At 38.8% G+C, this 144,179-nt stretch overlaps 1 protein-coding gene across 3 annotated transcripts; it reads right to left on the reverse strand.

Moving 5' to 3' along the window:
- Positions 1-7,141: 7,141 nt before the first annotated feature.
- On the reverse strand, positions 7,142-112,326 carry galnt18b (UDP-N-acetyl-alpha-D-galactosamine:polypeptide N-acetylgalactosaminyltransferase 18b). Of its 3 annotated transcripts, none has more exons than XM_088077515.1 (11): positions 68,921-69,104; positions 65,948-66,143; positions 60,808-60,974; positions 51,411-51,594; positions 49,841-50,038; positions 49,475-49,589; positions 26,637-26,822; positions 21,184-21,321; positions 17,719-17,814; positions 14,424-14,588; positions 7,142-9,564 (listed from the first exon to the last, which is right to left on the reverse strand). In XM_088077515.1, exons 2-11 carry the CDS (start codon positions 66,028-66,030, stop codon positions 9,418-9,420), a joined length of 1,479 nt encoding a protein of 492 aa, XP_087933641.1. In that variant the 5' UTR covers positions 66,031-66,143; positions 68,921-69,104; the 3' UTR covers positions 7,142-9,417. The 3 variants fall into 3 exon arrangements, with proteins under 3 accessions (XP_087933641.1, XP_087933647.1, XP_042342712.1); XM_088077521.1 differs by having other exon boundaries at positions 68,804-68,939; XM_042486778.2 differs by lacking the exon at positions 68,921-69,104 and adding an exon at positions 111,518-112,326 and having other exon boundaries at positions 7,143-9,564.
- Between the last annotated feature and the right edge of the window lie 31,853 nt (positions 112,327-144,179).

Below are 144,179 nucleotides of genomic sequence, written 5' to 3' on the forward strand. Positions count from 1 at the left end.
AGGCTCAGTCTTTGTCTGTATACTAACTTTTAAAGGCTCTACCTGTGAAAATTCAAATAATTTTGATTGCAGTTTATTCACTGATTTTTGTTCAGATCCATTGATCAAATGTCACAAATGTGAAGGCAGAAAGAGAGATAACATAATGCAGTAGCCAAGCAAAAAAATGTGGAAATACAAACTGGCAAATAAAAGAAAATTCTGGGTTTTCATTCAGGATAAAGTGTTACGCAGCATTAAAGTAAATCAAGATCACAATCAGTGATTCAGTGGCATCTGAAACCTGCTTCAAAAGAGGAATAACAGTCACAAAGTCTTTTCACAGAGGCAGGCAGATTTTGCTTCAGGGAGAAGTTACTCAAAGCTAAAAGCAAATAGAGTGCAAATAATACAGTCAATACCCATTTTCACTCTTTAATCGGATTTATAGGCTTCCTCTCGGAGCCTCATCCATCATTGTCAAAAGCCAGTTAAATTAAAATGGATAAAATGTCAGTATATATACATCCTCTCACTTGTTAACACTTATTGAATATAGTACAAATAAAGTACAGTGAGATTGCAGCTGCTCAGGCTATGAGCTGTATGACTTTATTAAATATTTGTTTTTGATTCAGTTGACTGGCAGTTATAGAAAGCTGATCTATATGTAAATATTCAGACTCACTCTTTTTACTTCTGATAACAAAGTGACAGTTAATGACCTGCAATATTAAACTGGGAAAGGGAAAAATAGCATTCCTAACAGATTCATGCAAGTAAAGGTTTTAAAGTTGCATTAATCAATATTTGTATATTAACAGTCAGTCAAAAGATTATGTGTAATAATATGAAATGTGTCAATCGCAGTGCTGAACAGAATATACACACACACACACACACACACATATATATATATATATATATATATGTATATATATATATATATATATATATATATATATATATATATATATATATATATATATATATATATATATATGTATATGGGGGGGCAGTGAGGCAAAATGCTTATGAAACTGCATATCACTGTTCAGGACCAACAAACAATAAAACTGGTCATGATCTAATGAGTCAAGCTGCAAATGAGCCAGATATTTATCTCTGGAGTTGGTGGAGACCCAAACAAAAGAAGAACGTTAATATTTACTGCTTGGAAAGAAACACAGCTCAGATGAATGCCAATGTCCCTCCATACAACTGCTGGATCCTGGATTTGTGGACCTATGACTTGGGTTACATTTAGGAGAAGAATCTTAGTTGGCCATTGTCATGTTACGTACTTTATGTTTAGCTGCGGAGGTTAAGTTTAGGAAAAAAACATGGTGACAACATACCTTAAAATAACTGAAAGTGCACTCGGTTTCATATGGGGCACAAACATGTTTCTGAACACCAGTCTCATTGGGAAAGTCCTGTGTTGGTTGACCAATTCACCACCGCAAGCTTGGTCACATGATCACAGCCTTCATGATTATGGGAGTTAAATACAAATTACTGGCTCATGATTATATGAGTTGGAGAAAATCAGCAAAGTATTATATGTATGATTAATTAAGCAGCTTTAAATCTACTGTATGGGCACAGAAAACTATTTCAGTTGTAGTTATAAGAGGGCACAACCCTGTGCTTATTCAAAATAACTAGAAAAAAATAGAAACAAAATTTACTCTCTACCCGTTCACTTACAAAACAGTGAAAATCTTGAGCGCTAAAACACGTCTGCCTGGGTGGTAACAGATGAATTACCCGTCACTTTCAGCTTTTTCATTATGACTTCAGGTCTCCCGTGTGCTTCACTTCCACTGTAGCAAATCCTTTATCCACCATTATGCTCTTTTACCTCACATACAGCTCAGACAGATATGCACAAAAACAAATAGATTTGTCAGCCTGTTCATTTGCATAGGTCAAAACATTCAAGCGTGACAAAAATAGGGTAAAGATTAAAGTTACATCTGCATCTGCGGGCAATTACATCCTGTCAGGTCTTTTCAGCTGATGTGCTCACCTATGCTCCGACGCCCGGGGATATATGAGAATCTGCAGTTTAGGACTCGTAGCCATGGCAACGCAGATACAACTCCAATTCACTCTCACAGAAAACAATTAACAGTGACATTTATACACATGTGAAGCATTTTGGCTGCGCGGTGAACATGAATTTCACACCCACATGCATTGTTCTGGTAAATCTGTTTTTCTGCTTAAACCTTCTTCCCACTAACACTGTTGTCTTCCTGTGGATTGTAAATGAAGAGTCATTTCATCTTTGGCAGGGTTTATGTTTATTTTCAACTGAGAAGGAGCTGCTTACACTATTCCCAGTTTCTTTTGCTGTGTGTTGTCCCATATGCCCTGCAGGTACTGACAGCTTCCCCTCAGCTACCTGTGGCTCACCTGCAGGAGAGAGAACAGAGAAATCCTCCTCTCCGGATCCTGAGGGGCATTCACATATTCTCACTTCTGACAAGCTTCTTCCTTTTGCCATATGGTATTCAAAACTCTGCTGATTCCCCTGATCACACCAAGACTTCTGCCAGGAATATATTCCTCAATGTTTTATGTCTCCATGTCGGGGGCACAAAAATAATGACAAGACATGATAGGTTGCCTCTCAGAGCGTTCTCCCACAAGAGACAAAAAGATGAATTATACAGAGAGAGACAGAAACAAAGGGAGGGAGAGAGAGGTGGGGGGTGACTTAGATTTTATTTTAAGGAATAACTCGACATTTTGGGAATACGCTTATTTGCTTTTTTGTCAGAGTTTGATAATAAGATCTCACTTTCATATCTAAATGGTAAATATGAAGCTACAGCCAGTAACCAGTAAGCTCAGCATGAAGACTGAAAATGGTGGGAAACAGCCATGGATGTATAAAGACCTGGATACAATGTAGGAGGCAGGGCCCCGTTCATACCAAAAAAATTTGCTCACTGGTGCATAAATCCAAAACCACTCAACTACGGCATATAAAATTACTCAGAAAATCGACCAGCATGTCCTCATAGAACGGTTCCTATAAAATGCACATGTATCATGCATGTATGATATCCTATGAATCAGCACCTAATTAATGATGTTATGTCCTTTATGTACAGTTATAGAGGTTAGGTTTAGACAATAAAAGTTACTGTGACTAGTCATTTGAGCTGGCTGCTTCTAGTCTAGCACTTTGATAACTAGAATAGGAATAAATGATTAATCTTGTGACTGGTCTAGACTTTCCAAATGTTATTGGACTTAATGGATCAACTAAAATGAGTTATTCTGGGGTGTTATAACAAAAAAAAAAAAAATATTGACTGATTTACATACGTTTCTTGAATGTAAGTGTATGGAAACAGGTCTATTTTGGCCCCATGGCATCACATGATGGACCAGTCAGTTCTTATTCTGAACTTATCAAAAACTGCCACTTGGTCAGTAATGCACCAACACGCAAAGGCATCTTTCACAGACATAGAATACGCTGCGGGTTAGTTTGTTAGTTAGAGTTAGTTTGAAATGGTGCCAATCACAATATTTTTTTTAAGGAGCTGGAAGGTCCCTGAGTGGTGAGCAGGAGGGATGATGGATGGGTCAAACAAACCTCTGACTTCCACCCGGGAGCTAGCCGTTTGCTTCCTGCATAAATGTTGCACGTGCCCCTCAATATTTAGAACATGCACATTTGCCCCCCCCCCCAGTAAAAACACGAGAGCAGCAGAGGATTTTCATTTGCATGAAATTAAAAGCATTTAAACCATACATTGGTGAAGAAAAATTCACCAGATTGCAGGATATTAAGTATCTGATGGTCAAAATTTCCTGGGGGAGGACCCCAAGACCCTGATATTGAAACATAACCTACGCACTTCTGCCCAACAGTACCAAAGTCAGCCTGCTTCTCCTTCTTTACTTCTGTCAGCACATTGCTGGCCAATGATTACAAGAGTTGGAGAAAATCAGCTAAGTATCCTTTTAATAATTCATCAGATAATAATAATTCATGTGTCCCCACAAATGTTGAAATGTAACCTACACGCTTCTGCCCAACAGTACCAAAATCAGCCTGCTATGGTGCCAGCGGAGAGTCTTCAGATTTTAGTATTGATAACAAAAATGAAAAGGTTAACATTCCCACTGAAACACTTGTATTCATTTAAAATATCCAAGCTTTCAATAAAGAATGAATGTAACACTCTTTTTGGCATTCTGATGTGTTTTTCAGTGATAATCTTTTCTTGCCTCCTGTCACTGTTTTTCAGTGACAGTTTTCTTTTTCACACTGTTGTTTTTAGTGAGTGATTTTTAGTTTCAATTTTCTGTCAGGGGGGTTTGAGGGAATGGCAAGAGGAGAGTGAGTTTCATACCATCTTCACACTAAGCAGAGGATGCCACTTTTCTTAAATCTGCTGACATCACTGTATCATATTCTATATCATATTTTTACCAACGTATTTCTTTGCTACATTGGCCCTGTTGCTCTGTTTTATTTTTTTTTGTGTTCTTACCCAGAAAGACATTAATTATTAAAACAGTGCACAACCTGAGTAATATTTAACCTCCTTATTCTCTAATTTCGTCTTTATCCTTTGTACCTACATATTTGTCATTGTAAAGGTACACAGTAAGCAGGGCTTTAAACACCTATGTAACATTGGGGGGAAACATTCACAATCGACCAGACTGATTCTCGCATCTGAACTGACTGTTCTCCAAGCCCCGCCTCTTTGTGATGGATGGTCAGGCTGTCAGTTACCATGGAGTCCATACTGTGACTAACTGCACCCCCTGAAGAAATATCAAAGTTTCTGAAAACTGAATAAGCAATTTCAGACAGTAACAGACAGAACGGTCTACAACTGGTTTTTGCAGGACATATCCAAGATGCCAAACTGACTCAGTAGCTAAAACAGGTTAAAAAATAAAGACAGTTAGAAGCTACAGCCTAACTATAGACTACTGATCACAGTGTGAAATGGAGCAACATCACCTGCCGATCAAGACAGAGGAAGATTAAAATAAATACATTTCCAATTTTCAACTGGCTACATTGCAAAAATTTAGTAGGCTACACCTACAGTAACCCTACACTTTTCAGGGTTTGGGTTTGATTTGGAGCAGAGAAGAAACTTATATCTCCTTCCAACCACTCTGGATAATGAGTACAATCATTTACCATCATATACACAAAACCAGCCTGAAAACGATGTCTGAAACGACTGCATGACAGTCTATGAAACACAGCCACGTAGTTGTCAGACCCTTGTTGGAGAAGGTCGATGCTATGCTATGACTGGCCAATTTGTGCTTCAGGAGCAAGACTTAATGAAGCGTCAATTATGGTATATATTTTGGGGATTCCCCTAATACGTATTATTACACTACATATTACAGTTAGCCTAGCCAGCAAATATTTCATTGAGAACTGCACCTCTTTAACTTCAGCTGACCTAAATTAACTTAATGTTCTTATCAAATTTCTGTTGAAGATGATTTTTTTTAGGTTTTATGATTTTTTTTCATGTTTTTATGTTATATGTTGTCATTGTTTCTCTTTTATGTCAATTTGTACAGAGCAAATTCCTCTTGGGGCAGTAAAGGTTTTCATTCATTCATGCCCCAAGCTTTTTTGATTATTTAAATGTAATTTGAATGCTGTACTCAAAGCCTAATTTGAGCTACTTACAGCATTTCTGCTTTACAGTCAATAGTTTCAACAGCATGTTTATACCATATTTTAATACCAAGTCTTACTAATGCAACTCTGTGCTTACTGCAGCAAAGCCAAATGAATTAAAACAATTTAGCAAGGACAACCACAAAACTGTTGGGAATGAAACTGCAGTATTTCTTTCTGAATTCATTTTGATCCATTTCCAGCAATGAACCTCATATTTCCCACAAATAACACACACTGCACTTTTGGTCCATGTAGTTATCCCAAATTTTAGTTCTACAAAAGGCAAAATCAGATCAGTATATCTACAGCACTCTTCTTAAAAAACTGTCTTTTGTCACAAACTAATATGAGTAAAGTGTTTATGACAGTTTCTCCAGATAGGCAGAGGGCGTTCTGTCAATTAAATTAAATTAAGTGAAATTAAATTACATTTAATTCAATTCTGTTAAAAGTTTTTAATTATCATATAAAGGCAAATGACTTTATTTATTTATTTTTACAAATACTCATTCTCAAAGGGAAGACAGACTTATTATCACCCCGACTTCACTGAAATCAGGCCAGCTCTTTTCTGAGATATTGCATGTGACTCATGCTCAGATGGGGACAGCTTCATCGCTGTACTTCACATTTACAGGGAAACTAATCTCTGCACTTTACTTTGTGCCAACATAAAAAAACAACAACAAAAAACTATTTTGTGTTACAAGATGATGTGCTAAATCAGCTAAGGTGATAAATGTATGTGCTAAAAAATATTTAAAAAATGTACATACAGAGGTTCACTATCTAAAGTCGTTTTAAAGATGAAAAAATAAGAAAGTAATTCTTGGAACGAGCACCAGCAGGCAGCCAGGACGAGAGGTCATCTAAAAGAAAATGTTAAAAACTGTGCGTGGGAAAACTGTTTTGTTGAATTGCTTTCATTCGAAGGTCTGAGCATGCAGAGGCGCTCTTATTGCATATATTAAGACGTGTTAGTGAGGGAGGTCCTTTTGATGAAAGTGGGTTTCCATGTATATTTAATGCCATGGTTTGCCGAGCTCTGCTTGAGTGTGGATGGTAATGAGGACTGGCATGTTGAAAACAGGCTGTGCCACTCGTCTCCTCCCCAGGTGCACACAACAGTCAGAGCAGAAAGCGGCCCCGTTTCTCAGCTTCTGCCCCTGCATTTGTCATTACAAACTGACGACAATGCTTCCATGACTCTGTATTTTCTGACTGCTCTGTGTGTGTGTGTGTGTGTGTGTGTGTACATCAGTCTGTGCTGCTTAGTAAAAGGTCCCTTCTAAAGGCCAAATCTATGGTGGCCCTGAGAATTCAAAACACCACAACTAAAGAAAACACATGCAAATAGACAAAACAAATGCAAATTAAGAAAACATATTCAAAACAAAATACCCTGCAGATATGGAAACACAACTTCAGGCAACAACCAAATACAGAAACACACATGTGTCAGACGTTTTATTGTCTCGGGATAAACCCCTTGAGATTCATCATCTCATTTTCAAGGGGGTCCCAAACCAACACCAAACAAATGGGAAACAGAACAGTACAGGAGACAATAAGATATACCACAACAATGACAAAACAAGCATCCAGCGAACAAACTAAACAAGTCAAAAACGAAAAAGAAACTGGAATCACCACCTCCCTCTTGCAGCTACAGTTTACATCCATGACCGTTTAAACTCATGATTAATCATGACAGTTGACAATAATTCAGATATGGATGTTGCGGCAAAGAAGCAGCAAATTCAGAGACACAGATGCTTCACACACATCTTCAACCCCTCTGCAACAAGATCTATTCATCACCACAGTTTAAAAAAAGACACCCAAAATCAGTGTCACCAGTTCAGTATCAAATGTCTCCCCCTCTGTTCCTGATTTGTAATTCTGACTGAAAAGTGTTTTTGAGGAACATTATGATGTTACAGTAAAGTTTACATTTGACCTTTTGGACATGAAATGTCATTACTTTGTCTTTTCATCCTGTTACACATTTGTGTGAAATTGTCTCATAATTATTGTATGAATTCTTGAATTATGGCCAAAGCATGTTTCGTGAGGTCACTGTGACCTTTGACTGCCAAAATCTAAACAGTCCTTGAGTCCAAGTAGACATTTGTGCCAAATTTAAAGAAATTACCTCATTGAGTTCTTGAGATATCATGCTCATGAGAATAGACTGATGTGTGTTTGGACAACTCAAAAATATAATGCCTCTGACCGTGGTTGTCACCGGCATGAAGAAATATAAGAAGGATAAGTGTTGCAACCTTAGAAAAGATGCAATCAAAAGAAAAAGAAAAATCATCCATCTATAAATAGAGGGTCAGGGATAGCATTACCCAAAACAGACTATTTGTTTTAAGATGACAAAACACTTAAATAAGCATTATGATATGATAATTACAGGTGACTTATATGAATCAGAAAGAACATTAAAGCTTTTTTTTTTTTTTAAGCCAACTTCTTTAGTTATAAAGGCAATCATTTGGTGGATCTGATCAGAACGTCTCAGTGAATAATTTGTTGTATAAGATCCAAAAAAAATAGTTTAGTGGAAACTGAATTAAATTGATACTAGTTAAATCAACACCATACCTCTAAAGGGAGCCACCTGAGTGTGTTCATTAAGTAAATAAAATGCCTATAGGGTAAATATCTATAATGCACAGGCTAATGGAGCCTGTGTTACACTATAGCATGTCTACACCAGAGGCGTTTGAGCTTCACTGCTATCGTGCTGCTAATGCCACGTCTCCTGTGGGAGACACAGTGTAAGCTGTAAGTAGCTACATCAGCCACAAACCACAGGTAAGATGTGCATGCATGGGTATGTTCATCGTTTTGATCGTCCCCTGGAAACTTCACTCAATTCTGCCCAGTTTTTTGCAACTTGAAGCATTTCTTTGGTTTTCTGAATCTGCAGTGCATTTTGTGACTCTGTAAATGTGTTGTCAAACCGGTGAAGAGGTTTTCTGAATTTGCATCGGTTTTATCTTCATGTTTTCTTTAGTTGCAGTGCATTGAACTCTCAGGACCACTGAACACATCCAAAACAAACAATCAATCGGCATTTGGGATTGATATCAGTTTTCTTTCCTTTTAAGTTTTAATGATGACTGTTTTTGTTGTGAATTGTTTCACAGATTGTGCAACAACAAAAGAAAATAAAACCCCCACTATCACTCAGTAGTTTACATCAGTTATTTTACTGTTATATATTACAAATCATCAAAATATTTACATGTAGAAAATAATCTTTTCTTTTAAGATTTATTCCAACATTTTCCCACAACTGAACAGCTGAATCGCATAATAAACCTACAAACCTGAGACACTAAAATAAAATAATAACAGCAGGGACAGGTTCAGAAAGCTTGCTACACAGTAGCAATTATGAACAAAGTACAAAAACAAATTGGACCCATTACATCTTTAAGTCAACGAAAATCTGACTGTACTGCATTTACCACAAAATATACTAAATATACTACCTTGTCAAATCTGCAAAATACTTGCCAACTATGGCTGATCCTGTAGGCAAAATAAAATGTGTAACATTTACGATGTGATGTCGGCTCGGCTCATTGGAGGACATCATGGTGCTCAGAATGATCATGTTCGACCATGCACCTCTCTTCTGTCGGACTCCTGCTTCTCGTCCTTTCACACACGTGCACACAAAAGAAACTACTCCATTTTTTCACTCCAGTGTTTGCTTCAGCAGTCGATCATAAGGAGCTGCTAAACAGCACGTTTGTGATGAACCATTTCTGTCCCGTGCATTTCTGCAGAGCCAGTTGGTAGCCAAACTCATTGTCACTGCTCGCTACAAGCTCTAGGCATCTCTTTGATTTCCTGTTCTGAATGGATCCTCCCTGAAAAGATAAAAGCAGGCTGGTGAAAATTGTGCCAGGCTCCAGAAGAACAATTTGTGTGCACAATATACCTCGCCTCCTTTAAACCCACACTGCTGTAAATGGATGTGTGCTGCTGAAGCGCCGCGAGCTCTGGGCGTTTTGGCTGAATCACACTATCCTCATTGGGCCCACCAGATAGCATCAACATGGTTTCAAGGCAAAAACAACACTGCAATTGCCAGTCTAGTCATTAGCGCTCTTCCTAGCATGGCCAAGATTTTCAGAAAATACACCAAAGAAAAGAGAAAAACGAGACACAAAACCAAAACGGACAAAAACACCTGGTGAGGTGAAAGAGATATTGAAAAAAAAAAAAAAAAAGGCATCAAGGACATGAAAAACCTTGTAGTTTCAGAGCCACTACAATACTGTTTGAATCAATCATTTAATTTATTGGCAGGAGAGAAATAAGCCTGGAGGACAAGTGAAACATTTAGTGCAAAAGAAGTATGGTCCAACAATTCACAAATTTTAATATGACAGCTGGTGCCAGAGTCTGAACAGAGTGAGCACATCAGCTCGACAAAATATTCCAGCATGTCCCGCTGAAATGAGGCAGGATTTTCTCATTACAGTGTCAGGGCAGACCAAGGGCAGGAGACTGAAGAGGAGGCCTTCAGCAGTCGATACAGTGTGGAGAGAGCTGTGAGGAGGGAGCTCTCTTCAGATACCATGAGAGGAGTGCAGAGGGACGAGTGGGGGGAAAAAGACCTAAAGATTGGACAGGTTGTACAGACTGAACTAAATTATTCTTTCTGTATTTTCACAAGAGTTTGGCCTGTCTGTGAGGTCCAAGAGACATTTTATTTTATAGATAACAGATTGGTAATAACTGCTGAAAGTGGGCATTTATGGACCACTATGCAGCAGAGCCCAGAGCCAACCCATAAAAGCAGTGAATTGGGCAATCAAGGCATTTCTTAAAGTGGAGATGAAACACTGAACAATATGACTGTGGAGGGTAAGATATGGCACTGCAATCACATTGATTTTGATATTCATATCAAATAGATATTACCCTAGATTTGCTAACCCCCCCCCAAAAAAAAAAATCGACAGTGGCTGCACCTGAAATCATTCACTCATTACACTGTAAGTCTGGCAAGTTGAACTTTCTTAACATAATCACAGATTATTTACTTATTCCGATTGCCTTGAATAAGTAAATAAAACCCTTGATCTTAATTTATGTTTATTTTATATTGAATTGTTAAGTTTACTCAAAAATTTGCTGTATTTACTTAATTTTCTGAAGTTGCTTCTGCTTAAAAATGACAAGTAAAATTATCTTTTTTTTCGAAGTGTTTGCAACTTCAGTAAACCAAGTTAGTCTGACTTAACTTGATCATGACAGAGAGGATTTTCCACGTGAGGAAGTTAAGAGATCCAAAGTTTTGTGGAATACAATCGTCAGAATACAGATATATAACACAGTACACTTGGTTTACTGAAGTTGCTAAAACTTTGAAAGACTGATTTAAATAAACTTGTCATTTTTAAGTATAAAGCAAAATTTCAGATAAACTTAATGATTAAATATTAAGTAAACATAAATTAAGACTAATAGCTATATGACTTAAATTCTTCAAGGCAATCAGTTTCCTAGATTTTTAAAGTAAAATCAACTTTTCAGATTTTACAGTGTGACAACATGAAAAACACTTTCGGATACTACTTAGGTCATTTTCTTTATGCTATTACTTACATCATTGCTGTCGAGCAATTAAAATATGCCATATCGACGTCCGCTGGTGGATCAACCATAACAAATCACAAAATGCATATGACATGCTTCCTCTTCACCCTTGGATGTTTCTTTTCTTCTGGTTTCATGTCAGCCGCATGATAGAAACATCATCCTCACACCCACTCGCCCGCTGTAATTTCTCTGGACAATTTCCTGCTCAATTCACACATGCTCAACATGACATTACATAGACTTTGTATTTGGGAGCTGGAAGTATAAAGTCCATTTAATGTTTGATCCAACGGATTTTGACATTTGTATTCTCACATACAGCTCCTTCGAGTAATGTCAAGAACATTTCTGTTTTGCAGTGCTAGTGTGAAAGGGGCTTATAAGATATTTTGAGTACAGTAGAGTTACACACGTTGCACCATGGATCTATTACAAATCACCTGCACTACTTGCTGTTCTGACAGAACAACTGGACTTTTGGATAACTTGGAATAATAAAGTGAGAGAGGAGCTCTAACCAAAATGGCAAGGAGAAAACAGTACACATTTTTTACTTTATGATCTAAGGCCAAGCTAACATCATCAACCAGCTGAACGTTATAAGCAGACTGACATTTCCAAAATGTTAAACATGCTCAACTTCAGTCATCAGACTAAAGTTGAGCATGTCTAAGGTAGGCACGGGCGGTACCGGGGTATTATGGTATACCAGGATATTTAGAAATCCCAACGGCGTAATTTTAAATACAGACCCTCATCTTTCTAATAACTTGATTCTGGAGAGGCTGTAATGAAGATGTTTTGCATGGAGTGAGGTTACGCTCAGGTCACACTGCATGCGTGAGCGGTGTGTGTTCACACTGACAGCGTTTATTGTGTTTCCACAATTTAAAGCACATATTCCTTTATGAAGCTGTGAAAGCCACTGCATTGTCAACAACAATGTCCTGCAAATGTTTCACAGTAAAATGTCGTGTGTCAACAACTGAAGGGATTCTGTCGACACGAAAACTGCCAGAGGGTTTTATTTTGAAATAGACCCGCACGCTGATAATGTCATGGGTATGAAAAAATAGATACCACCCAAACCTAGTATAGAGCAGCATATTTCACTTCTAACTGGGTGAATTTGAGGTTTATTTTAACCAAACCAGAGTTGGTAATTAATTGAACAGGGGAAAGACATCCCAAAAAGGCTTTTGTGAGTTTTATTGTATTTCTGTCAGCTTTGAAAAAAATGTGTTTTAGGATGATGAAATGACAATTTATTTCATTGGAGTATTGTGGGTTTGGAAATAGCGATTTCTGTGCTGTTTCTGGTTAAACAAACAAACAAAAAAAGAGATCTTAACAACAAGGTCTATCTCTGTAGGGTTCATTTCGTAATGTTGTCAGACAGTTAAAACAATACTCTGAGCCTGTCAGTGGCAAAAACAAAACCTTTTACTGGATGATAATTAACAGCACACACAGACTGATCTAGCCTTAAAACACCAAAGTTACCCTTTAAGATTTGTTAGTTTTTGTAAGTGGACTTACAACAAACTGCACAGCTGTATTTCAATCCATAGATGCAGCTATTTTTCTGTCTCTTTCACAGGGAGACGACTTCCCTATTCTAACACTACCTACAAAGCTTGATGGGCTTATTGTTTCTCAAACCTTCAGTCCATTAGCACAACAGCAGACGTATTTGGATAACTGGACAAAACAAAGATGTGTGTGGTGATTCAGAGGCGTGGAACGTAGCCAATATAAAACCCTGAATCCCTGCAAATCTGCATCAGTAACTGAGAAAAGGAGCTGCTGGGTGTTTGTCATCCAAGTTCTCTTCATAACGTCTTGGTGCTGCTTCTTAAATCAACATCCAGGAGTTGGCTAATGACTGTATATGTGAGCATATAGCATGTGGGAAGCTTGTTATTTGTTTTATGCCGTGGTTTGCTCGGCTTATTATTCTACTATACTATGTACAGAACAATCAGTATTTGTTACAGAAAAATAAAAATGCTCACCCACACATGGCAACAAAACACACAATCAGATCAGACCGCACAGTTCCACCCACTGAACATATGCTCGCTGTTCTAATCAGCACCTACCGACATGTGACGAGTCTTAACATGCAAGCACACGTTTCATTTCTTTCGATCTTATCAAGATCACTTCTTTTTGGATAATGAGGTCTTAACGGTAAAAGAAGGAAGTGAAGTAGTTATGCATATTTTACTGGGAAGAGTTTATAAATATCTGCAGTTTATCCGGTTTTGTGCAACATTTGAACTAAGATAAAGCACAAAAACAAAACCCTGTTCTCTCAAATTTGTACAGTGCCCCGTTAACCAAAGTTGCTTTGGCTGCATCAAGGCAATCTATTTTTGTTTGAGCTTGACATTATGCACATGTGCAGTCAAAACTGTGTCAATAATTGATGCCACATTTCAGAGACTCGATACGCTCCAGCCCTGCTGATATGTCCTCATCCTGCTTACTAAATTATACAAAGTTAACTAAAATAACTACTTAAAATTCAGTGAGAGGAAATGTGATGTATGAGCTCAAGCATTAAAAAACCTTTTCACACTTTGTGTCCATCATGCTGCAAAACTAGACTCACCTGTAGCGCTGGTCCATCAGTGACATCGTTAGAAAAGACACTGTACTCATTACAACGAGCGTCTAATATGACACACATTTGGGAATTTACACATATTTGACTGAAAGAGGAACAATATTCATAATTAACTCTGTACTGACAGCATGGCAGACAACAATATGAGGTCTTTTGAGCCCAAATCAAAGCATGCAGTAAATCCAATTCATCCGCTGTCATGGGGCATTTGTGAGGTGACTGCTTGCTCTGCTAAAACAGTTTACACGCGCTTCTAAAGCTGAAAGACAATCATTAAGTTTCAATGAGTCCTCGTGTCTAAATGAGTTACAGAAATGAGGGGAAACTCTGGTCGGCAGTAAGTTAAACCACTTGCATGATTAAAAGCTACCTCCGCAGTTGTTTTTGCCTGTCACGTTTCACTGAGGCTTAATATATGTACAGAAAACTGAATGTTAACTTTGTGTTTTCTGGTCATGTGTTGGGGCAGTGTTTATGGGATGTCACCTGAGTGAAGAGCCAGTGGAGCTTCATGCGTTTGGCTGTGGCATAGCTGCACTCGATGAGGCGCGGTCTGCTATTTACGTCCACCAGGCACTTGTTGTCGTCGTCATCAACGGTGGGGCTGAGGAGCCCGATGTGGAGCTGCTGAGTACTTGTGTAGTACACATTCTGCAAGAAACACCACATCCCGCTATGAGCAAACTGTGTAGTGCTGTAGGTTGAGACTGCTGCGGTTGACATTTAGATAATGTCCCTCCAGAGCTGTATGTGACCATACAGGTAATAAACTATGCAGCAAATGAGGCTCACTCTTGGGTTGTCTTTCGGTATGAAAGAAGACATTTACATATGCTAAATATGCATATTTATACAGCTATGCTGAATGAATGGAGGACAAGGAAAGACAAGGCAAGGCACACAAAAGAAGCTCATTATTAATTCAGGATTGGGGAGAAAACCCGAATAATTGTGCCCTCTCTGATGGCCTCCTTCCCAACTGCTTTTTTGCTCATATTTAGCTGACAAAAACTGAAAATCATTTGCAGGTATAAAGCAGGAGAAGCATGGTCTGTATTCAAAAAGAAAAACGGCTTAGTGGTATAAGGATGAGCGAGAGAAGGGAGGGAGAGGGAATTTATGGATCGTATTTACAGATAGACACAGCAGAGCTCAGGCTGTTGATGTAATGCTGGCTTTAGTTTGGTGTAGTGCACACAGAGTGATAAACTGTCTTGAAAGCTTACGGATAGACTGTATATGATGACAGCAAACTGTTAATATGAGCATCTTACAGAGATGGAAAGTAGCTGCGTGAATATACTTCTGCACAGGATTTAAAGGGACAGTTTACCCCCAAAATCAAAAATACAGATTTTTTCCTCTTATCTTTAGTGCGATTTATCAGTGTAGATTGTTTGGTGTGAGCTGCCGAGTGTTGAAGAGATCGGCTGTAAAGATGGCTGCCTTCTCTCCTATATAATGTAACTAGATGGCACTCGGGTGCTGAAGGCGCAAAAAAATAATACAATCTCACAGCCCTGCAGATGTATTTGGGCCAAACCAATAGGTCGGCTAGACTCAAGTATTGAACTATATTCTGTGTAAACTAGTGAAAATTAGCTCCATCAACAAGCTTCAACAATATAATACAGCAAACACTAATGTTTGTGCATTAGTACTAAAAAGGAAACAACCTGGACTTCCCATGTTCTTCTGTCTAAGTAACTGATAGATACAACCCATTTTTAATGTCTTTGTCGGGTCTTTTCTGTAATGTTGTCAGAAAAATCCTATAACAATTTGATCCTGTCAGTAGCAAAAACAAATACCTCTAGTGAATGTACATTGACAGTGCACATTGCTCGTAGGGATTACATTGCCGCCTGTATTGCCTCTGCAGGTTCAGTGCTCAATAAGAAGTAAAGGATCTGAGTTCTTCTTCTGCTACTAGCAGTTTAAAACAAATATAAACTTAAGTAAGAGAGGAGACATAAATTGGTTTGCAGAATCCAAAAGAAATCCGAGCTGAAGAAACGGCTGAGAGGCATAACAAGTGTATGAGTTCGATTTATATCAGAGTAGAAAATTCAAACAGGAACTCTGTCTGTGAAAGTCTATACATTACATAAGACCAGACTTAAGATTGTCTCTGACTCAGCACATTCATTAGCTGTCAAAGCACCCCAAGATATTTTCTATTATTAAAACAAAAAAGAGCCATGTTTGCTTAGTCTGCTGCTTGTCTTACTTTTCCTCTTACTCTACTCTTTTTACGTCTCTTGTCGCCCAAACAGCCTCCTGCCTCCTTCACACCAGACGTTAAACAGTCTGACGAGTGTGAATTTTTTTGGAGGGCTGCTCATTTTTGCAGCAGCACAGACTGCCAGGCCGTTTGTGGCTGTGCTTTCTATTGTTGCCGTGCTTAAGTCGGTACGTTTTATTACTGCTTGAGCTGAAGCGCTGTACTGTATGTTTGCTGACAACACGCTCTTGTAAAGTCAGTCACGTGTCAGATTGTAAGCTTTGTAATAGTCTTTCCTTTCATGTGTGTCTGTGCATTCTTCTTTCAGCATGCTGATGTACTGCATTTACCGGAGCACCTCTCGGATACAAAGTCTCCCAAAAGCAACAGAGTGACATTTTGACTGACTACAGCAAACATTTGCTATGTATATGTGTCATTACAGAGGCAATCCGGGGTCTAATTCCTCTCGATGATGTAACACTGAAACATAAAAATAGAGCAGACTAGATTTGTCTTGCAGAAGAGATTCCTAATCTCATTAGGAACGCTGGTGCTACTCCAATCCTTTGTTTGAAACGCCTGGATTTATGAGAGATTTATAGCATATAACAGATTTATAATTAGCAAGTTTTAAAGTTATCTAGGTCTCAGAAAGGGCTGCAGAAGTTGGGCTTTTTAAGGAAAAAGATTATAAGATTATACAGATTTCTCCTGAATCAGTTTTAATTTGCACTGCGGTGCAAATATCAATAGAAGACGTAATGAGTGTGAAGAGTCCGATGGATTCATTTGAATTGAGCGGGATAATGTGAGATCAAGCCTCACTCTACAAGACAAGTTTACAACTGTCACGGCAAGGTTAAACAATCTCTGAAAACAATCTGCTCAGACATAATGGGATGGAGAAATCGATAGGAGCTGGAAGAGGCTGGAGAAAGTAAATGATAATCAAGCTGTGCTAACATTTGAAGACACTTAAACTCCCTATTATTTGGGCTGAGATATGTCCTGAAGAAGTAGTCACAGAGATACGGTTTTTAACAACATTGACTGATGAAAAACAGAAGCAGGCTGTTGAAATAATCCAGAGGTCTAACAGGCTGTGTGTATGAAAGCTAACCTTTTGACATTAAAGTAAAAATATCAGGAGACGGAGACGAATGTTCATGTACAATCTAACTTAATCAAAAAGCAGGATTTTTCATCGTGTTCCGTCAATAACGTGGCATTTTACTTTGAGCTGGACTCAGTTAGGACATGTCAGCCTTAAGCGAAGGTGTATGAAAAATGGAAACAAGTTTATTATGTATTTAAAAGCATTGAGAAGTGTTTCTGTAAAGGGCAAAAAAGAAAAACCTGATCCCGTTTTATGAGATAGAGCTACGGAGTTTGATCCAATCTGAAGGCAGAGGAAAGTTATTTTTCTTCAAGATGGAGGAGGTTTTATTGAGTAAGAAAAACCCCAGATGGAAATAAAATATAGAGGTGATATATTAAATCTGACTTCATGCTGCAGCCGCATGAAACAGTGGTGCGGAGATGGAGGGCTCTAACCTGAGGTGTCATCCCGTGACAGAGATACAGGATGGGGACGTTGTCATTGTCGGGTCCCTGGTCCAGACACAGATCATTCTTCAGAGAGTTTTTCAGCTGGCAGACAAAGACAAACACACACAAAGACACACAAAGAAAAACAAAAGATATGAATTGTCTGTGAGTAAAATCAGTAATATGACAGTGTTAGCTTGCATAAACTGACCAAGATGTTATCATAATCACGTGTTTTGATACGGTGTGACCCTGTGAGGATTTATGCTGCTATGAATAATAGTTTCTAACTTTGAGAATGCATGGTGCAGACCAGTGTGAGCTTCAATTCAAGTCCAATACAATTAAAAAACGTTGCACAACTCTTTCCATGTACACTTAATTCAAACTGAAGGTAGACCTCTCTCAAGGGGAGTCTGCTGGATTACATTTGTTTTTCCTCTTACGTTAGAAAATGAGGTCCTGCATGAACACACTATTTTCTGCTCACGTTGTAACGGTCTGAGTTAGGTCACATGATAGACACACCCGTGCAGTCCTGATAAAGCAAATTAAATACATTCTACATTTCCAAGATCCCAATCCTAGCATCCATAGGACCAAGAGGTCCTTTGTCCATACCTTAACAGGTCAGAGCCAAGTCTGATCCATGGTGGGGCCTCTGACCTACCGAGGCATGGACACAGGACCTCTTGGCGTCTGGTACCAGGGCTAGGTGGCAGATCCTTCAGGTCATATGGGTTGCAAGGTGGTGTACTGGCACATCCCACGGATGCTTGATGGGACTGGGATCTTGGGAATTTGGAGGCCGTTGACACCTTGATCTCTTTTTTTCTCTCGCTTTTTTCTGTCTTTTCTCAGATCATTCCTCAACTGTTTTTGCAGTGTGGCATTGTGCATTGTCCACAGGGTGCACTTAGTCTGCCGCTGTGTCTGAATGGGAGGTGCTTGTCAAGTGGCATCCACATGAATGCCAGGACCCAATGCATTGTAACAAGATGATCAATGTTTGTTATTCTTGTCACCTGTCAGTGGTTTTAATGTTTTGACTGATCGGAGCCCTCCATATATACATATTTAAAGGCTTTAAGACTTTGAAATTAGTTAGTTATCCCTAAATAAAGGCATGAAAGAGATCTGGGTATATGCTGTTTTGAAAAATCAGTGAGGTTGAAAGAAAACAGAATTAGTGGCTTTGAAATGAAAGTTTTCTTTCATCCTTTTTTAAAATAAGACTATAGATGGTATTTGCTAAAGATTATGATGAAAAAAAGATGTCTGTAATATATATGTTGTGTTAATGGGCATTTTTATGTCTTGGAAACTTTTGTTAAGAGAGAAAATACAGTACTTTTAATCAAAAAATGACGATGATGTCTTGCATGCTTTGCACTGGTACATCAATCAATGTACTTTTTGTCTGTTGGGCTACTTGATATGCAGCGGAGCTAATTTGAATTGAACTGTACATTACATATATTTTTCATTGTGCACATTTTCACACACTTTTTTTTCACACAGTATTTTTTTCTTCTCTTTCTTTTGCACTGGAACTGAGCTGCCATGCATACTAAAACAATTACCACCAACTCTGCTGCGTGGCAATAACAATAAAGTATCTAAGTATCTATAAGTCACATGAATGATTAATGGACTGTATAACTATAAAGAAACTGAAAACAACTGCAGACACCACCCTGATGGTGGAAAAAAAAAAAGCTGAAAATGTTCAGTGAGGTGAATTAAAGGTTGCTTACTGAGCTATGAATAATGGTAACAGATAATTCCTGTGTGGAGTCCAGTCCACAGATAAAATCATCCACTGCCAAAACACAGTGAGAGCGAGGAAGCTGCTCCACCTACCACCTGCTCTCTTCAACTCTGCAGTACATTATTTCCTCTACAGGGGAAACTATTATCCAAACATTAAGCACTGCCTGCTGCGGTGCTCGCTGTTGATATGAAAATGCATCTACATGGTTGCATGAGTTTGGGCAGGCATTATAAACCAAAAAATAGAATGGAGAAAGCTCTTTGTGTCCCATAGTGACCACTGAATACAAGCCTGGCGTATTCTTTGAGATTAACATAAAGATAATTTAAATATTAAAGGACATTTACAGAAAATAAACAGGAAGCCTGAGCTTGTTGAAACGTATAAAAACGTGAATCACACACTACAATCCTCTTTCGATTTATAAAAATGTAAATCAGAAATGTTACGCTTGATGAATATGAATCAGACTTTAAGGCCCAGAGGGTTAGTCATATGCATCATGACAAAGGTCCGCCTGATTGTGAGATACACACTGCACCTCAGGGAGCTCCAGGGATGGTGGTTTGCGTGGGGGAGTGAATTAGGTAAAGATGTGAGATTAGCAGAATACAGCTAGAGGATGATTCAGTTTCCCATTGGTTCAGGAAATGTCTACATCTGTTTGATAATCAGTGAAGCACATGGTCTCGTGCAACAGCTACCACTGAAGAAATAGTAAATATGCGCGAGTGACACCTGTGGAGACAACAAGCTTAAAGTAAAAAGGCATTTAGAACATCTGTAATGTGTTGTCTGGCTGAGTGACGTGTAATATCCTTCAGATTTGATTGCACTGCTCTAACGTGTCCATGGCTCAGCGAATATGGAGCTGTAGAGGACAGCTGGCCTCCACCCCCACCTCCCCTTCACCCACATTTAGATGAGGAGGAGCAGGATGAGGGCGAAATGGATCAATTAAACCTCAAACACGTACTCTGGAAATGTCAACAAAGTTTTTGCCGACAAAAATAATTTTCATCCGTGCAAGTGGCGAGGCATGTAATGACTCCTTGAACCACCGCGACTGACTAGCCCATCAAATGCATGTCGCAAATATAGAATAATGAGGTCAACTTACTCAGAAAAATGAATGTAATGAGGTCGACCTATTTCCTCGCTATATCCATCCACCATTTGTCAGTTTGTAATATAAAAATCATCCATACAACATAGAAAGCAGTGCCACAATACTGCGCTCTGTGTCACTGTGTATTAGGGTGCACCGCGGTGATGTGAGGTGGGAGGACCGTGGAAGTAAAGCTGTTTGAGAACAACTAGGAATGGGCAAATAGAAACACTGCCAGCCCTGTTGGCTGTCACTTTTTCTGGCTTCTCTCACTAATAACATTCTGCTGCAAAGCCCTCAAGTGGGATACACGGCATCTATATTTAGAGTACAGTTCAATTAAACTATTTATGTATCTATTTTCACAATGTTAATCTAACAGGAAATTATTTTTTACCAACTCCTGAAGAGTTCAAGTTGCTGCAGCAAGCCTGCTCTTTGTAAACTGTTTGTGCTCCTGACAGCAGCCATCCGCATCCCAACACAAGGGATTAAAATGATTTGCTCAGGCACTGTTTAGACTTGTTTTGGCTTCTGCAGATGCTGAATTGCATTTGTGATGAAGAGAGAGGCAGCAGCGGCGGTTTACCACTCCATATGCGATTGTGTCGCTGTACATCCTCATCTCAGGGTAGATGTTGACCAGGTACCATCGGAAAGTTTTACACTGCAGCCTCTTCCTCAGAGCCTTTCTCTCCGAGATATCGCCGATATCAATCCCTGGGTCCTGGGTTCAAGCAGACAGCAACATACACGCACATACACACACAGAAAAGCACAAACATGCACACAAAGCATAAAATTGATTAACCACAGGAGAAGGGAATCAGATAATGTGCCACTGAGAAGCTTTGTGCAGCCATTTGTTGTGTATCTGAAAAGCTTCTGTGGCGTTTTGATTTTTTTCTCCCTCCACTTTTTTTTTCCTTTTCTGATTTAAAAACCCAACCACTGTATGACTCCAGTTGCCACACTCAGGGCCATTCTCATGTTACCTCTGATGGAAAGTAATAGATTATATTTACTTAAGCACTACACTTAATTGTGAGATATTTTGAAGTACATGTACAATACACTTTTGACTTCTATTTCACTACATTTCAGAGGCAAATGTTCTTTTTCTTTACAACATATAGTATATCTTAAGACTACTTGTAAGATGAAGCACTCTATATAAATGATGCATGGTGCATGGTTGGTCCAAAGTGCATGGCGCCAGTGTATTCAGGGCATGTCCATCTCCACTTTTGCTAGTTCACTGGTGCAAAGTAAGCCGCAAGGGCAAAGGGGTTCCATTAATTAATAATGGGTGTGTTTTTACCGTAACATTAATTCAACCAATTAGTAGGTTGGTTGAGTATGATCTCCCATTCCCTTTTCAATTTAAACAGCGGATTTGGCAAATTGGGGAGACGAACAATTTTCTGCTGAGAAAAAGAGTAAGAGCAGTATTATCACTGCAGCAAACACAGCATGACATTTGAACAGCAAAACTAAAACTGTAGTTACAAACTTGAAAGAGGAAGTGGAACTAAAAGTTTGTCTTCTGAAATAATCAGTGAAATTACGCTGCTCTTGTGCACAGCGTGTCTCTCAATGGGGAGTCGGACAGCTCTGCTCTCTGTTGTGCTAACATTTCAGAGAAAGTGTTTAATAAATACCTCATAACTGATGTATTATTTGTGTGTAAAGGTTAGTGTGTTGAGAACTCGTCTATGTAGGCACAACTTACTTCCACAATAATTTGCCCTTCAAATGGCAGGAAAATAATGCCCTGTTCACTTTAGACCAGGTTTTTGTTGGTCTATGGTGTAGTGTTTATTGCTGTCTAAAATTGCAATATGCCGACAATCCAACAATGCGCCTGAACACACCTCATTTTAAGACCCTTACGCCCCTGGATGAACAGATGAGTACATTTGCTACAAGTTGTTAGTGTGGATTGTGAAAAAGACTATTGCATTGGTCTGAAACCAGCAATGAAAGTTGCACTGTGCTGTGTACATAGAACAACATGATAAGCATATAAAATATTTTTTTAACATCAAACCGGTGGCTCCCAACATATTTGACTTAGAAAAAAACATTTTTGGGGGGTCCTTTGTTTAAGATTTCTATGAGTTGTAAGTAGTTCCAACAAAGAGACATTTTACTTCTAAACCTCTCAAAAACTTTCCAAACCTGACCTCCAAAGAGGTATTTAAAGTAGATAAACAAGCTCCACCACCAGGAGCCACAAAGGTAAAACACTTTATACACATTGATACTCCACAGAAATCTAACAATGTCATATATAATAATACACAGTGTCAGTCATAAAGGTACATTTTGTGCATGAGTCAATTTTACTTCTAATACTTTAGGTACATTTAGCTGCTATCACTTTTACTTGAGTAGTACATTAAATGCAGTATTTTTGACAGCGTTATTGGTACTTTTAGATAGAGAATTACGGAGTACTTCTTCCACCACTGCATGTTATCATCTGCCCCTCATGTTGTTCTCTGTATCTCATCGAATGTCACTTTAATAACTACCTCTTCAATAACTCAAAAGGTGAAGTGGGTGCAAATGGTGCTCAAAAACATCAGAAGGTGAACACAGATGGACTTCATATGAAGACTGGCACTGTTTTTATATTCACACTCTCAAAGGTAAATTAACACTGACAATTTTGCTGTGTAGTTAATTCAGGGGGCTAAAGCTGAGGCTAAATTTCATGCTTCTTGAGTACAGACTCTGTTAAACGCCTCATTATTGACTGAATGAATTGCCTGCAGATGTTCATCTATTCATAACGTGGATTTACATATTCAAACAGATTATGCAGGAGGAGGAAAAAAAAGCTTCAGTGAGCAAACATTTGACTTCGCCTTTGAGGGATGCTACATTTAACATAAGACGACATGGTGCGGTTATTTACTTTAATTTACTGATTCCAGTTCAAGATCAAATGAAAATCAGTATCCTCTGAAAACACTGAAATATAACACAGATACAAGCGTAAAAAATGCAAGGGAGCATGCAGCATATATGTTTTCTATCCGACAGATTCATGTGATTCTGTCAAATGGAGACATTTCGTACTTAAGGAGTTGTTGACACTGCACACGTCTTAACTCAACATCCCAAATAACATAACAAAGCCTCATAAGAGATGAGCTGCATTTCTGCTTAATAAATACATAATTGAATAAAATTAATTATGTACATCTTCCTTTTCTCTGTACTTCATTTTTTCTTTCTGTATTATTAATTATTTTGCTCCCTAGTCACAGCCATAATCCAGATAGTTCCTTTAATTTGTCTTTTAAAATGATATTTTCTTCCTTTGTATCGAATTCTCTAACTGCTAATGTCTCCATTTAGACTGTTTTATTGAATCATATTAAATATTTATTTATTCTGTGGCACGTATTTAATTCAGGTCATTCTGTAAGTAACAAGAAATCAGTTCATTTGAGCCTTCTGGAGGTGTCAGGGGCCTGATTCAACTAAACATCTGCGGTGGGAGGAGTGTGGCTGATAACAGATGACACTCAACCCTGTGACATTTAGATTAGGCGGCTGCTGAATGGAGCTGCCTGTTGGCGCTGTAGATTTATGATGGAATCATCTGTAGTCATATTTGCGGATTTGTGCATCATTTTTTCACATCTGACTTGGACTTCTGTATGAATGCTCTCTTTGGATGATGACGCAAAAAGCTGCAACAGCAAATCCTGCACATAGGTAACAAAAACGACTCTGCCTTCTTTCAATTAAGCCTGCAGCCGGTTTATGGCTGACATCTGACATTTGAAAAATGGGACACATGTACATCCTGAGGATTGTGTTCAAAAGGTTTAGAGTTTATGCAGTTCAGCATACACTGTTTCACCTCAGCTGTCTATAAAACTGTGAAGCTGAAAGATCCTCATGAAGACGGACAGCTTATGATGGATTTCTGCGTTAGAGAAAACTGTTTTGCAATTTTGGGCAGTGGTGGATGAAGTACCAGAAAGCCACACTTGAGTGAAAGTATTTTACCAGAAAATGACTTTGGTAGAAGTTTAAGTCACCAATTAGAATATTACTTGAGTAGAAGTCTTAAAGCATCTGATATTTACTGTACTTAAGTATCAAAAGTCATTTTATTTTATTAAATATAATTAAGTGTTTAAACTAAATTCTAGTAATAAAAAAGCAACCAGACAGAATTTTGAGAAGTCTATTTGTTCCTAAAATGCACACCACATTAAAAATGGAGCAGACCTTACACTTGAAGAAAAGCTGTCTTCTTCGTGATTTAAAGGTTTAAAGACAAGATGACAAGATAAAAAACATACATTTATGAGTGACAGTTCATGAGGACTTTGTAGCATAGGACGGCCAGTAGCCAGGCCGAGTGTCGCCGCTATTTTGTGTAAACTGTGAACTAAAATGTACATATTATGGTAAATTTTGCACTGGTATCTGAATTAGTTTTTTACGCACTTCAATTACTTTTGTGAGAAAGGTTTTATGTGATAAAGTAGGATTAATGTTTAAGGTAAATATTAGGCATACTGTAGCTGAAAAAGTGGTGTCTTTAAAAAAGACAAAATTCTTGTAGCTGTACTTGCTTGTACTTTGTGAATTATTCTGTTTTGTAAACTTAAATTAGAGTAAAGTTCTCGCTGAGGAAACATCACTTACACACTCTCGTTATTATCATTCTCCCAGTTTCAAGGGTGTAACATGAGCTCCAGGGCTGACACGCTGCAGTGGAGCAGTCACTGCGCAGGTACCTGTCACAAATCTTTATATCCTTGAATCATTACTCGCCCCTGCAGCTGTGGGACTCCACTTTCTGCTTTCATCATGAAGTCAGTCTCATCATCCAGTGGAATTCTACTCATGTAGTCACTAACATGTAGCATCTAATCTGACATGCAGCCTGGACTTGACTGGAAATCGAAACTTAACTGCGGCTTTGAGAGCACTTTTTTGCACTTGCCCTTACGTGATTAACCTTGGTTTTTGGTTTTGACCACTTGTCAACAAAAAATTATCATACTCTTTTAAATGGAACAGATTAGGATTTAATGTAATAAAGTGATTTAATGAAATAAGCTGATTTTACCTAGATTTAATGACCCTACACATCCAAACATGTTTTAGTCCCAGATGACACTGCAGTTGAAAAGTCCTTTCATAGTGAGCACAGCTCAGAATGCTCCTCCATTAATAAAGAGTAAAGATCAAAATGGCAAATACTGTGGGAATCTGTTGGTGGTCTATTGGTTACAGCACATGCCACAAAACTTCAATGTCTCCCTCCGTTTCCTGTCAGCATATCTCCTGTAACCCATGTTGTAAAGGCCAAATGCTAAAAAAAAGTGAATCCAAATGAGCTGCTTATCATGCATCAGAGTCCCTCAACGTGATAGAATTAAAGTTGAACCAATGAGTAAATATGCTGCAAATATGCTGTTCTGTGTTTCTTTGTATGTTTGAAAATTTTATCAAATTTTTGCCCGTTTGTGTAAGAAATAAAGACAAATGCAGTCACATATTTCTAATAAATAAGAACTAAAATAATTACACCTTTGTGTTATAGGTGTCCACAAACAGATAATAGCCTGTGTTGTGACACTGACATGTTACTGTCATAGGCAGGTAATGGGCGGGCCCTGGTAACAGACATGCACCACCACCTCTCCTAGATAGGAGCTAGACACAAAGACTATGTGATGAGGTTGCCTCTTTTTGTGTTGTTTTGTGTCTCTTTGTGGATGTTTTCCCCTTTTTTGCATTTATTTTGTCTTTGTTTGCAATTCCTTTGCATCTCTTTGTGGTCTTTTTGAATTTCTTCCTGATAAGGATGTGTTACATTTTGCAGGTGAAGGTTAGGTGGGCCCCTGACACTGTGCCTACTACGCCCGTTCAGTAATCCATCAATGAATACCATGAACAGAATATTGTGATCCCTTTAAGTAAAAATTCACAGACTAATTAGACTTGTAATCAAGTATGATCTGTTACTTACACTTGTTAGGAAAAACAACATGATTTACTCACCTCCACAGGAATATTCCAGGCCATGTAGACATGGCTTTTAAACTCATCCATCCAAACTTCGGCAACTCTAAGGGCATTTCGCCGCACGTGAGACGTCAGATCCTCAGTGTAGGGTTTATGAGCACGCTCTATGTGGGCAATGCGAGAACAAGGAAGGACCTCCACGCTGCCGCCACACTGCCACACCTGGTTGTACACATTACAAATACAAAGATAACAGAAAATTGTCATTCATCTGTAGTCAAGCCTAACAATGAGTCTGCTTTAGGAAATCAAAAAATCACAGTACACACACAGACACACACACACACGCACGCACACACACACGCACAAAGCCATCAAGACTTCACACAGCTGTGACATACTGTTGCACATGATTTTCATGCAAGTTAGCCTTCTGAAATGAAGTCTGCAGTCAACTTTAGAAAGTTTAAGTTTCAGTAAAGCCTCATGCTGCCACTGTTCTGTTTTTCTCATCAGTCAATGCACGTTACTCTGCCCTTGTTTTATTTTTCTCTGTCTCAATTCTAACCAGCAGACTTAAGACTCAGGTTGGAGAGCAGCTGGGAGGATCTCCACTGAGTAAATGCAGCAGCCCACAATGACATCACTTTGCTTTAATGCATGCTTTGGCCAACCAGCAGAGGCCCTTCATCATCACCTCTGCTGCCTCTTTAATCCTGGAGTCCCCGTGGTGGGAAACGCTAATGTCCCAGCGCCCAGGAGGAGCAGCCTGAGTCCTTGATGACTAAAAGCCACTGGCAGTACCTCCTCACATACAGTAATGAAGACCATTGGGAGGCACAAGACCCTGGTGAAGGGATCTCTGCAAAGTTTTCCCAACTGTGACACCTCTATCCAGCAAATGGTGACAATAAAAGGCTTCTCTATGAAGATTAAAATAAAATTTTGTTAAATTCTTTGTGTGCATGCAATGAGACATTCTGTAATGGGCACAGATATGCAAGGGCCCAACTACTTCTCCTGAGGAGCAAGACACACAGCCACACAGCCACACAGTCTGTAGTCATGTTTTATCTCCTTGTTTTTTTATTGTTTTGTTTTTTGTTTGTCTTTAAAGTCATATTATGGTAATTTTGTGTGTCTCTGTGGTCATTTTGTGTCTCTTTGGGGTAATTTTGTGTCTTTTTTGGTCCTTTTGTGTCACTTTGCAGTCATGTTTTGTGTCTTTGTAGTTATTTCGTATCTCTTTGTAGTCATTTAAAGGCTCTTACTAGTCAGTGCATGTCAGTGAAGGCTAAGGGGCCCCCCGGGGCCTATGCACGGTGGGCTTGTCCACATAATTAGCCTTTTCCATACTTTCCTCCATTCATTTCAAATCAATATGTAATCAAGCATTAAATGTGTTTGCTATGGTTATTTGTGTAATTCTTTGATGTATTTATTATTAACAGCCCTGATTACCCACATCAGTTCTGAACATTTAAACTAATTTTGTCATCTTTTGATTAACATTCATACATCAAAAAGGAAGTGGCTTTCTGAGTTACAAAAACTTTGCAGAGAACTATACGAGAATCAAAGCTCGGAGGGAAATGAATTAGGAAATGAATTAAGCCATACAATGCTGCTGATTAGGATCTGGAGAATCTGAATGGTATCGCAAAAGCAATTCAAAGACTCAGCAAAAGCAATGAAGATGTGCTTTCCTGTTTACATGCTCACATTTGTATGTATCATCAAAGAGGATGTCACCACCAGAGCCGGTGGAGGATCCTCAGAAACCACTTAAATGTGCTGTGCTTAACATTAGTGCAGGACAGCTGGCATTTCAGTATGAATAAGGTTGAAATAATCACGCTGTGCTGTTATGTGAGGATCGAATAGTGCAGCTGACATCGTTCTTGTGTTTAAGTAAAATGTGTCACTTACATAAAATAAATGGTGCCTTTTTGGAGCATTGTGAGCATCATTATAGAAGATTTGACATAAGCTGTGGATATGACTGGGACACTAACAATAGCACTCTCTCTCTGTGATCACTGAGCTGGCTGTCGAGCAGATGTGGCCATGACCTGTTGTGTTGTCACTAAGAGCTGCCTGTTCAGTCTTTTTTTATTAACTATTTTTTAGATTGAAAACACTGAATTCAAAGGGTGTTTTTCAATTTATTTTACCACAGTAAACTTGGACCCTGTCGGAGGTCCCACAACATGAATACATAGCTGGTAATTAGCTGAGCATCATGTACATATTGATTGTACATGCTATGTATTTACACACATACACACACCTATTCAAGGGGCTTTGTTGTTAACAAGGCTGAACATGTGCAGTATTTCCACAGTGAGATTTCTCTGGGTGGGCTATTGATCAAAACCAGTCAATGTTACAACTCAGACTATAAAGCTGAACAAGGAACATCTTGTATGATTTATTTCCCTGGGTTGAAGATGGACAAGGAAGGAACTGATCTTGTAATTTCAGTCTGAGTAGATATTCTGAAAGTAGTGCTGAATTTAAGGCTGTGATATCTGAATTCCTGGTACAAACTGGTTAGTTGGGGCAGCTGCTGTGGTGTCTTGGCGTCATGCTAAAACTTCAGATTACTGACTGATTTTCATGTGCAGTTTCCAAAAGCAGATCAGTGAAATCATTTTATCAGGGTAAAATGTGCTGCAGCTTTGCCTACAAAGATACCCAAGTCCAGACAAGCTAATATAGAGATCAGCACACTGATCCAATCACATAATTCCTAGTATATATAGTAGGAAACCCTAGTTGCTACAGTTGATATTGATGATGTAATTTAACCAATGATTGTGATGTGTGAACTGGATATTAGGGTATTTTTCTATGCAAAAAAGCCAAAAACACTGCTGACTAAAGCTTGTGAGGATTTGCTGCTTTCGTTTTTATATTATCACAAACTGAATATCTCGGAAGTTTTTGACTATTTGTCAAACACTTTACAATAATATCAATAAGTCTACAGCCATGCTAGCGGCTCTGTAAGGCTCCTATCTGAGAGAGGCACAGTGTTGCTTTGAGCTAAATGTTAACATTGGCATGCTAACATGTTGTTTAGCAGGTATGCTAATGTTAGCATGCAAACCTTTGCTAATTGGCTCTAAACACACAGTACAGCAGGGATCTGGTCATTCAGGACAAGATGAAATTCGTCATTTTTGTTTGTTGTTGTCATTTAGCTGAAAACCACAAGTGAACCTCATGGTGGCACAAAAGAAAAACCCACAGGACCACCAGAGTCATTAAGATTCATCTTCTGGGCACCATGCATATCTGACCAAAATTGTATGCTATTTCATCCAACAGCTTTTGAGATATTAAAGTCTGGATCAAAGTGGTGGAACGATTTATATTGCCCTTCTTAGAGTGATGCTGCCATCTTGGATAAAAATCAACAAATTAATTGTCAACAAAAATAATGACTTGCAGTCTTATCCCTCTGAAACCTACTGAGAGCGAGACTTTGAAGAATTGCTCAAGCTGAAAAATGTGAAGTGAAACACTGATTGCTGCTGTGGAAAAATTATTAGATAGTCACGTCATCATGTACAGTAATAGTAACTGTGTTAATGTATGATTCATCCATGGTCACGGTTAGGTACTTTCACTGAGTCCTTCACTGTCTGCATGTGAGAAGAGCGAGTGAAGGTTAATATGTTTTAAGACGAAGACCTTGTAGATGTTTATACTCCAATGTTAAATGGATCGGTATGACATATGAAATACACTACGTGAGGCTGAATCCTTGCTCTATTACTTTTGATTTTGGTATTTCTCTGTCCATGCCCATGTGCAAAACCTTCTGAATCAGATTTGTGTTGTCACTAAACTTATACTTATATTCAGGTAAGAACAACTGAGGCTCATTGAGTTCATCTCATCAAATTGAAGAATGACAAAGAGTACAAGTTTCTCCCACATGCATTGCCTGGGCCCAGCCCTTCGAATCTGACCACTGAGTTGACTGATTCATCTGGCATTGTCACATAAAACAGTGGTTTCTTTGTCGACGATCCATCAGTCCATTGAGCATTGCAGGGAGACTTACACCTCTTGCTAACTGGACCCAATGCAAAAAGGGAACAAGCAAACATCATATTGATTCAGTGTTTCCCACTCAAGATGTCCTCGCTTGGTCTCTGCATACGCAAGTTAGGATAGATCACTTGTAAACAGCTCATCCTGGCTTTATTTTGGCAACGCTTTGCACACCTCTGCCCATATCCAGAACAACAGCAAGCTGTTGTTGAGGCTCGCTTAGTGAATGTGGTTGTCGCTTCCAGTAAATGGTAAAAGGACTTGCACTTGTGTTGCGCCTTTCTAATCTTCCTACCGATCATGCGGCACAGTGTATCTGGAAGTTTGTTCACGCTCCGTTTGTGTTTGCTTGCTCACTGTGGGTTTAAAAGAGGTGTTACAATTAGTCAATCAATGCTAAGGGTGGGACTAATGCTTTTTTCAAGCTGTTATCAAGTCTTGTGCTGAAACCAAAGAGTAGCTATAACAACAATGACCACTTGACAAGACAGACACTGCTACCAAGACTTCTAAATCGACGTCTTCTCATTAATGCCGAACATCGTAGTTTGCATTACTGGCAAAATCAGTATGTTGGCATGGCTACAAATCAGTGCCAACTTAAAATGAAACTAGATTCTGGACGGATAAGTGCATCTTGATTTGTTAGGAAAATCAAAACCCCCTCTATCACAGAAAATAATAAGAGTGGAGGCAATGTCACACTGAAGATAGAAAACGCAGTGTGACGAGTTGACAATTTTGTCTGTTTATCAGGCAAAAACATTGGGACAACTCCGCCATCACGTTTTAAAAGCCACAGTCAATTACAGCTTGTATGCAACCTCGGCACCCAAGTATAATTCTGCCTCCATTCTTCAGTGTCAACTTTCCTTTCTGACAATGAAACAAATGCCTCCAAATTTTTTGCCTGCGTGACGCCCCCCTACCGCTAACCACTAATTGCGTGCTGCCTTTTTTCCAAAATTAATCACAAGAAATGGGTCATTACTGTCAACATAGAAGTCCGACTCTTCCATTACTATGGAGGGCTGTGTTATTATTCCATTCAAAATACGACTTATTCATACAGTTGGATATTCCTAATAGTGCACTCCCCTCGCAACCGCCATGTAATTTGCATGCATGACTCATACAATCTGTCTTCCAGTGCACGGCTCAGGAGCGAACGAAACAAAAAAAACACTTTGCTCCAAGATGGTGGCATGATCTTGGAGGAAAGACTTCACCTCCATCCTGTCAAAAAGTTGTAAAACTTGGTCTGTGTCATTTAGGGATGGTATCATACTTCACCCACACTGAGGTACAAACAAATCCAATCACCACTCCTCTACTTTTGGTCTACTTTGTGTTATTAAAAGTCAGGTCCTCACTCCACCTACTCTCCCTGACTCCACAGAACAATCTCCGTCAGGACAGCACAACCACTCCCTTCCGTTGTAAACTTAAAAACTCATCTCCTCAAGAAATGCCTCACGTCCCGCTGCTTCCACTCGTATCACACCCCCTTTTGTGCCACATCCTCCTGCAAATATGCTCCTGTCTTAATCTGATCTTGCTGTTCTAACTCTAATTTCTTTCTGTAGAACTTTTCTGGCAGACAAGAGGTGTTGCATTACAGCAGGGTTTGCTCAAATCTATTATCACGGCACCATCAGCCTGAGCCTAAGCTAATTTTTACTGCTGCCCTCATCATAATTCGCTTTGGATAAGAGCAAGAGCTAAATACCTTTAATGTAAATGTAATGCGAGTGGAAGTGCTTTATTCATTTCTCTGCCTGCACTGATGCCAGTTACCAAGCAGAGCGTCTCGTGGCTTAAAGTGGATTTTGATGGCAGTTCACAAAATCTTTGAGGACATAAGGCATAATAATGATGCAGTTTTATAGCGCAGCAATATGTCAAATGAAATTATAGAAAATACACTCCCAAGCTTAGTGATTAGATTGTAAGTCTACTTAATAATTTCATGAACTTTTTGCAACCTCTCGTACAGTTCGCTGCCTTAAAGTACTCCACACAAAATCTATCTTTAGAGCGTTGGGCGCTTACCCCCTGCAGGCTAGAAAGGCGGCTGTAACATGTTTGTGTTTCTTCTTCTTCACTAACAGGGGCTGCTTCAAGTTGTGTCAGATACAACGAATTCCAAAATTTTCACAGCCAAAAAAAGGATCAAGGGGAACATAACATGTCTCAAACCACTCCTACAGCATGAAACATTGCTCTGCTGCTCATTTATGTTCTCAGCATTGTTATAAACCAAAAGCTTCTCTGGTACTGTTTCCCTCCTCAAGTTCTGTGGCAGTGTTTTTACACATTTTACATGAATATTACCCAATTGTCACAATACTCATATTATCATATCATAGCTTAGCAACCGTAACTAGGCACAGCAGGTGTGTGAATCTTTGGGTTTCTCTACATGTTGAAGAATTGTGCAGGTGGCTGTAGTAAGATCTTGGTCACTACAGACCAGGACAGTTTCTGTTCCACTGCTCCACTGTGTGTGAGACATTGTTTGGAAGCCTACCCATACCCAGGGAGTCACTGGGCTTGTGCTGATTTGCGATCAAATCATTCATTGAGGATTGAAGGGATGATGTTTTTGGATTTGTTTTAAGTGATTTTATTTACCTTACAAACAGAGCTAAGATGTTATAAAGGTAATCTCTAGAATCTACACCCTCATTGACACTGCCACCATTGGTAAAGCACTGACCATGGCACACAACCCACACCACCCCCTCAACCTATGCTTCATCCTCTTCCTCTCTGGCTGCAGATAAAGACAACCACTCTGCATAAAAAAATGCTTTTGAAGTTTCTGAAGACACTTGAAAGTAAGATCATAGAGGATAGAACAGGGTGAAAATGATTAATATGTAGTAGTATGTTGAATAAAGTACATTTTCAAGTGGTTTAAAACAGCAAAGTAAGCTGAAAACCAACCCAAAATGGTAGTGTTAATAGCTAGCTCCCTAATGCTGATGAAATCTGCAAGTGACAGTCATCATTTCAGCTGACAAGCTGATTGCCTTCTGTTAATGTCTTTGTAAAATCAAAGGCGCATTGTTTTAAAGTAAAGAAGAATAAATAATAAAAATAAACTGCATATTGCTGAATGCAGGAATGTTAAGTTTGACAGGCTTAACAACACTGATTAGGGGTATGGAGCACAATACATTTTTTTACCCATAATTTCAATTATATTAAGAAGATATGCCATTATTACCTTGGGATATTTTTGCCCCAAATCAAACCCAAATATTATCAAGTTACAATGATTCCCTCTGTATTTACCACAAACTATTCCAATTATTACCTGCTCACTACATGATATTATCTCATTATTTACATGTTATTACAGAGCTATACAGTGCTCCTCTCACAAATGCATTCTTGAAAAGTGTCTTGCAGTCCCTATATGAAAATGTATGTATGAGAGGTACAGTATACATTAGTTTCCAGTCCCTCTGTGACAGCGCACTATGGGATGCTGCACTTCAGTCAGGCTGGTAAACACACTCGAGACACCAGAGGATTAAAAAAAGACGATATGGTCTTGTTTCCAGCTGGGCGAAGTGAGATCTGGATAACCATGAGTTCATGCATCAGTCATGCCATGAGTCATCACTGCAGGCTGGGGGTCGGGATATGATGAGGTAGGGAGCATTTTCGACATTGTGCCGCTTAATAAAAGCTGACAGATATTTGAATACTACTAGATATAAGGATGTGGTAGAAGCACAACATATTTTTCTGAATAGATTTTTTATTGTAGGATAACACAAGTAAAAGAAGAAAACAAGGTTTTGTTTTTCTATCAATCTGCTCAGTCACTCCATCTAAAACCAGGTCAATATTTTGGGGTGTGAAACAGTATACTGTAAACAGAGATCAAATACAAAATGGCTTCAAATTGGAGGATAAAAAATGAATGCATAGATGACCAGAACCTCTTTTAGTATAAAGGATGAGTTGCTATAATGATAGTAGCATCCTGATATGGGAATCAACACCTTGTTGATGACAGGTGTCAAACTTGAAAAGAAATGCAACTGAAGAGAAAACATGTCTGTGACCTCCTGACAGGATGAGAAGACGCTCAGGAACTTTTTGCACTACATATTCCTGTGATTTATGCTGCTTTAGGAGGTTCCTTTCTTCATTTCATACCTGTCTGTGTATCTGAAGCTATCTGCTTTCATCTCCCTGCACCACCTCTTCTGTCCCCCCTAGAAGCCCCGACTGACTTTAAAAAAAACACCCTAATATTTCCCACTGCATTCATTTCACATTTCCTCAGTATTTGGTGATGATAAAACCCTTCACATCAAAGCAAAGACTTACTTTTAAGGTAAAGCTGAGCTTCCTCTTTTGCTGCCCAGAGCACAGAGTCGAAGCAGTGCAGACAATTGGCATGGAGTTTCCGCTGTATGTGTATCAACTCACTCTGTCTGCTGCCTGAAAAGGAGTGCATTTCCCATCCTCTCCACAGAAACGCTGAACCATTACAGACAATCCTAAATCAACTTGTAGAGGAAGAAAGACTTAATACTTCCCCACCACTGTCCTTCAGCCTCCGGAAACACACAGTTAGGATGGCACAGATTTACAAAAGTGATGTACTTCTAGCATAAAGGAAGTGCTTCCACAATTTTACATACTGGTCTCATGTTTGGATAAGAGCTGTAAAAACACTGTGTCCAAGAAAATTACAATAATCATCAGACGATAAGCCTAACTTAACTTTTAACTAACAAAAAACAACTGACTTATTCATCTCATATCGTGCCTAACTGAAGTGGATCATAACACGAACGGTGTATGAAACACAATATGAATCAATATGTAGATGCTGTGGTTCAGAATAAAACCAAACTTTGCTATGGATGCCAGTTTTGAGCCATAACAAGGGAGGTTGTTGTGTGTGTTATTTATTAAAAACAATAAAAAGAATATTAAAAAAGGGGTGTTCTGGGCACATCCAACTGGTAGGAGGCCCCGGGGCAGACCCACAACACGCTGGAGAGATTACATATCTCGTATGGCCTGGGAACGACTAGGGGTCCCCCAGGAGGAGCTGGAAAGTGTTGCTGGGTAGAGGGACAGCTGAAATGCTTTGCTCCGCCTGTTGCCCCTGTGACCTGGCCTCAAATAAGCGGAAGAAAATGGATGGATGGAAAAGACTATGTAAGGCTTGTTTTTAGCCAAGATGATTTCTGAAACACTTGCAGATCCTACCAGCAGGTTAAGAGGAGTGAGGAGTCTGCAGTCAGTGGGGGTATAAAAGAGTCAATAAAACAGGTTTTTTAACAATAATGAATCACTGCAACCACGAGGAGTCCTTATGCATACAGTCATAAATAAGTACACAAAAAATGTGGCTAACTGGTAGTTTGTAAGATTAGTGGCAGACAGACGCACGCACCCACACACACAACCAAATGAATGATTGATTGATGAATTAAAATCAACATGTATATCTTAGTCTTAAATGTACAGTAAACCTAAACAGAGTGTACATAGAGATACTGTTTTATACACACAACCACTCTATGCACTTAAACCCATAGAATATTTATTGCAGACAATATTCTCTTTACAGTCCCACGCACTCTTGCCCTTTTTTGTGACACTATTGACCCACAGACTGTATATGTTGTATGTTGGCTGTTTATTTATATAGCATATTCCCCTTCATGTTTGTACAAAGTAGATATTTTGTTTGCTTATTCCTGTCTAGCGTTGTTGTCCTTGTGTTAGCTGTATGTCTGCATATGCATCGTCTCCATTTTGTTCTGTGTGTGAGCACATTAAGAGCCATTCCAGTGACATCCCATCAATGACTCAACAAACATGGACAAGAAAAGGCAGATCCTCAGTGGAGCTGAAAATATTTGACATACAATATGAGAACTAATACTTAACGTCCTGTTTTTTTAACTATACATTTGGACTGTAGACAATGTGACAACAGCATTATATGTTCTGTCTACTACATTGTGACGTGGGGAGAAAATAATTCTACAGGCTTTATTATACTACGAGAAGTACGCGGCGAGCATCCCTCACACTCACTATGGTCATTAATTAAACCACAGAGATAAACAGTCATTCAACTGCAAAATAAGTTGTGAAAGCCACTAACTCACTGATGCAGCCTGTGCTTCAACTGAGAACTATCTTCTTCCTTGATGTAATTATTTTCACAACTCACTGCTGTTCTCCAGTGCTGCCAGCACCCCTTTTCCAGCACCAGGTGCCAAATATTGTGATCTGTCACATTTAAATACTTTTTACTGAGCAGTTATGTACTCGAGACATGTTTTTAAAAGCCTTAAAGACATCACTTAACAAAAAGATAAGTCCAGCAGTCTTGTAGTTTCCATATCTGAAGAAGACCTTAGCAACTAACCCCATCTGGACCCCTAAACTAGAGCCAAAACAAGTTATTGATGAGCTGAGTGAAAATGAAATGGTAACAGTTTTCAAATTTAATTGTTTTGTCATTTTTTTCAATCAAAAATTCTAAAAATTCACTTCCAGTTTCTTAAACTTGAAGATACACTGGTGAACTTTGTCTTTGTCTGATTGTAAACTGACAATTTGGGCTTTGGGGGTTTGATCTGTTGGATGGACAAAGAAAAAAGAAAAACTGAAGATGTCACAAGAACTTGCAAAAGGCCTTTTTCGCTGTTATTTGACATTTTATAGAACGAGGTACTTACTTGTTAAACAAGAAAATAATCAGCAGATTAATGAAAAATGAAAATAATTAATAGTTGCAGCCCTACAATAAACTCATTTAGAAATGTTATTCAGTTCTTCTTGTATATATCACTTTAGTTCAACAGAAAACAGTTAAACAATCAACGCGTTTGCCCTAAATTTGGTGTAGATAATCATGGTTCCACATGACTCTCCATGACTGTAGAGCTTTTAAAATAATTGTCTCAATGCCGTAGGCAACAAGCAACATTTGGGTGGAGGCCCCCGAGACAGAAAACCAAGACCAATTAAACCAAAACTATTTACTTGGCGTGATACCTCTAGGACCAAGTGAGAAGATTTTTTTTTTTTTCCCTAATTTGACGAACTAACCTCAATCCTAAAAAATCCCTGCGCTGACTGTTAAAGTGGCATGGGAAATGAAGCCAGGCTGCCAGTGTTGAGGGTAAATTCTACATGCCCGTCTACCACAACCACCATCCTTTTTTATTTTCACTGACCCTCACTTGGCTCTGAACGTTGCCCTTGAACATAAATCGCTAATGAAGAATAAATGCATTTAAATACAATTTGTAGGAGACAGGGCTGCAGTAATCCATGCAGACAGCCATGTGGAGAGTCATAGCTTTGAATTATTAATGTACCACTTACCAGCACATCCCATCTAACTAGAAACATGGAGTTTTCTAGGAGGGAAGAGATGCCGATGAGCTTCTTGATTTGCTGTTTGTGCTATCTAATTATCCAGGGAGTGTTATTTTCAGCTAACTAGCTTTATTCATGTTGTGTTCTTATTTCTACATCATATCTTTAAAACTCTGACTGTTGCTGCACTCCTTTTTAAGTATAAGCAACCAGAGTTTCACAAGCTACATAATTCAGAATTTAAAATCATTCATATCAACCGCCCCCCCCCCCCAAAAAAAATCTCTAGGGCTGTCCTGAATACCATTTTTAGAGCTTCAAAGCTCAGCGATAACGACCCACGAATATCTGAAGCTCCAACAGGATGCGACGGGACCCAGGGTGGGTATTCATATAGACTAATGAAACTGACTAATGAAACCGACTCAACTTTGGTAGGACTTAGTCCTGCTGCGTTTGTGAGAAAGAGTAACAGACAGGTGGAAGAGAAGATGGAAGGTGGACTATTGGGTGCAGTGTTTGAAAAAAGTTATTAATAACTCAAAACACTGCAGGCTTAGTTGCATCACTAGATGCAAAGCAACACTTCACTTGCCAAGTAGTGGATAACTGCCCCCAATTCATCTCACCTGTTCCTTTTCCTTTTCGAACAACCAATTTAACTGCTTGAAGAGGGGGTTAATGACTGCACAGAGGACACTGTTCTAAATCGGGTCTGACACTTGCCACCTGCTTTCAATTTCCTCAACCAGTATACTAGTGAAAAATCAAAACAAAAACCCTGAAATTCTCTCAGATTTATATTTCAAGATAGGATATTTTACATTTATATCTACTGGTTCAAAGCCTAAAACTACACAGAGGAGTCGTTTCTCTCCAAATATGCTGCTGTGATTGCTGCAGACTGATTCTATCTCCAGAACAAACACTATAAAGAATTTAATTCTGCGGTCTTAATGACAAGTGTCTCTTGGCATGTCTGTACTGGGAAAATCCCGCCAGTTGCAGCCACTTGAGATTCACTTATTACCAAAAAAAATAAGAAGCCTGCAGTCTGAACACCAGCGAGCACTGTGAGGACAAAATATCTTTTGACGAGGGACTCGATTTATTTTTCAATCCAAGCTGCTTCCTTCTACCTCGCAATTGTTATCATCAGCACAAAGGAGTGTGAATCTGTGACAAACATTCAAACAGGTTGGTATATTAGACATAACTTGCTGCACACCGGATAACACCTTCTGGGGTGAAACATTTCACGCTCTTATCAAGCAACTTCTCTAACATTCAGTAGGACCTTATACATAAGACCATAAGATGTTTTTTCAATAAAGCATTTATGAAAACACTCGTTTTCAAAGAGTCCAATTTGTAGCTAATTTTCTAGCTCTGTAAGCTTTGCTGAGTGTGCGGGCTGTCTGCAAGATGTTTATCTGAGGTGATGAATATGTAAATCACGGCATATCCACTTTCATATCACAATTCATAAAATATGATTGTATGCAGGGTAGAATGAACCCATGAACAATACGTTATCGGAGGGAGATGACTAAAGGAAGATTGCCCACAGATATTTATGAATTCAGACACACTGGACAAAAAGCCCTGAAAGAAGTATGAAAATGAAATAGGGGTTAATACTGCACAAAGCCCACCCTACACCCAAAACCTGAGGCAGCAGGTTTGCCGTCTACCAGATCTGTCAAATCTGATCCGTCCTCTCCATGGGGATCTATGTTTGAGCTTTAGTATTCACTCTGTGCTACTGAGTCTCCCATCCAGAGCAAAGGGGGCTTGAAAAACTACCACAGCTCATCTACTCTGCTGCAGTCGCACTGTGTTCACCCTCATCGAGTCCTCCGATATCACTCCCCTCCTGCCCAGGGCAACAAGACCGTAAAGGAAACCGCAATCCCTCTTTACTCTTCTTTTCCTCCATTTCTCAGGCTGGTCATAACTTTTCACCACAATGGTGAAATTGTTTCCCAAGGCCAGTTAGAACAGCTGAGCTCTCAACATCAGTTCCATCTTTTCAACTAATAAATCAACTCAAGAACTTCCTTATGCCTATAGGGTTTTAAAGAAACCCCAAATTCGCTGGTATAGTGTAATATATAACAGTACTAGAGAATATAATAGAATTAAAATAAACCAGAGTCATAATTTGATGTAGTACAATTGTTAAAATCTGTATTGTATAATATCTAGATATATTTAGGTAATTTTTATCTCACCTCAAAAATGTTTATATGACAGATATATTCATGTTGGTCATACTGTAACAATAGCTTTGTCTATAGTAGGGATGTCAACAGTTGACCATTTATCATTCAAACTGCAGAGAATATTTTTGACCAGTTATACAAGTCGGGCAATAGGCTGATTTTGCTAGTCTTCAGTTAACTGCACTGTGCACCACCGTGGTCACGTAGGACCAAGACAGCTAGCGACGCTGCTCATTCGGCGGACACCCTCCTGTCTCCCACCAGGTCTCCCTGGTGTGTATGCGGCTTAATTTTGAATAGTAAAACCCTTTCAGAATTGTTGACCATCTTATCACTGTTAGCTCTGTTACCACTGTTAGCAGCATCAGCACGGCTGGTGGTGCTAACACAGTAAAGTATGTTAAAAGGGTTTTGTGGTCAAAATGAAGCTACGTATGTCACTGAGGCAATGGAGCGCTAGATTGAAAGGAAATGCTCTTTTCTATTTAATGTTTTTGTTTTTTTTGTCTTCAATATCAACCGGTTACTGGTGCTGGTAGCTTAGTGGTGTACAAGCTGTACAAAGGCAATGTCCTTAAAAAGGAGAAAGGTCATGGCTGCAGTGGCTGCATGTTCGCTCCGTGCTCGTAGCCCTTTGCTGCATGTCATCCCCGCTATCTCCTCCTTTAAAACGTATATTCTGTCCTGTCCTTCTTTTCATTACATTATAGGAAATATTGCGGCAATATTACAGTTGTCCTGCTTACTGTGAACCATTGTCAGGATTTAACTGTAGTTCAGATAGCATTACTATCTATGCTGATATACTGCATGAGGCTGTGGCATTTCTTATGATTATACTAGAGGGCTACATTACCATTCACATTACCTCTGTTGGACAAAAGACTTTCTCATTGATTGTCCTGTTGGTCTGAGATTACGCAGCGGGATTCAATAGATTTTCAGCAGCACAGGGTTCATGAAACTCAATCAGCGCTTTTTACAATTATAGATGGAGCCATTATGGTGCAACCTTTGGTGTTTGTCCTGTACGATCACACAAAAACCTTGAATCGTATGAGAATTTCAACTAGCAGAAAAAGCCAGAACAGAATATTTTAATTCAGCTTTATGACCATGTTCATGTAGATATAAAATCAGCAACAGACAGTTTCATCAGTACTTTTTTATTGTGACTGTTGATACTGAGTGAACATAGTCATGTCCTCTATTTTAGTTTCATTCACTTGAAATGTGAGACAAAGTAGACTGAAGGATTTGGGTGAAGTTGCATCAGATTTTAGATGCTTTGACATAGTATCTGCCTCTATCGAGTTGAGGATATGTTGACCTGTAACCTTAGTATAATGTGATTTTTTTGTTGTTGTTTTTAATTGTATCTAACTGTTGCATATGTGACTGTTGCTTTCTTGGACAGGGTACTGGTTTTTACTCTCAATTAGGCTTTTCCTGGTTAAATACATCTTAAAAAAAAATTAATAAAGATGCTAAATTTAAGTGAGCCTGTTCTCAAGAGCTAACACTGATTCATTTTGCCTAATTTAGATATTTAAATGTTCTACACAGTGATCTACCAGTGCTGTGAATCTGAGCTAGTAAATATGTTTTTTATGTATGCTTTCAATCACACTTATATGCCTACCTCATACATACATAACACTTAAATCACATTATTAAGGTGCAGCAGATAGAATTTACTTGTTCAGAGCAACAAATCATCAACTTTTAAAATGTGGAATTGTTATTTAATTGGTCGTCGATCACAGCGTAAGCTGCCATGGTCTGATTAATGTCATTACTTTGTAATTTCGAATATTAAAGAAGAATAATGTGCCACTATGAGGACCTGCGCGTATGTGATATCTGTGCTGTTCACCTTGCTACTTAAAAACCTCATACAAATAATAATACACCTTGTTTATATTGAATACAGACAACATTCTGAAAATGAGGGTGAAATCTAATGTGTAAGTCATTATTATGACAGTAATTGTGTTTCATTGCCACTTCCATAAATACTGCACGCAGAGCTTGTCTCATAATTGTTTTTCATAGCCCTCAATGATCCTCATTTCTAAACACAACCTCCCTGGCACTGGTTGAGAGTGATGATGTCTGCTTTGGTGATTTTGTGATACATTGTTCCATGCTGGCTTCATTGGCACAACACCCGGTATTCACAGGTGTTTTAGGGAATCATTTGTTTTATAATTCTGTTTCAGGGTCCTGTCCAATTTTGTGTCTGTTCAACTGTGCAGTTTGACTTAAAGGATCGCTCAACAAAAACTATACCTTAGGTTTTCTCCACATCCATCTTAAAAAAAACCCCAAATAAATCAACAACTTGTGACTTGAAGCTCAAACAGATGGCCGGGACCATAACTCTGCGTTGTGTTTTATAGTGGACAAGGGCCGTGCTTCCCAGGATTATCTTTCAGAAATTTATTGCCACAGATGGCATCATCATATATTCCCATGCCCTCACAAGGTCTCTTTTGGATAAATGCTCAGGACTACAACAAGAAGTAAAGCTAGATGTGAAATCATGGATATATTAGGAGACATGGATACAGCATGCGCAGCTGGGTCCCGTTCGCTCCTATGAAAGCTGCTCAGTTGCGCATGAAGCCAAAAAAGCCAAAAAAGCTCTACTTCTGCAGAATGGAATGACCTGGATGACTGGCACTACTTCCAAATCATTGTAACCATAGAGCAAGCACACTAGAGACTTTTGCCATTCAAACCCCCTACTTCTGGTTTAGTGCTCAATCTTAAATAGGGACAAAATGATTTAATCTTGCAGTTCTTCTGGACTTACCAAATGTTATCAGTTCAAAAGGATTCAATCCTGACATTAAAACAAGCCATTTCCTGGGGGTGTGATGCTAAAAAATATTTCCACTAATTCAGTGTTCTATTCTAATTCATGTTTTTCCCAATGTAAATTTGTGGTAAAAAAAAAAAGCTTTTTTGGGCCCAATGGCATCATGTGATGGACCTAGAAGTTGTAATTTCATGTTTGGCCACAACGAAAACTGGCTTCAAAGTCTGGTGCACTCCCTGGAGGCCTAAGAGCAACACATTTGCTCTACTCTGCACACAAATCTGGAAACTGATCTATGTCTCACGCTCCTGTAGCCATTACTGCAATATGGCTACTAAACTGTAAACATGGCTGATGAAATTGAAAAAATAACACTGATATTCCAATTTAGATGAAGCCTTAGCTATTAATTTTACCCTAACAAGTCATTTATCACATCAAAATATGACACAGGAGAAGAGCATAAGCTGCATGATTTTGCTTATTTGCGTCAAAATAGGATTTTCCCAAAGTTTTCCACCAGTGGCAGACTTGCTGGACCATGTGAACACAGCCTCACTCTTTCATTCTTCAACTACCTTCTTGGAAAGTTCGGTGTTACCATTTGCGCATATCAAAAAAACAACGCACTGAGCTGACAATAAACAGGCAAGAGGCTGTGTCTCAAAAAAATGCAGTAAAAATCCAGTTGAGATGTATATTTCGAATTCGCTGTATTCATGTCTAAACAATGCTCCTAAAACCTGATAATATCTGCATTCCCACTTGTCTCAATCAATCTCAGTCATCTCAAATGTTTCATTCGGAATGAGCCCTAATACAGAAAATCCACTCATTTACATGACTCCTATCAAATTTAGAATATTTTCATATAACTTTCAGAATAATAGTGAAAAATTAGCGTGCATTAGGGCTGGCTTTAAAATAACATCCCGATATTTTAAGGCTATACAACGATACACATGTATCTCAATACGTTTAAATGTCCTTTAAAGTAATGCTAACTACAAAAACACAATATTACACCACTGTTATAATTAAAGAAATCAGAGTGGGATCTGTGGTGCTTTGATTTTGAAAGACCTGGCTCTTCTTAGGCCGGATGTGTCGATGTTTTTGCTGTGCACTTGAAGCTTCAGGTTAACATTTGGATGTTAGAGTTAGAAGACAATTAAACAGATACCCAGGCACCTTTAACTGTGAGTATTCATTCACTGTGAGCCATCAACAAACAGTTCATATATTACTAATACTAGTTTGCACTGGTAATCTGTCGTCACAAAATGTGACTAAATAGTCGTGACTGGAGCTCTGCAAACACAAACACAAACACATGCCTCACCTGCTCACATTGCCTACTTATTAATTTAGACGCCATTGCAGCGCCATTAAATGTGATGATTTATTCTCTGTAGCGCTGAACCTAACGATTTTTTTTAATCACTCGATTAATATAACAACGAATTTACTGAAAATAACATTTTTAAAAACTTGTCATACACTGCAGGGCATTATTCCCCAACAAAAAATAGGTAATCTGGTAATCTGTGTTTGACAGTCTGATATAAAATCTCTCCACAATAAAATTAATGCAAGAGCCTGTTCCACTCAAGTAAAAGGAATGTAGTGCAATCTACATTTAGCAATCCAACAGCAAAATAAATAAAACAATGCAAAATTAAAATCACTGAACAAAACAGTTACTCTTTGTTACAGTAACAAACCTCAAATCTAACAGTCAACTGCAGTATAAAGTGGTACAGAGTCAATAAACGCGAGCATCACGCGTAAAAAAACGGCGAGCCACCGTTTCTCTAGACATCTCTAGGAAAGTGTATGAATTCTGCATTCATAAATATTAATTCCCATGAAAAATATAGGAACAGCACTTCATGAAGCATTGGAAAAAAATAACACTGGAACATTGTGTTAATGTGTACCCTTCAAAATAAAAGTCTGTCTTTAATCACAGGATTTTTACCATAATGCCTTGTTTATAATCTAAGGCAACAACATAAACACCACTTCAGATGCACATAAGGATTTGAAGAACACAGATTCATAAAACAAATGAAAAATTTCTGTCATTATGCCTAATCAGAATTATAATTATATACATCATGATGGAAATATTCAGCTTCCATTTTGTGACCTAATGTGAACAGAGAGCAGCGGTTCATTTCACCCTTACACAACCCAGGACATCTCTTTCAAGCTGCAGCCAAAGCCTGTAGCTGCTGGCCTGGTTCGAGTATGTCTCTGAGGATCCGTCAGCAGCCAGTCTGTTTGCTGCCAGGTGGTCTGGAGGCATGACCAATACGCTGCAGACAGACAGACAGGCAGACAGACCCTGCTGGGGCTCTATGGGACTGCTAATCTGGGGCCAAGCCAGGGTCCTCCAGTATTGTAGCTCTCAGCTCAGAGTGTCACCCTCTGTTTCAAAAGCATTACTGAACTCTAAACTACATTAACCTCCAGGCAAGGGCAAGTTCCTTCAGTCCAACACAACCAAGCAAGTAAACAACATGGAGTGTAACACTAGACTCAAAACTAGAATACAAAGCAATGAAGCAAGATGATTCATCACACTGTTTATACATAGTGCTACAGCCCTGGCTTGTAATAAATGTGATAAAATCATCAATGTGTCCAGCTATAAAGCAATCAGTGGGGCTATTATCAGGCCCAGGAATTCTAAAAGCATGTAATTTCTGGAGGAAAATGACTTACGGGACTAATCTCCCTTCTTTACTGATGATTGCATCTCTGTCATTAGCGAGGATGGATATTTCCACATTCAGCACCCTGTCGTAAACTCGTCTCCATTTCCTTCTCACAGTGCAATCTAGCCGGAGTGGAGCAGAGGAGGAGTTGTCCCTCGCTTCTTGCTGTTATTGAACAGGCTGATAGCTGCATTAATGATCTTTGTACAGTAGATGTATGCTATCATTAGGTATCCCTACGGGGGCTGCTGCTCTTTGGCCCATCCGCCAGTGGTACTGCTGAACTAAAAATCACACCGACTGATTCCCACCCAAGTGCCAAAAAGTGCAGTTCTTCTAATGGCCACTTGAGGCTGGCTCCAGAAGTGAGTCAGTCCTCACAGACCCACTCATTGAGGTTCCCACCTTTACAACACAAATAAACGTTTACAGCCTGAGAGAAAAAAAGTTTTCCTAACGTAACAACTGTACATTTGTGGCCACTTCGGTTGACAAGTCGGTGATATCCAGGGTGTCTACAGGTATCAGACATTTAGTTCAAAGCTTTTCAGACTTTTTCAGTATACTTTTAATCAAATCTAAGACTAATTTTAAGACAAATTATCTTTTTCTTATTTGAGCTTTGCAGGTAAGTTAAACGATAAGCAGGGTGTATGTGGTCCCATGCAGAGGCAGGCTTTATAAAGCTATATGGTTGGACAACAGTATTAAGTTAAGTGATGGGTTTAAAGATTTGTTAGATAAGTAAAAATGCTTGACTCACGTTAACAAAACTAAATTAAAAGATGTAAAAATACAATTACATAAAATGTTTGTGGCAATTAAGACCTCAGGAATTCACTTAAGACTATTTGAAGGCCTGATATTTACAAAATTGAATTCAAGACATTTTAAGACATTTAAAGACATTATAAGGACCTGCAGACACCCTTTTGCCATCTGTTGACAAGTTGCTGCCACGGGGACAATGTTGGTTGAGTATTGTATGCATGATGTAACCACAAATTCACAGAGAATAAGCTTAGCCAGATTTCTAGGTTATGAAAGTTAACTATAACGTTTGGTCATCTAAAAAGGTCTTAGTCAGCTTTTGGTTGTACTAAAAGACCCTCTAAGGAGTCAGATGTTAAGTTATTGCTCTCACTACAATTTGTTATGATGGTGTTACGCCTACTTCTCACAAGCAAAAATTAGCATTAAAATTAACCGTAACAGTAAATGCACTGTGCTAATTAAGCTAGCAGCTAGTGTTAGGGTTAGCTTCAACCTGCCGTCCACATACGGTCACCTCGGACCCTAAAAAATCCCAAATGGCAATGATTAAAATGTCTCGAAGCTTTAAAATGGGAGTCCACAAACCAACAGGTGACATCAGGGTGGTTATGTCCATTAATTTTATAGACTATGTTTCCATCAAGTCAGAGCTGGTGATGGTGTACCGATTAATTAAAGAACTTTGAGAGGAATGCAAAACAAGTACCGCCACAGTACGTCAATCTGAACAATGTCAGCGTGATCTTCACACATCACTGCTAACAGAGACAATGACTTTGAGTCTTACGACTCCCACACGTGCCTCAGTGGGATCACCGGGGGATGAAGGTGATCATTCAGACTTCAGAATTAATTTGTAGGGATTATTTATTCTAGCTGACACAAGAGAGAACACGTCCCAGTGTGTTCTGGGTACATTTTCTGAAGGATCATCTCTTGTTCACTTGTTACTATCAAATCACATGACTATTGTTATTGCATTAGTCACCCTGTTTGTTGATACTGTCAACAAATACCGTGAAGTAACAATGAATTGATCTCAGTAACAATTATGTAGCCAAAGCCTGATACTGTGTAGTCTATATCATCTATATCATCCTGACTTCCATTCTTGTCCAAAAACTATAAAAAACACACTAATTCACAACACTGTTGACGATTTTGACTATTTAGGGTTTTAGAGGATTGAGCTCACACTCCAGTCCAAAACTTACAAGTAGTAGGTATCTTACAGTTTGATTAAAGTATAGACTGAGATAGACTCAAGTTAGTTCCTGGCAATGTGATCTTAATAATAATAATATAAAAAGGTCCTGTGCCATTGTAGGGGTCTCATGTCTTTAGCATTTCTAATGGCCTTTCCATGGATACTGTCTCAGATACACTGTCCCACCAGAGCACCAAAAATGCATTTATCTGCAGATAGTCCCAAACATATGCACTAGATCCTGCTATTTGAGTAACATTTGCTAAAAGCTGCAGCGCTCAGCTTTTTTAAAAAACACTAGCCTTTTTAAGAATGAAAGTATATACTTGTAAGGTTCAAAGTACTGCCGATGAAGATCATGGGATATGATCAAAAGCTTCAGAACAGCTGATAAATGGTTCTTGAGGTTCGATTGTTTTGTCTACAATATATTTACTTTGATCTTAAGTAGAAACCAATAGTTGTCACAAACAAAGAAGGGAAGCAAACAATAGAGATACAGATCAAATGTATCCTACATTCCAAATCACTCACTTTGTCTTTTTCCTATCAGTACATGCTGCTGCTCGCCTTGCAGAGTATCTACTGTTGCATGGAGTATGCATACTACTATGCACTGGAGCACAAGTTTCTTGTGTTTTAATTGAGGTCAAGACACTGAACTTTGACCCTCTTGCTTAACGTTATCACCTGACATTATGTTGGATATACAAAATGCCATTCGCTGAGCTCACCAGAATTAATTATAATGAATTATTCTATTCACTTCAGCAAATCCAATTCCTGTTATTAGCCTGTTATCTATTCCACTGGTCAATAGTCACTTAAGTGAGCTGTTACTCATGATAGCTGCATCTATCAGCTGTCAATGAGCTCTCAACGAGCTGTAATCTCTCCAGTTTAGTTGATGTGATGTGTCTTCCTCTGCACAGAGGATTGTGGGTCAGCATAGCCAGAAAAGAATGCTGGCTTGCATACTGCAAAATGTGACCTGAAGTAGTACGAACATCCTAGTATCTTTGGCATATGTCATAGATATACCATGTATTGGGACATAATAAATATTTTTCTGGCACACTAAATAACAATAATAATAACTTCATTTATATAGCACCTTTAAAAACACAGTTTACCGTGCTCTGACAAACAAGGCAAAACCGAGGCTGTAAACCTTAGCTAATAAAACAATAAAGTCAATAATGCCTACTAAGTATGGTAGTATAGATATTGGAAAGCACAGGCATTGTTGGTTTTAGTTTTTTTGTGGAATATACAGCTGTAGAATAAAAACAGTATTATAGCCATCTTTGAGCACTGAGGATAAATTGCATTCAACTAAATTGGTACATCAGCAGTCTTAAACAGTTTGCAGAACACTAACCTTTTTATGAAAAAACAAAACAAAACACAAGTTGGCAGGACATCCTACACTGGTTAGAGCTCTACCTCTCATCACTTTACTAACCATCAGACCGCCTGTAAAACATTTTTAAATTCACAGACTGCATCACTTGCAACCAAATGACTCTTTTTCAATGAGTTAAGTATTTTACATAGAAAGGGGCTCTCAGTGACCTTGATTTCCAACAGCCATTAACTGTCATTATCATAGTTAATTTTCCACACATTACCTGGATGAACAATGGCCCATGGCCTCTGGGAGTGACATTATTACTCACCCTGATGCCCAGCTCCACATTTTCTCCCCCGTACACCTCCATCCCCTCATCCAACAAACCGATCTCCTCAAAGTACAGCCTATCCACCACGAAGCAGCCAATCAGGGCCGGGCTCCTGGGGGGATTAAACATAATTAAGATCAATTATGTTTGTCTTTTGCAGGTAATGCTAACTTCGCACAGTTGCTATAGTAACAGCAGGGAGAATAAGAGAAATGTGACCTTGCACAACATATAATTTGTTCATGAATGCAGCATGAATTACCCTTTTAGCAGGGTTGACATTTGTCATTTAATTTCAGATAAAAATTATCATATAATCATATCATTTGATTTGGGGTATCAAGACATGTGGTGCTCACTTACTGGATTGGTGCACTCTTGTTGCCCTTGTGCCACCAGGACTTGGGTGGGTTGAGGTAGCGACACCAAAGCTCCCAGTCAAAGCCCTGGGCAGACAGCGGATACTCTTCAATCTCGAATGTGTCGTACTTGATGTTATCAAATGATGGGGAGATTATGCGGGTTCTGTCTTCCTTAATTCTCTGCAGGATGGGTTCAGCCCTTCAAATATGGAAAGAGAAAGTCATTTTACTGAGTGTTTGTTTTGATAGGCTTTCTCTATTACCTTTGTGATCATGTCTGTCATGTAAGGGCATATTTTAAAAACCAATTTCATGATTTCAAGATTAATTCAATCCAATTTAATAGTCTGACAAACCATTATTTCCTATCTGAAAAGTTGATGGAATTTTTTTAATCAAAATATGAAGCGATAATGTATGTTAACTCGTTTGCAAACACTACACAAAAACTGCACAATACATTTACAAGGTCATTTAATGTGCATGTGGCAAAAGGGATCAAAGAGATTTATGCTCCCCCTCTAAATACAATGCATACTTATAGTGTGTGATATTTTTTGTCACTAGGGAATCAATTTAAAATAGTTTTAATCAATCTTAAAGTACTCGTTCTACATTTTGGGAAATACAGTGATTTGCTCTCTTGTTGAGAATTAGATGAGACTATTGATATAACTTAAAGATACCACTTGCTGAATATAGAAATAGACCAGATGGGCACATATTGGTACTTCATAAAGAATCAAGACATTGCCATTTTTTTTAGGGATGAAAAATCAAAGATCCTCAAGATGTCAATGCAATTTGACATGTTTGGATTATAATTTTGACACATTTGTATGTATTCATTTCTTGTTAAACATTTCTTTTATAGACATGTTTAACAACTGTTTTGCGATCTTGCCTGAAACCTGAGGATTTGCGATACTTTGATAAATTAAGATTAATCGTCGTCTTGTCCCATCCATCCCCCAGGGCACCAAGTATTGACAGGCTAAGTAATGTCTGTTAACATCAAAGCTGTTAATGGCTTACTGTTTGATGAAGCTGGAGACAACAATCTGATGCTGCTATACTGTAATACTGTATACTGTCAAGCTAACATTAGCTATTTATCAGTAGTAATGACCAGGAGCATCATTTAGCCATTTACCACACTGACACTGAATATTTTTGTATATTATGTCACCCAAATATCAGTGTAAAAGGTGTGATTAATCCTCTACACAACACTTAATGGCATTTTCCTGCTTCTTTGCTGATATGAACCGCTAAAGGGGTTGTGGCCTGCTCTGGTCTATGTGTATCGCATGATACTAGTGACATTTCAACTGTCATGCAACACAGCACTATATTTTAAATTAATATTACAAGGAGCATATTTAATGTGGTATAATATGAATGCTTTTGTCATAGACACAGAAAGCAGTCAGCGGAGAAAGAGCCAAGCAACAGTCTTTGTTTTTAATGAAATAATTTTCAGTAAACCCACACACTGATATGACTCAAGAACCAGTGCTCTTGTATTGAGCTGTGCTAACCTCACGCTGCACTTGTTGCGAATGACTCACCAGCCAACGTTGAACTCGACGTGGGCATCAAACAGGGCAACAACTGGGGCAGTGGCAGCCCTCCACCCGCTCACTCTGGACCGGATCAGACCTTCCTGCTTGGCATGACGCACCATCTTAATGAACCCTGGACGCTGGCTGTTGGTCTCAGACACGAAATTCTGCAGCTTCTCCTTAAGCTCATCTACACGACACACACAGAGAAATTTTACATCAATATCTGAAAAGTTTGTGAAGATCCCGTATGAGATTGGTGTGTAAATGCTTATGAGCAAATTTCCACCCACAAGGCATCGTCACGTCCTCCTCCAGTGGGCAGTATTTCATTGGTAGGAGGCCAAAAGTACTCACTGCTTCACTGCTTTGATCAGTGGACCAGAGAGGCAGCAGCTTGAGCCAGCACTGCAGACCTCCATGGGGCTTACCAGTCATAACGGGATATTGCAATATTGAAGACTTAGCCTGCAATGCTTTTCAAAACACGGGGGGAGGAGATGGACGAAGTCCTTCCAGTTTTAATGTTTGGCTTCAAAGTTTACCTCCATTATTACCTGAGCTATATATTTTATGATGAGTCATAACCTGCAGGATGAAAGAGCCTGTGCTACTTACATGAACAATAATCAAAGTAAACCTCATGTTATGAGTGGTGGCAAAATTTCTGCAAATTTTCTCAAAAATACAGTAAATTAAAGCAGTGTAAAGCTTTACCCTCAATTAGTAAAATGTCAAGGTAAGAGTGATCACCGTTTCTTTAAAGAAGGCCACGCTTTGGTGGCAGCTTTGAAATGTCAGAAAGTGGGTGAGCAAAACCAGAATTTTATCACAACTCTATACTGTATTATCAACCGAATAAAGCTGGAAAAAATAAAACTTTCATCAGCACTGCTTTATAATCCCTTGTATAAATCACCTTTGGCTGTGTTCTCACTTTTTCACTTTAAACTGCTGGTACCTTTCGAACTTAAAGGGAATGGGAAGCAGTTTCAAGCCGACAGAAAGCGGCTGCCATGAAATCATGCTGTGTCTGGCTTCTCTGGAGGAAGGCTGTGTCAATCTATAAAGTTGTAAAACCGTTTGATTTTCCAACCTTACAAAACTGCAAAAAAGTTCTGTTAGAGATGTAGTTTATCTGATCACGAAGTTTACAAATATCTTGGCTGTATTGTTTAAGTTTATGTATGTATCTTTGATCAACTGCACAAAATATGATCAGTGTTTCCCATAAACGTACACATTCTGTGCAGTCCCATCAGAGACTTGGCATAACAACATTTCTGCTTCAGCACTGATTTATGTGAATGTGAACTGTAATTTCTAAATATTTTTCAGCAGCCTTATATCCTTTTACTTTGCAAACACCTGGCACCTGCTCGCTGTAAACGAGCCTCGCAGCACATATCAATCAGTGCATCTGCAACACTGACTTTCAATATGAAATACAAAATCATATAATACAATACAATTACAATTTCTTTTTCTAATTTACACAGGTCTGCACAGTAACGGTGTTGCCAAAGGGAACACACTGGACTGTACATCCCTTTCATATTTAAAAGTATGTCCTGCAACTTTAGAAAAACTGCCTTTTGTATCTTGATACGATAAAAGGTTAAAAAGTTAAAGTTAATAACAACTGATGTCTCAACTTTCAAAGGATGCCTTTTTTTCTGGAATATGAGATAGCAACAGTCCAACACCTATGAATGAGTCATGAATCAATACATTATTGAATGAACGCCATTCTTCTTTTTCATGTCAAGGACGATGTTAAAGCTGTGAAGGCTGTGGAGTTTTCTTGTTAAAAAATTAATGTTTATATTCACAGGATGTATCCTTCAGGCCAAACAAATGTGTTGAACGCATTTCCTTTCGCATGAAACATTTTAAAATGTGCTTTTGTTTCATCAGAGTTGGCTAGCTAGCAGCTTCACTACATTTTGTGGTGCAATAGCTACTGTTCACTTCAATCACTGATCAATGAAACAGGATCAAAATAAAGTCTTCAACTTCATGTTAATGTGCACAATATGAACAAAATAAAGACCTGCTTGCATAATGTTGCTCCACAGAGCTACTAATGGTCAGAGTAACTTAAAGGGATACTTAACTGATTTCCGGTTGGCTTTGTATCATAACAACATGGATAGTATGTGTAAATTAAGTGTGGTAAAGGTCCCTTCAGCTTACCAGTGCCCAATCTTCCTGCTCATCTCTAAACTCAAATCTGCTGGCTGGCTCTGGTGCTGTGGCTCAAATTGCAGATTGTACTTACGCACTTACTGCTGATCAATTATAAACCAAGATTCTGTTACTGTAATGCATGTTTCTCAACTGAAATGTCTTTGGAAACATATTTTAGTACACTGATTGGCTATAATATGATAATTTATAAACAAGGAGCAGGCGCCATACAGTTTCCTGTTTTGTAAAACAGTAAAACTAGGCAGTGCTGAGAAAATATAAACTAAGACTTTGTTTCTGCATTGCCAATTTCATTTAACTGTAATTTGAGATTTTTGTTGCCAGCCGCCATATTGATTTCTATGGAAAAGCAGAGTTTGCATTTCGTCACCCACCAGCGTGAGTTTTGATTGGTCTGGTGCTGCATAGTGCATTCTGGTAATTGTAGGTTTTCTACCTCTTGAGCATAAGAAAATGCCACAGCCCTTTTTCTATCTTTGCTCTGGCCATATAGGACCAATTTTAGAAGTATTAGCATCATTCTAGCCAAGTTTTATGTTAAAAAAAGCCAGCTTTCCTCTTTTGGCAATAACTGACCTCATGACTCTGCTGGGGAAATTAATGCAAATATTTAGAAAATAGTTTTTTTATAAAGACAACAGAGTCAGAGTGTTTTACTCATCATACCAGTGGATGCTGCTGGTCCATGAATCTTTCTCGCCATAAAATAAGCAAGTCAGATGCAGAGTAATACTCACACTATATAAGCCACATGGAACATGAAATTCTATAGTAAGTTAACGTTAAGTATGACAGTATCTGACTCAGAAGAGCCGGCAGTGGTCGGTTTTCTATCCCTCCTAATTAAGTACAATCAGGAGACATGCCAGGTGTAGCCTAAATTTGCCACTGATTAGATATCATCAAACCAGAGCTCAGAAATGTTCACATACTGATTCAAAATAATAATTAATAATTTGTCAAAATAAAAGTCCTCTCCTACTTTCATGTTTTTAAATGCACATGTTCTAATTCTGTTTTTATTCTAATTCTATTGATCTGTATCCCCTCCGAAATCTACATCTTTCAGTTTCAGCATATGTAATAGAAGCATTTCTTCACTTTGGACTCAGACTTTTAATTCTGGCTAAAGGAAAGCTACTGTAGTTACTCATGTGAGCAGCTGCTGGTGACGTTCCACCAAATTACTGTATCTGTAATAATTTTTAATCCATCAATAATTAAGACATTCTGATGTGTGTGTGAATTAAAAAATAAGAATGATGATGTGTAATGCCTCATAACAAATCATAATAAAGCATAGTTCATTACACAAGGAATGGCTGATGGCCAACAGTCATCAATCTTTCAGGATGCTGAAGCTCTGCTGGAAAGCAATGGGTTTTGGGATGGAGTTGGATTGGAACAACAAACAAACAGGTTTCTAACAACACTGTGCAGCCAGGCATTAAATCCTGTAACATATTCAAAATGTTCAAAGGTTTTTCTCTGAAGATAAAAAGCGAAGCTAATGGTGAGCTGTAAAATGGTGAATACAGCATTTAGCTCACCTCTATCCTCTGTTTGATTTGACAAAATAACATTTCATGAAACTGTGTAAAACTACCTGCTTTCTGAATCAGCAGCAACACACTGAGAGGTTTCTACATTCAAACATGTTTTTATACATGCTTTCTATGTGTAACATGGCTTAAAAATCGACTTGTTCTGCCTTTAATTAAGTGTGCAGAGAATTAAATTGGGTCATATGTACTGTAGTTTGGTGCACATTCAGAAAAAGGACATATGCTTGATGAATGGGATTTTAGTAATTGTTTGCTTTAACCTGTTGCTGCCCCATGACTATATGTTAATGCTTGTCTGGACCAACAACTATTCAACTTTTTTTACTAAAGTAAAAACTAGTAAAACTATTGATACCACTGTGTGGATCTTAAATTTCATGAGCACAAGTGCGAATGTATTAGCATTAAAATATGCTTAAGTACCAAAGGCAAAAGTCATCATCATGCAGATTAGCCAATTTCTTACCATTGCACACTGTGCTGCTGTACCAAAAATACTGGTGCATTAATTTGTACATCACTTATATTTTGCACCTGGTAAGGGTAATACATATTTTAATGACTCTGCCCCAAACAGTGTTTTTTTGTTTAAACCTACAATATCAAATCATAATGTACTTGTTAATTATACTTTTGTATCATTAATCTCAATCTTGTGAACTGTATTTTGTCTCCTTTTGTGTCTCTGTCTGCAGTTTTTCACTGCTGACTCTCTTGGCCTTCATTTTGCTAGAAAAACCTTTCTGGAAAAAATCTTTTCATTTTAACCCAAACCATCATCTTTTTCCTAAAACTTGGGGCTATTTGGCTCAAAGCCCTGAGGACAAATGTCTCCCAACAGCTATCAAACATGGATTAACAACAAGATCACTTAAAGAGATAGTTCACCCCAAAATTAAAATTCAGTCATTATCTATTCTCCTTCATGCTCATGAAAAGTCGGGTGTTTTACAGTTTTACAGTCCACAAAACACTGCTGGAGTTTCACAGGAAGAGAGTATTGCACTCATCTCCCAAACACTGAAACAAATGGTGACCAGGATTGGAACGTTAAAAAAAACCATAATAAAATCACAAAATGTCTCCATAATGCTCATCCAAAGTAATACAAGTGACTTGAAGCCCTGACATGCCATGTTGTTTTGAAAAATGTCACCTGTGCCATATTTTTAGCCTTGTTGTAACCTGTAGCCTTTAGCTCCACACGTAGGAGCTGCATTCCTGTATGTACACTTGCATAAGACCGATGAGAGCTTTCTGGAGTTAGCGGCAGGCAAGAAGTCCCTCTGTCGGATTTAAAACTACTGTATCTGTGGGTTATAATTATGTGTTACTATATATAATCCTTGTCACTACTTGCTTTAATTGTTTGGGAGGCTAGTACGATGCCGCTTCCCTGTGAAAATGTGCCAGTGTTTTGTGGACTGTAAAACCTCACTAGACTTTACATTGGCATGAGGGTGAATAGATAATGAGTGAATTTTCATTTTTGGGTGAACTATCCCTTTAACAAAAGCATAAAAGTTGGCCTTAATAATAACTGTCAAGGTCCATAGACAAAACAACTTTTGCAAGTCATGTTTCCCCCACATTTGCAACATGCAATTGTAATCAGCATTAGCTTATGGCATTTTAGATTGCACACATTAGCAGCTAGAGGACTTTCCCTCTACTCAGAGCTTAAAGTTTTACATGAATTACTTTTTCTTACTCACTGTTGCTTTAAGTCACTGTATCTTGCAACAGAAAAGCATGGTTGAATTTCAGCCTGTATGCATTTTATTTCAGTCTAACATTGTAGAAACTGAGCAGCTAATGCTGCTATGTTACTATGAAGTTATTGAAGTGAGATGCCCGGCTCAGTTTCCTGAGTACGTCTTTTGTTTACATATGACATGTGCGTTGTCTGCTGAGCCATAGTTTCTCCGAAAACAAACTATTTCCACACTTCTCATTCATTCCCTAGTAAATAATGTTTTACCCATTGTCTTTCTCTTGGGTGCTCACCATCATCTGCCTGATGCATTGTGACAATGACACAGAATTTCAAAATAAGGGCGCATCCAAAAGAGGATTATATTGATGAATATTTTCTCTTTGCATTGATGATTGTGGATCGTTGGTAATGGAATCAAAATATCAATCCAGATTGATGGATCGTTACACCCCTTGTAGAAAGTTGTAGACAGTTTTAATGTACAAATACCTCAAAGTTGTACTTCAGTACAGTACTTGGGGAAATGTACATGGATACTTTCCACCACTGGACTGTACTGAGCCTTTCTGTGTCTCACACACTGTATGTTCTCTTCATGCATGTTCAAACCAAACACCATTTATCACCACACAGGCGTTACTGCTTGCACAGCAGATGGCAAATCGGCATGGATACAGGTTTCACAGTTGCTGTGTAGTTTGCACTACACCACTTGGCAATTTCTCATTACACAACTCTGTGGTTGTTAAAATCTGTGTTTAAAATATCCAACTGATAATCGCTTTTCCTCCAAGATTTCACCAATCTCATATCCATTCCTTTTAGTTTCTCCCCCTCACAAATTGCATACAACACTTCATATATATATCACAGAGGAAACACCTTATAGTGATCACATCTGTGTGGGTAAAAACATTAACTAAAAGCTAATGATTATTGTGACCACATTTTCCTTTTTATTTCTCATGCAAATAATTGACATTTGAATATTTATTACATTAATAATAAAGTTATGAAACTGACAGCTTTGCAATTTACTGAATTTATTGACTGTTTCTAAAAAGCAGTACAGCTATTTTATTACATGACCAGGCATTATCAGTCCACATGAGTGGCTTCAACCACAGGTGCTTCCCCCGTGTGCATTTGTTTTCTATCACTGGTAGACATATGTGTTATTTTAACAGGGGACGCAGGGGACACATCCTCTTCAATATTTAGAATTTGTGCATTTTTCTCCCTGAATAAAGACATGAAATCATTTGACTTTTACACCATAAATTGATTCAGAAAATGCACAAAATTACCAGAATGCAGATTGTTAAGTGTTTGATGCTTAACATTTTTTTGGCAAAGGACCCCCAGACCCCAAATCCCTGATTCAATTGGCAGATATTCACTCTATCATTTAGGTTGAAATATGGAAAAACTAGTCACTGACAGCCTGTCTCATAAGTGAGCCATTCTCAAAACCCGACTCTCACAAAGACCAGCCTTTCTCGGGCCACAGCTTGCGACATTATCCAATTAAGGAGGAATCAGCTAGGTCAATTTGCCCTTCTCTCCCTTGATAGCCACACATCCTCCTGCATGCTAATGCATCTCGGAGGTGAGCTGTGACAGTCGTGGATGACTAATGTAAAGCTGTGGATGCCTGGGAGGTTAGCTGGGGACGATGACCCCTTCAACAATCTCAGCAGCATCACGGGTCAACAGGCTAACGAAATTTAGCACAGATAAGATTCACAGTTGCGGTGATAATGATAACACCAGGCCTATCAGACGCAGTGTGACAGAGTGCTCAGGCAAAACAGGGTGAAATGCCATCAGCAAAATGTCAATGCGTGACTTGGGTCCCTGAAGGAGCTAAAGGCAACTGTTCCCTATCTCAATTACAAGATGAAAAATGAATGTTTATGGGACCTGATATGATAATCCAAGAGAGGCAAACTTTTAGGGGTTTTAGCTTTACATTTTAAACTGATAACCTGGGATATATTCAACTTTCTGGTCAATAACAACCAGAGAGAGAGTCATCATTCTTATCCAAGTGTGTTGAGATTAAGTTACCGAGACACACTACAGTGATCTATATTCAGTTCCAGCAGGCTACAGGCCATGCTACATGTTTTGCATTATTGACTTTGGTAAAAACATTTTTTCCCAATGCCAGTATTCCCCACACTGATTGCCCCTAATGGCTGTCTCAGTCCTTGTTACCAGCAGCACGGCCCATTTAAAAGTGTATTGTCTATAAATGACCTTGGCACAGTATCATTACCTTTTTATAGCCTGCTTTCTGCCTTTGTAACATAGTTGAGTCTTACACTGTAAATTACCACGTCCACTTTTCACAGGTGACTTCCAGTCTATTGCTTGTGTTTTGCATGGCAGACTAACGTCACCCATCAGTGATCTCACAAATCAGTCAGCTCAGTAATAACAAGTGAACAGAGCCCAGGAGTTTGCCAGAATATATAGTGGATATTTTTTCAACCTGACACTGTTTGCACTACATCCAATGCATGCAGATGTAAGAATTAGGGTTGCAAATGCATACAAGATATGTACAAACACTTCATCACCTTGCTGGATTGTTATCTGCCTCGGGGCATATTCCCTGGCTTTACAGCTAATTAGTGTTATTCATCTATCGGTTAAATCCAGTGAACACAGCACCTAATTAAAAACATTAAAGGATTCTAGAGGCCAGAGGAGCAGTAAATATCACAGATTTCTCCATACTTGAGGCAATAATATGTAAACTATAGGCCTCCTTTAACACAAAGCTGCTAAAGCAAACCCCCCCCACAAATCAAATATATAACTGTGCCATCTTTTTCCCTCCTGATTATCTTTTGACCATCCTAGCATCTACCTTATTCATTTGAGAGAAATACGGGTGAGTTTCCAATCTGTGCCCACTGCTACATGAACATGGCAGGTGGGAAGGATTTTGTGGTAGTAGACTTCACAGAAAGGAGAAGGTGTGTGGGTAAAATACTACTTTCAGGGTGATGAAAATACAGTTTAATAAATAGAAAGACATCTTAAACAATCATCCAGTGTTTTAGGTCTAACCTTTTATAAAGTTATTCCACCGTAAATTCTAAACTTTACAACTTCAAACGTAACGTTACTCAGCCAAACATGACACATCGCTGTCAAAAATGGAGAATAACTACATGAAAGTGTTCTGACATTACAACAATACTGTAATCTTTTGCAATTTATTTTAAAAAAACATGATTTTAGAGCACTAGAAATGCCGGCTGTTGGGGATAGTGTGAGCTGAAAACGGCTGGAATACAATGAGCGTTTGCTGTTGCCTGGACACCATGTCTCTTGGTAGTTTTTTCATGGTTTCTCACAAATCCAAAAAGTGTTAATCAAAACTATTTCGACTCGTAAGACCCTCCACCAGGGAGAGGCAAGCAATCAAGTTTGTGTGTGCGTGTATTTAGGCAGTACAGCAAACTTGCTACTGCAAGTGTCTGAAATACAGTGAGTCTATGACAATTAATATGCTATTAGTGAACAGAGTGCTTTCACAAAATAAAAGTTAACAATGCCGCTTGATCTTAGAGGTAGCACTGGGTTAGATTACTACTGCATTGTAACAAGCTAATTAGACAGACATGTTAGGGATGGTAGCTTACAGAAAAGCAGATAAACACACTTCCTTCTTCCTTCTTCCACTTTTGTGTATTTGATTTTGAAAAGGGTAAAAAAGACATCACCCCCCAAACTATTTAAATGCAGAGTATCTCTCTCACTACAGCTTCATGAACACCACTTTATCGTGTTAAGAAATCCAGGGTCTGACAGGTCTGTTGTTGCTAAGCTACAATAACTCGCCATGTGGGGGGAGGGATTTAACCAGAGGTCAGTTGCTGATGATGCTGCTTACTGTTATTGCTGTTGTCGTCCACCAGAATGATCTCTTTGAGGAGGTGGGGGGGCGTCCTGTTGATGGCAGAGTGAATGGACCGCAGGATGACGGAAAAGGCTTCATTCACAAAAATGAACACAATGCTCACTTGAGGGAGGTTTAAAGGATAAGTGAGGTTTCTGCACCTGTGGAGGACAAATAAAAATCCCTTGGTGAGGCAATGTTTAGACCCTGTCAAAAGGATTAACAGATACATTTGACATTGATTGCTAAAGAGCAGGGTAATGGCAGATTGCATGCCAACCCAGCTACTTGGCAGACTATATCAGGAACCTGTTTTCATGAATTAAGGTATAAATGCAGGAACTGGCACCAGCTCATGTCCAGCAGATTTTTGGAAATTTAACAATTAGAGTGTTACTGCAATAGTGGTGCACCTGCAATGCAGTTCGATCCATTTAGGAGGAATAAATAATTGGTCCCGTGGTTAAGTCTGACATCAATCAATTCTATCTCTTTCTATTTTATAACACTGTTTTCTGCCACCACATGCTGACATTTTAATTGTGAATAAGGAGTCCAGCCTCTTCCCCCAAGAAGAAACTGACGCCTGTTTCCAGGAAATGCAGAGAGAAGAGGCTATAAAACACAACTATGACACTCCAGGTAATGTCACTTTTAGTTTAATTTAAAGGGATGGTTCACACATTGTTGAAGTGGGGCTGTTTTACGGTACTTATCTAAAGCCTGTGCAGTAGATGTTGGTCAGCACAACCCAGTTTGGTGAAGCAGATAGGAGTACCATCATGACAGCTAGATACATATGTACTACTGTGGACAGAGGCAACAGCAAAACATATTTTTACCATCTAAGCGAACCAATATCAGCTTAAGTGTACGCTGTATTTAGAATATTTTCAGTGCCTTAGTGCAATCAGACAGCCCTTTCTGATAGGCAACTAAAGCCTTTATCTATGCTTTCTTCAAAACCACTAGACTCCATTAACAACAAGACTAGGTCAAAGCTAAGTATATGGCAGAACCATGTTATTTTTGTTCCAACATAACTGTCCTGTCCAGCCAAAAACAGCAATTTAACCTTGCAAAATATGTGAGTTGCTGGTCTAACGCTGCTTCGATTGGTTAGTTTATGTTTTATTGTGTGACTGTGGTGAATCTGAATCCTTTAAAACACCTAAGTCATACAATAACACATACAACACATACACCGCCGGTCACACGGGGGCGTTCGTTCCCAGGTCCGACCAGAGCTGAGGGGCGGAGGATGTTTTAAATGATGAGAGGGAACAGCTCCAGAGAAAGCAGATCCCCTCCACTATGTGACAGTGTCTAACATGAAAGTGTATTGTTCTGCATTTTAACATGTATTTAGGCTACATTAACTTTTGGCTGGACCTCAACAACACGTTTCATACACCTCTGGTTCCAGACCTGGAGGTTCCCACTTCACTATGGGTCTTCCAAGGAGGTTGTGAGGCTTTCTTGAAAAGCTATAAATAATGAAAATAATAAAAGAACAGTATGCCTATTTCGGCATTTTATTAATTTCTGCGAAGATAATTAAATGCAATTCACTCTCTACTAAACCGCGTCGTCCTGCATTAGAAAAGATGGACAAGCAAAAGAAATTTCTCATAAAAAAAGAAGCCTTTAAAAAAGTTATAATTGTAGGTATATAGAATCCTATAAAGAAAGTTTCAACAAATATCAGGAACTCATCCTTGATGCAATATTAACAGGAAATAATCTGCTCAAAATAAATCAGAATTGCTAACACAAACTTCCTGCAGTTAGGCATTTGGGTTAATTGTACAGTTTATCAGCTGTTCTATACTGCTATTGTTATGAATTAAATATAATATGAAATATCCCTAAAATATGTCATTTGTTTACTCAGTGATAGTAAAGAAGTCACAAAAGGAAAAAGATTGGAAACCACTGTCCAAGGTCCAGCCATATACTAGAGTTTAACCTGGTCTTGTTTGTATCTATATATTCCTTTTTTATATTTTTTACTCTGTGTTTAATGTTGCACTGAGCTACTGAAACAGGTGAATTTCCCTGGTGTTTGGATCAATAAAGGTTATCTTATCTTAAAACAGTATGCACAATGTCGCAACAAATTCTGTGGCAACGTTTCCAAAACAATCCTCTTGACATGATTGTTTCATTTAACTTTAATGAGTGAATTGTGTTTTTTTTTCTAGTCCTGTTTGGCAAATTTACTGCAACAAAATCTCATCCCTGTTACCACACCATGCTGCCAAAAGCCTGTTGTATTTACAGAGTACAGAGTTACAGAAGAGTGGGGCTTGGGCACTATTTTGGGGAAATGTGTGCAAAACGTGTGTGATTAATGTACCCCCCAGAACAGTTTTGGTTAAATGTACTGGGCAAGTGGGGAGCGAATGTTCTCAAGGGGGTTTAGTGATGTGCAATGGTGAAAATGCCCTGAAGATTTCTGCACTGTGTAAACTTTCACACCAGGATGTCACCTTGCATGCTTCTGTAACATGTGAACATGAAGGCTGTGCTGAAAACCGAGTCCCAGCCAATCGATGTGGTGTGAACACTTCCCTGTAAAGACGCTGGTGTATTGATTTTGCAGGATTGTGGTGCTTTTTTGTCCAGGAATTGATTGTCCACAGAGCACAAAAAACTGCACAAGGCTTTGAAATTTGCATGCAGCCCTTAATTTACAAGCTGCACATGGAGACAAGTACTTTGTCCTGCCACCTTCAGATAACTGTAGGGGTTTCAGACAGATATTGGTACAGTAAGAGTCAGCCATTAATCATGCCCACGACAAACAAGTGTTTCCTCAGCAGCAGCAATTTGCTGAATGCTGTGGGCAGATTGGTTTTCAATTAGAGGCACTTAGTGTTTGAGAGCCAACAACAATGTGTTTTTCAAGTGCCTCATGAGTTCCTTTGTTTATTACAGGGAAGTGAATGGTTCTCAGGGCTTAAAAAAACAGTACATAACACCAGGGTAGATAAGGTTGACCGATATGAGAATTTACACACTAGAGCTGAAATGACTGTCTATTGTTTGATAGAAAATTAATTAACTTAATAATTAATTAATTAATTTGATATTCTGTCTATACAACTGTAAACCTGATCTTTATGTTTTTTTACCGCTGGTCTGGTAAAACAAACAATTTGAGCTGGACACCTTAGGCTGTGAGAAATTATAAAAGGCATGTTTTACAATTTTGTGACATTGTATGGACAAATTGTTCAAGGATAAGATTAACTGCTTATTAAAGTCTTTAGTTGCAGCACTGTGACAATGTTAAGTACTGTTAACCGTCAGAGATTTTGTCATACTGTTTATACTATTGTGGTTTTAATCTGGATGTGTTAGGCCACTGAATTTGAAAATCACTAAGCATAACTGTCAACACTGGATTTTTACTGAATTTCCTGTGATGGCAACACAATGTCTGTCAGCAAGTCAAATGTTTTTTATCAACTGTTGGATGGATTGGCATGACGTTTTGTGCAGACATTTATGGTCCTCAGATAATGAGTCCGTCTGTGATTCCCTGACTTTTTATCAAGAGGTTCAGCATGAGGTTCTCATTTGGTGTTTTGAGTGAAATGTCCCAACAAGTAGGATGATTTGCAATGACATTTGCACAATCCCCCTTGGGATAAATAGTAATCGCTCTGGTGATCCCCTGAGAGTTTTTCTAACCCCATCATCAGGTCAAAAATTCCAGCTGGTCCAATACTTTGGTTTATGACCACATAAACCCCAAACTAATAACATCCCCATGAGCCTCAGCTCTACTTTGTGTTTACTGCTAGTTAGCTGTTGGGGGGTATGTCTTATGTTCCCTCACACCAGTACCTCCACCAACAAGGAAATGTTTTTGCACCTGTTTGTTTGTCTGTCACTTACTTAAATTGTTAGGATGAAATCTAAAAAAGTTATTGACAGATTTTAACATGGGCAATGCAAACCCAGTTGTGGAGGGGCCAGCTCTGATGCTGAGGGAACACAGAGTTCACCCAGGCCTCCAGGAACAGCATCAGGGTTTTAAAGCCAAATTTACAGTGGCCACATGTGAAATTACAACATCTGGGACTGTCACATGATGCCATTAGCCCAAAAAGGATATTTTCCAAGAGACTTCAATTTTGAGATTTCCATAAATCAGTGGATACATTTTTTCAACCCCTGCGAAATGCCTCGTTTCACTACTGGGATTTGATCCATTTGGTCCAATAACATTTTGAAAGTCTGGGAAAGCAGCACAATTAAACCGGTTTTATCCACATAGAAGTTAGGAGAGGGCTAAACCGGAAGTTAGCTGTTCAGCTGCTATAATTTTCTTGTGCGCCTGGTCTATAAGCCCTCAATGCAAAGGATCTGGGTAATTTCACACCCTGGAAATTAAATTTTTTGGTTTTATGAGCCACTGAGCAACTTTCACAGGAATGACTGGGGTGCTGCCTCCAATGCTGTATCCAGATCTCTTCATACATCTTTGGGCTGACCCCAACAACTGTTAGCATGCAAATATGCAAAATTAAGGAGGTGGACATGTTATCAACATTGTGCCTGCTTAACATCAGCATGTTAGCTTCATGACTGTGAGCATGTTAGCATACTAACAATAGCATTTAGCGTTAAGCACAGTCTCACAGCGCCTACAGCATGGCTGAAGGCTCTTAGATTATTCGAGGTGTTATATTGCTGAATAGTTATAATAATCATCATAGCATATAATATTATATTGCTATCAGAATATTGATTTATATATACTGTAATAAAGTAATTAACCATATTGCCCACTCCTATTGGGAGACACAAACATATTAGTTGATATCACAGTGTTTTGACAGTAGTAACCAAAATATTTCTTTGCAAGTGATATCACCAAGAGGTGCAGGTGAGGAGAAGAGTCAGCTTGCACAATATCAAATGGCCACTTTTGCAGCACTGGATTTGGACACACAGTTTAGGCTCAGTCTGTAATGCAAATGCAATAGAAAATAACAGAAAAATAAACAAGTCACTCAAAAATAGGACGCTTTATAGAACTATATCAACAACTAGCACCTAGTGTAATGTGACAGTAAATAAAAATGACTGTGTTTGAGCACCATTCCACCTGCAGTCTTACCCATCAGGCCTGAGGTCTGGTATTGGTCTGTCTAAAGAGAGACGATCGCTGAGGTAGCCGTTATATCCATAGTATTGGAACATCTTCAGTGCCAACCGCCGGTTGTCTGGGCCGAGCTCCTGACCCCAGTGAGCGAACAGCGACGAGTCAGAGAATGATGTGTCCTCCTGACCATCGTCTCCCCTCCCTGGAGTCTCTACAAGGCACAGGAAGACAAATGGCATGATTATTTGTCTTGGCTACAGCTTCTCAAGCCACCGGTAAGGTTGTGTGTAAGGTGACATTCAATAGATGCGGATCGTGCTAATATAATCACTGTGATAGATGCTGCTTTCCCTTGTGCTGTAATGTACTATGTTAGCAGGAGAAGGGTGGCCTGTTATTTCCAGAGACTGATTGGCTGCCCTTCAACAGAAACACCGGAGTTCATCCTGTTCATATGATCAGAGGCTCTAGTGTCCTTGAAACAAAAGAGTCAATCCCTACCAGCTGCTGGTGGGATGTTCTGTAGCTGACCTTGCTCTCTGACCTACGCAGAGAGGAGAAAGTGAAACAAATTTCCCTAAAGGTGTTGCTTGGGCACCATACACAAGCTTCATTTAATAATAAATCATGTGGTAACGTGTGATCATCTTTGGAGTGAGTGAGCCTTTCTCTCTTATATAGCAGAAGAATGTAGAACGACTTTGTGTTTAAAGGGCTGAAAACTGAAGGGTTCAAAATGAGTGCAGGCCTGACTCACTCTATAGCTGAGCAGCAGTGACAGCACTGAGAGCAGAGACATCTAACAAACACACATTTAGTGTGACAAAGAGTATATTACTGCTTGTGGTCCTTGTTGATAGACTCAGTTCATGTCCAGACTCCATAAAACACCAGTGGCATCTGTTAAAAATTCTGTCCTGCTTCCAAGAGGTTTTAATGCACTTCAGAGCAAACTTCTGAGTGTGCTTAACAGTCAGGGAGCTTTACCCACAAGCGAGTGGTTTTAATGCCCAAAAAAATACAGTACATAAAGGAGATAAAAATGGAAGTGATATCATCTTAAAGAGTGTACAATAAAAGTTTCCCAACTGCACTTGCATGATTGCAGTCTGTAGTGCCAAAGTCTCAGTGATTGTGTCTTTTTGCACCAAAAATAAAAACATGTTAACAGTGCAAAATCTTTTCCTGGTTTTCCATCTGACACAGACACGTCATTGAGTTCTAGTACATGATGGAGCATTATGCAGGGATTCAACAATGTGCCACAGTCTGGTCTGAATATTGCAGCACTTTAGTATAAATGCGGGTGTTAGTGAGAGGCTGGTGGCAGCCCAGTGAAGTTGAGAAAAATCAGGAATATTATTTCATGCACACTGAGATTAGTGAAAAAAGGGGCTAAACAAACATAAGGAGACACAAAAGAACCAAATTACCGACCTACATATACATACATACATACATACATACATACATACACACACACATATATATATGTGTGTGTGTGTGTGACAAGGTCTAAGCACAACTGAATTCCGTGTCATGATAATAATTACATATTATTAATTAAAATGTCCAACTAGCAAGAAATGGAATCTAATAAAAATGGGTGCTGTTATCATCCGTTAAGAGTTTCATTATAAGAGAAGGCATCAGCCTCATGCAGCATATTGAAACAACAAAAAAGGGGATACATTTCATTATAAAGTGTCAGTATTTCAGGTTGCGGACAGACATAATGAACAGTTTTGTTTTTCTTTTTCTGAGTAAAATAAAATGCAAGTCAGGAGAACAGTGATAAGTATGGTTTCTCCTTTTAATTAATACTATTTGTCAGAGCCATGTTTTCCACAGTTTTTATTTAAGCTATAAATGAATATGTCTCTCAAGTTTCAGAACACAATAAAGGCTAATAAATGAAAACTGAAATCCTTTTTTCAAAATCTCAGACATGAAATGAAATTGAGGAATGAACATAAATCAAGAAGCCTCAAAGACCCACAGAAGAAAGAAAAAGGCTTTGAGTCCTCAGTGACACTGCAAGCAAAAGACAAGGTTAAGCGTGTGTGTGTCTGTGTGTATGGAGGTGTCTGTGTGTGCAGTATGCATGTGTTTTAAGCAGATTGGCTAAGGTTAATATTCATGAGCAGATTGCTTTAACATACAAGTGACAAACAGTCAGCCACAGCAGAACTAAGACAACAATATGGAGGCAGGTGTGAAGGGATTACATTATGAACCAAAACAAAAGGAGCTGCTCCTGAAAAGACACCAGTTTACAGTAAATGTTTTTGGAAGCTGAACCAAATGATTGTACCAGAGTGTGTATCCTGTGTAAATAAAACATGCAGTACCTCTCTTACACATGTGGTTATTAAGATGATGTGCATATTGACCTCTAGACATGTACTGATACACACTTTCACTAAATATTTATATTTATATAAATATTCTCTGCAAAAAAATCATATCAAAATCTCTAAAAACCCACTGTAGACTACCTGCTCAGCATCAAACATTAGACGACGACAGGTAAGAGATTAACGTTAGCTGGTGAACAATGTGGAGCATTTAACCATTAAATAGCCAGATATTTCCCTCAGGAGTTTGTACAGACAAAAAAACAGAGGTAGAAAGACAATATATGGCTGTTTTTTTGCTAGGAAGAAACTCCAAATGAATAATAATGTTGCTCCATAACTGCTGGTCGGGTCAATATGCAACTGTTAGCTAACAAGTTCGGCACGCCAACCGACACAGTGATAGCAGTGTTGGGCTCCTTACTCCAAAAAAATCTACTTGTTACTCTTTACAAAAGTAATGCCACTTCTTTAATTATTAAACATTAATTCGTTACACTACTCGTTATATTACCTTTACACTCCACAATATAGGTAATTACGTCTTTTGTCAAAATTCCGACTTCGCAGGTGCGCCGCTGTGGGTCAGGCTAATCTCTGGTAGACTCAACTAAGGCAAACAGCTCTTTACCTGGCGGTCTTGTGTTGCCTGTGACGGGTATTTTGCGAAGTCAGCCGTGGAGTTAGGAAATATTTCATCCATCACAAGCCGCATTAGTCTTTTGTTACTGGCAGCCTGCAGCTGTGCACGATTAAAATGTAGGTTGTTTAGAGCCAGTGTAACGGCTACAGCCATCCTCCGCGCCGCGCGGGGTATTTCCTGGAGCCTCAGGTTGTTGAGCTGCAGTATCAAGCGTTTCAGAGCTGACAGCTGACAATTTCAGGTCCTGTTGAATTAATGTTACTACCGCTAATGTTACCCAGAGCAGCAATGTTCTTGTAATTTTTCCTCTCGACAAATACAAAGTAACGTGAATGTTTCCGGCTGCTGAAGGCTCGCATTTCCATCATCCATACTGGTTTACCGATTTGCGATGTTCATGCATGTGCCATTAGGAAAATCAATCCCGCGCTGTGAATGATTTTTGGATTTCCTATCAGTAGAGGCGTGACAACAAAAGTGAGGTTGTACTAGCAGTGTTGGGAAGGTTACTTTTATGAGATAATTCGCTACAGATTACTAGTTACCCTGTTGAAAATGTAATGTGTTAAGTAACCTTTTTAATTACTTCATTGAAGCAACTTGACTTATTACACTGAATTACTTACTTAACTTACTAGATTAAAATATGTAAAAAAAAAAAAAGACATCCCTGCACAGCAAAAAAGATGTAAACCAACAGAGTGAATGTTTTATTCTTCATTATGGGGTCAACAGATTATCGCCCGGCTGATTATCAGACCAATATTTGGCATTTTGCTGATTATCTGTATCAACACTTTATTTAATGATCAGCAATAAAACTGATTAATTATAAAGTGCTTAGAAAATGTCAGCATGGGAAGAACTTTTACTTTAAAAAACCTTGAGGAGCTATTTTTATTTATTTATTTTTTAATTGATGTTGCTGGGAACATGCTGTATATGATGTTGAAAGTCTCAGTTTTAATGCAATATTTGCCGAAGGCATTTAAACAAAGGTTTTTGTTGGAGTTTGTTATATTCCAAATTCTAAATATTGACAGAAAGATATTTATTTTTATTGTAAATGCATATTGGTTCCAAATATTGGTTATGGGTCTCATTAACTACTAATAATCAGTATTGGTATCAGCCCCGAAAGACCAATATTGGTTGATCCCTTTCCTTTATATAAACTTTTTACCAAAAAGAATATATTAATTTGTAACCCCTTTTAAATCACCAACATCTTGATTCATAACTGTAATTAAATTGCATATTTTTTTCTCAGTAATTGTAAGTAATAACAATCACATTTGTTTTGTAATTTAATTACTTAAACTTAGTTACATGTATCTAGATATTTCCCAAAACGGGTTAAAGGGAACATTTCCAGACTCTAAAGGTGAGCATTTCCATTTTCCAAGTTAGTTTGCTGCTTTGTGACATTCATGTCCAGCAGGATTAACATTACAAAAGTGAATCTGGGGATGTGAGTAACAACATTTTAAATCAGTAGTGTGTTGACAACAGAATTAAGGTTTTAACAAGTTGCTTGGGTTTGGGGTAACTGTAATAGTATTTCTAAAATGTCATCAGCAGTAACACTACTTGTTAGTGGGAAAGTAATGTCATTACTGTAACACGTTACTGCCCAACACTTACAACAGGTCAGTGTTTTGCGCAGAATTTGTTTTTGCTTCCCCCATATGGCCAAAACTGCTGTTGCAGGTGTGAAGGAATAATTTAACAATTTGGGAAGAGGCCTTTTTGCTTTATCTCCAAGGCATAAATTAGTGGATTGACCTTGTTTCCCAGGGTTAATTATCATCATTAATGGCAATTCTCAAATATTTGAGTCAACTGTTTATTTTAAACAAAATTATTAAAGCTATGAAGAGCAAGTATGGTGACGCATTTCGGGGAGGTGGTTGTGAATCACGATAGCAGCATAGCAGGGATGCCAGAGCTGAAATGAGGAGCGCATGCTGACCCAAGACCATTCTGCCCTCTCAGGGACAGAGACAAGCCATAAATCAGCCGCCATTACACACTGCATGCATAGGCTGTTATTATACATAGTGTATGTTGGCTAGCTGAGGCTGTGTCCTAACCGCAGCGGCCACAGGTTCAACTCCAACCTGTGGCCCTTTGCTGCATGTCATCCCCTCTCTCTCCCCCCTTCATATCTAAAGCCCATTAGCTTAGCTTACCACAATGACTGGAAATGGAGTAAAACACCCAAACTTGACTGTCCGAAGGTAGAAAAAAAATTTGTGGAGCAGCAAATCTAACTCTGCATACCATCTAAGATGTGGCAAAAAGCAAATACCGGGACATGTAGTGCTATCAGTCTGACTTTACAGCTTTACTTCGGCCCTCAGGAGGCAATATAGATCTTTACTGATTCATTGTGGTTCCAGTGTTGGCTCTCAACAGCTCTAAACTGTTACCTCTAAACGGTGAGGTCCTGTGTAAATAACACAACAAATGTATTAAATGGGATATTTTTCCAAAGCAAACTGTCTTATTTTCTATGATAATGTATGCATTTTAGCTGTAATGACAGCTTTAGCTGCAGCAAAGCAGTGATGCTAATTAAGAACTACCCGAGTCCCTTTCGTTTACTATACCAATTGTGGTATCCTACTGTAATGTACACACACAGTTATCCATCTTTCACACACCACAATGTCATAGCTGTTTTTTTAATAAAGTACTCAGTGAAACATTAAAAAATCAAACAGTCATCCAGCATCCAAGTTGAGAGAACAGTGCACAGTGAACGGAATGAGCCCGAGGCAGAATAACTTCAACCCCTAACATTCAACACACAGTTGTTAAAAGTTTCACGGCTGTGAAGCAGAGGGGAAGTGTCTCAGCTCTTGATAAGACAACACTGTGATTAGACTGAGGACAGGATAAAAGTTCTGAAAGTCTTTCAATACTGGCAAGTACGCCTGAAGGCCCATTCATTGCACTTCTACTGGTGATGATTAATTAAGCCTACAGAGACCGTCTCCTCTGTGGTGAATCCCTAAAGCAGCAGGTAGGACAAGTTGGTGTTATTTGGACAGGGTAACCTTGGAAACATTGTCTGTTTGGTGTGTTGTTTCGGTGGTGATCATAAAGTAGAAGATTGACAAAATGCAGGTACAACCTCTGTAACGGCTTCAAATAAATCACGAAATATGTCACATGACTTGTTTTTCATCAAGCAGGTCATGTGACGTTCTTTAACCTTGCTGTTTGGAGAGTGGTTTCCTCTTGAGTACGCATTCAGTCTACTCACCTTGGTGCTAACTCAAGTAAAGCTCAGCCAAATACCTGAGGCAAAAACAAGTGCATATGTATGTGTGTGTGTGTGTGTGTGTGTGTGTGTGTGTGTGTGTGTGTGTGTGTGTGTGTGTGTAGACAGGTGAAGTATTCCCAAAGCTTCCCAGCAGCACTCCAGGCGTGTGTGGAGTGCAGCACTAAGTGTGCTTCGACAGCGAAGGAACTGAGTTATTGTTGTCTACTCGCACAGTAGCAGGAGGAGAGGCAGGATAAAAGATATGCACATGCAACATGTACACACTGAAGAAACTAAATCACTGGAGACTGAACTTAGACACTTAACAAAGAAGTCACTGAAAGAGAACAATGCACCTCCAGGATAAACATGAACTTTCTTTTTAGAGGCACAGCAACACATGTTAAATTATTGAATTTGATCCCATAAAAGATAGTTAAATGTGATAAAACTGCCTTACAATGCACAGATTTTATCAAATTATATTTATTTACCCCCTTCTTTCTGCAGAGAGGAAGATGTTTTGAATTTCAAACACAAATCATTATCAATTTTTAGAGATAACTCCCTGTCATGTACCGCTAACTCACGACGGTACAAATGTAGACGTCTGATAAAAGTGCTGTATGCCTTATTTTGTTGCCCGCCTCTCCCGACTCTAAACTTTTGTGTGCTGGGAGGAAAAGGGGAAGCATTTGGTCGTTGTAACATTTTTAGTGAAAATCAATAAAAGGGAAAAATCTCAGTTGAGAGATCCTAACTGTGTAACAAAAGCTGTCAAATGGACAACCAGAGTCAGTTTTGTAGGAGTAGTTAATTCCTAAATACATACCTCAGGTCTTCAGAGTCTTAAGGTGTTTATTTATTCATTTTATTCAATTAGGGCTTCCATCTCTGCTATCCCTCTCTAAAAAAAACTTTTTTTAACAATTTCTTGCGATGAAAATTGTTGAAAAAGCAGGTTTCAGAGACCTAAGATATGAACGGTAGGCATGGGATGAGCTGCACCTTATAAAACTGTCCAATGTTTGTCTTCTTTTCTGGTGCGGAAGTCAGAAAAATGTCAAAACCCAGCAAAGGAAGACTGGCACAATGAACACAAAAAAGATTCAGACTGAAGTCTGGATTTCAAATATATAGTGCAAAAAGTGAAAGACGTTTCAGTCCATATTGGACTTTTCTCAGTGCAAATAACAATGAACAAAATATGCAGCCCAGTTGCCAGAAGAAAATGTTGGTATATTACTAAAAACCACAAATAGGTTACATTTGCATGTTTCATATGTATCATGTTAATGTCTCTAAAATGATGAAGTGAATAGGTTGACAACAGAACAACAGAAACCAGTTGCGATTTAATGAGTCATTGCTCTGACTCCAGTTGCTATTTAGGCCCCAATTGCGGGTGTTTTGCAGCAATCCGTTACTGTTTATCCAGCAACTTTTTAGTTTGCACTTCCTGCCTGGATAGTGCTAAAGCGGTTGTTTTTGTTTTACAGAGACATCATAGCTTTTCCTGCAGGGATTGTGCTCTCCAAAACCAGGTATTAAGAGTCAAAATAAGATTTTTTTCCTCACTTTTCCTCATTGGCGGTTGTGCCCAAAACGAACCACACATTAACTACAGCATTCCTGAAACATTAAATGTGTGCTACATAGTAACATGCCAAATGTGATGTATCTAGTTTGCAAGAACATACAATGCCAACCTTGTTTGGGTTGCAATACTGGTATAAATATTGTAAAAAAAAATACTTGCAATAGTGGAATCAATAAGTTAATGGCAATAATACATTTTGGCCTGATTTGTGCATAAATTTAAAAGCAATATTTTCACTTTGTTTCATGTTTACTGAGTCTCTAAAGACCTGACCATATCTTGGATGTTTGGCAAAAATCACCCAAAACATTAATTTAAGGATTAATGTAAGGAGTCATACTTCATCTGAACAGTCTCATATTGGGCTTAGGGAGACCAGTTCTCACCAATCCAAACATTAGACAAAGCATACGTTTGTGTGGGACATGCCTCCAATGCTGAGAGCTAGCCTAAAATGTTTCTATATAATGTCTAACATAAAAAATTAAAAAATATCCAGACTCACATGCTCTGTGGAGCTTCACATTGTATTCCCTTGTGTGAAATTGAAATATATCTTATTTTGCAAAAACCTCCCACGGGCTTCACACAGTTATATGTAGAGCTGGGGGAAAAAATCAATACAGTCTTTTCTTTTAATTAGATTTTTGGCTTTCTTGCCTTTATTACAGTGCAGTTGGTGACAGGAAAGGGGGAGAGAGGATGGTGATGACCTGCAGAAAAGGGCTGCAGGCTGGCATTGAACCTGGCCGCTGCAAAGGACTCAGCCTACATGGGATAGACATTCTACTCACTGAGCTCGAGGCGGCCCCGAATACAGTGTTGTATCGCAATATTTTCCGTCTGAATATTGTATCAATACATGGATGCCAAGCATCGATTTTTGAGATATAAATTATTCATATTGAAAATACAAAATGAAACTTTTGGTGGCCTACTAGAATAATAAAATCAATTGCTTTTCAGTCCACTAGATACATTTTGCTGCAAAAATACAATTTATTTATTTATTTACTTTGGGGATATCATTTGCAGTGAGAAAAAGGTTAAAAAAAAAATTGCAATATTTTGCAATTTATGTTATCCCAATACACAGTTAAATTTTTAAATTGCAATAAAAAATGTATTGTGACTTATGTTTTGAGATAATGTTGTGTTGTGGGGCCTCTGATGATTCCCATCTCTATCTATAAGTATCTGTAGCTGCATTTTCTTTTCTTTGTTACAGTTTCATATTCTGCTTAAATCTGAATAGCTTGTGCTTTTGTGGTGACTTGCAGTTTCCCCCTGTTGGGCTTAGCGTACAGTATACTATGGTGTCAGGTTCACCTGCACTGCAGTTTGATTGACATAAAACACAGGTCTGTGACTACAGCCTTTCCTGCTTTCTTTACAGCTATTGGACACCAGATTTAAGAAAAGTGTCTGTCCTGTAGTTGTTTTAGTTTTGAAAACAACTAAAGTAAAATACAGGACATCATCTAATTATGTGGGACAAAAGACAAGGGTTAAAAATGCTGTGAAGTCAGGCATAACATGGGACAATTGGGCTTTCATGTTGCCATACTTCTGAGGAAGCCAAATTAAGCTCACTTCTGTGTTTTGCCTCAATAATTTAGAGACTTCTTCCATCCTGCCTGAACTCTCACAGAGACACAGAGCAACAAACTTCTACATGGAGAGAAACACTCCAGGCAGCTTCTGCTGAAGCCACAGGTTTTTACAAACTAAAACTGACAAGCGAATATTGTTTTAATCAGATGAGGATCCCTGTTTGACCTTGACACTAGACAACCATTTAAAAACAAGTCTGTAGTTCTTTGTTCCGCAGATTTCACTGTCTGTAAATACCCTCCAATTACAGCAGACAGTTTGCATCTGATCCTCAGTCATTGTGTCATTTTACATCCAAAATAATGAGAGCGGAGCATGAAGCCACAACATCAAACGTTGTGGTGCAGTCAAAATATTCATTGTATATTCAGTCTGACACCGACTGAGAGGGAGGAGAAGACCTGAACGTAGACTTCAGTCCGTAAAAAAAAAAAAAAAAAAAATCAGGTCTCATCATCCACATGAAAATTTCAAGACACACTGGTGTTTCTACAACTTGATATCAAAGAAGCTGTCAGCTAAAGGAGATCAAGTATTTTGGAAACTTTTCACGTTCAAGGCGGGCTTTGACAATAGTGCAGAAAATCTGCTGCATGCTGCCACAGTCACATTTACCATTTTTCCAAATGCATTTCCTGCAGAGCAGCTCAAGACTACACATCTGAATAACAGCTTCAGTTGTCGATCTTTGAACTTCTTCCCCGTCTTCTCATCTTAGAGAAAGTTGTATTAAATCATGTTTTTTTTACTTGAACAGTAAAAACATTAAATATGTAATTAAATTATTAAATGTGCATTATTGAATATAATTTAATGTAAGAAGTTCCGAGCCCAACAACTCAGATGTTTTCTTAAATGCAGACCTAGTACACCACTCAAATTTAGCAATGGTAGTGATCACTTTGACAGCAAAGTTTGCAATTAATAATATTGTTCATCGGCCAGTCAGAATGTGATGAACATGTGTGATTCAGAGCAAATTGTAATCATAAACCAACAAAAAGAATAGGTGAAGTCCTTTGTGAGATGTAACACATGAAAGTGGAACACCAATTAACTACATGTACACTGATATAGCTAAAAAAAAAACCAACTCTTTTTAATATTGTAATACTGGTTTTAGCCATATCAGCCTGTCCGAATCACTCTTGATGTCACTCCTCCATGACCATGTACACAGTAAAGTGCTAGTAAGCACTAGACTTGACCTTCTAAATCACTTATGCCCTTGTGCTCTGCAGCACATATTACATGTGTATTTCACAGAGGGTCTGTCAACAGTACAATATTTCAGGCTGTATAGTGTTCCCGTTTGTCACATAATTAAAAAATAGGGTTTACGAATGCCTTGAAAATGATAAATTTTAAATAAGCTAGCTAAAATGGTTTATTTGGTCTTATAAACACTATTAGTTTCCTTGAAAATAAAATTGGATTAAAATCTAGTTCTCTGTACATGGGACATTTAATAGCAGTAAATTAAAGGATAAAAAAACCATCTCCAACATTCAACTTATAATAGATATGTGCCACCGTAGCTCACTCCAAACCACCATCCTGGAATCTCATTAAGGGCCTGAACCTCAAGTGAGTGAAGGTGTCATCTAACTGTCTTTATGCATATCTAGACATGAACAATCCTAAATGGACAGTAATATATATATATATATATATATATAATGCTTTTAATGCTGCACTGTTGTCAAAGGATGCTTTTGCACTAGAAATGCAATGTTTTTTATTGCAAAAGCATCCTTTGAAAACAGCGCAGCGTTAAAAGCATAAAGAGAGGGGTTTTTTTTCGAACAGCAACAGCAATCCACGGCGACATGGCTCCACTTCAACATATTGCGGTCTCTTCTGAGTACTCACATAAAAGTAGTCCATAGAAAAATACACCGATTTGCATTTTGTAACAGCTTAACACAGATGGCTTCCCTCCCACCTCTCTCCAATATACTTTGAATTTCTAGCTTTTTTTGGTTTTGTTTTTGTAACTTGACATATTTGCAGGTGAAGAGACAGGTTCAACTGTTCAGAAATACTGTTGTGATAAAACGGCTCTTATCTTACAGAGACATAGAGGTGAGTCATGCTTTCATCTCATTCTGTTCCTGCCTTCACCATTTTAGCTGCATGTAGTAGGAAATGTTGCTAGTAGGCTCCTAACTGAAGCTGAAAGACACAATCATACAACTCCTGTTATATTATCTCTGCACTGGCCACCTCTGAGGTTTGCAATCAATTTTAAAGTTTTAATTGACCAAGGCATCACTTGGCTCCAAATCACATTTCAGGTCCCCCCAAGAGCCAGCCCCCAAGGGTGTTAGATCTCCAAAGGAAACAACCTCCCGACTCATCCACAGTCTAGACTAAAGACTGAAGGGAACTGGCCCTTAAAATGCTTTTCTTCCAAACACAGACGTTTATATAACTGCCTTTCATCTGTGGATGCTGCAACTATTCTTACTGTTATTACATTATCCACAGATGGAGAATTTATAGAAACTAAATAAATTCATTTGTTGATAGAATAGATAGATAGAATTTGAGCATACTTGGATGCAAATATTCATCAAAACAGACATAATGAGTATATATACTGTACATAAACAATAGAATGATGCAACTACAGTCAATCCCTCAGAAATGAAATCAGCACTGTACATTTTTTTTTAGTATTTCATGCATCTATCTGGCCTGCAATTCTTCCCTTAAATGCATGATTATGAATACATCAGTATTCATTACAAACAACACAACTGGCTTTTTGAAAGAAGCCTTCTGAATATGGTAAGGTTTCTATTAATTGCAGCAGTAGATATTGTTTTTGGGGATTATTACTGAAAGTCATGCATTTAATTCTATGTGCCAAGGTGAGAAACTTGTAAAGCAGTTTTAAAGACAACAGAAATAAAACACACGGTATAAATAATAATTTTGGTTTAAAAAAAATGACAACAGTCCTCATGACAAGATATGATGAATTTCAGATCATATCAATTTTGAAGCTTCACTAATCATTAGGTTTTATATTGGCAGTGGGTGAATGGGATTTGTGCAATGTGAAAGGTGTCTCTTATATCAACAAACCCAAGGAGAATTTTCACTCTGCAATTATGAGTCTGCAGTTCCTCTGAGATTTAGTGTCAGCTCATCTCTTTGGTTTTCCGGCCAGTAAAGATACGCTTTTGTTTCGCTCTTACTGCTCTTATCGAGCTTTTTTGTTCCAGCAGCAGCGGGCAGATGTTTTCAGTGAAAAAGCTCTGATAAACCTACTGCCTGCTACCTGCCCAGCATAATTAACCCTTTTCTACCAACATGGACCAGGTTCCATTCTAGTTTCCACACCTAATTTTTGAACCTAAATAACCAAAAATAATTAATTTAGAACCCAAAAGTCAGTTCCCAGCTTGAATCAATAAACTAGCAGTATTTTCTTGGTCTGAGGTGTGAATTGTGACAGTATAAGTGTGCATGTTATATTCTAGATGGAGTCTTGCAAAGTAAAGAAAGTAGTCTTCTAAGTTCTGTTATCATTCATGCAGAATGTAGGAGCCATAAATTAATTTAGAAATGAAAAATATTTTTATTTTGGTGTTGTTATTTGTGTTTTGTTAGTGTGTTGGGATGTTATTATTTATTAGTTTCATGATTGTGGTTATTGGGAAAGTTGGATCACACATATATTGCTTTTCACCTGCTGACTGCACTTTCTTTGATCACTAAAGTGATAATTAAAATGTGTTCTGAGTTTGTCACATCACAGAAAGATGTGTTATTAAACACCTGACCAAATTTGAATAACCAAAAAAATTGCTAAGTATGTAAAAGAAGGTCTCAAAATCATGAAAAAATGCAAAGTATTTTCTGATCTGAAATGCTGGGGGCGTGTCTGCTGGAGGAGCAGAGGCCACGCCCAATCGCAGGACTGTGCCAATGATGCTTCTTGTTTTTATACTGCTACATTGTCAGGGGCGGGGTTATGCTGAGTATAGCTCCAGTGCATCATCAAGCTATGGTCAACAGTCTAATTCCACAATTCAGTGCTATATAGTAAATGGTCTTAGTAACATGTTTTCAACAATCAGTTTCCAACATTTACAATGTGTTTTGAAACAAATCTCTGAATTCACTTTACCCGGACTTAACCGTAATTTTGGTTCTCAGGGAATCTTTTTCGTGTTGTGTCACAAAATAGACCAGGCCCACCCTCAGCCTATCAGCTACTTTTAGTTTGTTTTTTATAGCTAAAAAAAAAGGATAACCTGTGAGAGAGGTGTATTGTATAAGTATGTATGGCTTACTTATAAAATGACTCAACACTTTAAACTACTTTGTTCAACAGCTCAGAGTAGAGTCCCTGTTTTCATGGTGCACAGCACTCTTGACATCCTGAGCCCCGCCGCTCTATCTACGCACTCAGGTGAAAGTGTATCATGAAGAAGATACTTGTGTTTGCAGAACACGGCAGGTCTTACACACCGACTGCGGTCAGCTGTGCACACTTATACAGCACAGTTACAGTTCATACTATATTATTAATCCTCTCTCAGGACTCTCTCTGACAGTAAATGCAGTTAATAACCAATTAGTCTGTTTACTGGGTGGGAGTCCACGTCTGTATAGGTGCAGTATGGGCCTCTGTGGCTGGCTCTGGAAGAGGGGGAAATTCTCTCATTAGGACGCATCAGTGGCTGGCACGTCACACTGGCATTTCCTCTTGAAAGAGGAGAGGGTGTGTGGCTTTGTTTTTCTTTGTTTATTCCCATGAGGGGATATGCAGTGGCAGAATTTAGGAGGAGGGTCATGTTTACTTGCAGCGGCCTTTGTCATCTCTAACCCTTTTGTTCATTTCTCCTCATTAAAGTGTTGAGATCACTCGTGCCCTTCAGAGGGCTACAAAGGCTTTCTTTGTGCATTTTCCTCCTTTAGCAGAAATCTCCTCTAGAAATTCAATGTCATTATCATTGAGAAATTCTGAGCAACTAGCTGCAATATTTTCCTTCTTTTGAACAACAGCAGATATTATGAGACAACGTTGATGTTATTTGATATCAAGCTCCGGACATTTTGCTCCTGCAACCACATTTCTCATTCCCACCGTTCGACTTGAAAAGCAGGATTTGTTATTCCATTAAATGCAGTCATCTGAGATGCCTTTCTGTAGCCTCCTATCAGATCTGACTTCCTCAGCACAGGGCATGAAAAAAAGAGCTTCTTCACTGTATCTCTTCACTTTTTATCTTGCAGGTTTTATCTATGCCCTGTGCTTAACATCATTTGTCCTTTAAGGGGGGGTTGTTTTCTTTATAAAGTGGTGTCTGGGGTGTTGCCTCCTCTCAGAAAGGCACACATCATCTTAGGATATAAATCAAAAAATATTTCAGAATGCTCACCTGAGAGCAGAGAAATAAACTGATGTGGCTCAAGGCATGGGATGGTGCAGGAGAGAGAGGGCCATTAATCTATCGCTTAGGGCATCTATCTTTCTGAGCCCCAACCAATTATTTACTGACAATGATGTTTTAAAGTATAACCCCCGTAATTTTTCAACCAAGACCTTTTTTCCCTATATTTTTCCATCAAACTGATTTTCTGCTTTGAGTTTCAGAGCGTTCAATAACCACACACACACACACACACACACACCCTGGCAAGTAAGAAGATATCGATAAATGTTAGTTCTGAATGAGGATGAAAAATTGACTCTGAACTATAATCACAGCGAGATGTTCAGATAGATTTGAAAAAGTCACAAAAGAAAAAGAACATCCTAAAACATTCATGAATACAAGAATAAGAACAGTGGTCCTAAAATATTTCAGCATCCCCTATGAGCTGAACACGAAAAGTCGAGTCATGTCTAAGTTCAAACCCAAAGTGCAGCTAATTACAAACAATGAAACACAGTATTCGTTAAAAGAGAAAAACCAAACAAACATGAAAATCAGCTATTTGAACAGAGTTTGTCTGATGTCCATTCGATTCAGGACTTTCTGTCGAACTCAAACAAATAAATGCATGTATTTATATTAATTAATCCCATAATAAGACACTGTTAAACAACAATAAGAGCCTGCAGCCACAGCAGCTCTGTGAGGCTTTGAGTTAATCACTAACGTCAGCTTCTGAGATGTTCACAATGACAATGCCAACATTCATATGTTTAACAGCTCATCATGTTCACCATCTAAGCAAAGTTTGCAAGCATGCTAACATTTGCTAAATTGAACTCAACACTGGGTAAAACTGAGGCTGATGTATATATAGCTGCACCCAAATTTTGTCTGAAGCCTACATGACCTGCCCCTGCAAACCACGTTACCATCACAACTTAAATGCACTGTAACTGTTACAACACGACTTGTGACTAAATATGAGGCCAAATAGCAATAATTGGGGCTACCCCCTAAAAGACTGCGATTCAAATCATCAGTAAGAAACCCCTTAGTCGAGCAGTCTTTTGGGTTTTGTTTTGTTTTTTGCTAGTCAGTATGGTGTGCAGCATATTCCCGCAGATGTTTTGGTACCCGGACTTTGCTGTGTAGTGAGTGCTCCTGACTCTCACGACATCTGGTAGAGGCTACATCAGATGTGATGCAGCGGCACAGAGGAAGAGACACTGCTCTGTGAGGCTCTGTGATAATATTATCTTCTCTCCTTTGCTTAGAAGTGGTGAAATTACAGGTCACAGCAACTTAATCTGACACAGTCTCTGGCTTTAGTTTGATATCTAGTGTAGGCAAAGAATGTTGTTGTGCCTTTGCAATCTGTTATTAGCGCTGTTTACTATTTTACATTAATGCTGCTGTCACATATAACGTCCCGCTGAGCCTAATTTAAACAGTAAACCTTAACATGGAAATAAACCTGAATCTTCAAGTATAAGTATTTCACGGCCAAATCTGATTTGAATGACATAATTCTGAGTCGGATACAGCCCTAGCAATAATCCACTTTGTCCACTGACTTTATTCATTATACATGAAGACATGATTAACCTTATAAGTTAAGAGATGTAACCTTTACCCTTACCCTAACCACAACTTTACTTACCTAAACCCAAAAATGTGCAACTTTACATTATTTATGCAACTTTACTACAAGGAAGAGACTGAAAATGACTGTAAAGAGACACAAAAAGACCACAAAGAGATGCAAAGGAACTGCAAAGAGAAAATGACTATAAAAACATGCAAAACAACCACAAACAAAATGACCTCAAAGAGACAAAAATGATTACTGTACAAAGAGACAGAAAGCAGCCATAAGGAGAGGCAAATGGCCACACACAAAAATATCACTCAGAGACACAAAGGAACAAAATGAAGCATAAAGACCACAAAGAAATGGAAAAAAACAACAACAAAATGGCAAAACAATGACAGAGTTTGTGTCTTGCTCATATGTAGGAGAGGCTGTGGGGCCTTTTGCATAACTGTGCCCAGGGTCCATTGTCTTATAATCCCCCCATGTGTGTGACACAGCGAGACAGTGAGAACCATAAACAGACACCTTTTGTATCTTTGCCTTTTTAAAAATTTGCTCATAACGGCGATCAGATAAAATTCCGCATGAAACGGTTTCCTCTCCTGATCCATCAGATTAGGGTTTTAACAAACACTTGACTGAAGGACAGTTTATGAATCAAAATCAAAGCAGGCTTGGCAGCCAGTTTATCTGATTAAATTATATATTTTGTACAAAGCTCGTGATGTGTGCAGCGACTTTAAAGAGCAATAAGTCAAGGTCTGTCAGTGACTGTTATATTATCATAAATTATTTTGCCTTTGGTGAAAGACATTCAGCAGAGGACCTGCTGAGTTCTTAGAAAATTTCTTTTCTTACATTTTTAACTATTAGAGGCCTTTCTAGCAGTGTAAATAATTTCAGCCTAGCTGTACAAAAATGTTCACCTACAATGGAGCCAATCCATACAGAGATTTTTTTTAATGAACAGGAAAAGATCTTAAGAAGTCTGAAAGTTTCTGACATACTAGCCGTGTTTAATATTTCACTGATAAGTAGTAACAGAATCTTTAAAGCACTGTCGAGTTGTTCTTGTTCTTACTCGCTGCATGTAGAAACAGAAGTCTCTGCTCTATATTAATGAAGTCTACATGGATTTGGATGGCAGACATAGACATCCCGCATTTTATTTTATGTTTTGTTTTTGATCATGGCCTCTGTGGACAGCTGGTATGGGGCATATATCAATTATTCAGGTAGAGAGCTCCTTGAATTTTTACTCGGGGAGTTTTGAGGGAAATAAGGCACAGGTCATTTAACAACCAGAGCTATTGTGAGCGTCGCTTTTCAAAAAGCTGATCATCTCCAGGGGTTTGTGCTGACAGAGGAGCTGACAAACGTTACACTGCATATGAAAATGTACCATTCACACTCCTTACACCACCATGAATAGGAAGTGAAGAATACAACATCTGATTGAGTTTTCTCTTGTTGTGTGTTTGGTACCTCAGTCTGTAACAGTTACTGAGATTCTCTAATCTATGTATGTGTTTACATTTACTTAAGTAACCAGATTACAGTGAAGTAACCTGATTCCTGAATGTGCAGGAGAAACCCAGCTTCTGGAATTAGGTTACGGTACCAGAAACTCCCCAGATGTATTTCTTCCAGGCATGTAGTCTAACCACGTTTCTAATTGGCTTTTTAAATGTACATGCGCGCAACTAACAGCAATGCAGCTACCTTGGGATTAAAATAATTTCATGAAAAGCCTCACTAAAACTGAGAGTATCCTCTAGACCACTGGTTCCCAACCTAAGGTGTAAGAAAACAAAAGGCTTATATTTCAGCGTTTCATTCATTTCTGTGAAGAAAATTAAATGGAAATTTTATTTTATCTTTTACCTTTGTGATTTCTTAAAAGACATCAAAACGGATAAGGGCATGGTAAACACCTGAACACAAGCTGTACTCACAGAGCCTTCACTCTCTGCTAAACAGCCTCTGTTTGCATCGGAAGAGTACACAGTTAAAATAACTGAAGAGCCTACAGAACAATGGCCAAATGTCAGGGAGAAGAAAACACTGGATTTATCAAAAAAGACGTCTATTAAGTATGCATGATTGTTAAAAAATAAATACATGACAAAGACAGAGGATCAAATAAAAGAAAACTCAACAAATTTCCCATTTTACACAAACTTCCTGCAGTTACTGCGTTTATTATTTGGGTTAATCATGCAGTTTATCAGTTTTTCTGTACTTCTATTGCTATTGTATAAAATATAGAATATCCATAAAATATGTCATTTAGTCAGCGCTATAGAAATAAAGTGTATTATTATTATTATTATTATTACTACAGTTGACTATTCATATAATTCAGACACATTCAGACTGTCACACTACAGAGGCTGTTCTCTGACCCCCGGACACACACATCAAACCTGTCTCCCACAAACTAAGTCACAATTTGTAACAGAAAATACATTTGGAAAGAAAGGTAATGTCCCTGAAATTACATCTTCTACTGTAGCAACAAGTTGTAAAATATTGATACTTAACGTGTTTGCAAATGGTTCCCCGCAATGTATTTTATTTTATATCTGCTCGTAGCAACCAGAGCACTATTACATTTTTTAGAGTTATGTTTTAGGCACACAGCAAATCAGCAGTGCCTTAAGTCAGAATCTGATGTGTTCACTTTATCAATATTTAACCAGAAGCAGAGTCTTTCCTGAAGCTTAAACAAAGGAAGGGATGAACTCCAGTCTCAGGTAGAGAAATCCAGCACTTTGTACCCCCATTACCCAACTTGACCACCTCTCTACAAGATATCTGAAGTACAGAATTGTAGCACCTTCTTCTCTGGAAAAAACCCCCAAATCTTGGTACTGAACATAAAATCCAGGCAGTGTTTATGTTTCTCAAAAAATTAATTGGGAAAACAAATTACTGGTACTTCATGGAGGCAACGTTTTGTGTTATTATCGCAGTTAGTGTGGAATAAATAAGCCATGTTTCTAAAATAAGTCCAGAATGAACAAACTCATTACTGACCTGCTGCACGAGGCTTTTCATGACATGATTTTAATCCCAAGGTAGCTACATTGCTGTTAGTTGTGCACACGTACATTTAAAAAGCCAACTGCAGCCTGATTTAGTTACCAGGTAACTACAGTGCATCTAAATGCAATGTCCACTTTGTAAGTGTGATCTGGTTTCTGATGTGCACGTTAACAGAGACTGAGTTCAAAGAATGTTCTCAAGAAACATCTAAATGCATAAAAATGTATATATTAGTGATATATTATATTGTACTTTTTCGCTCTATATCAATGCCTTTCTTCCCCAACAAAGGAGCAATTCATGGTTACATAGACATTGTCATTTCAATCGACCAGGGAGCATTGTTTTAAAGTTGTTCTCAATCATCTGTCAAGATTTTATTTTTCCAGCCAATCACTACACCATCTGATTTATTGATGTGTGTAGCCTTAGTCACAAAAACAGAATAAGCAGAAGAAGTGAGCGTAGCCAGTATAGTAACTGGCTGAAATGAAAAGCTGTCTGTTGTTGTGCTCTGTTGATGCAGTTAAAACCACTTTACAACCTTAAATTGAACAATCTCAAATTGTTAACTGTAAACTGATAACATTATTTTCTAAACTAAAATAAGGTGACATTTTATTGATGTTGCTGAGGATGTTAAAGGTAGAGTCAGCGATTCTGGAGAAAGATATCTGAATTCAACACCCAAACAAAAGCGCTCCTCTCATTAGTCCAGTCTCATCCTTTATACATCCAAATTTCTACCTATAATGTGCATGAGCACAACCGCCTCTGTTGCTGACTGGCTGAAACAGTGCTATGTGGCTAGGTCCAGGTATAGACTATATAAAATAATGGACGTAGTGTGACATCACCCATTATTGGTTCGTGGACTTCTTCTTGTTCTTTGAAGCCAGAGAAAATTTATCAGCATTTACACCTTCATCAAATGACTCTGCAGTAGTTACAGGTTTTTTTTGGCTCAGGCTCTGATTGGCAGTGATGGAAACATAACACCAGGGTGAATGCACAAATTTTAGCCCCTTAACCAGCAAGAAACAATCACGCAGTAATACAAATTACTGTCCGTCTCCACCTAAGCAGGATTCAAACATCGATCCAAATGGGTATGCACTGAGTTTGAAATCGAGACTGAACAAGCAAGAGATATATAAAGAGAAAAAAACATTTTTTGCAGGCCTCTATCCATGCTGCTATCTAAAGTGTACCTGTTCCCTGGCCTGTTCAAATGTGACACACCAAAAAATAAATGAATAAACCCCACACAAAAAAACATACTTGTCAGTTGCAGAGCTGTGTACACAACTCTGATGTAATGTTTATGGCAATGGAAGTCTATAGCCTATTTTCAGCAGGTATACCCGTGTTTAAAAAACCTGCAATACATGCTAATTTAACAGAATTTGGGTATTATAAAAAAAAATGTAACCCCTTGAAAAATCATCATGAATGGGGAAAATATCTATAGAAACATTTTTTTGTACCAGGCTATAATTATGTATATTTCTACATTAATGTCAGCATTTTAACATGGAGGGGACTGAGCCTGTTATGGAGCCTGCTTCAACTGGTCATTCGAGGCACTGCGGTTTTTGGCTTTTTTTTCAGTCCCGCAGGTTGCCACTTGGGTCAGATCCACTCTGTTTGTTTCCCATGTACAGAGCCAGGGCTGTGTATGTACACAGGATGTTTTTTCAGCACACACACAGAACCAACATTAAGTGGGCTATGAGGATATGTTTGCTGATTTTTACAAAACATGTATTTGATTAGAAGCACTGACTGCAACTTTAAGGAATATATATTGATTGCCAGGTATCAGCTACATTTTCCTGCTTGATGGTTGTCTCACACATGGGCATTCAGAGAAAATCATCCATATCAAAGGATGAAACAGGAGCTTTCTGTCTCATCTGCTGCAAAATACTTCAGCTGACACAAAACCCTCAAGACACATGAAATCTCTTGTTTGCAATTTGTTTTGATGAAGTGTAAAAAGCAGGATGTGAATTTCTGAGAAGTCAAAGCTGGAAAAAAAACACCTCTGTAATAAAAAAGAATGAGACTTGTGCGTCACTGCTGTGGGTTAAAACCAGCAGAGCTAATAGTAACATTATTGTGGTTGGAAACGCTGACATGAAAGTGAAGCGAGAGAAAGTGAGACAAATGCAGGGGAGTAGAAAATGGGCTCATGGGGTAGATAGACCTTAGACGAATAATGGTCGAAGCTCTTAAGGTTTGATAACCGACTTTCCATTCTCAGCATCTGCAAGTTAGCCAAAGGCCTGGACAACGATATCAATCAAGTTTTCCCCATTTCTTTTCAGAGGAGGAGAAATGACCTGTGGGTCAAACTGCAGTGCTGTGTGGACCGATAAAGGACCGATAAAACCAGTCTGAAATGTGATCACATCCAGCAGCCACAAAACTACAAATAAATAAATAAAATAAAAATATTCAAACATTTAATTGCTCATCCATTAAGTAAGATTGTGCCTCAGTTTTCATGTCACACTGTTGATGCATTACTGAAATTAGAAGTGACATCTCATTATGGAGAAGCAGATCATTTAAATCACCTGTTTTTCACAAAATGTAGTCGGGTTTCCACTCCAACCAAACACTAAATCAACTGATGCCGTTTTGCATGCTCATGGCCACACACGGCACCTGATGCTTGATATTTTGAACGCAACATGAATGCATAGATGCTTATCTTATCAAAGGTCTTCTGTGTCGGCCATTTCCCTCTACACTGATCTGGAGCAAGATAAGAATCATTTTACATGCAGCGCTGATAACAGCTCTCTTTTTTTATCATTTTATCCTGGGTTTTTTTATTTTACAGTTTATTTTCTCCTTGTTTGTGTCTACAACATTTGATTTTCAGCTCAGTGCCCTGATTTGTTGTTTGCCCTTCCTCTTTAATGGAGAGAGTTTTTAATGAGACCTTTGAGGTTTCTGTTTTTATCTCATCTGTTGTTTTGTTTCTCTCCCCTTCCCTGTGTTTTATCACATTTATGTAGAAATAAACAGGCATCCTGTAAATTCAGAGGTGTGGAAATAAACGACAGAGTGATGAACTGAAGGCTCAGAGACTGAATCACAATATTCTGCAGAAATTAAATATCTAACAGATGAAAAAGGGGCTTTTCTTAACAGATACAGTTTATGTTGAATGTTTTAAAGAGGACAGTATTGATATATTGCATGTGTGCAGAAGACAATTTCTTAACGTTGTCGGGGCACAACAACAGACAGCTTTTTATCTGAAACAGTTACTACACTAGCTTCACTCATGTCTTTCGCTTATTCTGTTTTTACGACTCAGGCTGCACACATCAATAAATCAGATGGCGCAGAGATTGGCTGGAAAAATAAAATCTTGACACTTGATTGAGAACAACTTTAAAACAATGCTCCCCGGTCGATTGATATGACAATGCCTCTATGAATTGCTCATTTGTTGGTAGAGAAAAGTATTGTTACAGGATGAAAAAAATACAATCTAAAGTATAGAATATAAAAAGCTCAGAAACTTTGCACTTACTAAAAAGCATAAAGGACAAAGTGATTGCTACAGATTCCATTCTTGTGTTGTCATTACATTATTGACTGTAATATACAAATTCATTTGTTTGTAGTCCAAAATCTACCTGAAGAGTACAAAGTGAGGATAAAACACATAAAAAAACAACACTGGTCTACAATAAAAAATAAAGAAAATAAAACTGAATTTGTCACAATATAAAATGCATTTTATTATTATTTGTGCCAGTGGTATAAAACCTCACAGGCCAGATGTGAACTGGCATGCTCATTCATGAGGAAATGGAGAAAAATAGCCTAAGGCTGTCTCCATTTGCTAAAGCAGCTGGCTAAATGTGCTGCACCTCTCACATCACTCGTTAAAGGTGAAGAAACAAGCTAAAGGCCAGTAATGAGGCTTATCAAGCCCCGAGTGAAAAAAGGCTGCCAATGATAAACAAAAGAGTGAAACACCAGAAGCATCACAGCGGTTTGTGAGTCTGTTACAAAACTGTTATCTTATTAAGTATTAGGAATCTACAAACCATGTTAAAGGTGAAGTGACATTTGAAATCATCTCACTTTTTTGTGAGAAAATAAAAAATAATGATATTGCTGCTTTTGCGCCTCTGACATCTGAGAGCAAACGTTGTGAGGGTTATACTCTGAAACTATCATGGTGCACTACTCAAGAAAGCATGTCGTATCCCTTTATAGCCGACAAACACTAATGCAACACCTCCCCTTTTCAACAAGCACATAGCACCGGTTTTGTACCATTTACAGCATCAACATTTGCGACCCATCCTGCTGTCTAGTTTGTGTTCCGCTCTTAAAGTGAGTTCCCAGAGGTTATTTTCTATATTTTCTCAGTTTAGTTAGTGTTAGCCATTATTCTTTTATGGGTCCAAAACAGATGATGGCAAATGCTCAGACCAGCCTCTCCAGAATGTTGCAGTCACATAATTTAACTTATATTCAGACAATCCCCATTGGGGAGTTTGTCCAATCAACACAACATAATCACAAATTTGACTATTTAAAACAGGTAAAATCTTGTTTAGTTGTAGAACTGCGAGCAGCGTATTGATTCGTTCAAATGTCACGGGCACTATCACTACAAAATAAAAAAATGAATACTAGTAAAATAAGCAAAAATTAGAAAAAATGTCTGAACAACACCAAAGATTGATATAAACATACACACACACACACACACATATATATATACACACCAATGCATTTTTGTTGGTGCCTCTCTCATCACAACACAGATAAGGTAGCTGAGTGTTTTGGTTGTGTGCAGCTTCAGGCAACGAACGAGGGAGCTGTTTTAGTGCACCACCCGAAATGAACCCAGCAACCAACAGTAAATTTTCCTCCCAGTAGGCATCAATAAGCAGCGTTTCAGCCTGTAGAGCCACAGCGATCGCTGAGAAGTCCAGCGAGTCCATGTGTTGAACCTGCAGGCTGCTGATTCAGAGGCACTGGCACAGCGTGCTCTCAGTGCAGAAATATGAAAGTTTAGTTGCTCTGAGTTTCAGTTCTGTAATCAGAGCTTCGCAGATGTGCTCTTGCGTTTCGTTTTCCATCATTTTTGAGAAGAGCCTTGTTTTACATCTCGCTCTGTACTCACACTATCATGAGTCCTGACGTGGGGAGGAATTTTATCTAACATTAATTCCTATAACAATACAAGGAGATGTATAATTAGCTCAAAAACTCTGTGTCGTGTTGCAAAAAGTGAAACAGCCCGGTCCTTATCATCGCACAGCAGATGCCCCACAAAAGCACAAGACAGTTTTTGCACAGTGTTGGTTTGCACCTCAGAACAGGCAGACTGAACGGCTGCTGGCTGGTTGCTGATGGCAGTCACTGCCCTCTGTACCAGAGTGACAAAGCACTGCCTGACGGCTATAAACCCCTATCATCCAGAAGCTTTCCAAAAACTTTTAGACTCCAGTCTTATTTAAGATTAGTTTTACTCATGAAACACTGATATTGCAATCCAAGATCAAGTTTTGTTATTTTAATGTATTTGTTAATGAGAAATGAAAAACATCTGTTTTCCTACTACTAGAAAATGTGATTTATACATAAGAGCCAAATTAACCTGGGACCACAAACACTACACAGTATACACATTTTTGACAGCAACAAATGCACCACATCTACATTCAGAGCACCACAGATGGTAACTGAAAGTGTTGTAAAGAAATGATTCTGGAGCTGCGTTGCACCGACTGTTGTTCTCATCAGTGTGCAATTCAGCTGAGACAGCCCGATGCAAATACAAACCAAGCTCTGCACAATGCATTGGATCGACTTTTATGTTAAGCATTCGCATTCTGGAGGCATTCGTGAATATCTGGTGGCTTGCACTTGCACCACGAAGAGGCACAGACGAAAGTGGGGACGCTGGTGCCGAACTTAAGGCTTCAACTGCTCCACAATACAGGCCGGGACTGACCGGTCTGGCATCTGTGGTAAATGCCAGATGGGCCAGCAGGGCCGCCACCAGCATTGTATAAAAAAGTAGGGAGAAAAATAACAGGAGGAAAGATCTGCAAGCAGTGACCCTGATTAGGGGGTTACACGGCCCCAAAAATATAAATAGTCTACCTATGTCAGGCAGATGCAGTGGTACCAGCCATTGCCACCTTCCCACACAACTTCAAGTGGATCCGTCCATCATGTAATGTCAGAGGTCAAGCAGGAGTGGTCAAGTGGAAAGTAAATAAAATCTAGGCAGATAGAGTGGCATAACTGGAATAAAAACACAAATTAGATGGAAAAAGGAGCCCAAAAATGAAAAGATGGAGCAGAGAAAAAAAAGGACATATGACTGTAACTTTTCATCCATACAGAGAGTTTCAGAGTTTGAGCAGTTTTTGATAGGATGTTCAGGGTAACAGCAATGATCACTTAATAGTAAACAAGCCAAGTTAGCCTACGAGCTCATGCATGCAAACTAATGTCGCGTCAGAAATGTGCAACAAAAGCCAGAGACTGTATCGTATTAAGTTGCTGTGAGCTGAAATTCACCACTTCTGAGAGGACATCAGAAGATAACGTTATCCCGGAGCATTACAGGGCAAAGCCTGTCTTCCTGTGGGCGGAGCTGCCTCCATGTCCGCAGCTGCCTATACCAATGAGCAGCCTGAAAGCAAGAAGCGCTCACTCTGCAGCTACATGTGGGCACTGACCCAGAGGTACAACACACACTGTCTGACAAAAAATGACAAAACAACTGCTCTACAAGAAGAATCTCAGTCGACTGAGAGTTCTCCGACTGATGATTTCAATCTTTGACTTTCAGAGGGCAGCCCTAGTTAGACAAAGACTTGTTTGATTTTGTTTTTGTTTAGTTATCCGGTTGCAAAAATTACACTAGGGCTGTAACAAACTACTGTTTTCATCATTGATTCAGTCAATGAATATGAATTCTGTTGATTAATCAATGGTTTTCCTCATAAAATGTGTTTTTTAAATAGTTAATGTGTCTGACACAAGTTCTAAGAGCCAAAGGTGACTCCTTTAAAAAACTTTTTTGTGTGTGTGTGTGTGCAACAATAGAGCAAAATCCAAAGATACTCACTTTATACAGGACAAAGGACGATGGGAAATCTTCACCTTTGAGAGGCAAGAAAAAGCTAAATTGTGGGGAAAATTTCCATGAAAGCTGACATCCATCATTAACCGATTTTCATAACTGCTGCAGATAAATTTGCTGTCCACTGACTTATTGATAAATCAACCAATCGTTTCTGCTCTCCTACACCATAGCAAGTGAGCTGAACACAGGTGGAAAGTCTCCTCAAACAGTAGCTTCAGTCACAGTTTGTCATGACCATGAGGCATCTGACACTGGATGTGTCAGAAACAGCAGAGGACATCTGAGTCATGTAGACACTCATTCTCAACAGATACTAAAGATGCTCTGTGACAGCGACTGTACAGAGTCTTACATTTTATTCTGTGAGGGAAAGGTTGAGTGGTTTGCGAGCTGGGGGAATAAAACATTTTTACAGCCTTTTTATTTCATGAACATGATCTAAAGTCTTTCTAAGTGATTTAAACCATAAAGAGCCATAAAAACCTACAGGAGGTGGATCTCACTTTTGATGCTTATCTGAAGACTTAAAGCAGAAAAATCTTACAACTTTCACAAATGTGATGCCTTCCTCAAGTGCCACATATTAATACACATTACATTAGTACATCCCATTATTTCCTTTCTGTTAGTCTGTAATCCATGTGAAATAGGAATTATAATCGCAGCATATTCATTAAGCAATGTTCTTGAAAATGTATTCTTATTTTTTTTCCTTCCTATTTACATTTCAAATCAAGTATTTTATTAAATCCTTTTAAGTCATTTGTTTTGTCTTTTGTCAAAACGTCCATGAAGGTTGTCTGAAACTGTCTTCATGGACATGACATTGTGTCTCTAATGTTTCTTATATGTGATTCCATAATATATGCAAATATCAAAAAATGTTGATGCATCCTCAGGCCTGTATATAATATGTTTTTGTGAGTGAGTCTTCTCTATGCCAACAATTCAGCATTACACTGGATGTAAATAAGACTAAATTGAAATGAAATAGAAATACTAATTTAAAAGGGACTATACAAAACTGCCCAAAGCCTAACTTAAACTTAAATGAAATTTAAACATGAATTTCTTGTGATTAACAACAAAATGAACTCAGTCTTCTGCACCTTGTTAGTGATCTGAAGCTCACTACCTGTCAGCAACGAGGAGTGCTTCTGTCATTGTCTCCGCCAGGTGTAAGCCTAGAGGGATCATGTAGGATTGGGTACCGAAACAGATTCCTAAATGACTGGAACCTACTGGACCAAATCATGACATAGATTCAAGTGCATCCTTTCTGTGCCAGATTGTGTGCAAAGTGAGTGTGCAATAAAAAGAAAGAGAGAGAGAGTATACAGTTAAATATATTAGTGCAATGTGTGTACAGGTTACTTGTCACTGAATAACTGGTCCAACTCGTCAGAACACAGTCCAGACTCCTGCGTCTTACTTACCACCTGCTGATTTAAGAGAAGGGGGTTAACTTTAGCCCCAAAGTTAGCGAACAAACTTGCAGGTGCAGGAAGGAGTCCTAAAACCCAGGAATTGGTTAGCATTTCGTGGTAACATTGTCTAAAAGTCAATGGTTTTTTTTAAATGGATTTTGGATTAGATGCCTGAATAACACAAGTTTAAGGGATTTCTTTGTTTTGTTCCACAACAAAAATGTCAGCAAATACCCCACTCATCAGTTATGAAGCTTTTAAATGCCTTAAAAACACAGTTGCTAACAAGTAGCTGAATGACACCACTCAAATTCTTATCTTTGCCTCAATCTTGAGTGTCAGGGAGGTGAGAGGAACAACTGACTGAGATTTCACTCTCCTTTGTTTTTACTGCAGAGGGAAGTATACAGAAGGGTTTTATGAGATATTGTGTCCAAGGTTCATCTCCATATAGCCTGTCTACTCTGTCTACACCTTGATTATGCAACCTTCATTCCACGATATACTCACAGGCTGCTCTGCACTCCCTGTTCCCCGCCCACACACCCCCAGACACACCTGACGGAGATCTGCACTCTCCTGAGAACACTTTTCTAGTTGCATATGCATTTTGATGGAGGATTGTGCAAATAAGTTTACAATGCAGCAATGGAAACAGACTTATTGAATAAATCATGACATACATGAAGCTTATCAATGTAACAAACTGCTGCAAAAATACGGCCAATTTTTTAGTTGCAATATTACACTGCAAACTTCAAATTTACTGTAAAATACTTATGATATATGAATTATATGAATTTAAATATACCATTGAAGTACGGTGGTGACACTGTGAAATGACGGTAGGATGCTGGCAACTACAGCTGCCTGTAATTTTACGGACATTTTTTTTTAGTGTTTGTCTTAAATGTCCAGATGCTTTTATTTCCATGTAGAGACAAAAAAATTGCAGCTGACAAAAACATCGGATCCATGTGGAATGATGGGGATACTTATTACATGACACAAACGTGTTTTTTGTTTGAGAACTGACTGCACTCTTTTAATGATACTGTTATGCCTTCTTCTTCTTCAGCTGAATGTGGCTTCAGTGCCACCGACAGAAATGAATGAATGAATTTTTTTTTTTTTTCATTTTTAAATTGATTTTCTGGAATTTCGTCGTGTGCAATAAAATCTTGATTTAAATTTTGCTAATGTCTTAACATATAGCGTGGTTCTCCAGTTCATCCTTGCTGTGCCATGAGAAAACCAACAAGATCCAGTTTCCATTGGCTGGTTTGAGTGATTTAAAAAGAGAGAGATCACTGTGTTTAAAAAAAACACCACGGGGAGGCTGCTGAGGCAGACAAAGTGTCACATGATGAATGGCTTGAGGACCAGTGGGGACAGAGGAGACAAGAATACATAGAGGAAAACACCTGGAATTCCGATGAGAGCAGAATTTATTTTCAAACACCACCTGACCGCACCTTGACCTCTAAATCTGACAATAAAATGGAGAGAAAGAAATCTAAGGAAAGGATCATCGCTCTCTTCACCTGTTCTGCCACCAGGGAAAAGAAGGAAATTTTGTCACTGACAAAAGTCAGGACCAATTCTTCTGCATGGATGACTGGGAATCTCTTTGTGGAGTGGTTGAAGGAGTGGGATTGCAACACTGAGAAACATCTGAGTTGAGTCCTTGCCAAAGAACAGAACCTCCATTCTCCTGCTCCATGACCAGGGGATCATCAGCACAGCTAAAGCTTACTTTTTCAAGCAGCAGAGCTACTGCTAAAGACATTGCCAAAAATCAGCCTCCTGGATGCTATTCTTATCCTGCAGGACGCCTGAGCTGATGTGAGGGGCCTCCACAATAAGAAACTACTGGAGGAGAGAGGGTCGTGTCACCAGAGGAGGAACCGAAAACTGTGGATCTGCCTGCTGAGATCAGCACTAAGGTGTTGGATTGCATCTGATGGCAGCGCTGCTCGATGGAGGCTGTTACTGACGAGGAGATCATCACAGAGGTGAGAGAGCACTTTGGTACTAACGCTGTTCGCAGCGAGGAAGGGAGGAGGACAAGGAAGAAGAAGAGAACATTTTGCCATCCGGGGCTGTGATGATGAGTGAAATCCACTTTTGATAGACTGGTATGCTGCATGCGGGGTACAACAACTTTGACCTTTTATCCCACTTTGCAAAAGAAGTAAACTTGGTTTTGGACAAAACTGTGATCCAGGCATCAGTTGTCAAGTTGGTGAGATGATGGCAAAGAGCCAGCACACAAAACAGAAGTAACCTCAATTTTTTGTTGTTGTTGTTGCTACTTTTTTATTTTGACTAACATCAGAATATTTTCTGAATGTTTGTTTCAAACTCTGTGACCAGATTGACAATGATAGCCCACAGTTTATTTTCAGGTTTGTTAAACATTCAGAAATGCACCAAAACCAGCTCTCAGCTTTAGAGTAGCACTTCTAATGTTACTGAAATTGTACAATACTGTGTTAGGCTACAATTACACTGAACAAAAATCTAAACGAAGGGCTAATTTTTGCTCCCATTTTACATGTGTTGAAAAGATCGAAGACCTTTTCTCTGCACTCAAAAAGACATATTTCTCTATTTGGTAACAATTTAACAAAAATTTGTGCTAGTGAGCACTTCTCTTTTACCAAGATAATCAGATCCACCTGAAAGGTGTGGTATCAAGATGCTGTTTAAAAAGCATGATTATTACACGTGTAATTTGGGATAGTCGAAATAAAAGGCCACTCTTAAAATGAGCCATTTCATCTTGAAAAATGACATTTTTAGGCACTCTGAGCTATGGATTTTAGATGACTATGAATATGCATTTCTCAGTCACACAGGACTCGTCCTCAAAGAGCATACTTCTTCAAAGTGCCTGATGCCATCAAAGGTGGGCAGTTGCCATCTGACAGCGGTTACGCTGATAAAATGTTGCCAAGTCAAGATCCTGGCGAGAATGACAAGCATACAGACAAGCTTCCCTGAGACAGTTTCTGCAGAAATTCTTTGGTTGCACAAAGCAATTGTTGCATCAGCTGTTCAGGTGGCTGCTCTCAGACAATTCGGCAGGTGAGGATGCTGGACATAAAGGTCCTGGGCTGCTGTGGTCACACATGGCCTTTGGTTGTGACGCCAGTTGGATGTAGTGCCAAATTTACGAAAAACAACATTGGAGACAGCCTATGATAATGTAAGAGCTCTGGTGGACATCCCTGCAGTCAACATGCCAGTGGCATGTTCCCTCAAAACTTACAACATCTGTGGCATTGTGTTCTGTGATCAAACTGCACATTTTAGAGTGGCCTTTAATTGTGACCATGCCAATGCACACCTACAGTGCCTTGCGAAAGTATTCGGCCCCCTTGAACCTTGCAACCTTTCGCCACATTTCAGGCTTCAAACATAAAGATATCAAATTTAAATTTTTTGTCAAGAAACAACAACAAGTGGGACACAATCGTGAAGTGGAATGAAATTTATTGAGTAATTTAAACTTTTTTAACAAATAAAAAACTGAAAAGTGGGGCGTGCAATATTATTTGGCCCCTTAGTTAATACTTTGTAGCGCCACCTTTTGCTCCAATTACAGCTGCAAGTCGCTTGGGGTATGTTTCTATCAGTTTTGCACATCGAGAGACTGAAATTCTTGCCCATTCTTCCTTGCAAAACAGCTCGAGCTCAGTGAGGTTGGATGGAGAGCGTTTGTGAACAGCAGTCTTCAGCTCTTTCCACAGATTCTCGATTGGATTCAGGTCTGGACTTTGACTTGGCCATTCTAACACCTGGATACGTTTATTTGTGAACCATTCCATTGTAGATTTGGCTTTATGTTTTGGATCATTGTCCTGTTGGAAGATAAATCTCCGTCCCAGTCTCAGGTCTTGTGCAGACTCCAACAGGTTTTCTTCCAGAATGGTCCTGTATTTGGCTCCATCCATCTTCCCGTCAATTTTAACCATCTTCCCTGTCCCTGCTGAAGAAAAGCAGGCCCAAACCATGATGCTGCCACCACCATGTTTGACAGTGGGGATGGTGTGTTCAGGGTGATGAGCTGTATTGCTTTTACGCCAAACATATCGTTTTGCATTGTGGCCAAAAAAGTTCGATTTTGGTTTCATCTGACCAGAGCACCTTCTTCCACATGTTTGGTGTGTCTCCCAGGTGGCTTGTGGCAAACTTTAAACGAGACTTTTATGGATATCTTTGAGAAATGGCTTTCTTCTTGCCACTCTTCCATAAAGGCCAGATTTGTGCAGTGTACGACTGATTGTTGTCCAATGGACAGACTCTCCTACCTCAGCTGTAGATCTCTGCAGTTCATCCAGAGTGATCATGGGCCTCTTGGCTGCATCTCTGATCAGTTTTCTCCTTGTTTGAGATGAAAGTTTGGAGGGACGGCCGGGTCTTGGTAGATTTGCAGTGGTCTGATACTCCTTCCATTTCAATATGATTGCTTGCACAGTGCTCCTTGAGATGTTTAAAGCTTGGGAAATCTTTTTGTATCCAAATCCGGCTTTAAACTTCTCCACAACAGTATCTCGGACCTGCCTGGTGTGTTCCTTGGTCTTCATGATGCTCTCTGCGCTTTAAACAGAACCCTGAGACTATCACAGAGCAGGTGCATTTATACGGAGACTTGATTACACACAGGTGGATTCTATTTATCATCATCAGTCATTTAGGACAACATTGGATCATTCAGAGATCCTCACTGAACTTCTGGAGTGAGTTTGCTGCATTGAAAGTAAAGGGGCCGAATAATATTGCACGCCCACTTTTCAGTTTTTATTTGTTAAAAAGTTTAAATTATCCAATAAATTTCGTTCCACTTCACGATTGTGTCCCACTTGTTGTTGATTCTTGACAAAAATTAAAATTTTATTTCTTTATGTTTGAAGCCTGAAATGTGGTGAAAGGTTGAAAGGTTCAAGGGGGCCGAATACTTTCGCAAGGCACTGTATATAGAAATTATGCTGTTTAATCATCAGCTTGATGTGCTACATCTGTGTCCAGAATAATCATTCAATATGAAAGTATTTGAATGTTATCATGTATTACAGTAACTGAACGAATTTATGATTCATCCATGGTCATGGTTTAGGTACTTTTGGCATCAGAGTCCTTCACTGTCTTCATGCAGGCATGTGAGGAGGCTCCAGGGTGTCTGAAGGTTAAGATACCGCAGGATCAAAACCTTGTAGATGTTTAGACTCCAGAGTTAGACACAGCTGTATGATGTGTGAAATACACTTTGTCAGGGTTAATCATTGTTCTCTTTTTAGGTTTTTGGTAAATCTTTGTCCATGTACGCCATGTCCTGCCAAGAGTTATCTGTGCTTTCGTTAAACTTATATATTCATGTAAGATCAACTGTGTTTATCTGTGTCAATCAAGTCTATTTTATTATTCATCAAAATGAAGATTGACTAGGAGAACAAGTTTATATATATATTTATTATTATTATTATTAAATTATATATTTAATAATACTATAATGTATATTACATTATACATAATAATTATGTATTATATATACAAATGTCAATTACATTTTAATCTACATAAAAAATAAAGGAAAAAAGGAAAAGTTTTTAAAAAACGGGGGGGGTATATAATAGGGATTAATTTCACCCAGCCAGACTGGGCAGTTTCCAGTGTATTTAGTTAATGTTCTATTAAAATCACCCAACCTCCTCTGCAGACATAAAACCTGTCCTATTCATTTTTTTATTTTACGGATTACAAACCTGGCAGATTTACACATACAGACATACTTTACAATTATTACAAATCACAAAAGGACCCCAGGTAACACTTCAGACTGAAAAGAGCTTCAGTGTGATAAACTGTGGAGATTAAAATTTATATAAGTGGTGCGTTAAAGGATCCTCAGACATCTGAGATTTGAAAGTCCCTCAATAGCAACCTCTTTAGATGAAGAAATATAACATCCAGTCTGTTGTTTCTCTTTTCTGATTTTGCAATGCAACACTTCTTGGCAGATAACTACAGTTGGAGTTTCTTCTATATTAGCGATGAATTAATGAAGAGTGAAAGTTGAGAAAATATATTTTGATAGAAGATCTCATTTAAGGTTAGAGTTGATGAATCTCATTTCGACGCCATGGTAATTCACTTCTGTCTCATCGAGTCTCACCCTGTAATCCATCTGCACCCTCCCCCATCGTAACCTCACATCAGCACCAGCCGACTCAATAGAGACAAAGCGAATACTGACAGCTGAAGTCCACTGTCTTAGAGACTGAGGGAACTGAGGAAAACATTCAGATTCAGAGTAATCATTTAAAAATGTTTCTGTTAATGCATAAGTTGTAGTCAAGGTAAACAAGTTAGTCAGAATTTAATTTAATTTATCTGAGTTTTTGGTTTTGGTGTGAACAGATTGGCTTTGTGCAGTGACTGCACATGATTTTTAAAAAGTATTAAACATGTCTTTGTGTCCTTTTAAGCACTTACACTTTGTGATGTATGTACTCTCAATATAATTCAGCTTACAGACAAATGTGATGATGCGGAGAAGCTGTTATTAGCATATATGTACACTCTTCAGTGCTGCTTTGGAAAACATGTGAAGGGTGAAGTGCTATTGGTTTGAGTACTAGAGTACACCTGTGACACACACGGTTTGTGGACTGCCGTTGTAAAGCCTTAAGTTCAGCATTTCGGCCATCACCTTCTTGGTTTTTTTGAGACAGAAGTGACCATATTTGGGTGAGTGGTTGGCACTGTGGAAGAATGAGGTGTGGATCTGATTCATAGATTGTGGAAACGCCTCGCAGACAGTCCATCGATCAAGCAGCTTGCCCTTAAATGTGCATAAGTTAAAGCCTTAATCAAAATGGAAACAGGAGAGTTATATATAAACCCCTCCCTATATCGTCATAAATGTTAAAATAAGCTATAGAAACCAAAACTGTTTATTGCACCAGGCTGTAAACTTTAACATGGGGGTCTATGGGGATTAACTCTGGTTTGGAGCCAGCCCCAAGTGGCCATTCAATGACCTGCAGTTTTTGCGATTTCCACATTGGCTTCATTTTTCAGTGTTTTTGGTTGCAGCTTGGTGCAAGCACACGGGCAAGTTGTGGCTTATTTTGAAGGTTGTGTAATCACTGTTCCTATGATAAGTTTACATAGCCTACATAAGTCACGTGTAACTGACCACAAGATCAAATGTTAGACAGACAGTTAGTTTCATTGCGTTGAGAATATTATCAGCAGTCAGCCAAACATCTAGCTAAGTAGTATTAGGTGATTCCATGGATGCCGAGCAAAAGAAACTGCATTTGAAACATCCATTCTGAGGAAAGTTGCAGTGCAGGCAGAGGTCAAGCTCATCTAATAGACTATTAGACTATGAAAATATAGCTTTCCTGCAGGCATTGTGAATGCTGCACAAGCTGGCCAAGTTTAACAGACTGGCATTGTAAAGTTTCTTTGAAAACGCATCACAAACAAAGAAACCATCAGTAGTGGCAGAAGTTGCAGAGTGACGTTCCTATGCGCTCTGGTAGCACTACACCTATGCTTTGGTGGGAAAGTGTTTAGAGATAAAACTACAAGTAGTTGATGAATAGGAAATCAATCATCAGCTACTACTACTTCTAATCAATGGATTTACTTTAAAGCAAGAATAAAGGATATTACCTACTGTAGTTTCAGACTCGGAAATGTGAAGATTTGTTCTTTGCCTTAGGTAACACTAAATTATTTTGGATAATCTAGGAAAACAATAAGTGCTCAGTAACAGATTTTGACAAATTTGAGAGGAAAAAAATCTTTGTGTGAATAAAAAAAAGGTTTGAGTCTTTAACATAAATGTCTGGGGGGGGAAAAAAAGTAGCAAAAACAAAAGAGCATCTGTTTTTTTTATATTAAAAAGTCCATTCAATTAAGTGCTCTTCTAGATATAAAAGCTCTAAAGGAAATGCTTAATATGGTTTATTGTTTGTTTCTTTTTTGGCATTTAAGTGGTCACATTTACACATTTCTATACAGAGGGATCACCTATCTGCAGCTTCACCGCAAAAAAAGGCAAACATAAAACTTGCAATCAAAAACTATTCAATGGATTTGAAAATATGTGCTGACAGATCAGATCATTTAGTCAGAACTGGTCATAACTCAGAAACAACTGTGCTGCATCGCATGAGAAAATGACAGTCACTTGTTCATACAGCAGATGAAAACACTTTGTGCATAATGGCATGGTCGTTTTGAACCAGAGCACACTTCCTCACTTAGAGCCATTAAATATGAGAAAGAAAGTGCAGAGGAGGAGCGAGAAAAACAGCTCAAAAACAACTGCTGACAAATGTAGTAAGCACGAAACAACAAAGCGCATCAATTTGTCCCTTCTGCTGCCGCTTTTTACTGGAGCTCCATGAGTTTTCCCCCACTGGTCAAAAATCATTGAATGCAGCTGAAAGTTTTTCCCAAAAACCATTTAAAGTGTTTCTTTTTATTGCCTCCGAGCAGAGAAGTTCACACTAGTACATCACTTTGTATCAATGCATAGAGATAAATGGCTTGTTGTCAGCGCGGGCTGAGATGTAAATCTCATACAGCCGCAGATAAACCAGATTTTAGTCTGATGTACAAGGGTTGTTTTCTCTTTTTTTCTTTTTTTTGCTGTGGCTGCAGAAAATCACTGGGGATTTAACTACATAGAGAACATTTGCAATAGTGAACTGATCTATTTAGTAGAAAATTGTCAGGGGACGACCTTTGAATCGACACTCTTGTAAGAGGCTCTTAGACGTCTAATTTATTCTCTTCGCGATGACTCTGCCCTCTGGAGTCAGAATAATTAATTGTTTTCATTACCAAACATTCTTTAGTGCATTCATATCCCAGTATTTCAATAACTCTTCGATTTATTGGAATTACCACCCAGAAGATCTCCCCATTTTATATTCCCACTCCTCACTCCAGACTCTCTCTCTCACACACACACCGTCTGCGTCCCTGCCTACAGGCTGCAAACTGCAAGCGCTGACAGATGAATCAGACTTGTAATAAATCTACAGCAGAATGTTTATAGAGGCCATGGTTACATTTATTTCATATTTATCAGTTAAGAAGAACAGTAGAGGCACTTCTCTTTGCTCTATTTCAACAGATGCCAGGGCCTGATAAGCACTATCACTGTACAGTGATGAATTCACAAAAATCTTAAACGGCTTTTGTCTATTTTAAGCGCTCCAATTTGCATGCTCTGTCTGTCTTAATGTGCCCAGTGTCCTACCTGGCTGCTCACTGAATAAGTCATGAAATTCTGCCAGCCTAGAAAGACGGAAATATCCCTTAAACAAATTTTTTTATTTAATCTTTTTTTTTTTTTTTTACAGTAAAGCCAGACTGATAAATCAATCAGCCGATATCAACCAATATTAGCCTGTCACAGATATGTGTCAATTTGTCGTGTGAAACTGCAATACAGAACTGCAAAATATATTTTTAAGTAATTTAAAAAATAGTTGTCCACCAGAGAGAGCAGACAAGTATACTTTTTCAACTTTAAAGTACCCAACATCTTCAAATTAAGTCACAACCATCAGCCTCAGCTGTAATTTTTGGTTTTTGATAATTAGCAGATGTAAGCATGCTAATGTGATCAAATAAAGGGACCCTGTGGACTTTTCTTATGTTTACAGTCTCTGTCGAGTCTTATTCGCACTGGCCTGGTATTACCTGGGGACCTCGTGATTTCTAATAATTGTGTTCTGCTGTGATCTTAATCCCATGCATATACTGTATCCTCAATTTGTCTGATAAAAACTGCACCACTAATTACCAACCATATTTCGCTGAGGTCATGTGATAATACAAGTCCTGTGCGAATCAGCATCTCTGTGATTTGGGCTCGTAATTATCATTTTTTTCCTTTTTCTTTTTTTCTAAAGCACCTTGTTGCTGCCTCTTTTCCGGTAGAGAATTATGCAGGGTGCATATGTTTTAACAGCATGGAGACCGATACCAAAATATCATTACTACAGAAACTACCCTATATTTTCATTTTGAAGATCCTTTCTAGCATCAATAAGATCAATACCCAAAAAGGGACCAATTTCTCCTTTCTATGTTGTACTAATTTGTATTTTAAGTGTAGAAGTGTAATCCTCGGTTTATGTGTGCACATCTAGTGGATATACTCTGCTCCTCTAAGGCTGTGTGCACTAAAACAGCATACCCTTCATGTGGTGCACCATGACTAGTTTAATCCAAAATATAAGTGGAGAGAGGCTGAAAGAAAGAGGAATAAACCACGGGAAATAAACTTGGAGCTGCCACAGGAAAGAAGGGAGGAAGAGGGAAATGCCTCGGCTTCCAGACCCTGACACAGAAAAGAAGGCCATGTGGAAATATTTTAGCATCAAAAGTCAACCCAAAATACTGTTGCAATATTGATACTGGGGTCATTAATCAAAAATATTGTGATATTTGATTTTATCCATACTGCCCATTGCTACATATAGTTTAATACAAATCATCTGACAGTATAAATCAAATCTGAACATTATTATCTGATCTGTTGCATTGGATTGTGTTATATGTTACAGGAGTACCTAATAAAGTGACCACTGAGTATATAAAATATAGTTTTCCTGGAAAATAGTAGCTGACAGCTTTGGGTTTTTCACTCTGCTCGCAGCAGCAGCTCTCAGCTGCTCCTGCCGCTCCCCAATCACCTGCCGGCACACCTGCCCCTCATTCACCTTAATTAGCCACTCAGTTCACGCTCACTCACTCCTCTGACTGATTGTATTGTGCCGCTACTGAAGCAGGTCCCAATCAATTAACTACTAAGAGAAGGGCATCCTTAATTTCATTTTCAGTTTTGGTAAATATCCCCTGTCAACACAACACATGAACAGAATCACATAATACTCATCTTTTGCATTTGACAACCAAATTACCAAAAAATAATCATCATCACCTACAAATAAACCTACCATCATGATGCATCTGCATGTAAGAAAAAAAGAGCTGCCAAATGCAAAAATGGAAGTTACACAACATACACAAAAACATCAACCCTGTAAGCTCAAGCTCTCTGCACAAGAAGTCAATTTCAAAAACAGATTTTTACTTGTGTCTGTCTAAGATATTTAAGTCAATACATACTGAATATGCTTTGATAACTTTGTATTTAATACATTCTTAAAAGCTTCAATCCACCCATTTAGACATCTTATATCAAATAACAGTACATGGTAAAAGGAGAAAAAAGAATATTAGAAAACTCATGATTTATTTTGTAAGAAACAAGGTTGCCTTCATCTAAAACTGTATCAAAAGACCCTTTCAACTGTTTTTTTTCTCCCGATGGACTGAGCACTTTCAAAGGGAAGTATGTACGAAGGTAACTTGTACTTTCCTGAGCTGCATACCACAGCCTGCCTGCACAAGCATGCACACAAACACCTGCACACATCCATGTATTTACACGTGCCTTCAAATTTCACTCACTTATTCTACAGCTGCACTCACTGTCGCTCTGGAAAATCACATCAGATAAATATCCAAATGTAACTGTCCTCTGAGCATCAGCGGGAGCGCTGATTTACCGAGCTTCTCAATTGACTTGACGGGTGGATTAGCTTCAAGCCATCTTGGGAACTGTCGCTATCATTTGCAGCTAAATCAGCGCTGTGTTAATGACTGCCTCTCGCAGGCCTCGTGGCCGTTCAATCAGACGACATGCTGGTAATACACATCCTTAGAGGTCAAAGCAACCCAGGAAACATGCTGCTGTTTCAAGAAAAACATCCTAATGAAACATCATGTTACATTCATGCACATATCTTACACTGTTTGCTTAGACTCTAACAATATAAATCCTGCACTGACAATATAACTGCCATCAGATATAAACAACTGCTGTGAAAGTAAGATTTTTAACACAAACTATTCAACTGAGGCATCGACTGTATTGAATTAACTTCTACCAGCTGCAGTAATCTGCTGATTAATCAATTAGTTGATTGAAAGAAAATAAATCTTTAAATTGCTTAATGGTTAAATGGCCCCACATTATGTTAGTTTTCAGGGTCATACTTGTATTTTGGGTTTCTACTAGAACATGTTTACATGCTATAACGTTCAAAAAACACTTTATTTTTCTCACACTGTCTGCCTGAGCATGCCTGTATACACCCTCTGTCTGAAACACTGTTTTAGCATCTGTCTCTTTAAGCCGCCCTCCTGAAAAAACCCTGTCTGCTCTGGCTGGTCAGTTTTTCCAGGTCCTTAACATCTGCACTTTCAGCATCTGCATTGCCATAGCAGCTGGGTAATCACTGTAACCACACTGTACAGACAATTTGTACCTTTAAATAGTAGTTGTGACATCACAACTTCGCTGAAGTCCTGACGGCTTGTTTAAAGGCACAGTTACTGAGTACGGACTGTGTGCATTTTTCTCTGTGAATTGATAGTTTTGGTACTTTCACAGTATTAATATTGCATTTATGCTTTAGTTTTTCCCACAGAATCAGTGTCTGTGCATGGCGAAATGTGTAACCCCTCTCTAAATTTGGATGTTTTTGCAGGTCTGTGAATGCAGCGCAGGCAAACTCATCAGGAGTTATTTTCCCTCAGCAGCAGTTTGAGTGGAAGTGTGGATAACTGATTTGTCCATCCAGTCAGCGCTGATCAGATCAATGGATGAGAGGAGAAGCAGAGTGCAGAGTGAGTGTATGATAACTTTTAAATCCAGCACAATTAATGGTTGAGTTTCACTTTCATTGCACCTGGCATTTTGCTCTGAATGTGCAGTGAATAACTGCAAGGTACATACATATATTCCAATAGCACTCCTAATAAACTGTCCATCTCCAAAAATAGAAAATCTTTTTGTGGTGGCAGATGTTTTGTTTGTGATGGCCCCGCCACAAATAAATGAATTTGTAGGAAACCCTGATACCTGCTTTTTATTAAAAAAAGACATGTGTATGTGACTTCTTACAATATGGGACCTTTATTTTTCATGCTAAACTGCCACACAATTTTTGGTTCAAGCCTCTAAAATGTGTTTGCTGTTTTTCATCACCCACTTAGGGCAGTTAATTGAATAAACTTAGGTTTTGGACTGTAAATCATAAAAAACAACAAGACAATTAGAGGACATCACAGTGAGCTCTGAGAAATGGTTTCATAGACTAAATGATTCATCAAGACAATGACTGACATATCATGAAATAATGAAAATGACTTTTAGTCGCTTCAAGTCAACACTATCTCTGCAAGGGTAATTGTGCACCACAGCTCATCATCTGAGTCAACAAATGTACACACAATAAATATTAGAAGAAGATTAAAAAAAATGAATAACAAAGCAAATATACACAGCTATATGTGGAATCATCTGCATTGTTGAAGTATTTAAATATCCAAAAGTATTTAAAACATATGCACAGCTATGTTACTGTGCATAAGACACATATCAGGGTGCTTAATTGACTGTATATATGCAACAAGTATGCAAACATAAAGTACTCTAATGATTTTCATTTTGAAGAAATAGCTCTCCTGGAGACGGTCACATTCAAAGGTTGCTGCAAACAGCCCTCATGGTGGGCGTGTGTGAACCTGCTCAGTCCAACTTTCCAATAAATTCTCCTCGGCTGACTGTACTTATTACAACAAAGAGCTCAGACTTCGCTTAATGTGCTGTTGCCACGTTGCTTTGTCCTGTTAACAGGCCACTTAACTTCATCACACAGTTAAAGAAGTGGAATGTTTCTGTCTCATTCCCGAGTGTGACGCTGACACCAGAGACATTTCCCCTGACTCCATAATGAGTCAGCTGCTCCGTTAAATGTTTCACTCTCACATGCAGTAATGTTCTGTGTTGAGCATGTTGGTCTTATAGTGCACTCGAACTAAGTGCATGTGGTTGAGTGAATGGTGCATCAGGACCCTTTAAGTGTACAAGTCACAGTGGTGAACTTCAGAATGCAAAGGCCAGAATATACAATTTCTGCTCTCGTCTCACAACGTGATATAGGAGAAAGATGTATTTTTAGAGATGTCGTAAGTGCACTAATGACTCTGGCTCTGCCAGGAGCTCTCTGACTGTTGACGCCGTCGGCCACTTACAGACTCGGATTATGGGTCTCTATTTGCAGCAGATGCATTCAGAGTAATTATGAGGGAAATCCAGACAATATGGCTTGTACTTAAAGTGACAGGTCATTTTGTTGGAGCGGTTTTTACCGTTGCAAATGTGCACCGATATGACATCAACAGTCTTCTCCAGCACAAGCCCAAACAGCTTTTGCTGTCAACAACGGTGCTACTTGCAAACTCATAAAACATCAAGAGCTGAGACTTACTGTACTCATTAGTGATAATGTGTGTACAAATACCCAAAGCAGCCAATGATGATGCTGGCTGACTGTGCATGAGCTCATAAGAGAAGGAGTGAAAAAAGTTATAAAAGGTTCGATATGCATAACTTTTTTTAAACTGCAGAATGACTGTCCAAATTTTAAAGTGGCATAAAAAACAATGAGCTACAACTTGTTTTTAAATGATGAATCCAACATTTTGGGAAAGAGATAAATGCCCTCTGATGTCTTTACAGTAAATATGAAGCGAGTTGGGTCATTTTCAAAAAGTAGCCTTCATCAGCAACCCGTGCTGTTAGCATCACAACACTACATCCAGCTCGTGTTACCTTAGAAAAGAAAAGTGTGACAACATGATTAACATCATATTGTGTTTAAACAAATTAACTGAAGCTTTGGTCTCTGACAGGCTGCAAGCCAAGCACTGCCGGCAACATGAAGGACATAAAAAATTCGGTAGTGGCAGGAGGGGGACGAGCACTGTTTGTTGTGTTTGCTTGCTAGAAAGTCAAAATATTTCTGGGGTGAGGAGACGAGACATGGCAGAGTTAGTCTCTCGAGAAAAGTAAAAATGCACCAATCTGGCATCATTTTGGATTTGAAGCCGATAGACGAGGTGCCATGACTGGCTGCATGCAACGCAATTAACCGTTTTGAGCTTAACTTTTACCAAATATTGAGTTTCTATTTAATCCTGTTGCTCCTTTGTGCCACAATTGATGACAAACAGCTGATTCACAAGGATGACATGAGGAATTATCAAATACAATACCTCCTCATTTCACAATAAAAACCAAAATAAGCTGTCAGCAGGTTGGAGGGAGATCACCAGGGAGCTGAACGCTTCTTCGCAGTTAAATGGCTATTTGTTCTAGCTATATTATATGTTATTTTTCATTTGCCGTTAGGACACGGTATCAATATGTTTCCAACAGGAGCGGCTGATGAGTCAAATTTTGACACCTAGTCGTAAAATTTTCTATACCGGTCTCCTCCAGCTCTTAATTTTAATAACTGGTTTAATAACTCCAGACCCTATACCTTAGCTTACCATAATTACTAGAAAAAGGGGGAAACAGCATGCCAGGATCTCTCCAAAGGTGAAATATCTACCGGTCAACACCTCTGAAACACACCTAATTAACTCGTTATATCTTGTTTGTTTAATCTGTGTGAAACCAAAGTGTATAAAAGACAAGTTGTGGTTTTACAGGAGGTTATGTGTTTGACTATTTCTGGCCGGGTGCATTAACTTCCGAGCTCTCACGTGTTAATTAGTGAGCTTTAGAGGTGCTGCAGGCAGACTTTTTTTTATGAGTAATCTCTTTTATAATTATCTTTACTGTTAGATGAAGGCCTTCTAAAGTGGAAAATCACTGTAAAAATGTTCCCAGACCACACTGATGTTCTTTAAGCACAAATCTAGCACGAAATGATCAGTGTGTCAGTGTAAAAGAAATAGTTGAAACATGCACTTTGGTGGTAAGTCACCTGAAAAGAGCTCCGCCCTGCAGATGCCTCTGGGTGCCAGGCTGAAATGGAGACCTGCCTCCAAGAGGAATGTTTACCCGAGCCTAGCACAGACAGAGCCGTTATTGCTCAAAGCAGCATGAGTATATTTCTGTCTGCGTTTCACTTCTGCACCAGCTCTTTGCCATTTCAGACTGGGACCTGCCCAAAACGAGCCCCCCTGTGATGACAAGAACAGCTCTTTTAAAGACACAGAGGGGAGAGAAATTAACTGTGTGTGATCAAGTGTAAAGTAACTGTACACCGAGAGCGGAGAAAGGAATTTGAGAAAAGGGATTCCAGACATTCCCAAAAGTAAGGAACAATGTGGAGGGAGCAGATTACCATAAAGATTCCTAATTAACCTTGTTAAAGTAAGAAATAAGCGGAGGTTGAATGAACACACTGAGCAGAAAATAGTCACAATTAGAGTCCAACGTGGAGTCTCAACAACACAAGTTGTTTCACCTGTATTTTAATGCAGATATTTTTTCTTTGTTGGATTCTAGCTCTCAGTAAGGATGCATGATGTTTTGTCACAATACATTTTCAGGTAGAGTGCAGTTCAAGCAGGGGTGTAGCACCATGTTCTGAGTTCTGTGCATAAGCAGTCTCTGTGGCCCCCCGTCTGCCCTCTCTTACTCCAAATCTCTTTTATACATCTTTTGATTTTTTCTTTACAAAGTCAGTTTGCCTTCTTTCCCTTTCCTTTCTTTCTTTCTTTTCTTTTCTGAAGGTCCGATTTCCCTTCCTCGGGGAAAGATGAACCAACTCTAGCTGCGTTTAGAGATACATCCCAGTGCAGGGGTGGACTAAACCAGTTTGCACCTTTAAAAAAGGGAGCCTCAGACAGCATCCACCAATTTTTGACATACAAAGTTCAGTCTTTTAACTAATTTATTCAGCCAATTTTAATTTGTCACACTAATTATTTATGTTTGGAAAAAATTGCTGAAAAAAACAAACTTTTCACTCCTTGCTTTGTGAGGACCCCACTGTCATTGGGCATTGCGTTATCAGTCCCATTTTCCCCCTACCGTGGCGCCCCTAAGCTCAAGATACAAGGGACTTCATATTGTGTACTTTTCTAAAGATTGTGCAGATAGTTTCTGCACAACCAACATTCAAATGAACCTTAATAAAAAGGCACAAATATGAATGAATGAAAAATGAGTCTGTAGATCAGGAGAGCAATGCTGTGTACTGTACATTACACTCAACAGTAGGACCTATTTATGACAGAATTCTAATAACATATTCTTATATTGAAGTATATTTAAAATTAGCCTTTAAGCCCATTCATAAATATGTTGCCTCACAGCAGCTACTAATCCTTTAAATGGGGACATGCAGCTTTTCTTACAGTCCTTAGTCCTCCATCACACCCTCCAAACACCCCGATCTTTACCAGACAAAAGAAGTTTCTGCTGTATTGATTTCCAAAAACAGACAATACACACACTTTGTGACTTTACACTAAAAGTAAAGCTATTTTCTCTTTAAAAGTTTATTTTTGATGGAGCCCAGATGATGCATGTAAGGTAATGTGAGTACAGTAAGTTAAAGGATGGAGGCTTTACCTTGTATGTGCTGGTTGACCACATTCTCCAGCCGATCGAGCCTCTCCATGATCCGGATAGTGTCCCCTCTTTTGTCCAACTCTAACTTTCTCTCCGGTAAAGGCATGGGAACTTTGATGTAAATATTGGCGATGTAATTAGTAACCCATCCGACATAAAGCAGGCAAACAATGTTGGTCATGCCGCTCAGGATCACGCATGTGGACACCAAAGTTTTGGTTCTCCTGGTGCAAGCCATGCCGACATCCCTCCATACAGCCAGCAGTATCCCGTCAAACCGGAGCACGGGGCGACAGTCGCCCGCAAAAAAACCTCCGAAAGATGAAGTTATTTCCAGCGACTGTGCAGCGATGCGATATCCGAAGCGCGGTGCCTTCACTTCAAAAGTGGCGTGGGGTTATTTGGGGCGTGGGTGGACACACAGGTTAATGTCAAATATCTACAGGTGAAGGCTCCCCCTCTCGCTCCATTGCGAACCTCCGTCAGCTCCAGTTGCATGTGAGGATCAAGGAAACGGGAGACACGCCGAGCATCCTGCTGCAGCCAATGGGAGGGATGGTGAGGACTGACAGCCCCCGTGCTGCACGCGTCCCCGCTGCGCACTGATTCACTGTGAAAGTGGATCTGACCGGACTATTTCCACAGGCCGGGATACAAAGTGGTACAGCCTATTTCTGTCCAAACAGCGACATATTTGCGCCACAGCGACCTTAAACTGCTCATTTGATTGTGTGGTGCTCTTTCCTGGAGCAGTGAGACAATTCCAGCTGAAACCTCTCGGAGTTTCTTTCACAGTGTCACGCACGAGTAGAACACACTTTTGGGGGATGAAATCAATCCAGGAGTGCATTTCTTGTTGCAATACTGGATCAAGCCACGAGATAGAGACAACGGGGTCTCCAGGAGAAATCGAGGTGTGGCGGGGTCATGTTATGGGTCTGGCTCCGGTCCAGCTCACTATGAGGTGAATGCAGGATGCAGAGAAGACGCTGCTTTCAACCCACACGCTGCTGTAATCAGACCAGTGCAGGGAAAGATACTAATTACAGCAGAGGTGCTCAAAGGGCAAATGCTGCAGATAAAGTGAGCATGAAGAGCTGCAGCACTTTAACCTGGTGAAACACAGAAGTCATTTCCTACCTAAATTAAATATGAGCATTAATAGGCCTACTTGGTAGATATATCTGCATTATTTCATGTTAAATTAGTGTGGGGTTTTGTCATTACGAAGAAGGTTTTACCCATATTTACTCTCAAAATAGCATGCACTGATTCAAAGGCATAGATTTCAAGGGGCATAGGGGGCACATCCTGCTCAATATTTAGAGCAAGTGCATTTGTCACCTCCCCCAATGAAGGCATTAAAGTGGCAGAGGACTTTTCTTTTGACAAAGTGAAAGACATTTACACCATAAATTGATGCATAAAAAACACAAATTAGTGCATAAAAATTCACCAGAATGCATGAAATGAATAGCCTAGTGAAACCGTCCTGATGACGTGAGCTCAACATGCTGTGGCATTCTAGGTGCAGTCTGAAGTTGGTACCATCCCAAGACATTTACACCATAAACAGATGCAGAAAAGCACACATTGGTGCACAAGCATTCACCATGATGCAAGAAATTTAGTGTTTGATGCTCAAATTATCTGGTGGAGGAAACCCAAACTAGAGGACTGCATTGTGATGCCGAAGGACCCAACACACATCTCACGGCTGGTGGTAGCAGACGGCAAGAAAAAAAAAGTGCAAGTCCTTGAGATTAATTCATATGAAGGACGGAGACATGAATTTCTCAAGAATATTACAGATAATAATAATGATAATACTGATTCACAGAGACAGCCTAATAACTGTAATTATGAATGTTATTATGTTCTTGAACATTAATTTTGCTACTTATTACCAACCAAGGTATGCATATCTTTCTTCATATTAGAGTGAAATAATGTGTTTTCCCTGCAAGGTGGAAGCAGACTCAATCTATTGATAATAAATCTATTGTGTGAGCATGTATGGTCAGAGTGTTTTTGCAGTTGCAAGCAGCAGGTGACACACACTCTACAGAAATGGTCAAAAATCCCACAGGAGCGGGTCCTGCAGAGGGCTCTACCCCAAAGCCCCTGTTTCAAATATGTTGCACCCAGTGCTGAAATGTAAGCTAGGCCCTTACACCAATGTCGTATCTGCAGGAGTGCATTGTGTTCGGTGCAGCAGACCCTTTGCATTTTGTGTGTCTGACAGCTGTTTCTTTAGTTTTCTGAGTATCTGAGGCTGGTTGACTTGTTGTTTATTGTGAGCCTTACTCCTTCTCCTTAAAAACATCAAATCATTGGATACATTTTAGGACATATTGCATTTGTTTGTAAGTGAGGATCTTTAAAATGCATATAGAAACAGAAGGATTCAGTACTGAATGAGTGTCAGGCTCTTTTACTTTATCTTTACCAAAATACTCGAATGTATTTCGACAGTGTTTTCATCATCTTTGCCAGATGATTATTTGCTAATAACAGCCTTTGTCATCCAATCTGGCAGACAGCTACAACACAGCAGGCTGCCAAAGTGAAAGTATAATTTTCGATGATGGAAAAAATTAATGTTACATCAGTACATTTTATTAATGGAATAAAAAGCACTATTATGACACTTGGTTTCTCATATTTTTCCTGGATGACTGCGGCATGTTTGTGAAGTGTGACAGGGAGAGAAAACAACACAAACACTGACAAACTTCTTTGTTTGCAATCACTGCCTTTTCAGAGCAAAATGCAACTGAATCATCATCTCTGTGGCCGACTGTCATACACCTTGATTACAGAGACAGAACAAAATGAATCAGCCGGGAATATCCTGCAATATAAAAAAAACAACAACTTTAAACCTGCTCATTTTCAACTCCAGTGCACATCTATGGCTTCACATTAAAAACATGCTTTGGTATCAATAATCGTCTCCAATTAATTTTGTCAGTCAGTGGGCTTCAGTGTTCATTTACCCCTTCCTCGATACATCCTGATGTAAGGACAGACCACCTCCTCTGTCCTGTCTGCTAAGCACCAGCCATTTATGGCTGTGAGATGATCAATGCAGGAGGCTGCTGCCCATTCATCTCAGCTAGGAGACCTGCCAGAGTGCAAAAAGGTATTTTCTTTAGTTTGCAATATGAAGGGTTTTTCTATTTGCTAGTTACATTTATGTGATGAAAAAGTGTTCTCTCACCCTCTTCGCTCATTTAATCTCATCTTAACCCACGAGATTCTATTGAAAGTCAATAAACTGGAGGATTTCTTGCCCTCAAGTTGCAGCTGATGGCACAGCCTGTCTTTTGCTAAAGGTCCATTGTAAAAAGTTCAAATGCTGAGTTTGGACTTGGATGTTTGTAGTTTACAGCTATGTAAGTCTGCTAGAGCTGGCCGAGCAGTCAGTTAATCAGTTATAATGGTCAGAAAGTAATTTACAACTTTGTTGATTATCAGTTAAATGTTTATGTAGCATAAGTTATTTTTCTCAAACATTTCCCAGTTTGAGCTTCTAAACTGTGATGTTTGTTTGCTTCGTTCAGTTTTAAATATCTGTTAAGTGAATATCTTTTGTTTTTGTAGATTGTTTGTTGGACAAAGTAAACAACTTGAAGAAGTCAGTTATTGTCAGACAGCTGTTTTCCTGATCATTTATTCTTCTCATTTATGTATCACTCGTATAAAACTTCAGAAAATAGCCAGAAATGTCCATCACTCTTTGTCAGGGTGAAAAGTGACACAGTACAACAGAGAGAAGCATCAAATCCTCACACCAACAATCATGGCAGTTTTATTTTACTTTATTTTGATGGAATTTAAGGACGTTTTTACCATTATTTGATGCAGGAAAGGCAGAAATCAGTGCATAAAAATTCACCAGAATGCTGAAAATTAAGTGTTTGGTGATCAGAATTTCCTGGGAGTCAACCCCCAAACCGCACGTTTCATGTCGGTGCCCCAATGTTGAAACAAAACATACATGTCTGATACACAACTTACGGCCCATGGGCCAAATCTGGCCCCCAACAGAGTGCAGGTTTGTCTGCCAACCATTTTTTAAACTCACAATGAAAATAAATTGATTCAAACAGAGATTTTTTCATATTGTACTTTGAATATAAACAAGGTGTCAGAGTGCATAAAAAACACTGAAAATGAGCTTCTTTATTAAAATAAAAAATGCCAGGGGAGGATTCAGGTTCCAGGCAAAGCCTAAAAATGACTCTGAAAACATCCCTGCATACACCTGACTGATGCTGGGCTGCTGCAGCTGCACTTGACTCATTCATTTTAATTTATCTGATAAACGTTATTAGTCTGTGTTTATTAACTGCCCCCTGCCTCCTATCATTTTGCAAATGTGGCCCCCAGGTTAAGAATCCTGTCTCTAGAATAATGTGATGGGGATTTAAAAGGCCAGACAATTAGTAAAGAAAAATTCTGCATTCAAGCATATGAGTAGCATGATACATCAGATATAACCAGCCAGATATTTAACTGTGCACCTGCTTTCTCATATGGCATAATTTTGCAGACCATATTTCCACTTTCAGATCGCCCAAATTATACTTTTGAAATCATGAGCTGGAAAAATATTTCATTAAAATCTGAGAAAAATTTAATTATTCTAATCAAACCTTTTGATAATTCCTTCCACTGACTTCAAATGGCCTGCGTGGTGCTTCTCAGACTGCAAACTGTGCACTGTGTAGAGATGAATACAATTAAAGTGGATTGAAATTCTAATGAGAAAATTATATCTCAGCTAAGTCACCAGACAGTCACATTGAAGGACCGATTCAAAGATTAGCTTGTTTTCTTACTGACAGTGTGATGATGCATGAGTGTCACTGGTGAATAGATTCAGCTCTGGTTTCACTTTGTTAATGTTATTTATGATTCTCTTCTCTGTTTAAAGGGCAGCACTGAAAAACGAAGCCTGTCCTTGCAAGAACAATCACTGGAAGTTGTCATGAAGACGACCTCAAAGCTGCACACATATTTAATTGACAAGCCATAAACACCTGCAGGTGTTAGACCTGCAACTTCTATTGATTTCTTCTGAATTGGAGCCAGCCGCAGGGACACTTTGAGGTTGGAATTAGAGACCTGCGATCCTCCCACCGTGTGATCCACCCGGCCAAGCAGCTGTCACATTTAGTCTGAACGAATGCTCTTCTTGTGGGCTGATTAATTACTGTGTGTGAGAGGTTATCCTGCAATCATCACTGTGAGGTCCCAGAGACAAAGACACTAACTACTGTAGGTTCCTCAGCTGCGGAGACAGCGTCCATTAGTCATCAAACCACGCACTCGACATCTAAGGATTAGTCCTTCACAACGCATAAAAGATAAGTAAATAATTGTGATAAATTTGACATCAACCTCTCCTGAAGTGATGCCTTTAATTAGCTGCTATAAATTATAGAGCGTGTTGTCCACACTGAGGCAGAGAGAAGACACTGAATCCCTACCAGCTTGAAAAGGTGCTGTTCTGAGGCTGACCCCCTGATTGTCTCACAATCCCCCCATTAAACGGGAGAAATGGTCGACACAAATCCACCGTTCATATGGTGTGGGAGGCTGACCCTTTACTCCGAGCTCTCCGTGGGCGGGGGGCTGACAAGTAAAAGGAAATTTCCCTCGAGACGCGGGATCACTTTCAACTAATTCGTGTTTAACTGGCTCACGCTGCCGATTGTTGTACAGCAGCCCAAGGAAAGTCAATTAATTTGAGTTTCAAAAAATCTTTATACCCTTGAAATAAATATAAAGTCACTTTGGTGCCAGGTGTGAGGCTGCTCTCCAGTTTTTTGGGGGGGATTATTTACAGTATTTGTTATAGGTATACTGTGCAGGATGTTTCAAAAAATCAATGCATAGACTCATGGAAAAATCACTAACGACCCACTAGGAGTGTGTGTCAGTGTATGTGTGCAGAGACTCTACCCTCTGTCTGCATTTTCTTATCATACTAAGTTCAGGACTTTCCTCAGTGTGCACGTGAGGTTGGGACTTAATTAAAAGGTAGCGGCTAAGTGCTAGACTGTAAGCAGCACACATCCAAGAGTAAGTTACGAAAATCCCAGACAGATTGCCGCTAAGACCCCCCTCCAAAAACAAATATCAGAAGACAAAACGGCAAGCAGACAAAGCTCGTTCCAAAATGAGACCGTGGCTGAAAATACTGTTTACTGTTAGTCACCAACAGAATCTTTCATTGTACACCTTAAGTTTTTGCATGAGTATATCCACAGGTACATAACAGCTCCCTTAGATATATATCAGAACTGTATTACATCATACTGCATGTCATGTTTATGCAGACACGCACGACCAGTGCACCAATAGTAATCTACTTGTGTACAGAGAAACACAAGGTCGTGGGTTTAATTTTCATATTTAGGCTGATCTTGTGCACTGTCCATACGTTTTTCTACGAAAAGTAATACACCGAAGTTTGTTAAAAATGATTCAATAATTTGTGTATAACCCATGCATTGTAGAAGGCTGTAATCACATGACCAGTGTGCTGATGGGAGTAAAGAATGAACCACTCCTGGGCAGCCCTGTGAGGAGGCAGGTTGAGAAGATAGATGGGTCACAGGACACAGATGTTGGGAACTGTGTGGATTCGTGTCAACTGAAGGTACTAACTTAACCAGTATCTTTACTTGCCTCCGTAACTTGACGTAAGTATGTTATGTCATTCATCACATGAACCGCTGTGTGTGCCTTTGCACAGTTGTTTGAAGATACGTTGCAGTTGCAATGTTGGGGAGGCCACATTATGAAACCAGGGGGCTGAGATATAAAACAGAATCAACTTTATAAGTTCAGCATTTTAACAATAGAGCGCAAACTTCATCCAGCAGCAGTCAGCAGGTCAGAGAGCGTTCCTGATGCTCCTGTTCAGTCAGATTAGTTATTACAGTGTTAACTTTTACAGCCCTAAATACAGTACATAGGCCTCTTGGACATAACATCAAAGATGTTACTTCTTCACACTCTGTTAATAGGGTTAGTTCATTTTTTGAATGTTTTAAACTAGAATAATGTCCAGATGTGTTCCACATATGTGTACATAACTGTATTCGTAATGTCACGTGACAGAAACAGATCAGTATGTGTGTTCATATTCATGGAACATTGCAAATTTTATGCTTTTATTCCTATAATTTATTATTACATACAAAACGTTTAATCAAGAATTAATTGGTGCAGTTTTCTTTATGGAGATTACACCTGTGCTATCAGCCTCTGTCTGACTTTTTATTACCTGTTAAAAAAAACTTGAGTGGCTTCAAGTAATATCACAAGTTGTCTCTGCCAACTGCCAAAAGGCAAAAGATCTGATTAAAGTATTTTTTATTTTATTTTACTCTACAGTGAAGTGTTTTGAATATCTGCACTTTAAATAAGTCGACATATTAAGGTAAGTCACTGTGATGTGGACACAGGGATTGTGAGATAAGAATCACATTAAGTTCAAACTCATTTATTTATAGAACCTTTCATCACAAGTATGTCTCAGCGGACTTCACAGAGCAAAGGCGAGAAGAAACCTATCTCAATCTGTCTGATCATCATCATTCACATGACAAAGTGAAGTGCTGTAATACATGATGAAACAAGCGAAATGTAAGGCAGCAAACAAAGCACAAGACTCAGAATAGCCTCACACGTCTAATTATTGTACAAGAGGTGGACACAACATCACAGGTGCCTGCGATCTAATGCAATCTGATTCAACAAGTCTGCAATAAAAGCTACCGTCATGAATTTTACAGTATGATGTTATTTCTGTATATTCTCTGTATCTGAGAGAAGCTAGCTCTGGTAAATTGCACTTAGTAGTGTATATATTGGATTGAAATACATTATACAGTGTTCAGTGGAGCTGGGGATAAAATACAATGAACACATTACAGTTTCCCACATTTCCTGCAGCAATTCTGCAACCTATGGATATGTTACATTTGCATGTTTCAAAAGTATCGACGTTTTCCAAAGAGAAGTAGTTCTGATCAGATGTATATGAGCTTACTTTGTCACTGGGAGGTGGAGGAGGTGGTGGATGATGTGACACTAAGGCTGACAAGCTGCAGACCACTGTTCAAGGCCAACAGACAACAAAACCAGTAGTTCATTGGCGACACATCGTGGCATTTCCAGCAGTGTACGTGCCACCGAACCTTGAATGTTTTTTAGCAACGCATTGTAGCATTTCCAGTGGCATAGGTGCCACCAACCCTGGGTGTTTATAATATCACATCATGTCACTTTCAGTGGTGTTGGTGTCACCAGCCCTGGGTGATTTTTCCGAACAAATCATGGTGTTTTCAGTGGCGTTTGTACCATTATTTAAGCCACAACATCATGTTTTCCTTACTATAATCAAGTGGTTTTTGGTCCTAAACATAAGACCATGTTAACCACAACTTTGTTAAAATTTAAGGTTTCAACATCACCGCAACATTTAACATAAAATTGTTCAATATCTGTGTTTTGCAAAAATGTATAATGCCAACATTTATTCTGTTAACTGGGTTGTTTGCTGGTATTTATTTATTTATTCATTCATTCATTCATTGCATTATGCACATAATAGTGCCCAGCCCATGTGGACGCACTAAAAAATATTATAGTAGCTGTAAAACATTTGTCAGACCTGAACATAACACATAACATGATATTGCAAAGAATTACTTCTGATCTTTTAGGCTCCACACATAAAATCAGCCCCCCAAAAAAGCTTCATTCCTAAAACACAGCGTACACTTCTTATGATTCAGCCGGAAAAACTCAGAAATGCAGGACATTTTACAAAAAAAGAGAAAAGACAATAAGCCCTTCCTCATCACATAATGAGCAATGTACCTGAACAGAACTGTGCACACAGAGATATTTGACTTTTGGTTAAATTCTGCATCACATAAATGTTGCATGACTGTTGTACAAGATTGCATTGGGCTCCACAGGTTATTCATGATGTGCCCACATACTGTCGACCTAATACTATTAACCTTGAACCTGCAGGAAAAAATCTGCTACTTTGCTTTGTGTCTGTCAAAGCTGTTTCCAACAGGCAAAATCTTACTTGAAGTATCACATCCTTTCAGACAGAATATTTTTAATAATCTCTGCTCTCTGTGCATTTTCACGTCAGTGCTCTGAGTGTTAATAACATGTTGTGCTCTGCAGGCTGCCTGTTAAGCGCAGCAACTCATCTTTTCAAATAAAACTACCAAAAAGAGAAGCCACAGGTTTTACGCATGCTGCCTTAATGGACAAAGAAGAAAAACATGTGTGTCTTTAATTTTGGCAAGTGGCCTATTAGCAGAATAAATTAGTTCAGAGAATGGTTGAAAATGAAAAGCCAAACCCAGAGGGTAACCATTGAGGGGATTGGTATTAACTCTCTCAGCTGGGGAGAAACAACTCTGCAAGATGAAGGCATTCAAGTGTGTTTTTAAAAGTAGAAAAATGAGCTGATTTATCAGAAACTGACGGCAGGGGGTTTGAGGAAAGGCAGCAGTCAGGTTTGGCTGAATATTTAAGAAGAAATGTAGGTGAACTCATGTGGGATTTGAGAGGAAATTGAGTTTACAAACTCAGTTTGGTGTCCTGAAAATGAAGTTAGGGAGGGCTTTCTCTATTTAAGCAGGAATGAGTCAAGTAAGGCTATCACCATCTGCCCCTAAAGTAAGAGACAATTAAGAAAAGTAAGCAACAAAACAGCATAACTTCTGTCTTTGTATTTTTTATCACCTTCCAGTATTGTTGAGCATGCTGACATTAAAACTGAAAATGGGAGAAAACAGAGAGAGAAACAAGAGGATGAGATTAAAGCAGAAGCAGGGCTACTGACATGATGGCGGGCCAATGTTGACAAGGATTAGCCTCCAAATACAGTGTTGCTGCAGCTACGCTCCTCTGTAAATATCCCTTTTGTTTGATGTTTTTATGCAGACAGTCTCTTTATATCATATAAATGACACAGTGCTGCACATATTGACAATGTGTATATTGCACAAATAACTTCAGATGAAATTAAAGAAAATTGAACCTCCACATCTCAGTAATTTGATTCTGATATCACACTAACAACAGATGGTACCACAAAGTGAATGTGCTAGTTGTGAACATGTCTTTTTTTTTTTTTAATTAACTTGCTCCTCAAACTAAATAACTAACAGTTAGTAGTCAATAAAATACTCCTAGGGTAAGTAAGTAAGTAACACTTGTTTTCTTTACTGATCTAGTTAGCTGTCAGACATGCCACATTTAAGCAGATGAATACATGGTTTATCCATATCTTTTAATTTTACTGATATGTTTTTCGGTTTTCTGTACACATGCCACATTTTTTGCGCCTTCAAATCCGTTGTTGTCAGTGTAAATGAAGGTGCGCTCAAAAGTGCAAGCCATGCCATCATGGCATTAAAGCATTCTCAAATGGCTATTTTTCAGAGCATGACAACTGCCCCAAAAGATAAACAAAGTTCAAGCTTTGGATGCAGAAATGCCCACTGCATGTCATTTGTCAAGGAACCACCAATCACAGCTGGCAGATATCTTTGTTGTCTTTTGTAAATATCAGTCTCTGATAAATATGGAGAAGAGGATGATCATCTTAGTGCAGGGCTGCCCAGAGCTTTACATCTGTCAAGTAGACACTTAAAAAACAACAAATGGCAACGCATTCTCACCCTAGCTTGTCAAATATTTCTACTTGGTCAGTACGTTTCACGTCTACATATGACACACTAGGTGTCCTCCTGCATCTGTTGTTGATGTTCTGGAATGGTGTTTTAGTTTATGCCTGTTAAATGCAAACAAACAAACAAACAAAAAACACAGGGAATAGAAAAACACCTCTGTTTACATTTATTTCCTACTAAAGTAATCTGGTTTAGGCAGCAAAGCATGTGGTTAGGTTCAGGAAAAAATCCCAATATGGTTTGGCTGAACATTCATATAGGAAGGGAAAAGTGGGCTCGCAGGTTAAAGTTCAGGGTTTGTTGGACCTATCCACCACCACTCCTGTCCTCCTTATAAGGACTTTCCAGCTCCTTATATTACGTCTTTCTCAGCAGCTCGTCAAACTGATGCTGTCTGCTCGGGGTATCATAATGCAGTGACAGGTGATGATAAGCAGCCTGTCATACTGCTGCAGAAGATGCTGTATGGCCACATTATAAACTGACACCATCTGCCTGTGTATCATACTGCTGCAAGTAGCTTTTGGCTTTTGGTGTCTGATGAATCCCCAATCACTAAGCCCTGGTATCTGAGGAGTTCAGAATGAGAATGGGCTGTTACATATTAGGTCTAATACGCACTTAAAAGACAACAACTGGAAGAAGATCGGCTTAAAACTCGTGATTTGGGGTAAGTATAGGCCAAGCTTTGATTCTATGCTGGATATGGTCACTTAGCAATGTCAGGTGCAACCTGCCTCTGTATAAGATGCAGTATTTGCCAGGCCTATATGATAGGCCTGGTTTGCCTTGGCTTTTAGATAAAAGATGATTATAACAGCATCATCACATGCTATTAATACATTTCTTTTTGTGAGTGTGACTGTTGTCAAATAGTAAAATCCTACATTTATTTCATGCATACAAAGAACTTCACAGCTAGATGTTTTTTTTTTTTATCACACTGCAGGATTCGAGTCTTGTGGCCTTTTTCTCAGTGACTAAGGAGCAGAGCAGAAATAAACTCATCATCACTGACCATTATAATAGTGGAGACTAATGCCTGGCACAAAATCTCTTTTCTTTGCCCTACTTTCTCCATTTTAGCCTCAAATTCTTTTCATCTCATGCAGGAATGAAGTGAAATGGCCAACCTCAGCAGAGTAAAGCAGTATCCAGCAATTGACATTGTGCATATAGATATATCACACTAAATGAGCAAGCCTCTACAGTAGATTTTGTCTGCGGGTGAAGATGTGTAAATCCCTTCTTGCCTATGGCATTATGTGGCATCATGGGAGCTTGGATGATTTTAAGTCAATTAAGACATGTTTTTGCCCACATCCAAAAATTAATATTCTTTGCTTTTCATAGTATAATATACAGAATGGTTTTCTTTTGTTATTACCACAGTAAATGAACAGAGTAAGTCTCTTTATCCCTGAACACTTATTTCTCTTAAAATTGTGTGTGTCCTCTCTTTATTGTACTCACCCTTGGGCGCTTTAAGTTTAATCCTGATAATACGAGCTTTGTGGAAAAAAAATAATCTGTTTTAAATCCCTTTGTTTATAAGCCTTTAAGCCAGGAATGATTTGCTATTCTTAACAAGCCTAAACATTTCATGCTGAACCTCAATTTGTCTAAATATAAAAAATCTTCCTAAAATATAAGGTGTAACAAGCAGAAAATCATGCAGCAAATCCACTTAAACAATACTGACAGATATTAAAGATGACATGTCTTTGCTGTGGGTGACTGACTTAATAATGAGTTCAACACTTTTGAGTCAGAAAAAGTCTTTGGACAGTTGTGACCCGACATGTTCATGGTTGTGTGTCACTGTAAAAAAGGGGAAATTCTGTCTCTAAGGATTAAATAAAAATAATGTTATGTGAAAACAAGACCTTTGATTTCTGAAAAATTAGGTCACAATCAATCAGTCTTCAAAGGAAAAAAAATGCCACTGTGTGTTAAACAAATGATATAAATAGGAATATGTCATGATACTTAAAAGTCTAACTTTACTCTTGTACTCTACTCTAAAGCAAACATACACCACACACATGCACCAATATAGAACAAGAGTGATGAGTCTTTGAAAAATGATCGGATGGTGGCATGGCCAAACACAGCTCATACTGCTGACTGCTCAGCTTACAAAAATAAATCAAAATCTTTCACAATGTAAAATATGTGGTCACTGACACTGAAACACAACATGCAGCCTGAATAAACACATTATAGTCAGCTTATCTCTAAACTTCGAGAAAAGACTGTCTGTCTTTGTGAAATCCAGGAACAAATGTTGCAATATGACATTTTACCACAAACAATAACCAGTGCTTCAAACAAATGGCTGCAGTGTGATGACCAGTAATTGCAGCCTAATAAAGAAAAACATTTACTGTTTCTTATTGTTCAAAGAAAGTAAGTAGACATTATGTTGATTTTTATAATATTTTTATTGGTCTGTTAATATGCATTTATTGTTTTCTGTCAAATTTTGTTCCTTTGTTGCACTCATTGCTGCCTATGTTTGTGACAACAGCCATGAAAAATACTATTTTAATCTAAATGGGGAGATTTAATTGAAAAAAATAAATGGGAGTAAAAACAAAAATAGCACATTTCACCATTTTAAAGATATTCACTCATGTTCAGTTTTTAACTGTATAAAGATGGAGGACATAAAAATGAAGCCAAAACATCTTGATCACCCGTGGTGGCTGGCTGCAGTATAGCTTATAAACCCTGCCCCCTCTATTTCCATATGTCTCCTCTGTCAGGGCATTCTGCGTACAAGCGTGATGCCAAAAGCCACATTCAGTGTCCACCTGGAACACAGCTGGACCAGGTCAGCAGAGAGTGTAGTCGGACAGAACCGGTGGCGTTGTTATTTTACGTGAGCAGACCACCATGCAGGTCCACATGCTACATGAACGGGCGATGTCACCTTGAGAGCGTGGCTGGACTGAACCAGGCATGTGCACATGAAACGCGGAAGGATGGCGTCATGTAGGAAAGCAGCTTGTGACTGTAATATAAAGAGTGTGAGTGTGCGAATAGTGTGGGCGGGCAGGCACACAGATGACTTATATGTGGGTGTCTGGAGTTCACTTCCTGTTTAAATGTGAGGGTCTTTTTCAGCACCTTACCGTGTGCCTCTTTTCCCCAAACCTAACCATCTGTGGCTTTGCTGCCTTCTCCCAGCCATCATGGCATTTGTTGCCATGCGCTCATTTTGTGTAAACATAACAAAGTGCTGCAACATCCTACAAAGTACATTTGTTGACATCCTGGTAGCAGCTGATGTAGAAGCATACCAAAAATGTCTTAAGTACACAAATTAGGTCACTGACAAAGTGGTACCATGTGACAAATTGGAATGAGAACGTGTTGGCTAAACTAAGCACTCAAAGTACAAATCAAATAAATTTTTCCCAAATTTGGTTTCTGTCATTTTAGTGAGTTCCTTTTACTCTGTGTTCATGATCATTGTGCTGCTCGTTATTGGTTGGACAGTGGGAACTTGACGTCACGAAGATTGCTACCTCACAGACTCTGGCTCCAAATGATATCACCAGTGCAAGGTGGCAGTGGCCATATCTAGGAAATTTTGACTTTATTTTTGTACAGTGGGAGAAAGCAGAGACATGTCTTCCTTGAAAGTTTTAAGGTGGTTTGTCCCGTAATCACTGATGCGTCTAGTCAGAAATGATGTCACTGTGCACTCACACAATAAAAATATCACACCTCCATCCATGGGATGACTGAAGGGGTCTACTGGGCACAAGCCAAGGGGCCCAAAGTGTTAGGGGTCCGCCTTGCCTTCACCTGCAAAATGTCACTAAAATCATCATGAATCGACCACAAAGACACAAGGAAATGCCACAAAGAGATGCAACCGAACTGCACAGAGACACAAAATAACTACAAAAAGTGGCAAAGAGACACAAAACCACAATAAAGAGGCATCATGATTTCAAAATAACAACAAGAAACCAAAATAAAAGTAAGGGATGTGTGTGTTATACCTATGAAGGAGAGGTAGTGGGGCACTTTGGATGTCTGTTCTCAGGGGCCCATTGTTTCATAATCTGCCCACTGTATGATTTTCAGTTGGTGTTCATATCCAACAGATATCACATTTACTTTGCTTACTTGTCAACATGTCGTTAAAAATGTATAATGTAACATATTTTATTAAGAAAACGAGTATTTCGGGAAATTTGAAAAATGCTCCTTGTGGACTGTGTTGGTATCTTTGTTTTACTGACAGCTAACAGGCTGCCAAAGTGTCCATGTTAAACCGTGAGGAACAAGAGACAAAGTGCAAAAAACTTGTGCGGTAGCTACATGTCATGTGCAGACAGTGTTGATAGTGGTACTGAAGTGTAAGAAGACCCACCATAATCTAACTGGTCCAAAGTGACATTTTTTTGGCACGTTTACATGCTGTTCAATGTGCTGCATCTGAGCAGCTAATTAGCTATATAACCTGCAAACTGGTGCTAGCTGTGCAACTTTGTTTGGTGTCTCTTTCAACAAGCTCAGGCACAAGACAAGACGTGTGTTCATGTTTTTAAATTGGGTAAGAAGGAGACTTAAGCCAGAGAGCCAGTGTGGTTCTTATTCAAAGTGTGTGGCTTTCATGTTATGTTGGAGGCTGCACAAAATAGAACAAGTGACTAACAAAGCAGACACAGTAGTACACTTTAGCAGACCAAAGAAAACAGTTATACGTCAGTTGGACTTTCAGTTGCTGTGTAAAGAAACATTGTCCCACAGTTGGTGAAGTCAAGGGAGTTACATTTCTGAAAGCAGGCAGTTTTGTTGTAGTGAGGATGTGGAGCTCAGCATTTTGTTTATACAGAAGTTAAAGTGAAACAAATGTGTGCACGGACCACAAAGTGTAAGAGACAGGATATGAACATATGGGGTTTGAAATGCACAGCAGGGGGGTCACAACCAGCCCGATAAAGGGTCCAATTTAGCCCCTTTTGATGGCTTTGCACCCCTAATGTTGATGCACTTGTTAAGGCTAAGAGGTGCCAGGTTTCAGGAACAAGTTAGACAGTGCAACGTATCCTCATGCTACGGTATGCAATATCTAATGAGTTAGTAGTTAGAATTGTGTCATCACATAATGTACATAATATAAAGTTATGTAAGCTTACTTAGCTTCATAGTGGACACAAACACTGTTTTCCTGGAGGAAAGTCCTGTGTTTGTCTGACCCATCCACAAAGCCAGCCTGCCTTAGTGTTAGGACTTTTTGCTCTTATTACTACTTCCTGTTCTCATCATTAGTCAGGTGAATGCATCCTTTCTAATTACATGGGCAATACATGCATCACTGTCTCATCATTACATGGGTTATTAAAAAATTCTGTTGCATTACCTTTGTAGGTATTTGTATGAACAGTTCATGAAAACAGCAACCAACAAACTGCAGACTTTCACCGGGAGCCTGGTGTTTGCTTCCTGTATGAGTGTTGAGCCAAACCATGATGCTTTTTTCAAAACCTAACCACATGCTTGTGTTGCACAAGGAAATAATTTATTTTTATTAAACCTTCACTAGTACAGGTAATCTCATGGAGACATGGGGTCTCATTCTCAAAAGAGACCTATTTTGACAGACTGACAGATTTATCAATACTGTGAAAGTGCCAAGTGGAGGCAGATTAAAAATACTAAAAACAGGAACAAGTTTCCAGTTGTCCTAGTTGATCCCACAAGGGGATCAAGCAGGACAGCTTCAGATTCTGCTGTAGCGTGCTCCTGTTTGAAAGTTCAAAGTAGGAAAATGCCTTTTTGCCAAGCTCTGTACGTATTGAGGGAACAGCGTAGGCTAAGACTGCACTGTTTGCGTGAAATGTAGGAGGATAAATATGTATTGGCAGCAGTCCAAGGATGGATTTGTAAATGAAGTTATGTTAATACAAACGTCTACATGTGAATAATGATGACCAGCTGAGCAGAAAGTACAAAGTGCAATGGTGAGTGACGGGTTTTCAGCCTGTTATAAATCTAAGTGCTCCATCATAGACAGGGTCAAAATCTGGGGAGAACTGTCAGAGGCCTTCATGTAAACAATGTAACTGTAGACAGTGGCTGCAACAAGCCACTTCCTAGCGCTATCTGAAAAAAACATGTTTTGTTCCTGAAGAAGAACCCTTGTTTTAATTTCAGTTTCTTTAAAGGATGTTCAATATGGGACTTAAAAGAAATATTTTCACCAATATAGATGCCTAGGTATTAATAAAAGGCTACAAGATAGGGGTACTTGATAGGGGTGCCTCGTGTGGATGTAGTATAAGAGACAACTGCTGGCACCCTCTTTTTGATTAAAAACAGTGTAACCTTTGTTTTGCCAGCATTTAGCACCAGATTGAGATGATACAAGTGCGACTGATTAGTGTCAAATCCAGACTGCAGATGTTCAAAGACCAGGGCAAAAGCATTTGCAGGACAATAAACACTTGCATCATCAGCATATAGATATAAAGGTGCATCAGTAATATTCTGATCCACATTGTTATGTAGATTGTAAAGGGAGTGGGTCCCAAAACTGAGCCTTGACGCACACCTTTAGTGATATTGAGATAACTGTATGAGAGACCATTGAGCTGCACACACTGCTGAAGGCCTGAAATATAGTTTAAAAACCAACCAACAGCCTGCTTGTAAGAGGCCTGTATCTGAAAGCCTCTGACATGAGATTCCATGATGTACGGTGGCGAATGCTTTGGACAGATCTAAAAGTGCAGCACAGTAGTCTTTGGGGTCCAAGGCTTTGACAACATCATTAAACATTTTTATGGAGACAGTTACAGCACTATGCTGTTTCCTGAAGCCAGACTGATGGGGAGATAAAATTAATACAACACAAGTATTCCTTAATCTGATCATTCACCAATTTAGCTAAGATGCAGAATTTGGAAGTGTGCCAGAATAAAAGCGGTTTTACCAATGTCGTAATTGTATTTTTTAAAAAAAACTGTCTTGGAATGTGTGTCAACAAATGCAGGACAATACCCAACGTGTAAAATGTAGACGTGAATGGCATTAACCAAGTGGTGATATTTGAAAACTTGTGATGAGAATGTGTTGCAAGGCATGGAAAAATGCACATGTAATGACAGAGAGAAATAGAGTGAATGTGGAAAAAATAAAATAAGTCATATTGTTAAAATTGCTTTTTCCTAAGACATCGCAGGCTGTTCATCATCTTTTTGGTGGAAGGATGAATGTTTTCAGAATGTGCTTTACACTAAAAGAAAGGAACGAATTTGGAAACGTTGTTATTTATAGGTTGTTATGCAATGGTTTTACTGGTTCGGCCCACTTGAGATCAAATTTGGCTTTTGTAGCTCATGAACTAAAATGAGACAACCCTGACAGATATGATTGGATGGCATGCCACACGTGACTATAATATGAGAAGAGCCAAATGACTGTGGGACTGTATTAACACTTGCTCTTTTCGTGAAGAACACTGATGAGGTGAATCCAGGTGAAACTCATTATCGTTTATCTTGATTAAACTGATTTATTTATTATATCTCTACAAATCATGAAGGAGGAGACATAAATGAAGGAAGGCAGGAGTCAGAGGGGTATAAGATAACTGATGGACTTCTCTAATATTTTGTAGAGAAGAGCTCTTTTATAATAGAATCTGCTCCTTTTCACTTCAGTGTTTGATCTATTTATTTCAAATCCCCAAAGGGAAAAACAACACTGACAGATGGAACAAAAGAATGAGCACAAAACTCAAGCTAAAACGTACTTGACGGGATCATATTGAGGAAGTGAGAGCACCTGACAAAAGTACTTGACACTTGATACTCGCTGTGTTTTTGCCCATTACAGCTGATGCAGAGATGAAGGACAAACAGCAGGTTTATCTATATAAAAAATGTTACCCTAATGTTTATGTATCCTTATAAATTTTAATAGGCAGGTCCCTTAGTAACAGGCTTTATATACAACTCGCTCACACACACACACACATGATAAAGCGTTATTGACCTATACAGTTTGTGAGAAAGATGCGCTTACATCTGGTTACACCCTGCATGCCCTCAGTGCAGTGAAATGGTCTCTGGTGTACAGTCTGCACTTTACTTTCATACATCAGTAGAATCTGATTTACACTTCAAAGCAACACAGCAAGGGACACGGGGGCTGGGGTTGGAGAGAAGACAGGGAGGGAGGAACAGGAGGGGAGAGAGAGAGAAAGAGAAACTGAGTGGCCGCCGGCTTATTTTTGATTTGATTTTCATTAAGCAAGAGAACATAAAAGCAAAATTAATTTAAGTTTGAATCTTTGTTCCCCGTGGTCACTGCAGGTTACTGTGTCTCCGCCATCAGGGCGAGCAGGAAAGGGCTCTCTACACCCAGCTGCTAGTTACAGATCCAGGCGAGGCTTTGATTAGCGACTCCATCTTCAGCTTCCAATCACACCACTCCTGTTTCTTTCCTCCGTTTCCTTTGTTGCTCAGGGGGGAGCACGAGCAACTAACCTCTGCCTCAGCTAGAGGTGTAAGCTTAGAACGCACTGCCTCCTTTTATTAGATGCTGCTATGAAGTCAGGACTGTGAACTGGCTGCTTTGTCGATATATAAAACACAACTAAGACTGAGCTCGGAAGATGGTAAGGTGCTGCTTAGAGTGCTTAAAATAGAACTGACCTCACTCTAATAGCTTAAAATAGCAGGCATCATTTACTTTATATTAAACTGGATCATGAACACAATCCAACACACACACACACACACACACACACACACTTTGCACCACTGTCTCCAGAGACTCTGATTTTGCATGGTTGCAGGGTGAAATCCACATGAATTATCAGATTATGCATTGTTTTTTTGTGCCTTTGTTTAACTGCTGACCAAACTGATGAAAAAAATGTAGAATTATTGGACACAGAATCAGCTTTATTGGCAAAGTACTGGAGCACAAACAAGGAATATGACTCTGGTCTTTTTTTTACTCTAAATGTACAAAATAGACATTCAGCTACAAACATGGACAGCAAAGCTGAACAAGATAAACATGAATACTTTATTCCTATAAACACTTGACTAGTATGTAAAAATATATTGGACATCTTCTGTTGCTAGGAAACAACATAATTGTTTCACTTATGCTGTGTTCAACAACAACACAACAGTTCCACTGTTTGGCCACTATGAAATTTGGCTTCAAAGTCTGGCACATGTCGGGAAGCCTGATTTGAAACACTGAACTGTAGTCCTCCTGAACTGAATACACACTGTGGGAAATGGTGAAATTACTTTTAGAACAATGCTGGTTAGAGATGTGTTGTTCCCTACCTGTATGTTTTGCAAGTTTTTGGATAAAGAAAATGACAAGACACACCACAAACAAAAATAAACACTCCTTTTTCCCTCTCAACACTGTTGGCTGGTCATTTTTTAGCTTGAACAAAGCCTATCTGCCAGAAATGGATGAGCTCTACAGACCCTGGAGTCTTGACGGTGTCCAGGTCCTTCTTTTGACCGCTGTAATCCATGCTTTGTGCTGGTCCAACATGTTCTCATCCCAAGTCGTCAAAGAAAGAGACGCTTTGCTGTGGACTTCTGTGTCTACAGCAAAGCGGCGTCTCTTTCTGTGGACTTCTGTGTCTACGTGTTATGCTTTAAGAATCCTTCTGCATTTGCTGTTTATGTTCCAGAACGCAGCTACCACGTGGTTCTGTTCAGGCAACAAATCTACATGGCAATGCACATGCTGGCATGGATGGTTAGGAACAGGGGAAGTAGGCACAAGGTAGCGTGTAGAAAATAAAATTTCACATTCAGACGGGAAGCGAATACCAGTCTCCTGCATGAAAGTCCAGGATCTGTTGGACCCATCCATGGCCCCTCTCACCCACCCATAGGCACCCTTCTATTATGTCGTCACTGACAGCATTTCAGTCTGACGCCGTCCTGCAACTTATAATGCGCATGCCATGTTCTCAAGTTATGCCACCTGTCTGCGTATCATGCGGACGCAAAAGGTGGCTTTTAGCTTTGGGATCTTATGCCATAAAAGCTTACAGGGCTGCATTATTTGATGACTTTGGCAAGTTTGTTTCTTAAGGGAGATGGTAGACTTTTATTTTCAACATCAAGTTTGTACCTTGTCGAAAGGAACAATCTACCATTAAGCAGCAAGGTTCCTTAATTAATTTTACCATTCCCACAGTGTGTATTTCAGTTCAAGAGGACTAAAGTTTAACATTTCATCATGGTTTTTTCGTGCAATTGTGGCTGGACCAGAAGTCCAGTGAAGCTAAACAACAATGTGGTTTCCCAGGACCTGTAAGTGACCTTGAAAGGGTATACATATATTTACTACTACACAGTGAAGTTTGTAAACAGTTGAACAATAGTCCAAAGGTGCTGCGAGAATATAGAAAGATTAATATAACAGCTTGACTACATTGTTGATGCAGGTCGATAAAACATGACATATAGAGTATACAGCATGCTTGGATAAGGATTATGTTTATGGATGCATTGTGACTTTTTGGACTTTTTAAAATCAAATACAGCTGACCAAAAAGTTCCCTTATAAACACCAGAGCCTGCAGAAAACAGCATTACTTCATAAATCCCAGACAGACTGTTGGAAGAAGCTTTATAGCCACACACTGGCTTTGTTCTTTTATTTGCTAATTCAGCATCAACCTCTAATATACAGTAAACCATTTCATGCCTGACAAAGATACGGGACCATATGTTGCCTGACAGATGTTCTGCAGAAATGAGATGAATAAGACAAAAGTGCTCATTTGGATCAAGTGTAATTGGGAGAGAAAGTCTTCTGACTGAAGTTGTCCTTTTGACCATCAGAGGAAACAGGAAGACAACAAAGAGTTAGTTGTAGCTATTTATAAGGAAAACACACGGGTTATCCTCCTTACATGTACACAGAACCCCATTGATTACAATGAGTGTTGAGTTTTTAATTGATCATCAGGGAGGTTCAACCTGACAGGAAGATTCAATCACAAACCTTGCTCTTCATTTGTCTCAATCCAGAGAGCTAATGAGTATCTTCAAGCAAAGGCTTGTCCGAACAGCTCAGGCAGGAATAGTTTAATTCAGTCTTGGTGTTATACACCCATATCCTGTTATATACCCACAGCTTCTCACTGTCATCTGAACTGCTAGTTTTCACAGTTTTGCCTGCCAGAGGAATTAATCTCAAATTGGTAAATCAGGTCTGCATGCAATGTATTATTACTACCATGACAGAATCAAAATTGCCTTTTAACAAAATGTTTTACATATTTCATATATCACATTATGTTTTAACGTATCATGGCAGGTCAGGGACAGAAGAATGACAGCATCAGTTCAGCAACAATCTTTATGTTCAAGTGACAAAGTATGAAATATAAATGGATCATGCACATATATAACCCCACTCTCTTACACTGATTAATGAAAAATAATCCAGTAACGTGGCCGAGGGGAGAGAACTGTTAATGTATGTACAGTATATACAGACCTTATCCAAAATGATTTATCTCTATCCACTTCTCTGCATCTTGGGTCTCTTTCCTGATGATATAAATAACCAAAGTCTCAGTTAAAACTGCTCAGTGTTTGTATCCTACAGAAAGAATATTGCTATGTTCTTAAATGGAAAAATATCAGAAGCAAGAAATCAACGATTGATCAATGGCACTGGGCTTGTGGTGCTCAAAGCGCCACAAAAATTCCTTAAAAAAACTCAACAGTAATGTCGTTCTCTAGAAATCATGACTCAAGATAATCCACAGATCTTGTTGTGAAACAGTTTCATGTTGGAACTATTTTTTTTCTACCAACTTCAGCATGTATCTACTCATGGACCAGAGGCTTGTGCTTATGGCAGCACAAGATGTAACCATTAAAGATGCCCTTCTCAGCTGAGCTGTAATGTTAGCTAGTGCAGTGGTGACAGGTGAGAAAGCAGTAGTGGCATGCTTCCATCTTGTTCCTGTTCCTAGTCCCATTGTATTGGAGAGACGGCAGACATCTCTACGGCTGATACTCCAACACTCAGCAACTCACACCAAAACAATCTAGATTGATAAAAAGCACTACAGGTAAGACGAAAAATATGTATTTTTGATTTTTTGGGTGAACTGTCCCTTAAAAGGCCACCTACAGACATTCCCAAAAGTATGGGGAGTCTTCATGAGCTACTTGGAAACCAAGTTCGTTCTGATTTCGTTTTGATGAAACTGATGTCCTGCTTATGGTGACATCAGGTCAGTGTTGTTACTGAGGACAAATGATGCATTTCCACATTTAACCTGAAGGACTTTTTTGGGTGGAGGTCAAAACTTTTCTCTCAAATAGACCTTTTTCACAGCAGACATATCATAGAAGGAAAAAGCACAGATATAATTGATGATAAAGATAACTGCAATAAATGGAGGTGAGCTGGTGCCATGCATGCTGACTCACAAGGCCTACTGGGACACCTAATAATTTCAAAATGTCCCACCAATATATCTGCTAAAAAATCTGCTATCTGCTACAAAAGAAAACCACACACCACTTTTCAAAAATAATAATAAGCAAATTTAGTCAAAAATAAGCTTAACACTTGCTACTAGTTCAGGAATTCCCCCCAGACGCCCCTGGAGGGTTGAGTAACAGAAGAGTGTCGAATGAAGGTGATTGCACCCCTCATTAATGGAACTAAACCTTTGGAAACAAAATTTGTTTCACCTTTGTTTGTCCTGCTGCGACAGGTAAAAATGCCTATTAACTGTCAACACACCCTGCCCTGTGCATTGTGGCTTCAAAAATGTGAAGTTCTTGTGTTCTAATTTAAAGAGGAGTAAATATAAAACACACACAGACAAAAACAAGATGAAATTGCCTAAAGGCTGCTGCCCATCGAGGCAATATTTAATGAAGTCCGTCAGGGTAGGCATGTTCAGTTCAACTTTTCATGTCAGAAACTTTTGTACACAGTGTTACCTACAGTAATTCTCACACGTAAAAACAAACTTCAGTGTGAATTTCTTTTAATGAGGTCATATGTGCTGTTGTCCTCACACAGAGTCACTGTTTCGCTTTACAGATAATTAGTAAGTTGTGTTACATCAACCGTGGCAGGAAACAAGTAATCCAACTCTACTGGTGTTTAATAAGACAACACAACAGAAATACACAACATTCTAAAGTCCTTGGCAGACTGAAGAGGTTTTTCTTGGAAACTACGTAAAGTCCTTGTGAATTCTCTCTGTTGTGTGAAGACAAACAAGAGCTGGTGCAAGCTTCAGTAACATGCGTTTCCAGGGACATCTAAACTTGCTGTCTGAACCTGTGAGATCCCATGACTCACAGCTTTATGTGTTGCAGCTAAAACATCAGCAGTGTCAAAACAGTCCTCTTTTCTATTTCAGCCACAAAGCGCTAAAGAATAAAAACCAAAACAAAACAAAAACCCTAACACATTTCCTGCTGGAAACACTCTGCTGCTCTATTACTAAGGTGTTATTTGCTGTTATTATGTGCTTGGATCTGTACACTGCAAACATCTGTTCACCTGTAATTCACTTAGCAGTTGCAAAGTCAAGCTAACCTGAAGTCCAAGATATGTTTCCAATCAACAGTATGTTATATTATTACAATCTGGCATGAAATATGACCTTATCTCTTAGAAAATATCTTCATATACAATTCACTTGTTTTGCCATTTATGTTGTAGTGGAAAATTCTACATGTGTATTACTGTGTATTACTTCTAACGTCTACTGTTGACCCGCTATCTGCCCCTAAAGATCCCCTGTTCCCCCCTAAAAAAGAGACACACTGGGTGTGCCTCAGAGGGTTAAACGTTTGATCATCAAAATGTGTCTCTTTCTAAAGTTCCTGTGCATTTTTTCTGTGCTGAAGCAAGACAATCTTTCACTGACCTTAACTAAGTGCTGTGAGTGCAGAAACATGAAAAGCAGATATCATGTTGCAAGAGCAGAACCCAAACAAATTAAATATGTTGTCAGTGAATATTTTGAAGATAGCATCAGCGGGAACATTTTGCAACTTCGCAGATATGCTCATTAAATATGTCTCCAATACAGTATATGCTGATAAAAACATCATCCAGGTGGCGTTATGTTTTCATATTAACGTAGTTACTGTTTTTAACTAGAGGTATATGTATGAAATTTCCAGGAGAAAAAGTTGTACATGAGCTCTTTCATGCAAATTGCTTGTTGTTAGTGTTTTGTTGTTACAGCATGTACCTGAGCTGCACCAGATATTGCCTCAGAGACAATGTTTCAGTCTAGGTGGTGTTCTAGTATAAATCTATCTATTTTATCTATCTTTCTAATCTATATCCAATCCCTGACTGAGAACTTTATCACAGAGAATTTCATCTCACATTGCTGAGAGAGAGTGAATACAAGATTGGTGTTTTCTGTCGGAAATACTTTATAAAAAGAAAGCTTTGAAATTATTCACATGCCGCATGCTGCAATATCAGATTGCCACTTTTGCAAATTATAGAACTTTTCTTTTAGATCCTCTGAGCAATTGCTGGAGATATTGCTGGCTCGTTACAACTCAAAGAAATGAAATAAAGGACAAAAGAAAATTACATGACATTACAGAAAAGTAGATGCAGGAGCACCACAGAGGCATTCATGTTAGACAAACTGATACCGTCCTTGAGGCATACTGAGCAGTAAAATTAAATTGGCTCCCTCAAACAACAGCATCAAATCCCAGTGCCTATGTTTGCAAATGGGATGTAATGGTGCCTGCTTGGTATATACACGCTGAGCTGGCTAAATAGTTTCTCCCCGAGCTCCCTGCTGGGTCACGGCGGGTGTTTCACACAGCATGAGCACGTTCAGTAGCATCATCAATGAAACCTGCAACCCACAGGACGGCTCTATTTAACAGCCTGTCCGTCTTTACTCCCTCTGATCAGAGAGCTAATGGCCTCCGCAGGAAGGAGTCGAAGGCATTTTGCTGAGGAAAGTGGAAGTTCTTAGTTTCCTGTGACCAATCAATGGGATCTCTACAGTTGCTTGTGCTGTCATTAAACTGAAACAAATCCGGTTAGTCAGCTGGTTAGTCAGGTGACAGTTTCATTTTGGGACCAAATTAATTCAGGTCTCCTGGTGCACAAAGTAGGAAAAGTGACTGCTAGCAGGATTCACCAACTAAGAGACAACTTCTGGGAACAGATGGAGGGGAGGGTGGCATTGTGTATCCTAGAGGAGCGTTTACAAGACGCTACAGGATGCCTCAAACAACAAAGAACATACATAAGAAAACATTCATCCCAGTGGCAACTGGCTATTCCATTCTTAGAGACTCACATTTAATCTTTCTTTCCTCTTGAGGTGCTTTTCCTAAACTGGATCTACTTCTCCTTATTTTCTATCACATACACACACACACACACACACACATATATATGATGCTACAATGTTGTATGTTAATATTAAATGTGGCCAAAGCTTTAAATAATGAGATAAACATATACAGTATAAAAGTAATACTATGAGCAAAACCTGAGACCTCAGACCTTTCTGAATACTCTTTATAGTGTTTTAATAAACTGACGTCAGGTTGTGAAACATTTCCTTATATGGTCATCTTAGAAGCATATTGTAACAAAGTACTTAAGTATTTTTTGTGAGTATTTGCACTTAACTTATTCATATTTACTTTTTATAAATGCAGCTTACTTTTTTTTTGACTGGTTAGTGGAGGCATACAATACCGAGACAGTAATTCTAGCTGACCATTTAAGTATGTAAACATGTTCTAGTTAAAAACCAAAATGCAAGTATGAACCTCAGACTTATTATGACTATAATAAATATCTTTATCGTAAAAATGACATGTCCACTTGAGTGTTAAAGGGGTTGTTCATAATGAACCTACAGAGATTTTTCACCAAACCACTGTTGTTGTTTTCAAGTTCAAAACTGTTTTGGCTCGCTCTCATTGTTCTCACAACACAGTTTTACTACACTACTTGCTTACATCAAATGGCAAACAGACAAAGTTAGCAACTAGTTCGTGAACATAAAGGAGCATTTAGCAGGTAAAGAGCAAGATATTTTCCTCAGGAGTTGGTGCAGACCAAAATAGAGCTAAAAGAGAGTGAATATTGGACATATAATTGCCAGGTGACACAACTTCAAACGAATGATAATGTTTTTCTGTATCTGCTGGGTGTGCAATAGGCAACTATTTTCTGTGCTTTGTGTGTGTTTAATATTTTAATGGCCTGCCAAGAAAATTACACACTTTTGTGGATGATTACGTTATATTCTACCATATTCTATTCAGGAAAACTGTTTATGTACTAGCAAACATATGAAAGTCACATAAATGGATAATGCATGAGCAAACTGTAATCATCTTGTTGAGAAAACAACAACTTTCCTCCACATTTCATTTATGGACTGTGCCAGGAAATAAAAAATAAAAAAATCTATGACATCTAAATTGCAGACATATATGGTTCTAAGATTAGCATGCACTGCAGCCTGAGCATGACAAACATGCAAACATGGCTATTTGCTTTTTAAAAACCAAACATAAAAAGACGTGTGCGTTGTCTGATGTGCAGCTACTTGAAGGCTCCACACGTTCAGCTGTGTTTAGCAAACAGAAAACAGGATGAGAAGCAAATAGTCTGTGTACCAGTTGTGATTAAAACAGCGTAATCATTATAAAGCTATAACTTAATCGGATACTACAATCTTTCAGCTGAAGTCTTTAAATTCACAGTCTTCTTCTCTGGTTTTGCCTCATTACAGGATGTATAATTATGTTTCTAATCATAGTCGGTAACTCCTCTCCTGACAGTCTATTAAGGCAACTTTTTAAACCCCCAACAGCTGATTTTAAAGACTACAAATAACTCTAAAACGTACATGAGGATTAGACCTGATGATACTGGTCTTTGGATGGACTTTTTTTGATTGCTGATTCTCATCCTGTGTGTATTAATTTACAGTGAGTGAGCAGATGTAAGGGAATCACTGGACAGTGACCTTGAGGAGAACATCTTATCAACCTAATTAATTCATTACTGTTCCTCCAAGTCCCATAAATCAACTTGTCACTCTCCGACTGGCAACAGATGTAGAGGACAGTAGACAATCTATTATGTTCATGTATAAGTGCTGATACAAAACACCATTATGTTGTTGTGGATGGGAGGACACGGGCGCTGATAAGCAGAAGGATTTTCAGCTACTTTCAGCAACATAATTTACTGAGAGGTGATTGTACACTGATTTACACTGTCACCTAACATATATTATAAAAACTCACCCTTTAGTGATTTGCTGCAAATATTTTTGACCTTATGTTTAAAAAAGTAAAAAAAAAAAACACAATTTCCCAACCCACTACAGACATACTGTACATTAAGATAAAGAGAGAATTCCAAGATAGTGCAAGGCCATAATCATCCTATAGCTGGTGATAGAGGCATCTAAGCCATATATCATTTTTTAAAATTATTAACACACTTTTAAAAAAGAAGGATCAAGCAGAAAGGAGTAAATAAAAATAAAATATGTAACATTAACATAATAAACATTTGCATGTGGGGAGGTGAGCACTGTCATTAAAATGGTCATCGATAAACATTAAAAATGAACATTACTGGTCGTATGTCACTGTGTGATTCAAAAAAGAAACATAAGAACATAATTTAATAATTGGTGCCCTAGAGGTGAAACCTGACTATATTTTAGGTAACTAGGAGCTCACAGAGGATTTACACAACAGGGGATTTATAGCTTTATGTGGCTCTCACAGAACATTATTACCATGATATCACAGAAGCTTGTGCCGCTCTGTCAGTGCTTTCGGCACACTAGCGTACTGCCAATAGCCACCTTCCAAGTCGAACCAGAATGCAGCTGGACAGAACCAGTGTTGTTGTTATCATAGGCTGGCTGAATTGCATCAGATGCATCCACATGCAATGCACATGAGCAGTGTCACTTGAGAATGTGATAAGACGGAACCAGTTGAGTGCAAATGAAACACTGAAGGACAGTGTCGGGTAATAACGCTACTGATAACCATTTAATACAAGGGATGCACTTATAGGGCTGGTGGGTGGGTAGGTGGATGGATCCCACAAAAAACTGACTTTTGTGCAGGATTCTAGAGTTTGCTTCCTTTGTGGATGTGTGTGTTTTTGTTTTCTATACCTTGCCATGTGCCTCTTTTGCCTAAACCTAACTGTCTGTTACTTTGTAGCCCTAATCCTAACCATCGTGACAGTCGGCACTGTTGTGTAAACATAAGGACCATGCTGCTTCATCCCACTATGTGCATTTGTAAACATCATGGTAACAACAACCTGGAGCGTAAATAGCTAACACAGAAGGATGCCTAAAATGTCATAAGTAGATGCAAACGGTCACTGACAGAGCGGCACCATGTGTTGAGTTGGGATGAGAACATGTTGGTACATGAAGCCAGAGTCACTGGTACATGTAGCTGCCAGGATAAAAGGGGTGTCAAATCAACTCCTACTGGTCGTGTCAGAAAATTGATCAACATCGGACATGAGAGTTCTTTGAGCTACATTCACGAGTTTATTTGTTGTAGATCTTTGGAGCAATTCATGGAAAGGACTGTCAAGCATATCTCATTGCACATTCCAAAAAGTTGTCAGTGAGTGCAGGCTGTTAGTTTGGAGGTTGGTGTCGTTGAAAAGAGGAAAGAGAAGAGGAGAAGATAATCTTAAAATGATCACATGCAGATAGTGGAGGGAAGTAAAAATATTGGCCAAAGTCTGTGGCCAAATGGCAGGCTTATAGCCCCAGTCTATATCCAGTGAGTAAGACACATTTTTTTCTAAAGTGGTTAATTTTCTGGCAAAAAACATCATGTATGACAATTCATTCTCACAGTTACCTGTCCATACACTATAACATTGCCTTTTTTGTGTTGGGATGTAAAACCCAAGCAATCTCCAGAAGAAATAAAAGAATAAAGCAAACATGGAGGTGCCAAAAACTGCAGTTCCTTAAATGGCCACTTGAGGCTGGTTCCAAAACACAGTGAATCTTCACAGACCCCTATGTTAAAATGTTCAACTGTACAGCAGAAGTCAACATGTTAACAGCCTCCTGCAAAAAAAACCCAAACAGTTTTGGTCTACATAGCTAATTTCAACATTCATATATAAGAGCATATTTAAGAGCATGGGTGCTTGAGTGACAAGCTGTTTGTGAGATGTCCCCACTTTCTTTGACTTAAATCCATCCTAAGCTCATCCACAGCTCCAACCTCTCATCATCCAAATGATCACTTCTGGCTCCAAAAATAACAAGACTGTGATGGACGAAATGCAGAACATGAGGCTTCAAAATGTCAGTCCATAAACACCAACTTCACAATAGCTTTGTTAATTATGGGATGGAGTCTATGATAAAATCACCATGTTACTAAACCTAAAACAACAACAACAACAAAACAATACGGAGCACCTGGTAGCTCACCTGCCAAAGTTTTCAAAGGGCACATTTCACACTTGAATTGTCCCATCTAATAAAGGCAAAAGTCAAAATAATAATAATAATAATAATAATAATAATAATAGCAACACTCTCTAACAAGAAAATGAAATGCGAATTAAAATATATGACATAATTTAAAAAAAGATAAACATTTGGAACAAAACAGCTGTTTCTTTTTACTTTTGGTTGCATCTGTGTCTGACTTCACTATCAAACAGCATCTCGGTGCATCTTGTGTTACCTGTGTCCCTGTGAGCTCTGATACTCCTGCAGGGCTGTTCATGCAGTATGTTACCGCCCAGTACCCTGTGTCTGACCGACCAGTGTTTTGTTCAGGTGCGGACCTCTCTGAACCCAGCGGTCTCACTTACCTGACTGCACCCCCCCTCCCACACACCCTCTTTAATCCTCTAAGTGTCGGGTATTAAAGCTCTGCACCTTAACAAAGGATGTCCTTCAAGCTTTGTGCTGAATGACTGACTTCAGGATGTGATTTTCAAAATGTAAAGGTTATTGGAAAAGGCACACATTGTTATCAGCACTCAAACAACTGAACAAACTAATAACTCACACCTGTATGCACAGATGAGAGGGGTAAAAACCTGTGGGATACATGTTAAACACTTGCCTCTGGCTAGTGAAATTGCTTATGCATGGCTCTCACGTCTAATGGCATCAGAGAGTGGCTTTTTAGGCCATTTTCAAATATTAAAATTCATAATTTCACACATACCGGTTGCCTGGATTCTGCAATTTTTCCCTTACTGTGTTTTCTCTGATATACAGTGCTCAAATTTTCTTAAAAGGTAAACCAATTTGTCAGAGGAACCAAATTAAAGTTTCAAATCGATGATGATGAATGGTAAAGAAACATGTGCACAGAGGGGAACACTGGATTTGATGGGAGAGCAAGCACAGTTGTCGTCTGCCTACATTGGTAATGGCTCCAGTACCAGCTGGCTACCCTCCATATAATGGGCTCAGTCAACCATTAATGCAACAAACACAAATTCTCAAACTTTCTCCCATTCATTGTTGTCACAGCACGAGAGCAATAGAGAAACAAAAGCTTTTAATACTTCATTGCAGACATACATTTGCCTGAAATGTATTCAGTTTGTGGTGACACGGCTGCCAAATCGATGTAGCAACAAATGTATAGATCATGCAACCTTGATCTAAGATTTATTACCTGCTTGAGGTGTCAGTTTACTGGAGTTTTTTCAGTGACCACTAACCAATTCATTGTAAATTGATATATTTTAGCTGAAGTTCAAGAGCAGGACCACATGTCTGTACTGTTTGATAGATTCCTGACCTGCATGCACACCCACCCTTTCCTTTTTCTCCCATTCCTCTCTATTATTTTCATTCATTAGCACCAGATGTATTGAACTCCACTTTTCACTGCCAAATATGTCTCATGTTAAATCAAAATCTTCACATATATTCACCCAGCCCAATCTCACCCTGCTACCATCTGGCAAAAGATACAGAAGTACCACCAGACTACAGAGCAGCCTCAACAATAGATATGTTACACGTGTACATTCCACCCATATGACATTGTTTGAATTACATGCATATAAGCTGTGTTTCTCAGCAGGGGATGTTAGATGGTGTGACAACAAGGTGAGACAGTTGCCAAGCAGCAGAGAGGAGCAGGCCCTTTTTTGTGACCAACACAACTGGATGTTTTTTTTAATGACATGCCAAGCTGGTTTGTGATAACCAAACATCAAGACAAATCACACGGTCCTAACCCTAACAGAGTGGTTTATGTGCCTGAATCTAACCACTGCTTTGTCACAACATGAAATTGAAAACTAAAACATAAGTTATGTAAAATTTCAACACATACTCTATATGAAAGCTACAAATGTAACATGTCATTGGTTTGCAGAAATGTACGGTGTCAACATTTATTCTGGCTATTGCATTGATTCACCTCAGTCAGTGGTGTGGTCCATGCTCATGAGCAACTGCTGTAGTATAAAAAAGGATCAAACAAACTCTGTATTTTCACCCAAGAGACCGCTGTCACATGATGTTACACTGGGTTATAAACATCCTTATATTAAGTCAAACCATAATGTTTTTTTCCAGACCTAACCATGTACTTTTGTTGCCTAAACCCAACCACATGCTTTTACTGAACAAATTTAAGGAGGCAAACTTACACACAAGATTTTCTCACAAGTTTATCCTGAAAGGAGACTATGCATTTAACCAGCAAAAACTGTGCATTTCCTGTGAAAATAGAAGTTAATTTTACAGACTGTTGTGGCTGAATATGTTTGGTGTCCCTTTTCGCCCTCCTGCAGCTCCGCCCAGGTGTGCTGCGTTGCCTAACCAGGTGCAATACTCTGCGAGGTGTACCTGA

This window comes from Plectropomus leopardus, chromosome 1 (assembly GCF_026936395.1).
Source record: "Plectropomus leopardus strain MGB_pleo_1.0 chromosome 1, ASM2693639v1, whole genome shotgun sequence".
NCBI lineage: Eukaryota > Metazoa > Chordata > Actinopteri > Perciformes > Serranidae > Plectropomus > Plectropomus leopardus.

Excerpts from the sequence above, each read along its gene's own strand:
- galnt18b (XM_042486778.2), bottom strand. The coding sequence starts at position 111,755 with ATGGCTTGCACCAGGAGAACCAAAACTTTGGTGTCCACATGCGTGATC. Across the intron at positions 66,144-111,517 it reads GGTCAACCAGCACATACAAG|AGACTCCAGGGAGGGGAGAC; the intron begins GTAAAGCCTCCA and ends TGTGCCTTGTAG. Across the intron at positions 9,565-14,423 it reads TCCACTGGCTCTTCACTCAG|GGAGGATCCATTCAGAACAG; the intron begins GTGACATCCCAT and ends TTATCTTTTCAG.